The 139,198-nt window shown below is 53.5% G+C and overlaps 8 protein-coding genes and 1 pseudogene across 11 annotated transcripts; 4 read left to right on the top strand and 5 right to left on the bottom strand.

Moving 5' to 3' along the window:
• The first annotated feature begins 1,806 nt into the window (after window positions 1-1,806).
• On the top strand, window positions 1,807-2,769 carry LOC133749270 (olfactory receptor 7A17-like). Its single transcript, XM_062178487.1, has one exon. The coding sequence runs from the start codon at window positions 1,807-1,809 to the stop codon at window positions 2,767-2,769; it is 963 nt and encodes a 320-aa protein (XP_062034471.1).
• A 16,491-nt stretch (window positions 2,770-19,260) lies between these two features.
• On the top strand, window positions 19,261-20,229 carry LOC133749269 (olfactory receptor 7A17-like). Its single transcript, XM_062178486.1, has one exon. The coding sequence runs from the start codon at window positions 19,261-19,263 to the stop codon at window positions 20,227-20,229; it is 969 nt and encodes a 322-aa protein (XP_062034470.1).
• Window positions 20,230-23,463: 3,234 nt separating this feature from the next.
• LOC133749268 (patched domain-containing protein 3) lies at window positions 23,464-26,277 on the bottom strand. The gene has a single exon (XM_062178485.1). It carries the CDS (start codon window positions 26,275-26,277, stop codon window positions 23,464-23,466), a length of 2,814 nt encoding a protein of 937 aa, XP_062034469.1.
• Window positions 26,278-43,183: 16,906 nt separating this feature from the next.
• Window positions 43,184-43,674, bottom strand: LOC133749854 (large ribosomal subunit protein eL29-like; annotated as a pseudogene).
• A 1,146-nt stretch (window positions 43,675-44,820) lies between these two features.
• Window positions 44,821-67,362, top strand: ADGRE2 (adhesion G protein-coupled receptor E2). The gene is given in 20 exon segments (XM_062178484.1): window positions 44,821-44,851; window positions 45,417-45,467; window positions 45,612-45,731; window positions 49,870-50,025; window positions 50,627-50,773; window positions 50,876-50,922; window positions 51,025-51,102; window positions 51,396-51,573; window positions 54,957-55,064; window positions 55,233-55,456; window positions 55,635-55,805; window positions 58,921-59,118; window positions 59,997-60,165; window positions 60,168-60,234; window positions 61,866-61,932; window positions 62,887-62,984; window positions 64,001-64,169; window positions 64,269-64,351; window positions 64,353-64,438; window positions 67,346-67,362. Coding segments are annotated over 20 exon segments (2,265 nt in total).
• ZNF333 (zinc finger protein 333) lies at window positions 67,245-85,987 on the bottom strand. 4 transcript variants are annotated; one of them, XM_062178699.1, is made up of 10 exons: window positions 85,906-85,953; window positions 85,183-85,391; window positions 83,584-83,716; window positions 80,384-80,467; window positions 79,839-79,926; window positions 74,565-74,653; window positions 73,851-73,977; window positions 72,432-72,508; window positions 70,647-71,526; window positions 67,245-67,671 (listed from the first exon to the last, which is right to left on the bottom strand). In XM_062178699.1, exons 4-10 carry the CDS (start codon window positions 80,384-80,386, stop codon window positions 67,472-67,474), a joined length of 1,464 nt encoding a protein of 487 aa, XP_062034683.1. In that variant the 5' UTR covers window positions 80,387-80,467; window positions 83,584-83,716; window positions 85,183-85,391; window positions 85,906-85,953; the 3' UTR covers window positions 67,245-67,471. The 4 variants fall into 4 exon arrangements, with proteins under 4 accessions (XP_062034683.1, XP_062034680.1, XP_062034681.1 ...); XM_062178696.1 differs by having other exon boundaries at window positions 67,580-71,526; window positions 85,906-85,950; XM_062178697.1 differs by lacking the exon at window positions 85,183-85,391 and having other exon boundaries at window positions 67,580-71,526; window positions 85,906-85,987.
• Window positions 85,988-90,568: 4,581 nt separating this feature from the next.
• Window positions 90,569-103,519, bottom strand: CLEC17A (C-type lectin domain containing 17A). The gene is made up of 12 exons (XM_062178482.1): window positions 103,477-103,519; window positions 103,283-103,366; window positions 101,811-101,843; window positions 101,675-101,725; window positions 101,558-101,599; window positions 100,662-100,703; window positions 99,982-100,122; window positions 99,809-99,871; window positions 97,461-97,556; window positions 97,099-97,250; window positions 94,472-94,581; window positions 90,569-90,762 (listed from the first exon to the last, which is right to left on the bottom strand). The coding sequence occupies exons 1-12, from the start codon at window positions 103,517-103,519 to the stop codon at window positions 90,633-90,635; spliced, it is 987 nt and encodes a 328-aa protein (XP_062034466.1). The 3' UTR covers window positions 90,569-90,632.
• A 5,243-nt stretch (window positions 103,520-108,762) lies between these two features.
• On the top strand, window positions 108,763-111,126 carry NDUFB7 (NADH:ubiquinone oxidoreductase subunit B7). Its single transcript, XM_062178704.1, has 3 exons — window positions 108,763-108,949; window positions 110,683-110,851; window positions 110,941-111,126. Exons 1-3 carry the CDS (start codon window positions 108,838-108,840, stop codon window positions 111,071-111,073), a joined length of 414 nt encoding a protein of 137 aa, XP_062034688.1. The 5' UTR covers window positions 108,763-108,837; the 3' UTR covers window positions 111,074-111,126.
• A 91-nt stretch (window positions 111,127-111,217) lies between these two features.
• On the bottom strand, window positions 111,218-130,906 carry TECR (trans-2,3-enoyl-CoA reductase). Its single transcript, XM_062178703.1, has 13 exons — window positions 130,779-130,906; window positions 113,552-113,602; window positions 113,079-113,130; window positions 112,895-112,939; window positions 112,689-112,792; window positions 112,503-112,618; window positions 112,318-112,423; window positions 112,074-112,146; window positions 111,948-111,991; window positions 111,817-111,874; window positions 111,646-111,734; window positions 111,480-111,525; window positions 111,218-111,398 (listed from the first exon to the last, which is right to left on the bottom strand). The coding sequence occupies exons 1-13, from the start codon at window positions 130,791-130,793 to the stop codon at window positions 111,271-111,273; spliced, it is 927 nt and encodes a 308-aa protein (XP_062034687.1). The 5' UTR covers window positions 130,794-130,906; the 3' UTR covers window positions 111,218-111,270.
• Window positions 130,907-139,198: the final 8,292 nt, after the last annotated feature.

Raw genomic sequence — 139,198 nt, 5'->3', positions numbered from 1 at the left:
ATCATTTCCCCTGGTATGAATGGTCTCCATTGTTTACAACTCATAATGGATTAGAGGAGGGGACATGACAGCTTCTGCTCCTGGGCTAGGGTCTGCAGGCGCATCTTGTAGCTGCATTTTCCACCAACATTTTGAAACATGGTCTTAGATATACTCAGGGGCAGATGTTAAAGTTTATAACTCTCTGTTTTCAAGTATCAGGTGCACATCCACTGTGCCCATGGCCCTGTTTTTAAATCTAGAAAGTTATTCTGCAACCTTAGTGCTAGTAAGTCTCCTTTGTACACATTTCCAACTTGTTTTCATATCAAATTACTCTCCTAACTTCATATTCCTTATGGTTCCTCTTAGCTTTATATGATTAGATCATTCTCTAAAAGTCACCTCCTCTCTACTGCCATGTGGAATACACTCCTTTTACCTATTTCAATAAAATCACTCTATGGCCCATAAGCAAACCTGAATAGAATTCTCTGCATACAGGATGAAATTATAAGTAGACACGCCTTCTCCCTTTCATCTGCAATGACTCTCATATTCTTTCACTTCCAAGTATTTGTCAATCTATTGATGAATTAGTGGCCAATGCTGGTGTAACTATTTGTAATTATTAAAGAATTATAAAGTATTACTACTTGTAATTTTTAAAAGGTTTTTCATTTCTCTCATATGTTAGTGTTAGATTATCATTCCATTTTTATTTTATTTATTTATTTTGGAATGTATGACATTTATTTTTAATATAAAGGGTACAGACTTAATGTCGTTTATAGACACAATCCTAAAAATCTAATGATACTTCCCTTCCTTCCTCCAGCCCTCAGTCCCCTCCTCCTGGTTTCTTTCTTTCTTTTTAATTTTTAAGATAACTTATTTTGAATTTACTTTATAGTCAAAAGCTTAATACTCCACTAAATAAAGACTTCAACAAGTAAAAAATACAATGGCCATTGTCCAACAGGAATATTGACAAGGGCTATAAACAATAATCAAATCCAAAGATGTCAATTTCACTCAAATACAGTAAAATTTTTAAACCCTCTCTCTCACACACACATAACTATTAACTACAAACCCAGCACTCAATGCACCTGTTGTGCTGAGGCGAGAATCTGGCTCCATCCACAAGACTCCTAGCAATGACATTAATAAGGCACAAGGGGGACTCAGAGGCTGCGGGCTCTCTGCCCCTTGCCATCTCCACTGGAGTGGGGAGACCTCCTTTTCCTCCACATCCCTGTCCCCATCTCATCAGCCCCCTCTTGCTTTTTCCCCTCCCCGCACTGACTTTCGTTTCAATCTGGATTTCCTGTCACACGCACGTCTCTCAGGTGTTGGTATTGCTCCTGAAAGGACCTCACTTCTGCATGTAATGTGTTTGCTTTCTGAGCCCTCTTTCCAAATGTCCCCTTGGTGCCAGCCTTTCCCATCACCCACTAGAAAATAACACTCCCCATCCCCTTGTGCTTTGATGCACACAGAGTCTCCATAACATTAACACCCTAACTGCTCCAACTCCATGGTTTTGAGCTCCAACACGAGGCCACAAGTGGAAGATGCAGCCATAGCTCAGGAGCACAGAGCTGTTCGTGTATTGTCCCTCAGCCTCTCCATCTGAGAGTCACAAACTTCTGAGATCACTGTTTGCTTTGGGATTGAGCAGAAGAGCTCAATCCACAAATATAAATGCAATTCTTGACAGGATAACAAGAGCTATTGCGTTTCCACTATGTTGATAATGCCAGTTGGTGTGCACAGGAGTCATGTTATTTTTCTCTTTCCTGGTAGTGAAACAGGAACCAGCACATGGAACCAGGCAATGAATCGCAGACTTTAGAATTCCTTCTCCTGGGATTCTCAGAGGACCCAGCACTGCAGCCCCTCATATTTGGACTCTTCCTCTCCATGTACCTGGTCACTGTGGCTGGGAACCTGCTCATCGTCATGGCCATCCTCTCAGACCCCCATCTCCACACACCCATGTACTTCTTCCTCTCCAACCTGTCCTTGGTGGACGTCTGCTTCACCTCCACCACTGTCCCAAGGATGCTGGTGAACATCCAGACACAGAGCAAAGCCATCAGCTATGCAGGCTGCATCACCCAGATGTTCTTCTTCATACTCTTCACAGGGTTGGATGACTTTCTCCTGGCTGTAATGGCCTATGACAGGTTCGTGGCCATCTGTCATCCTCTACACTACACAGTCATCATGAGCCCCCGGCTCTGTGTGCAGCTGGTCCTGGTGTCCTGGGTCATCAGTGTCCTGCATGCCTTGTCACACAGCCTACTGGTGCTGCGGCTGTCCTTCTGTGCAAACCTGGAAATCCCCCACTTCTTCTGTGAACTGATTCAGGTGGTCCACACTGCCTGCTCTGACACCTTCCTTAATAACACAGTGATCTATGTTGCATCTGTGCTGCTGGGTGGGAGTCCCCTGGCTGGGATCCTGTACTCCTACTCCAAGATCGTCTCCTCCATCCGTGCAATCTCCTCAGCTCAGGGGAAGTATAAAGCGTTCTCCACCTGTGCCTCTCACCTCTCCATCGTCTCCTTATTCTATTGCACACTCCTGGGTGTGTACTTCAGTTCTGCTGTTACTCAAAACCCACATTCAACTGCAACCGCCTCAGTGATGTACACGGTGGTCACCCCCATGCTGAACCCCTTCATCTACAGCCTGAGGAACACAGACATAAAGAGGGCCCTGAAAAGACTCGTTGGTATGAAAATGATAAAGAGGCCTAATCCTCTGGGATTGAAGCAATGATTGTAATTTCTGGCTGTGATTTTTCCATGCTACTGTGGAAGTACAGATTGTACCTTTTATATATTCCTGGTATTTTTTTATTTCTCTTATTTCAACTTACGACTACAAGTTATGCGACTCTTTTTGTTCTTTCTGATGTCTGGCAGCTGTTTTGCTTTGTTGTTTTCCTTCTTCTCCAAATTTTTTTGCAACTTTGGGTCCAAAACTTTATACAGTTATAAACATTGCTTCACAGAATACCACATACATGACAACACACCCTTCTTTCCCCCCTACCCTGTGATCATTGTCATGAAGCCCTAATTTTGTGATATTAATATCTTGGTTCCCAAGGGAAAAACAATTGTATATATGAAGGAAATGTGGTAAAATGTTAAAAATTGATACATTGTAGCATTGTGGCGTATGGGTGCTGGTTCATGTCCTGGCTGCTCCACTTCTAATCCAGCTCTCTGATAATGGCCTGGGAAAGCAGTGGAAGATGGTCCAAGTCCTTGGAACCCTGTACCCATGAGGAAGACCTGGAAGAAGCTTCTGGCTCCTGGCTTTGGCCTTGCCCAGTCCTGGCCATTGTGGCCATCTAGGGAGTGAACCAGTAGATGGAAAATCTGTGTGTGTGTGTGTGTCTCCCTGTCTCTGTAATTCTGACTTTCAAAACAAATAAATAAACCTTTGTAAAAATTGCTACATTTTAAAACTAAGAAATTTATTTTAAAAATTTAAATGTCCTTTTATCTCATGGCTCAGCATGTATTTCTTAAGCATAAAGGCCATTAGAAGTAATTTTTTTTCCTTGTATAAATGGAATAGTCACTAGTTGTATTACTTCTATGGGCAAAACTGAGGCTGTTCACATAAACCCAATCATTCGAACCATCACTGCTGCTCCGAGGGTCTGCATTAGCAAGAAGCTGGAATCAGAAGCCAGAGTTGGGTGGCCATCAATCGATGACTGGATAAAGTGTGGTATTTGTGCATAATGGTATTTCATTATTCAACCACAAAAAGAATAAAATCCTATCATTTCCAGCAACATGGATGGACAGGAGGACATTATGCTAAGTGATATAATCCAGACACAGAAAGACACTATAACTCCCCCCCCCCCCCCATGTGGAAGCCACACACACACAGCCTGAACACATACTGGTGATTACTACAGCACGGGAAGGGCAGGGGAGAACAGAGGAAGGTGGGATAACAGGCATCAGATCAGAATAAGAAAGGAAGACTAAAAGCTCCATGAACATTTGAGAGGCCCTACTATCTCCCCAACAGTCATCTGGAGGGGGCCAAGACGGCGGTTTAGCAACAGGACTTTCCGAGTCACGTGGGGCAAGACGGATAGTTAATAAAGAGAAGGGGTACAAGCCGGCGACAGAGCCACGAGAATTTCACAGAGAAGCCCAGGAGTCCGACAGAGACTGGGCGGGTCCTCACTGAGGGAGCAAAAATGAAAGGGAAGTGGCGGAGGTGCAGCAGACACCGAATGGGGAGACTGACGCCACCCCCCGGAGGACCAGGTGAGACGCGAGGTAGCAGGGGGCTGCGGAGCCTGGCGAACTGCATTGGAAGTTCCAAAAGGGAAGAAAGAGAGGGTATAGAGGAACAAGTGGAGAGGTCGGGCAAGCCCCTGTCCGTCTATGTCTCCCCCTCTCTACAACCAGACCTGCAGCCGGCTGGGAGAAGCCGTATTGATTGCTTACATCCTGGATAGCAAGTGGGCTGCCGCGTTTGTCCCCCGTGCACCTGCCCACCAACTGCGGGGGCCACCTCACAGCACCCCCAACCCAGGAACAAAGATCACAGCATTTCAGAGTAATTTCCTCCCCTACCACACAAGCTGTACAACAAAGAGAAGACCTAAATATCAAAATCTTGAGCTCGTGTCAGGCAACACTGAGAAGAGAAGAGAGCCAGGCCCCAGTAAGCTGGGAGTAGTGCACCCAGCTCTCGTACCCGCCCCCATCACGATGGAGAAGAGAGCAGGACTCCCAGAGGTGAGGCTGGGAGCGTCCACCTGCAATGCGCAGACACATAGCAGCTCATGGCAGAGGGAAATCTCGCCACAAGCGCAAAGACACATATTAAAGAGAAAAGCAACCAGAAATGCTGATAACAAAGGAAAAAACCTAAATAAGAATAAGGAAGAGACTATGACCCACCCCCCCAAAGGAACAGTACAACTCTTCAATAACAGAAGATGAAGAAGAAGAGATCGGGGATATGCCAGAAACAGAATTCAGAATATTAATCGTCAGATTACTTAGAGGCAATCAAAACAAATCCATGATCTAAATGAAAGGTGCTCCCAAGAAAGTGAGATATTAAAGAGAAGTCAGGGGGTCGGCACAGTGGTGCAGTAGGTTAAAGCCCTGGCCTGTAGAGCCAGCATCCCATATGGGTGCCGGTTCTAATCCCAGCTGCTCCTCTTCCGATCCAGCTCTCTGATGTGGCTCAGTGCTTGGACCCCTGCACCTGCATGGGAGAACTGGAAGAAGCTCCTGGCTCCTGGCTTCAGATCGGTGCAGCTCTGGCCGTTGCAGCCATCTGGGAGTGAACCAACAGATAAAAGATATCTCTCTCTTTCTCTACCTCTCTCTGTAACCCTGTCTTTCAAATGAATGAAATAAATCTTTAAAAAAAAAGATAAAGAGAAGTCAGAATGAAAATACTAGAAATGAGGAATTTAATAGATCAAATAAAAATGCAGTGGAAAATCTTAACAATAGAATCAGTGAGACAGAAGAAAGAATATCAGAACTAGAAGAAAAATTTCTGAAAATAAGACAGACCAAACACAAGAGGAAGAAACTAGAAAATGTAAAAACACAGTTGGAGATCTATAAGATTCTATTAAACAACCCAATATACAGATCCTAGGAATTCCAGAAGGCAGGAAAGAGAGAAAAAATTGGAAGGCCTTCCTGGAGCCGGAGCTGTGGCACAGCAGGTTGACACCCTGACCTGAAGCGCCAGCATCCCATATGGGCACCGGTTCAAGACCCAGCTGCTCCACTTCCAATTCAGCTCTCTGCTATGACCTGGGAGAGCAGTGGAGGATGGTCCAGGTCCTTGGGCCCCTGTATCCACGTGGGAGAACTGGAAGAAGCTCCTGACTCCTGGCTTCAGATCAGTGCAGCTCCAGCCATTGCGGTCAATTGGGGAGTGAACCAGCAGATGGAAGACCTGTGTCTCTCTCTCTGCCTCTCCTCTCTCTGTGTAACTCTTGACTTCAAATAAATAAAATCTTTGAAAAAAAAAGAAGGCCTTCCTAATGAAACAATAGCAGAGAACTTCCCCAATCTGGAGAAAGAAAGAGATATCCAAATACAGGATGTACTCAGAACTCCCAATAGAAACAACCGAAAAATCTTCACCTCAACATATTGTAGCAAATCTCTCCTCAGTAGCACATTAAAAAAAGATGCTAAAATGTGCATGAGAGAAACAACAAATCACATTCAGAATAAACCAAATTAGACTCACTCTGGATTTCTCATCACAAACCCTTCTGGCAAGGAGAGAATGGCGAGACATACTCCAATTCCTAAGAGAAAAAACTGTCAACCCAGAATACTGTACCCTGCAAAACTCTCATTTATTAATGAAAGTGAAATAAAGATCTTCCATAATAAACAGAAATTGAAAGAATTTGTAACTACTCACCCAGCCCAAAAAGATGCTCAAGGATGTGCTACACACAGAAACAGGGACATCACTACAAAAGAACATGATCCCGTAAAATAACCCAGCAAAAGTACAAAAGAAATCCAAAATATATAAACAGGAATATTTAAGGAAACATGGCAGGGCAAAGTCGTTACTTAACAATAGTCACACTGAATGTAAATGGTCTCAATTTCCCAGTTAAAAGACACAAACTGGCTGAATTGATTAAAAAAGAAAACCCATCTATTTGCAGCCTAGAAGAAACACTTCTCACCAACAAAGATACACACAGACTGAAAGTGAAAGGATGGAAAAAGATATTTCATGCTAACAAAAACCACAAAAGAGCTGGTGTAGCCATCCTAATATCAGAAAAAAATAGATGTTAACACAAAAACTGTTAAAAGAGACAAAGAAGGGACTGGCACTGTGGCACAGTGGGCTAAAGCCCTGGCCTGCAGCAATGGCATTCCATATGGGCACCAGTTGGAGTCCCGGCTGCTCCACTTCCAATCCAGCTCTCCACTATGGCCTGGGAAAGCAGTAGAAGATGGCCCAAGTCCTTGGGCCCCTGCACCCACATGGGAGACTGGGAATAAGCTCCTGGCTCCTGGCTTTGGAACAGCGTGGCTCCAGCTATTGAGGCCAATTGGGGAGTGAACCAGCAGATGGAAGACCTCTCTCTCCCTCTCTCTCTCTCTTTCTCTCTCTCTCTTTCTCTCTCTCTCTCTTTCTCTCTCTCTCTCTGTCTCTCCTCTCTCTGTGTAACTCTGACTTTCAAATAAATAAATAAATCTTTACAAAAATACAACACCCTTTCATGATGAAAACTCTAAGCAAATTGGGTATATAAGGAACATTCCTGAATACAATCAAAGCAATTTATGAAAAACCCATGGCCAGCATCCTATTGAATGGGGAAAAGTTGGAAGCATTCCCACTGAGATCCAGTACCAGACAGGGATGCCCACTCTCACCATTGCTATTCAATATAGTCCTGGAAGATTTAGCCAGAGCTATCAGATGAGAAAATGAAATCAAAGAGATTTGAATCAGTAAAGATGAAGTCAAACTATCCCTATTAGCAGATGACATGATTCTATATATAGGGGATCCAAAAGACTCTAGTAAGAGACTATTGGAACTCATAGAAGAGTTTGGCAAAGTAGCAGGATATAAAATCAATACACAAAAATTAACAGCATTTGTATACACAGACAATATCACATCTGAGAAAGAACTTCTAAGATCAATCCCATTCACAAGAACTACAAAAAAAAATCAAATACCTTGGAATAAATTTAACCAAGGATGTCAAATATCTCTACAATTAGAATTACAAAACATTAAAGACAGAAATAGAAGAAGACACAAAAAATGGAAAAAAGTCAATGTTCATAGATTGGAAAATTCAATAACATCAAAATGTCCATTCTTCTGAAAATAGTTTACAGGTTCAAGGCAATATCAATCAAACTACCAAAGACATTCTTCTCAGATCTGGAAATAATGATGCTGATATACTAATTGAGAATATATTCTATAAAATTAATTGAGGCTTCTTCTATCACCTAATACATAATTGATTTTTGTAAATGTTTTATACATCTCCATAAAGTATAATCATCTGTTCACTGAATGTAAAGTGAAAGAATATTGCTAATAAAATTTTTATATACTTGGTTAAAAAAGAAATAAAAAATTATGCTGAAATTCATATGGAGGAACAGGACACCTCAAATAGCTAAAGCAACCTTATACATCAAATACAAAACCAAAGGCATCACAATAGCAGATTTCAAGACATATTACAGGGCGGTTATAGTCAAAACAGCCTGGTACCAGTACAAAAACAGATGGAGAGACCAATGGAACGGAATAGAAACATCAGAAATTAATCCACGTATCTACAACCAACTTATATTTGATCAAGGACTAAAACCAATTCATGGAGCAAGGACAGTCTATTCAACAAATGGTGCTGGGTTACTGGATTTCCACATGCAGAAGTATAAAGCAAGACCCCTACCTTACACCTTACAAAAAAAGCCATTCAAAATGGATTAAAGACCTAAATCTACAACCCAATATCATCAAACTCCTAGAGCGCTTTGGGGAAACCCTGCAAGATATTCGCATATGCAAAGAATTCCTTGAAAAGACCCCAGAGTCACAGGTAATAAAAGCCAAAATTGACAAATGGGATTACATCAAATTGAGAAGCTTCTGTACAGCAAAAGAAACAGTCAGGAAAGTAAAGAGGCAACCAACAGAATGGGAAAAATTATTTGCAAATCATGCAACTGATAAAGGATTAATAACCAGAATATATAAAGTGATGAAAAAACTCAACAATAACAAAACAAACAACCCAGTTAAGAAATGGGCAAAGGACTTAAGCAGACATTTCTCGAAAGAGGAAATCCAAATGGCCAACAGACACATGAAAAACTGTTCAGGATCACTAGCCATCAGGAAAAAGCAAATCAAAGCCACAATGAGGTTTTACCTTGCCCCGGTTAGAATGGCTTACATACAGAAATCAACAAACAACAGATGCAGGTGAGGAGGTGGGAAAAAGGACACCCTAACCTGTTGCCGTTGAGTTCTCCACAATGTAGCAGTGGGTTCGTTTCTGAGAAGAGCAGCGTGGTGGGGGCAAGAGGCGCGGAGTCAACACACAGACCCCGGGAGTCCGGTGAGAGCAGGCTTGAGGCGAGCAGCCTGCAGACTCGTTTATTACAGTTGATACAAAGCTTATATAGCCAAGACCAGCCAATCTGGTCAAGGGGCGGTCTATACCCCAACCAATCACAGTCTGTCACCAGGCAGTTTCAAATACATCCAATCACAGCCTGTCGCCAGGCAGTTTCCAGAGCCATCCAATCACAGCCTGTTGCTAGGCAGTTTCAAAGCCATTCCTGACTAACTGACGCTCGCTTGCCAGTGGCCACCTTCGCATGGCCTTCTCATTCCACTACATTTCCCCCTTTTCGTTTATTTTTGAGCAACAGGAGGCATGATTCTTGGCCATACCATTGTTGACCCCGTTTCTATGTGGTCTCCGTACGCAGCTGTGCCTGTCTTAGGTTGTCCCCCAGGGGATCTTACCCGTCATTGACTAACCAGCGCTCAAATCGAGAGACCACAGGATTGCTTGCTCAGATAGGGGTAGGAATGAGGAATAATGGTTATCAGGAATGGCATGACCACACACAGGCTGTGGGCCATTGGAGTGGCTGACCACAGCTAGTGGGGTACACAACAGTAACAGATATGGCTTCGGGCAGTTGCTCAGGGTAGGATGATAGGGCAGGTGCATCTGCTAACAAGGCGGAGTCTTGGTCTTGTTCAGCTGGTTCTGGTTGGCTGTCAGTTGCAGGCTTGATGTTTCTGGCTGGTACCCAAATGGGCTGTTCCGCATTCTCTGGAAAGACACAAGCATATCCTCGACCCTTGGTTAATAGAAGCCTTTTTATAGGCGTTGGAATCCAGGGTCTGAATTTTGCGTACACTTCAACATTAGCAGCAAACATGCTGATGGCATGGGATCTAGCGACTGCCCTGAGAGCTTGGGGTGCCCGAGGACTGCCACAAATGTGGGGATCCTCACTGGGTGCAGATGGGATGACATTGCATGAGTTATTGCATAGAGGTCCTCTTAGTTCATCCCACGGGTATGTGGGGGGTAGCTGACTAGGCATTGCTACCTTGTTTGCTACGTTGTTTTTTTCACTGTCAGAGCTCTCTCTCCCTAAGTCAGCAACCGTTGTCTGTGAGACAGGGACCTGGAGTGTCAGGCTCCTATCACTCACAGATTCACGATCTTTGATAATCTGCACAGGATTCTGAGAGGGGGGTATCTTTCCCATATCTGAGCGCTTAAGAGCGGCACGGTACGCCAACTCTAGCCAGAGGAAAGACACGTATAGCACTGCTACCGTAACAAAGCAAATTCCTAGCACCTCAACTGTGGATGGCATTTTGTAGGAGGTTTCCCTATGCTAGACAAACAGATAGTGGTGTATCAGATCGTACGTATGTCCTGTGCTTAGTGGGGGACTTCCTTGATTCGTTAGGTCAAGGCCGTATGCCCACACGGTGTCTCCGGAGCGTCACCTCTCTCAAGTGAGGGAAGATGACTTGGTTCCGAATTCTGGGATGATCAGTCCCTTATGTGAATTCGCCGGGCGAACCGAAAGTAAAAGGAGGAGCCGAGAAGCGACGTATGCTTCAGGGCGGTGTGTGCTAACCTGGGGTCACTTAGACCGAGGACAAGGACAAGGAAAGGGGCGTAGGAGGGGGTTCTGTGCTCACCCTCACAGAACTGAACAGCACACCAAATACCGAGGGGCCTACTTGCCGAAATCCAGGGGGGACCTCGTCGAGTCCGACACGCTGTTTCTTTCTCGGTCACGTTGGCGCGCCAGATGTTGCCGTTGAGTTCTCCACAATGTAGCAGTGGGTTCGTTTCTGAGAAGAGCAGCGTGGTGGGGGCAAGAGGCGCGGAGTCAACACACAGACCCCGGGAGTCCGGTGAGAGCAGGCTTGAGGCGAGCAGCCTGCAGACTCGTTTATTACAGTTGATACAAAGCTTATATAGCCAAGACCAGCCAATCTGGTCAAGGGGCGGTCTATACCCCAACCAATCACAGCCTGTTGCCAGGCAGTTTCCAGAGCCATCCAATCACAGCCTGTTGCTAGGCAGTTTCAAAGCCATTCCTGACTAACTGATGCTCGCTTGCCAGTGGCCACCTTCGCATGGCCTTCTCATTCCACTACACTAACCCACTGTTGAAGGGGATGTAAACTGATAAAACCACTATGGATGAGAGTTTGGAGATTCCTCGGAAAGCTGAATACAGCCCTACCACATGACTCAGCCATCCCACTCCTGGGAATTTACTCAAGGGAAATGAAATCAGCAAATAAAAGAGTTATCTGTAGCTGGCGCCATGGCTCAACAGGCTAATCCTCCACCTAGCAGCGCCGGCACACCGGGTTCTAGTCCCGGTCGGGGTGCCGGATTCTGTCCTGGTTGCCCCTCTTCCAGGCCAGCTCTCTGCTATGGCCCGGGAGTGCAGTGGAGGATGGCCCAAGTGCTTGGGCCCTGCACCGCATGGGAGACCAGGAGAAGCACCTGGCTCCTGGCTTCGGATCAGCGCGATGCACCCACCATCATTTGCAACAATGTGCATGAATCTGGAAAACATCATGCTTAGTGAAATAAGCCAGTCCCAAAGGGGCAAATATCATATGTGCTCCCTGATCTGTGACAACTAACAGAGCACCTGAAAGAAACCTGCAGAAGTGAAATTGACTCTTTGAGAAGCAATGACTTGACCAGTTCTTGTATTGACTGTCAAAAAACAGATTATTTTATTTTATTATTATTATTATTTATTCTATTTAATACCATTGGTTGAACGCTTAACACAGAATTATTCATAGGTGTATAAAATCAATTGAAAAATAGATCCCAGCCGGCACCGCGGCTCACTAGGCTAATCCTCCGCCTTGCGGTGCCGGCACACCAGGTTCTAGTCCCGGTCGGGGTGCCGGATTCTGTCCCGGTTGCCCCTCTTCCAGGCCAGCTCTCTGCTGTGGCCAGGGAGTGCAGTGGAGGATGGCCCAAGTCCTTGGGCCCTGCACCCCATGGGAGACCAGGAGAAGCACCTGGCTCCTGCCATCGGATCAGCACGGTGCGCCAGTCGCAGCACGCCAGCCGCGGCAGCCATTGGAGGGCGAACCAACAGCAAAGGATGACCTTTCTCTCTCACTGTCCACTCTGCCTGTCAAAAAAGAAAAGAAAAAAATAGATCCCAGTAAAACAAATAATAAGAGTGGGAATATGAAAGGGAGGAGATGTACAGTTCAGCACACATTCTCGCAGACTTACCCTAAGGGTAAGGCTAAAAACTTGCCATGGGACTCCAAATCCCATTAAGCTGTGTCATCTGACTTGTTGAAGTGATCATATTAAGTGTGTAACTGATCATATAGATAGGATTGTCAAAGGGATCACATAAATAAGACCAAGTGTCTGGTTATACCAATAGATAGAATTTAAAAGGAGAGAATTATCCAACTTGGAAAGAAGTCCATACAGCAGACTCATAGAAAACAGCACTCTGATCTCAGAATCAGCCCTTAGGCATTCGGATCTGTCTGAAAAGCCCATGAGAGTATTTCAGGCATGGAAAGTCAAGACACTGTGGCAAAAAATGTTCTGCATGAAGGATCTCTGTGAGTGAGACACCAGGGAAAAGAAGGGGCCATCAAAGAAGGAGGTACCTTTTTCTGAAGGGAGGAGAGAACTTCCACTTTGCTTATGGACCTGTCTAAATACTGATGGAGTTTGTGGACTCAAAAGGCTTCCATAGCCTTGGCAGCTCATGACAAGAGACTCCAGTGATCACTAATGCCATACATAAGAGTGTTAATTGTTAAATCAACAACAGGAGTCACTGTGCACTTACTCCCCATGTAGGACCTCTGTCCTTAATGTGTTGTACTATGAGAATTAACTGTAAAATTTATTCTCAAATAGTACTTTATAATTGTGTGTGTGGGTGCAAATTGTTGAAATCTTTACTTAGTATAGAGTTGGTCTTCTGTATATAAAGTTAATTAAAAATGAATCTTAATTAAGAATGGAATGGGAGAGGGAGTTGGGACAGCAGTGGGGGCGGGAGGGTGGGTATGGGGGGGAAGAACCACTATATTGTAACGTTGTACCTAAAATTTGTATTCATTAAATAAAAGCTTTATTAAAATAATAATCTGTAAATATCTCTTGAAATACTGATCATTGTAGCAAAATCAGCCTGCAGTAACATGAAGAAAATCAAAATTATAACTAGATTTTCAATATTTGCTCAAAAATGGTCATTGTTTGACAACAAAAACCTCTTTCAAATCCATCAGTCTGGGAAAACTTTGAAGAACCTTCCCAATGGTTAGGGTTGGATATTTTACATAGGTAGCAAAGTTCTCTAATTTTGCTAGAAGAACTGTGAATTGTCACAAGTCTCAGGGAAGCTATCTGGAGATAGCTATAAATATCAAAACTGCATAAGTCGGCCGGCGCCGCGGCTCACTAGGCTAATCCTCCGCCTTGCGGCGCTGGCACACTGGGTTCTAGTCCCGGTCGGGGCACCGATCCTGTCCCGGTTGCCCCTCTTCCAGGCCAGCTCTCTGCTGTGGCCAGGGAGTGCAGTGGAGGATGGCCCAAGTGCTTGGGCCCTGCACCCCATGGGAGACCAGGATAAGTACCTGGCTCCTGCCATCGGATCAGCACGGTGCACCGGCCGCAGCACGCCTACCGCGGCTGCCATTGGAGGGTGAACCAACGGCAAAAGGAAAACCTTTCTCTCTGTATCTCTCTCACTGTCCACTCTGCCTGTCGAAAATTAAAAAAAAAAAAACTGCATAAGTCCTGGGCTGGATCCTTACAGGTGGGTGAGTGGTGGTGGTCCAGGGCATTGTAGGGTATTTAGCAGAATCTCTGTCCTCCACTGGCCCCTCCCCAGGGTGATGAGGGGTTCACAGTTCTCTGGAGGGCTCAGGATCCTAGGTTCCCACCACATGACGATGCTTTGGAGATCCAAGGACCTCATCAAGACAGATTTCTCTGTCCTAGACTCTGGAGAAAATTGTAACTCTGGGTAGAGATAAGCTGCTAAGGACATGGAATATGAGAGAACTCATGAAATAATAATAGTGGATTCACCTGAGTTCCAACCTGGGCTCATGGCAACAGAGATTCAACAGGAAGATTTTCTTTTCTGCCAGACCAGTGCCCAACAGGGAAATCAGCTGCTCAGGGCTGCACTCTCAAGAGAGAGATGTGTGTGTTGAGCAGAGCTGCAAATATCTACAAATACCTCCCTGCTGCTGTCTCTTACAGGTGCTTACCTTGGACTGGATGAGTTATGGTGGCCTCCTTCCTGTCCTGGCTCTGGCTCAGGGGCTGATGCTTCACCCTCCACCCCACTACCTCGTGTGGACAGAGCTTCAGTCTCCATCCTTGGACATCCAGGGAGGAGTTCAGATTTCCAGGCAGAGACCATCCTCTCAAAAAACCCAGCCAGGTGAGTCTGAGAGCTCCAGTAGTTACTGCAGGGAATGGTCAGAGAGAATGGAAGTTGACAACATCTACCCAAAGTCCCACTCAGTTCAGAACCCAGAGGCCGGCGCCGCAGCTCCATAAGCTAATCCTATGCCTTGCGGCACTGGCACACTGGGTTCTAGTCCCGATCAGGGCGCCGGATTCTGTCCCGGTTGCCCCTCTTCCAGGCCAGCTCTCTGCTATGGCCCAGGAATGCAATGGAGGATGGCCCAAGTGCTTGGGCCCTGCACCCATGGGAGACCAGGAGAAGCACCTGGCTCCTGGCTTCGGATCAGCGCAGTGCACCGGCCGCAGCGCGTCAGCTGCGGCGGCCATTGGAGGGTGAACCAATGGCAAAGGAAGACCTTTCTCTCTGTCTCTCTCTCTCTCTCACTCTCCACTCTGTCAAAAAAAAAAAAAGAACCCAGAGACTGCCTGTGGGCTGATTAAGTCATCACAAATGTATTTCATATGCTAAAAAGAGAGAAATGTCTGTTAGACTCAGCAATGCAGGAAGAATGGTTAGCAGTGAAGTGATGGGACTGGGAGGGCAGAAGGGGGCCTGCAGAAGGACTGGGAGGCATGAGGCAGAGAACCAAATCCACAAAGAGCCTGCAGTGCCGGAGGAAACCCTAGCATAATGTGGAAGGATTTTCAGTGAAGCGAGGGCTTTTTATCTACTTCCTTATTTTGTTTTTTTACTATTTGGTGTCTTTGAGTAGGTTTCTATGTACATTAAAGAGATCCGGCCAATGCATAGCTTTGAAAAACCACTTTGCAGTAGAGGACTTCAGAAAGTTGTGTGGAAAACTGGACTTCAAAGGTGCATGTATTTTGGTGCAAAATTTGTGAAATCCATGCATGGGGGGGAGATAAGACACACTTTACAAGAGCGTCTTGAAACCCCATCGTCATTTTGCAGGATCGTATTCACATGAATTACATATTTATTCGCAGGTGAAGACAGGTCTAATAGCAAACTTCCCATTGCAATGACTTTCCCTCACTGTGAGGATGAGGCTATGTGTGGGTTGTGGGGTCTTGACTGTCTACTGCAAAGAGTCTGGGTGATATCTCTGCTTTCGTGTTGTGGGTTTACAGTGTTTTTAGTCCTCATTTTAACTCTAAATCTTAAACCATAAGAACTGAAGTTTTTCATTGCCTTATCTTTGTGCCATTTACCTCCCTTCTTGTGATCGTAGATATATTTAAGGGGGATGTGGGAGTGTTGATCAGTTTTGTGTAGCCTGATCTATTAGTTGGCTGTTATGTGTACCCCACCCATTGCTTTTTACCCTTAGATTACTTTAACAAGTTTTTTTTCACAACCTTAATGGTAGGTAATGGAAGTTTATACACATCACTATATGCTTTCTACAGGCAAGTATTTGTTTGACATTTTAATGGGGCCCAGTGTAGCCTTTTGATGCAGTTACACAATGTGTAATGATCAAACTAGGGTAACTGGTATATCCAGGTCCTTGAACATTTCTCATTTCCTTGTGCTGAGAACCTTCAAATGTCTCTCTTCTAGTTCTTTATAGAGCAAGTGCCAAATCATTGTTAATGAGAGTCCCCTTGCTGTGCTGTAGAGCACTACATCAATTCCTGCAATACAGCTGTGTTTTGACGTCCATTATCTAACCTCCCTCCTCCTCTCCTCTCTCCTATTCTCCTCAGCCTCTGGAAACCACTGTTCTACTCTGACCTCCCATGGGCTACTTCATTAGATTCCACACATGAGGGAAACCATGCGGGATTTGTCCTTTTGTGTCTGGCTTATTCCACTGAATGCAATGACCTCCAGTTCCATCAGTGTGGTTGCAAATAGCAGAACCTCATGCTTTCTATGGCTACATAGTATCCACTGTGACTGTGTGTGTGTGTGTGTGTACGTGTGTCATATGGTCTTGAGCGATTCACCCAATGATGGAGCCTTAGGTTGTTTCTATTTCTCGTCTGTTGCATACAGAACAGCAATGAACATGGTGGTACAGATTTTAAGGGGGTGGTGCTGAATGATCTCATCACAAGGAAACGATAGATGTTTGAGATGATGGACAACCTGAACGTCATCCATACATCATTACACAATGTCAAAGGGCACCACACCATCAGAAAGTGCCCACGGGGATGTGCAATTCTTATCTGCAGATAAAGACAGAGGACAAAACCCAAAGCCCAAGAATAACAAATCAAATATGTCTCAAAACAAAGCAAGAGGAGCTCAGCTTCTGTCCTGCCTGCTCCTGGATCACATAGCAACAAATGCTGGGGGGAATAAATATGGAAAAAGTATAGGGAGAAGAATTGGATTGAACAATTAGAGCAAGGGTTCCTCCTCCAGTGTCCTGACACCAATGCCTGCCTTGGGTCTCTAGGACCAGTGGGATTTGTATCCAAGCAGCTCACTCAAATTCATCCCTTTTTGCTAATGATAGCTTCCTCAACTCTTCCTGCACCTGTGCACTTATGGCTTTCCACAGCACGTCTCCTGGGTTGTAATGCTGTTTCCCAATCCAAATAAATTCTTTATAATTGGATATGTTTTTCTTCTGTGTTTTCTCCATGAAGCTCTCATGGGAATATAGAAAGATACATCTGAATCAATGGCTTTTTTATTGGGCTAGAGCAGTGTCTGCCCAGGAGAACGGAGAGACGACAAAGAACTGAAGTAAGGCAGTGGAATTCGGGACTGAGAGTTGAGAAAGGAATGAAGATGTTTGACAGACAGCCAGGAAAGCATCAGCCTTGTCTAACCACCAGCAATAAATAACAGATAGGAAACACACTACAGCCTTTAGATAGATTAATTAAACCTGTGGACCAGCTGCAGCTGGGCATAAGTAACCTCACTTATTTATAAAAAGGTACTTACTTCAACAATTCATGGCAAAATATGTTTATTTTAATGCAAAAAGCTTTGAAATACATGCACAGGAGGAGTCTCAAAAAATTCATGGAAATGCAGTATGATGAAACTAGGCATGGATTCTAATACTTTTTTGCACAGAAACCAATTTATCTGTGAATTCAATTGTCCATGAACTTATTTAATTATCCTTTTAGGAGAAGATGCTGATATTTAGAATAATCTAGCTGGCTATCCAAGCTCCAATAATTAGTATTTGGTCAATGTAAAACTCCGGATCTGGCCTTCTGATTCCACATGTTGCCAATATATTATTTACTAAATACTTTTACATTTGCATCTCCAAAATTTCTCTATTTTTGTCGTACTTTGTATGTTTCTTTCATGAATTTTTTTTACTTATTCCCATGCTCATGATTCTACTGACATGTTCAGTCTCTCAGGAGTATTTACGTCCCTCCTTTCTCTTTCAGAAAAACTGTGTTTTGCTGATTTGCTGCATATTTTGCACCTCAAGGGAGTAAGAAGCAGAGCTCATGGGTCCCCAGGACTGAGGGCACCTTCTTATCCCAGTCTGTGTGGAGCCACCTGCGGGTGCTCAGTAATCTCTCCCCCTTGTGCCCATTTCAGCTGTTTCTCTGTGTAATGACCAGACTTTCTATGCATTTCTTTAAACCCACAATGGCCATAGCACCATGGAGACTGCCAGTCCCCACCAGCTGCGGGATGTGGAGAGCCTGCCTCCATCTTTAGGGGAAACAGAATCTGATGTTGGAAGTTCATTCACCTGGGGTCCATGCTTTTCCTAATCCGGGTATCAGGAGAGAGAAGAACATGGCGCATGAGGCCATGGCTGGTGTGTGTGTGTGTGTGTGTGTGATGTGACGAGTGACCAATCCCCAGAGCAGGGCTTCCTGAGACCACAGTATCTACAGCATAATCCATAACACAGATGCCAGAATCTTGCCAGCCGACGGAAATAGGAGGGACCCACTGCTTTGAAGGATGCCTGAGAAGTGAAATGGATAAAGTACAAGAGGGACAGCACCTGCACATGGGACTTCCTGCATGTTGAGTTCCAGCAGCAGCAGGGAGGCCGCCTCACTTCCCAACGTCTGTGACACCATCTCCCCCACCAACCATGTCCATGCTGCTCATTCCCTTGGACACGCCGGCCTCCTGTTGGACCTGCTCATCTCACACCAGTACCTGCCATATGACCTTTGTGCTGCCCGGGCCTCCTGCCAAGCAAACATTCCAATAACCTTGTGGGATCCAGACTCTCCTCCCATTGGGGTCTCTCTACAAAAGTCACTTTATCCACTGCCCTTGTCTGGAGCCCCATGAGGATGGCACCCTTGACCCACTCTTTCCTTCTCGTCAGCTTGTGTTTCCCATAGAGTGCCTGCCACCCCCTGGCACACTACAGGAGTTACTTCTTTTGTACCTCTGTTCCATCTCCTCCATCAGACTGTAGGGACTCTGTAGGGACTCTGGTTTTTCAGCACCTGGCATTCATTACCTTGACTGTACTTGGAACATGGTTGACACTAACTATGCATTCTCCAGTACATGAGAATTGTTCCCCATGAAGTACAGAATGATAATGACCTCGTGGGGAAAATGCTGATGGAGGATAGGAAAAATATAGAGATGGAAAAGGGGATCCACTAAAAGGAACAGACAGATCAGGGCTGACAGACACACACACACACACACACACACAATCCAATTTCTTGATCATGAAGTATAAATGATGGCATCTCAACTCTACAATACCCAGCCATGTGAACACAAGTCACATCATTCTTCTCTTCACTGGTAAGCACATCAATACATGGGATCAGAAAATAACACACAACTTTCAGAATTCCTCCTCCTGGGATTCTCAGAGGACCCAGCACTGCAGCCCCTCATATTCGGGCTCTTCCTCTCCATGTACCTGGTCACTGTGGCTGGGAACCTGCTCATCGTCCTGGCCATCCTCTCAGACACCCACCTCCACACGCCCATGTACTTCTTCCTCTCCAACCTGTCCTTGGTGGATGTCTGCTTCACCTCTACCACCGTCCCCAAGATGCTGGTGAACATCCAGACGCAGAGCAAAGCCATCAGCTATGCAGGCTGCATCACCCAGATGTACTTTTTATTGCTTTTTGCAGGACTAGATGACCTTCTCCTGGCCGTGATGGCCTATGACAGGTTTGTGGCCATCTGTCACCCCTTGCACTATACGGTCATCATGAACCCCTGGCTCTGTGTGCAGCTGGTTCTGGTGTCTGGTATCATCAGTGCTTTGCATTCCTTGCTACAAAGTTTAATGGTGCTGCGGCTGTCCTTCTGCACACACCTGGAAATCCCCCACTTCTTCTGTGAACTGAACCAGGTGGTCCACAGCGCCTGTTCCAACACCTTTCTTAATGATGTGGTCATCTATGTTGCAGCTGTCCTGCTGGCTATTGGTCCCCTGGCTGGGATCCTGTACTCCTACTCCAAGATTGTCTCCTCCATCTGTGCAATCTCCTCAGCTCAGGGGAAGTATAAGGCGTTCTCCACCTGTGCCTCTCACCTCTCCGTCGTCTCCTTATTTTATTGCACCTGCCTAGGTGTTTACCTTAGCTCTGCTGTTACCCACAATCCACACTCAACCGCAGCAGCCTCAGTGGTGTACACCGTGGTCACCCCCATGCTGAACCCCTTCATCTACAGTCTCAGGAATGACGACATAAAGAGGGCCCTGAAAAGACTCTTTGAGTGGGACACTGCCCACGAGTCCATGGTACTGGGACTGAAGATGTTCCCATGACTGCTGGACTGAATTCCTTAGAGCCAGAAATTGTGATTTTTTTTTAATTTGGTTGTGGAAAATAAAGCAGAACTTTCTTCTTGCATTAATTTCCTATAATTTTCACTTCTTTGACATCAATTTCTCCATGCAATTTAAATAACTCATTTCATTAGGCTTCCTTCTCTTTTTGGTACCTGCTAGTTTTTTCCTTTGTCATTTTTTTTTTTGTATCCCAATGTGATTCCCGACCTTGGATCAAAAACACTTGGATAGGCCCATTTATATGATAGGAAAAAAGGAATATTCTAAGAATAACTTCTTCTAAAATTCACATGACATACCAAGTATTTTCTTCTTTAAGTTCTCGCCTATGTATTTTATTTATTTGAAAGGCAGAGAAACAGAGACTGGAACAGATCCACCATGTCTGGTTCACTCCCCAAATGCCTACAATAATTGGGAAGGGCCAGGCCTAAGACAGGAGCTGGGAATTCAGTCTGGGTCTCTCAGGTGGTTGGCAGGGACCCGTGGACCCCAACCAACACCTGCTGCCTCCCAGGGTGTGCATTAGCAGGAAGCTGGAGTGGAAGCAGAGCCAGGACCCAACCCAGACCTCTGATAAGGGATGCCGGGGTCACAAGTAGCTAGTTTACCACTGCACCAAATGCCCAAGCCCCACATTTTTCCTTAAGTTTTACTAGGGGACTGTTCATTGAGTTTCACTCTTCCAAAAGAAAAAATTGCACTTAGCACCTAAGACTATAGGACATGAGAATCAGAGACCACACTTTTTCGTGTGTGTCTGCATCATTGTTTTCTACAGCATGGCCGTAGCTGCTCCTCCCGATGACGCAAACTCTGCCACATGAGTGTGCTTCATAGCTGGCTGCTGGGTGCATGCTCTCAGTAGGATCCCATTCTCTTACTCAGCACGGAGTCCACACTGCTTACGATCCAGGTAGGATGCCAGCACTCAACACAGTACCTGTTTTGGAATCCTGAATCCAGCTCTTGACTCCAGATTACTACTAACACCAACCCTGGTGTTGGTTCAAATATTTTGGTTCCTAGCACCCAAGTGGAAGACCTGGATTGAGTTCCTGGGTCCTGGCTTCAGGCTGGCCCTATTCTGACTATTGCAGGCATTTGGAGAGTGAACGAGGGAATAGGGAAGTACTCTGTGAAATTTGTTTGAAATTTAGACCACCAATCAATGTGGATCTCCTTTGAGTTGATGTGAGAAAAATTTTGTTGTTTTCATAAGCTTACTGAACTTGAGCAAAGATTCATATTTCGGATAATCATGTGATTTGCTTGTCATTGTTGGTTTCCTTTATTATTGTATCTAAATTTTTCTACAGTTGTCAGCATCTCAAATGATATTTATTTATTTATTTACTTATTTAAGAGGCAGAGTTACAGACAAAGAGAGAGAGAGGGAGAGAGAAAACAGAAAGGTCTTCCATCTGCTGGTTCACTCCCCAGATGGCCACAACAGCTGGAACTGAGCCAGTCTGAAGCCAGGAGCTTCCTCTGGGTCTCCCATGCGGGTTCAGGGACCTATGCACTGCCCTCCCACACCACAGCAGAGAGCTGGATCGGAAGTGGAGCAGCCAGGACTTGAACTGGAACCCATATGAGATGCCGACACTGCAGATGGAGGCTTAGCCTACTGTGCCACAATGCCGGCCCCTCAAATTGGTTTTAGAGATTTTTCTTTCTCAGTAGATTTTTATTCAGTTATGGTTGGCCATGTAAATGTTTCAATTTATCTCAATGTTTTATCTTCTCGCATTTGAGTTTCTTACCCTAGAGAAGATAGTTTGCCCCCACCATGTATTTTACATATAATTTTCTAAGTGTTCATTGAAAATGTCTTGTTTGCTTTTACCCTGAGGACTTTGATTTCTCTGAGTCTTTCCAGCAAGTGAGAGGGGAGCACCCACTTTATTTGCCCCTAAATAGATGCCATTTATGCCAACTTTCATTTAGTAATCCCTCCTTTCTTTATCAAACAACCACAGCCCGTTCATATGCAAAATGTCCTTTTGCTTGCATACTGAGACCGAACCTGACTAATTCAATAAACCTAGCGTCTCCACTGAGAAAGCAAGTTCTATGAACCCTGTATATAGTGTTACTTTGTGTCTAGGTCTCTGCCAACTTAGTTACTGCTCCAAGTCCAGATTGTTGCAATGCTGTGCCTTTCTCCAGTTTGTTTGTGATGTTTCATTCAGTTGCATTCACTGCTTGGTTTTGAATCCAGTCTGCTTTCCTTCTCCACACTGCTGTACTTCTACACTTCTCACTTCCCTACATTTGTTGCTCTGTAAATCACACATCTTCCTCACCTCTGTGGAAGTGCACTGGGTTTTCTTTGTCTTAGCAGTTTGTTTTGGTGGAGGCTTTGGGTTTGCCTTATATGCACTGATAAATTCCGAGAAACATAACGCCTATCAGGACTGAACCACGAATGAACAGGAAATGTACTAACTCCAAGGAAGATTTCATCAGAAATCACAAAGTCCTCTCACCCAAACAGCTCCCTCCCTGGTAGTTCCATGGCTGCACCGGAAAAGAAGAAACAAAAGTCACACAGGAAAGGACATCACTGCATATAAGGCAAACCCAAAGCCTCCACCAAAACAAACTGCTAAGACAAAGAAAACCCAGTGATTTTGCAGTATTACGAATATCAGAGGGACTTCCACATACAGAGAACAAATCACCTTTTTAAAAGAATGAAGAGAAGCAATGCTGATTATAACTTTAAAAAAAAAACACACATAAAAAACTTAGGATTCAACTTAATCGATTGTGGAACACCTGAACACTGAAAAGCATAAAATGTTGCTGTAAGAAACTGAAGACAAAAATAAATTCAAGTTTATTGATTATTGGTAAATAGGGCATTTTCTAGCCACCAAAAAAGCTATCAAAATAAACAAATTCAGTGAAGTTGCAGAACTACAAGTATCAGAGGATTTCTATATGCTGAGAATGAGTTACCCTTAAAACCACTACAGAAAACTATCCCAGTTACAATAGTAACAAAACACACACATATCTTAGGAATTAAACGTAAGCAACAACGTGGAAAACCTGTACACTGCAAGGTAAAAAATATTAATGAAAGAAACGGAAGACAAAACTAAATTTACATTTTTTATTATTTGTGAAATAGTACATTCTTATCAGATTTGGCCAGGGCAAATAGAAATTCTGTAACTGTTTTGTGATGTTCAAGTATATTCACAAACATTTTCCAAAGAATGTTAAGAACACTGGAATAAAAATAAGGCCATGAACGGCCCCAAAGAACATAACAAGGAACATAATTTTAGCAAAAGTCCTGAAAATGTATGCTTTCGCTGCAAATAAAACACACACCCCTATGATTGTGGAAATCGCGCTCTGCAGCACCGGGTAGCCCAGCAGATACAGTGCCTCGACGGATTTCCTGTCGACTAAGGTCTCAGAACTGGAAACAAACGCATAGGATATGTGTGCGGAGAAGTCAAAAGAGAACCCTATGCAAATGACGAGGTTGATCATGGATATGGAGTCCAGGTTCACGCTCCAGAAGGCCATGAACCCCACGACGCCCACAATCACCGACGTGATCGCAAACGTGACCCACAGGGAGCACACGGGGTGCGGGATCAGCAGCAGGGAGACCAGCAACATAACCGAGGACGCGACCATGACGTTGCGCACCGTGTTCTCTATGATGGCCGCGTACTGGTCGAAGTAGATGAAGGCGTGGTTGTACACCATGAGGGGCACGGCGCAGGCGGCCGCGATCTCCCGTAACTGCAGCAGCATCAGCTTCTTGCTGGTCGAGGTGGAGACGCCCATAGTCTGAACAAAGCCCCGGGAACAGACGATCTCCTTGGAAGACGAAATGTTAACGTCGTAGGTAAAAAACGGCACGCTGCCTAGAAACGCAGACACGTTGTCCATGAACGTATCCTTATCGTTGGGGTCCAGGCTGCTGTTCTTCAGATGGCTCACGTAGGTTGGCAGCCAGAACTCGGACAGGTTCTTATTGACATAGTCGTTTTTCTCCAAGTCTATCATACACTGGCCCAGCTTCTGCCGGACATCTTCTCTCCAGTAGTCAACGGGCTCGGTAACGATGACCATCACCCTGGGGCCGTAGTCGGAGAAGTAATCCTCCTCCACGTTGAAGTAGGGGATGATGTAGGAATCGTCGCTGGCCAGATTGCGCGCGTCCAGGCCCTCCTGCACTTGGAAGCAGCCGTAGATACTGCTGGTGAGGTACGCGATGTAGATCAGCACCACGAAGAGCTTGGACCAGGGGTTGGTGACGAACGGGCCGAAGTAGTCCCGAAAGAACAAGTTCATGGGGTGGACGTCCATGCCCTCCTCGTCCGGGGCGGAGCCGCACGGCAGGCAGCAGGACTTCCTGAACGAGGAGTAGCGGGGGTCCGGCTTCTTGAGCCAGTTCAAGCAGAGCCCTTCCCTCTTCCCGTCCAGCGCCATGACCGCGCCGAAGCAGGTGACGTTGTACAGGTAGCAGAAGAGCAGGCTGGTCCCCGTGTAGATGCAGAAGTATTGCACGGACCTGAAGGAGCTCATGACCCCCGTGTAGAAGGCCAGGATGTTGGTGAGCGTGGTGATGGTGATGGACACCGCCACCTTGGAGTACACCAGGGCCATGCGCTCGCGCACGCCGTCCCGCAGCCGGGTCTTCTGCCAGGCCGAGACCATGAGGAACATGTCGTCCACGCCCACGCCCAGGATGAGGAAGGGCGAGTTGGCCACGATGATGACGAACGGCACGCGGATGAACAGCATCAGGCCGAAGCTGCTCACCACGGCCAGCACCACGCAGACCACGCCGAAGGCCGCCACCCACATCTTGTTGCGCACGCAGTCCAGCCGGTAGCACGAGACCACGGCGAAGAGGATGAGCAGCGCGTAGGCCCAGTAGAAGAGCGGCACCACCGTCTCCGAGGTGGCCTCGAACTCCATCTGCCTGGAGAGGGAGGTGAAGTGCACCAGGTGGACCCTCTGCAGGGCCAGCCCGGCCTGCATGCTGGGGAAGCGGGCCAGGAAGTGCGTCAGCCAGCGCTTGCTCAGCTCGCTGTCGCGGCCGTCCTCCGTCTTCAGGTAGTAGAGCAGCCGCATGGCCTTGGCCTCCAGCAGCAGCTGGCTCATGCCCACGCTCTCGCCCAGCACGAGCTTGCCGAAGAAGCCAGCCAGGTAGACGGGGTGGCTGTCGTGGCTGTAGATGGGGAAGGACACCCGGCTCAGGTCCAGCCGCCGGTTCTGCTGCCACGCGTACAGCAGCGGGTTGCAGGGCACGCACACGGCCTTGTACTTGGCGCACACCTGCTCGAACCGGATCTCCGTCCGGTTCTCCTGCGCCGCGCGCAGGGCCTGCACCGTGCGGTCCAGGCGGTCGACCTCGGCGAACACGTCACCGTCCAGCACCGAGTCGTCGTTGGACACCACGAGGATGGACAGGTAGTTGGCCTCGGTGCTCCTCCGCGCGTCCGAGAAGCGGTGCGAGTCGTTGGTGGCGAAGTGGCCCTGCACGAAGCGCCGCTCCGCCTTGGCCGGGCTCCTGATCGGAGTGTACTGCTCCTCCAGGTCCTCCAGCTCGTCCTTGGGCAGGTGCACCAGCCCGATGCCCAGCAGCGCCGTCAGCACCATGGGCAGCAGCAGGAAGAGCCAGGGGTGCGAGCCCACGGCCCAGCCCAGGCTGCCGAAGGCGCGCGACAGCGGCGCCTCCAGGCAGCTCGTGTCGCAGTGGCGCCGGGGGCCGCCCGCGGGAGGGCACGCAGCCGGCCGCTCCGGGGGCTGCGCCGCCGCCGCCCACGCCCGCCGCTCCGCCGGCCGCGGCTCGGCGCCCCGGCGCGCCTCGGCCTCCTCCGCCGCCGTGGGGCTCGCGGGGGCCGGCGGAGCGGCGGGCGCCCCCTCGGGGCCCGGCTCGCGCCGCTGCTCGGCCTCGGGCTGCCCGGCCTCGGCCGCGGGCCCGGCCTCGGGGTGCGGCTCGGGCGCCGTCTGCGGCGCCACCTTGGCGGAGAGGAAGCTCATGGCGAGGCGGCTCGGGCCGGCTTCCCACGAGGGGCGGCGGGCGGCCAGGTAGCGGCTGAAGCCAACGCCGCCCGACGCCGCGGGAGCCTGGGAGCCCGGAGGAACCGCGAGCGCGCGAGGCCGTTGGAGCGCGTGCGGCCCGCGGGAGCCCGGATGTTGCCGTTGGCGACCACGTGAGCTCCCGGGTGCCCGGCGCCCGGAAATGGCTCTGACGACCGCGCCCGGCGCCCGGATGGTCTGCGGCGCTGCGCGGGTGGAAGACCGACCTCTGTCCCCTCTCTCTCTGTCTCTCTCTCTCCCTCCCTCTCCCTCTCTCTCCCCTCTCCTCCCTCTCTCTCTCTCTCCTCTCTCCCTCTCTCTCCTCTCTCTCTCTTTCCCCTCTCCTCCCTCTCTCTCTCTCTCCTCTCTCCCTCTCTCTCTCTCCCTCTCTCTCTCTCTCTCCCTCTCTCTCCTCTCTCTCTCCCCTCTCTCTCTCCCTCTCTCTCTTTCCCCTCTCCTCTCTCTCTCCCCTCTCTCTTTCCTCTCTCTCTCTCACTTTACCTTCAAAATAAAACTTTTAATAGAATAGAAACCATAAGACAGCAGACCGTGGGATCAGTTGGGGTTTCTTCACTAGTCAGTAGTCTGTGTAGGTTTTCTGTTTATTCGTGGTTCAGCCCTGGTATGGTGTAGGCTTCTGGAAATTCAGCCATCTCCCCTAGGTGCTCCGATTTGTTGGCACCTAATTTTTCAGAGTCATCTCTTAGGGACCTTTTCATTTTGATGGTGTGAATTGTAATTTTCCTTTTTTGTTTATAATTTGGTTTATTTGAGTCTTCTTTTGTATTTGTTGGCCTAATTTTGTTTATATGATCACATAACTAAGTCTTGTTATCGCTATTGTTTTCTATCATTCCTCTATACTTTCATTTATTTCTGTAGTGAAGTTTATTATTTCTTTCATTGTGTTAACTTGGGCTTAATGTATTTGGGCTGCATCACACTTTGTTAAGGTATAAAGTGAGGTTTTTCATTTAATATCTTTCATTCTTAATATAGGAATTACCTCTAACTTTTCCTATTGAAACTGCTCACTCAGAATTATGTCTTTTTGGGATGTGGGGCCTCACCCAACACGCAAGAGCCTCCTCGATCCGTGTCTGTGGAATCCTGCACCCTCTGTGTGACTCTGCCCTTTCAGATTCCATCACTTTCTTCCCACGCACAGCGTGAAGCACTCATCGAGTTCATGGTACTCAGTCCCGGCCATGAAGACCTGACAGAACAGGGCGGGGGGGGGGAGGTCCTTGTGCGTTGTTTGCCTGTGGATTTTCACAGAGGTGCGTAAAGATACAGGCGTTTCCAGAGAAACAAATGCAAGAAAATGAGAAGCCTTCTGGTCGGGAAACTCCAATCTAGACATACGCAGCCAAGAACAAGAGACTCCATCCACTGCCGGTTGGCTGGGTGACATCACGGATGTGAAAACACATCCTTCTTTACCGTCTTTCCCCATAACCTGTTGCTACTCTTGTCTATGTCCTAGATGAGTGAAGAGGTGAGGCAGGCCCCAGACCCCTCTGGTGGATGGAGGTTCCACATTTTCCATGGAAACACCTTGTCACGTGCAATGTTCACAGCAGGCAAATCTATTTTAAAAACTGTATTTGTCTTTATATAGGGTTGGAGGGATGAAGGCACAGTAAGAAATCATTTTAGGGGATGGGGCCAGTGCGGTGGCGCACTAGGTTAATCCTCCACCTGCGGCGCCAGCATCCCATATGGGCGCTGGGTTCTAGTCCCGGTTGCTCCTCTTCCAGTCCAGCTCTCTGCTGTGGCCCAGAAAGGCAGTTGAGGATGGCCCAGGTGCTTGGGCCCTGCACCCGCATGGGAGACCAGGAAGAAGCACCTGGCTCCTGGCTTCAGATCAGCATAGCTCTGGCTGTGGTGGCCATTTGGGGAGTGAACCAACGGAAGGAAGACTTCTCTCTCTCTCTCTCTCTCTCTCTCTCTCTCACTGTCTGTAACTCTGCCTATCAAAAAAAAAAAAGAAATCATTTTAGGGGACTAAGTTTCGTTCTCAGGTGGCAAAAATCTGAAATTGACAGTCATGATGGTTTCACATTATCTGTGTATACCTTCAATGGGCAAATTACATGATAACTACATTGAAATCATATCAATAAATCTGATTAAGAAAGTTAAAGAAAATGAGAAGTTCCAAAATGAGACAGTGCAGAGAATGAAACCAAGCTAAAAAGATAGGATTCAAAACAACCACAGTGAGCAAAACTGAACAGAACCTCAAAAAATAGAGAAACAAGATACAAAACAGCAACAATCTCAACACGGAACAGTAACCTGACAAACACTTGGGCATGAGATAATACCATACACCCAGTTCTTAGAACTTGGTAGACTCAGAAATGCCCAGGAGTATTTGTTGAGTTAATCATGAGTTGCGACTCGTATGCAAGTAAATGAACATTTAATATACGACCAGGTTGTCTCTCTGTTTGATAAGGAAATGATGGATAGTTAAATAAAAGCTGGCAGAAATTGTGTCCATCTGAAAGGAGATTAAGTCAGGGCCCCCCACACACACATGCTGGAACAACAGAGAGGAATTAAATTCCGCAGTGTGAAAGAGAGCAGCCCATGTTTGATGAACACTTAAAAAACTATAGATCAGACAAATGTGGGACAATCTGTCTCCTGCAAAGCAATCAACTCAGACGTAAGCAGATAAACACATTGAACTAATTAAAATTTATTTGCATGGTCCAGAATAGCCTACCAGAAACCTACTGAGAAAATAACCACCTGTAAGAATCGTTTGAGATGCTGAGAATTCTAGACAAATTTAGAAATATAGGTAACTCATAAAACAGGCAAATCAGATGGTTATTCAAAACACGAATCCTACTCAAACTCAGCAAACTTAAGAAAACAACAAAAGCCTGTTTCACCTCCATGGGCTCAAAGAAGTCTCACGTTGACTGGAGTTGCAAATTTCCACCAAGTCACACAGGGGCGTTCCCTACATTTTTCTAGCAGGAATGGAAAGTGTTACAATGTGCTGGGAAACAATTGGGAGGCAGCTGTATACAATCGATAATGTATATTATAGTGTGATTATTATATACTACATATTAAGTATAGAATCTGTAATACAGATATGCTTAAACTCAGAGTTTGTACATCTCAGCACCATGAGAATTCTGAGACCATTCTCTATGGTGAAGTCCATCCTGTGCATTATGGGATATTCAGCAGCACCACAGGCCTCTCACCACCCCTTCCCAGGGTGACAACCAAAAGTATGGCTGGATGTCGCACAATGGCCCTTGGGGGACAAGATCAGCCATGGTTGAGAACCATACTTTCAATTACCTCAAACTCTTTCAGTATAAATGATGTGATGGTGATTTCATAAGAGAAAGTGGGAAGGATGATGAAAAACGGGTATCACAGCCTCCCTGTGAAATAAGTGGCCACAGTGAAATGATAATTGGCATCAATACTGGTAGATTAGGGAGACCCTTGAAAGAAACCACGTATTGAGAAACAAGGATTAAGGGTGGTATACTGGGGAACAAATGGTTGCAATGAAGCACGAAGAATGTTTATGCCACACACAGGGTTCTACTGAAGCATCTGCATTAAAGGTATATGAATTATGAGGGTACACCACCCAGAAATACAGCTTGGGAAGTGACTAAGGACTTAAGGTACAATCAATGGCAGTTGTTAGTATAGTCAGGTTGAGTATGATGGTTTCCAAATAACTCTGTAAAGCAAAATGTATTAAACACCTAAATCTAACTTCTGGGGTAAAAAAAATATTGAAAAAGTGTAATAGATGGACATCATAATGGACTAGGGATTCAAGATTAAATTGCCAATGACCAGAAATAAAAGAATATCATAGGAGGACTCTGGAGAAAATTATTTGGGAGGAAGGGGGGGAGGGAGGAAGGGAGGGAGGGAGAGAGAGGGAGAGAGGGAGAGAGGGAGAGTGGGAGAGAGAGAGAGAGAGAGATCCCATCTACTGGCTCACTCTCCAATTTTGCTCCCAATAGCAGGGGCTGAGGCAGAGCTAGGAACTCAAATTGGGTGTCCCACAGGGGTGGCAGGAAACCAGCTACCTGAGCCATCACCACTGCCTCCCAGGGTCTGCACTAGCAGAAAACCGGAGTCAGGAGCCAGAACCAAGGATTGAACTTGGATACTTTGATATGGAATGTAAGCATCCCATCTGGAGCCAGAATCACTAGGTTCAGAAACCTACTGGGGGTGGGGGAGCTGGCGCTGTAGTAGGTTAAGCTTCCACCTGTGGCACCCACATCCCATATGGGCGCCGGTTCAAGTCCTGGCTGCTCCACTTCCAATCCAGCTCTCTTCTATGGCCTGGGAAGGCAGTAGAAGATGGCCCAAGTCCTTGGGTCCCTGCACCCATGTGGGAGACCCGGAAGAAGCTCCTGGCTCCTGGCTTCAGACTTGTGCAGCTCCATCTGTTGCAGCCATTTGGGGAGTGAACCAGCAGATGGAAGACCTTGCTCTCTGTCTCTCTGTCTCTCCCTCTCTATATATGTAACTTTGCTTCTCAAATAAATAAATCTTTCAAAAAAAGAAAAGAAAAGAAAAAAGAAACCTATTAAATGTAGGAGGAAGCAGTATTTTAATGCAATGGTTTAGATGTTATTTTCCCCCATGGTTCATGTGTCAGAAGCTTGGTCCCCAGGGTAGAAATGTTAAGAGATGGTGGGGACTTTAACAGGTGTGGTCCAGAGCAAGATCATTGGGACTTTAAGAGGGGCCAGTGCTGTGGCATAGCAGTTAAAGCTGCCACCTGCAATGCTGGCATTCTATATGGGCGCTGGTTCAAGTCCTGGCTGCTCCACTTCTGATCCAGCTCTCTGCTGTGGCCTGGGAAAGCAGGGGAAGATGGTCCAAGTCCTTGGGCCCCTGCACCCACATGGGAGACCTGGAAGAATCTCCTGGCTCCTGGTTTCAGCCGTTGTGGCCATTTAGGGAGTAAACCATCAATGAAAGCCTCTCTCTCTCTCTCTCTCTCTCTCTCTCTCTCTCTCTCTCTCTCTCCTTCCATCCCCTCCCCATAACTCTGCCATACAAATAAATAAAAATTTTTTAAAGATGATCTTGTGAATCCTTAACTTTAAGCTTCTGGCAAATGTGTGTGTGTGCATGTGTGTGCGTGTGTCCCAGGAGGTGGCTTCACCCCTGTGCCAGAATGCCACCCTGAACCATGTGTTTTCACTCAGCAACCCACGTGGTGCTGTCACACATTATACAGGAGGCTTCAACAATTGCATGCACACAGTAATTACAGGATGTGTATATTTTGGTGCAAAGGAATTTTGGAATGTCACATTTTTTATACTTTTCCATAAACTTCAAAAACAATTTTTAGTTATTTGAAAAGTCAGAGTGACAGAAAGAGAGGGAGAGACAGAAATAGAGATCTTCCATGAGATAGTTCACTCCCCAAATGCCCACAATAGCCTGGCTGGGCCAGGCCAAAGCCGGGAGCCTAGAACCCCATCCAGGTCTCCTCTTTGGGCAACAGGAACCCAAGTACTCGGGCTGGCATCTGTTGCCTTCCCAGGAGCATTAGCAGGAAGCTGGATGGGATGCTGAGCAGCTGGGACTGGAAGAGGCACTGCAATATGGAGTTCAGGTGACCCAAACAGACGACTCTCTCATGTGCCACAATACCCACCCTCCATGGATGCTTTGAAAGTCCCTTATGTGTGTGGATTTCAACATTTTTGGTATCTAAATAAATTTAGCCTGTTTCTTATTTTCCATGAACTTTTTAAAGTATACTCGTATATAAATGGAACCAGGAAGCACATACTCCTAGTTTTTTATAGTTCCTTTAATTCTGTGCAGCTTACTGTAGGTAAATCTACCCACACACACACAGTGAACTAGTCAAAAGCAAAAATATCACAGCTCCTTCATAGGTAGGTGAGTCACTCTTAACACAGGTGGGAGACAGGTGGGAAAGAAGCAAGGTCAAATAGGAATACAGAGCAGTGGGGTTACATCTAAGGCAATTTTCACAGAAAAACTCAGAACGTAACTCAAAACATTGACCTCAATGTGGAAATGGAGTCAACTGATACCTAAATTGGTCCAAGACAGGAGAGCACTACAACCACACACTTATCCTGTATGAGCCTTAGAAACACGATGTAGACAACACCCAATACACACAGGAATCAAAACACCACACTGCACCTCACGAGTATGTGCAAATATCGTGTGTCAAGCTCGTCCACAATGCAGGGGCAGGCATTTGGCCTCGTGGTCACCATACTGGTTGGGATGCCTGCATCCCACATCCGTGTACCTAGGTTCCATACCTGGCTCTGACTTCTGTCTCCAGCTTCCTGCTAGTGTAGACTCCAGGAGACAGAACACTTGGGTCCCTGCTACCCATGTGGAAGACCTGGATGGAGTTCACAAATCCCAGACTTGGCTCCAAATGCGGGATGCTGCTAGCATTTGGGGAGTGGGGAGTGAACCAGTAGATGGAGCACGTGCTCGCTCACGTTCTCTCTCTCTCTCTCGCACACTCTCACTCAAATAGATAGGTGAATGAGTGAATGAACAGATGAATGAATGAATAATGTAGACTCCCAGCTCAATAGTCATGGGATGCAACACCACCACACAATCTCATTTGGTTCTCATGGATTTGTTTTAAACAACTTGGTTCAGGGATGGCTCCACACACAGCAATGTCTAACTGACACAGGAGTGGAAGCAAACAGAACTCAGGGCAGTAGCGATAACCTGCTGCTTTTAGCCTTGGGCACTTGCTCTGGTATTGGGAAATGCATAATTACTCTGATATCCAAGTCTATGTCAGACAAGTGCACTCAAGACCGACTCGTCGGCGATTCCTTCCTAGGGAGCAAGGAGAGGTTGCCAGGACGTGCGTGGCTGCAGAAAAGTCATGACCCAGGAGCCACGACCAGACAGGAAGTCAAGTTCTGCCATGAGCGCTCCTTTGGCTGTGAAGTCTAAGGAGATTCCTGAGGACAAAGAAAAAACGTGACAGCCAACGTGGACACTGCCATGGAGCCAGGAACTTCTTCTGGGTCGCCGACGTGGGTGCAGGGGCCCAAGGACTTGGACCATAGTCTACTGTTTTCCCATACCACAGCAGAGAGCTGGATTGGAAGAGGAGCAGCTGGGACTCGAACCGGCGCCCATATGGGATGTTGGCACTCAGGCCAGGGCTTTAACCCACTGCACCACAGTGCCGGTCCCATCACCAGACATTTTAACAGAAACAGGAGGACTGCTCAGCAAAAAATGAAGCAACAAACCTGACCTGAACAAACCTGGGCCTTCACATTTCAGCAAGCAGCTGTGCAGTTTGGAAAAGAAGCATTTGCATAATAATGGAAATATTGTTTAAAGTCTGCTTCACCCTGTCTTAGGCCATCTCCCACTCTGAGGCCACATTAGTGAATCTGCTGGTCCAAATGTCTTCCATGTAGATCCCACTAGGAGACAGGCATGTATTTGCTAAGCAGCTTCTGCCAGTGCCTGGGGTGAGCTGTGTGGACGCCGTGTTGAGTAAGAAAACGGGATGTTAACGAGAGCATGCACCCAGCAGCCAGCTATGAAACACACTCGTGTGGTAGAGTTTGATCATTGGGAGGAGCAGCTATGGCCGTGCTGTAGAAAATGATGATGTGGTGCAGCAAGTTAAGCCCACCCACACCCCATATAGGAACGGTGTTCGAGTCCTGGCTGCTCCACTTCTGATCCAGCTCCCTGCTATGGACTGGGAAGGCAGTAGAAGATGGCCCAAGTGCTTGGGACCCTGCACCCACGTGGGAGACCTTGAAGAAGCTCCTGGCTCATGGCTTCGGATCAGTCCAGCTCTGGCCATTGCAGTCATCTGAGAAGTGAGCCAGCGGATGGAAGACCTCTCTCTGTCTCTCCCTCTGTGTGTCTGTAACTCTACCTCTCATGTAAACAAATAAATCTGGGGCTCGTGCTGTGGTGCAGCAGGTTAAAGCCCTGGCCTGAAGCACCGGCATCCCATGTGGGCGCTGGTTCTAGTCCCAACTGCTCCACTTCCAATCTAGCTCTCTGCTATGGTCTGGGAAAGCAGTAGAAGATGGCCCAAGTCCTTGGGCCCCTGCATCCATGTGGGAGACCTGGAAGAAGCTCCTGGCTCCTAACTTCAGATCGGCACAGCTCCAGTCATTACAGCCATCTGGGGAGTGACCATCAGATGGAAGACCTCTCTCTCTCTCTCTCTCTGCCTCTCCTCTCTCTGTGTAACTCTGACTTTCAAATAAAATAAATAAAACTTGGGGCCGGCACCATGGCTCACTTGATTCATCCTCAGCCTACGGCACCAGCATCCCATATGGGCGCCGGGTTCTAGTCTTGGTTGCTCCTCTTCCAGTCCAGCTCTCTGCTGTGGCCTGGGAGGGCAGTGGAGGATGACCCAAGTGCTTGGGCCCCTGCACCCGCATGGGAGACCAGGAAGAAGCACCTGACTCCTGGCTTCGGATCAGCACAGCACACCTGCTGTAGCGGCCATTTGGGGAGTGAACCAGCGGAAGGAAGACCTTTCTCTCTGTCTCTCTCTTTCACTGTCTATCATGCTACCTGTCAAATAAATTTAAAAAATAAATAAAATAAATAAATTTTTAAAAATAAATAAATAAATCTTTTTAAAAGTCTCTGCATTTCACTGATCTTTTGTATTGTTTGTTTTGTTTCAATTTTTTTATTCTCTAATTTTAAATACTTCCTTCCTCCTACTAATTTTGGATTTAGTTTGTTGTTTTTCTAGGTCCTTGAGATGCATTGATAGCACATTCATTTAGTGGCTTTCCAATTTCTTGATGTAGGAACCTATTGCTATAAAATTCCCTCTTAGCACTGCTTTTGCTGTATCAAATCAGTTTTGATATGTTGTATTGTCACTTCCACTCATTTCCAAGAAGTTTTTTACTTCCGTTTTGATTTCTTCTATGGTATGTTGTTCAGTCTCCACGTGTTTGCATATGCTCTAGAGTTTCTTAAGTTGTTAATTTCCAGCTTCATGCCATGGTATGATTTGAGTCTTTTTTAATTTGCTGAATTTTTAGGGTCTATCACACAGTCTGTCCTAGAGAAAGTTCCATCCACTGGTGAGAAGAATGTGTATTCGGCAACTATGGGATGAAATGTTCTGTTGATAGCAGTTAGTTCCATCTGGTCCATAGTGTTGATGAGCTCTGCTGTTTCTTTGTTGATTTTCTGTCCAGCTGATCTGTCCATTGATGAAATGGGGGCATGGAAGTCCCCTATTACTATTGTACTGAATGTCTCCCTTTAGATCCATTAACATTTGTTTTAAATAGCCAGGCACCCTGGCATTGTATACACATACATTTACAATAGTCACATCTTCCTGCTGAACTGATCCCTTAATCATTGTATAATGGCCTTGTCTCTTTTAACAGTTTTTGTGCTAGTCTATTTTGTCTGATATTAGGATTGCTATAGCTGTTAATTTTTGCTTTTATTTAGCATGGAATATCTTTCCCCATCCTTTCACTTTAAGTCTGTATGTGTCTTTGTTGGTGAGGTGGAACATGCCTCAACACTCAAGGCAATATATGATAAATCCACAGCTACCATCATATCAAATGGAAAAAAGTTGGAAGCATTTCCACCTAAGATCTGGAACCAGACAAGAATACCCACTGTCACCATTGCTATTCTTTTTTTAAGATTTATTTTATCTATATGAAAGACAGAGCTACAGAGAGAGGTAGAGACAGAGAGAGAGAGGTCTTCCATCTGCTGGTTCACTCCCCAGATGGCCACAAAGGCCAGAGCTGCACTGATCCGAAGCCAGGAGCCAGGAGCCTGGGTGCAGAGGCCCAAAGATTTGGGCCATCTTCTACTGCTATTCCAGGCCATAGCAGAGAGCTGGATTGGAAATGGAGCAGCCAGGACTAGAACTGGCGCCCATATGGGATGCCAGCGCTTCAGGCCAGGGCATTAACCCGCTGCACCACAGCGCCGGCCCCACCATCACTATTCAATACGGTTCTGGAAGTTTTAGTCAGAGCCATTAGGCAAGAAAAAGACATCAAAAGGATACAAATTGGAAAGGAGGAACTCTAATTATCCCTGTTTGCAGAAGACATGACCCTACATATAGGGGAACCAAAAGGCACCATTAAGAGACTATTGGAACTCATAAGAAATTTTGGTAAAGATGGAGGATATAAAAATCAACACACAAAAGTCAATAGCCTTTGTATACACAAACAATCCCATGGCTGAGAAAGAACTTGTTGAGTCTGGCACTGTGGCGCAGTAGGTGAAGCCTCCACCTGCAGTGCCGGCACCCCATATGGGTGCAGGTTCGAGTCCCAGCTGCTCCACTTCTGATTCAGATCGATGCTATGGGCTGGGAAAGCAGCAGAGGATGGCCTGGGTCCTTGGGCCCCTGCACCCATGTGGGAGACCTAGAAGGGGCTCCTGACTCCTGGCTTCAGATCAGCTCAGCTCCAGCCACTGCAACTGTTTGGGGAGTGAACCAGCCTCTCTCCCTCTCCCTCTCCCTCTCCCTCTCCCTCTCCCTCTCCCTCTTCCTCTCCCTCTCTCTCTTCCTCTCTCTTTCTCTCTCCCTCTCTCCCTCTCTCCCTCTCTCTTTCTCTTTCCCTGCCTCTCTGTAACTCTCTGCCTTTCAAATAAATTAATTAATTTTAAAAAACTTGTAAGATCAGTCCCATTTACAATAGCTACAAAAAAATTAAATACCTTGAAATAAATTAAACCAATGATGTCAAAGATATCTACAATGAAAATTACAAAATACTAAAAAGAGAAATAGAGCAAGACATCAAAAAATGAAAAAAAAATCTTCCATGTTTGTGGATTAGAAGAATTAATATCATCAAAATGCCCATACTACCAAGGAATTTACAAATTCAATGCAATCCCAATCAAAATACCAACAAGATTCTTCTCAGATCTAGAAAAAAAAATGATGCTAAAATTCATGTGAAAACACAAGAGACCCCAAATAGCTAAGTCAGTCTTAAACAACAAAAACAAAGCTGGAAGCATCACAACACCAGGCTTCAAGACTTACATACAGGGCAATTATGCTGATTATATATTTTTGTTGGCACAAAAATAGACATGTAGACCAACAGAACAGAATAGAAACCCCAGAAATCAATACACACATCTACAACAAACTAATCTTTGATAAACAAGCTGAATTCAATCCCTGAAGAAAGGACAGTCTCTTCAACAAATAGTGCTTCAACAATGGTGAAAATTGGACCTATATGTGCAAAAGTATGAAACAAGATTCCTACCTTATACCTTACACAAAAATAAACTCAAAATGGATCAAGGACCTAAATCTATGACTTGATACCATCTATTTACTACAGAACATCAGGGAAACTCTGCAAGACACTGGCATAGGCAAAGACTTCTTGGAAAAGACCCCAAAAGCACAGGCAATCAAAGACAAAATTGACACATGAAATTACATCAAGCTGAGAAGTTTCTGCATCGCAAAAGAAATACTCAACAAAGTGAAGAGGCAACCAAAAGAATGGGATAAAATATTTACAAACTATGAAACTGATTAAGGATTAATATCCAGAATCTATAAAGAGCTCAAGAAACTCAACAACACCCGGTTGCCCCTCTTCCAGGCCAGCTCTCTGCTGTGGCCCGGGAGTGCAGTGGAGGATGGCCCAAGTCCTTGGGCCCTGCACCCCATGGGAGACCAGGACAAGCACCTGGCTCCTGCCATCGGATCAGCATAGTGCGCTGGCCGCAGTGCGCCTACCGCGGCGGCCATTGGAGGGTGAACCAACGGCAAAAGGAAGACCTTTCTCTCTGTCTCTCTCTCACTGTCCACTCTGCCTGTCAAAAATAAAAAAAAAGAAACTCAACAACAATGAAACAAACAATGCAGTCAAGAAATGGGCAAAGGACCTGAACAGGCATTTTTCAAAGGTTAAATCCAAATGGCCAACAGACACAAGAAAAATGCTGAGAATCACTAGCAGCGAAATGCAAATCAAAACCACAGTGTTTCACTTCACCATAGTTAGAATGGCTACCACCCAAAAATTAAAAAAAAAAAAACATAATAAATGCTGGCAAGAATCTGAAGAAAAAGGTACCATAATTCGCTGTTGGTAGAAAAGTAAACTAGTCCAAACATTATGGAAGACAGTATAGATATCCCTCAGAGATCTGAAAATAAGCCTACCACATGACCCAGCCATCCCACTCCTCAGAATTTACCCAAATGAAATGAAATAAGCTTATAAAAGAGGTATTTGTACCCCCATGTTTAACAACAGGTAAGGTATGAAATGAATCCAGATGTCCATCAACTGATGACTAGATAAAGAAAATGTGGTTTATATACACTATGGAATACTACTCAGCCATTAAAAAAGAATTAAATCCTGTTTTTCACAGCAAAATGGATGCAACTGGAGACCATTACTCCTGGTGAAAAAAACCCAGTCTCAAAAAGACAAATATCATGTGTTTTCCTCAATTGTGGTAACTAACATACAGAGTACAAAAATAGTAATGTATACAAGAAAAATTCACATCTTCAGATTTGATTATTGTTTATATCCCTTGTCTATACTCTAGAGGAACAGTGGTTTTTCTACTTACTACTTATTGAATTCTTTATTTAATGGGGGATTAAGTTTGTGATTATAAAGCAATTGAAAGTATATCATCATAAAAATTAAAAGAAACATAAAAAGGAAGGAGGAGGGAGAGAGAGTGAGAAGTATCATTATGTTCTTAAAACTGTATACATGATGTATGGCTTAATGATCCATATGGTCTCCATATCAATATTTGTTTAAAAAGATATGAAAAAATAAATGGCTATACTGAAAGAGAGACTGCTTTAATTGGATATAGCAGAAAGATAAGAAAGCATAGGTAGTAAGAAAGCTTCATTTACAAGATGGAGCTGTGGACTGCAAACTAGACCTTGCTTATAATCCGGCTGAATACACATTCAAGAACAAAAAGAAAATCTAAATAAAAATTATTTTGATTGAATAGGAGCTGTACAGGTAACATTCATTCTTCTAATAGCCCTTGAGTCAAACAGAATATCAAAGCTGAATTTAAATTGATTAAAAATTAACCAAGCTCAGGACTGGCATTGTGGCATAGTGGGTTAAGCCACTGCCTGCAACACCAGCATCCCATATGGGCACTGGTTAGTGTCCTGGCTGCTCCACTTTGATCCAGTTCCCTGATAATGGCCTGGAAAGCAGCGGAAGATGGTACAAGTGCTTGGGCTCCTTCCACCTCCAAAGGAAACCTAGGTGGAACTCCTGGCTCCTGGTTCCAGGCTGGCCCTGCCTGGCCACTGAGGTCATTTGGGAAGTGACCCAGCAGATGGAAGATATCTCTCTCTCTGTCTCTTCCTCTGAAACTCTGCCTTTCAAATAAACAAATAAATCCTTTTTAAAAAATTTTAAAACTGTATATATGAAATGCATTAAATCTGTTCATTTTATATAAATAAATAGTAAACTTAAATTTTAAAAGAAGGGAAAAATGTTTTAAAAAGTTGTATTTATTTATTTGAAAGGCAAAACTACAGAGCCAGAGACAGAGAGAGAAATCTTCCATGCGCAGGTTCATACCCCAGACAGCTGGAACAGAAGTGGAGCAGTGGGGGGCCAGGGTTGTGGTATAGTGGGTTAAGCTGCTGCCTGTGACACCAGCATCACATATGGCCACCGGTTCAAGTCCCAGATGCTCCACTTCCAATCCATTTCCCCAATAATGTGGCTGAGAAAATACCAGAGAATGGCTCAAGTGCTTGGGCCCTTCCACCCACGTAAAAGACCTGGAAGAAGCTCCTGGCTCCTGGCTCCAGATCAGATCAGCTCAGCTCAGCTCTGGCCATTGCAGCTATTTGGGGAGTGAACCAGCAGATGGAAGACATCTCTCTCTCTCTCTCTCTATCTGTCACTTCCTCTCTCTCTCTGTAACTGTGCTTCTCAAATAAATAAAATATTTAAAGGAAAAAAAGATTTCATGAAGAGAAAAATAATTTAAAAAAAGAAACCACCTGTGAAACTAAAAGCATAAAACAACTATATTTCAAAAAATAGAGATGACTCTTGAATTACACTAAGGAAGTATTATATGATGTCACATTGGACATCACATAATTTTCCATAGAATTTATAATATAATGGTTATTTACCTTATACCCGGGTCCTAATTGACGAACTACAAATCCCCGTGCTGTGTTGAGTACTTCTCTGAACACACAACCGTGACTGAGCCAATTTCAGAAGAACTTATTTGCATCAGCAGTCTCTGAAGATCTGAGAGGGTGCTTGCTCCTTGTTGGCACCGATTATCTTTATCCATCCTTTCACTTTCTTTTTTTTTTTTTTTTTGACAGGCAGAGTGGACAGTGAGAGAGAGAGACAGAGAGAAAGGTCTTCCTTTGACGTTGGTTCACCCTCCAATGGCCGCCGCAGCCAGTGTGCTGCCGCTGGCACACCGCGCTGATCCGAAGGCAGGAGCCAGGTGTTTATCCTGGTCTTCCATGGGGTGCAGGGCCCAAGCACTTGGGCCATCCTCCACTGCACTCCCGAGCCATAGCAGAGAGCTGGCCTGGAAGAGGGGCAACCGGGACAGAATCTGGTGCCCCAACTGGGACTAGAACCCGGTGTGCCAGCACTGCTAGGTGGAGGATTAGCCTATTGAGCCACGGCACCAGCCTCCATCCTTTCACTTTCAGTCTGCGTGCACCCTTGTTGGTGAGATGTCTCTCTTGCGGGCAGCAAATAGATGAGTCTTGCTTTATAATCCATTCAGCCAGTCTGTGTCCTTAAATTGGAGAATTTAGACCATTTACATTCAAAGTGACTACTGGTAAGTGTATGCCCAGATCATTGAATCCCCAAAAAGTCACCAGAGACTCAATCTCACCGAAATGCAAAAGCAAGGTTTATTCTGGAAGTACAAGCTGCAGCAGGGACCTCATCTAACCAACCGACACAGCGGAGGTTAGAAGAAGGCCCCAAGCCTCATTCGGGAGCGTTTTTAAAGGAAATAGCCACAAGGTTACATCAGCAGGGGCTCACAGTAAGGGGACACTTCTGATTGGTCGGGGCTACTCATGGCTGGCCTGGCTTCTTCTGGTTGGCTTGGGTCTAGAGAATTTCCTTATTTAGTCCTAATCTGTGAGCTTCCCTTTGGTAAGTTTTGGTTTCCACAAAATGCTTGCTTTTACGGGAACTTGGACCTGCTCCAGAAAATGGAGGCTGCTTTTCAAAATGGAGGCACTTCGGCTCTTCAGTAAGTAACCAACTTGACTATGTCATTTTTCCAGAAATATTCCTAATTTTTTTAAAGATTTTATTTGTTTATTTGAAAGTCAGAGTTACACATAGAGAGAGAGAGAGAGAGGTCTTCCATCCGCTGGCTCACTCCCCAAATGGACACAACAGCCTGAGCTCTGCCGATCTGAAGCCAGGAAAGGAGCCAGGAGCTTCTTCCAGGTCTCCCACACGGGTGCAGGGGCCCAAGGACTTGGGCCATCTTCCTCTGCTGTCCCAGGCCATAGCAGAGAGCTGGATTGGAAGTGGAGCAGTCAGGACTCAAACCGGCGCCCATATGGGATGCTGGCCCTGCAGGCCAGGGCTTTAACCCACTGAGCCACAGGCGCCAGCCCCAAAATTCCTATTTTTCAACTTTGAATTTCCTTTATAGTTTTACTGGAAGATTTTCTGCCTTCCCATTCTTTCCTAATGGTGAGTCCTGGAGCCTGTGGCATATTGAGAGGCTGAAGGAATCTCACAGTCTTCCATGGGAGCCCAGCCCCTGTCAATCCTCCCAGCCAGACTCAGTGAGAAACGTGAACTTTTCCTCTCTGATCAAATCCCTGGATCCCCACTCACTTCGCAATCTCGCCTTCTACCAGGCACAAACAAACGTCTCTGCAGCTGGCACTGAGGTCGGAGTGGCTCCTGCTCCCTGCCTGCCGCCAGGTGCCCGTTCCCCGGGGTCACTGCTCTGGCTCCTACCACAGACAAGATGGCGTCATCTCCCCTCCAACTGCGGAGGCAGCCGCTTCCAGTTCTTGTCCAAGATGGCGCCTGCCCTCTCTGGGCGCCATTGTTGGGGGTGGGGCGGGAAGAGAGCGGACACCCTGTCGCCCTCAGGGCTCCAGGCCAGCCTCAGGGACAGCATAGCCCGCGAGGCTCTCCCTCCAGCTAGGTCACCAGTGGCAGCGGCAGTGTGAGCTCACCTCAGTCTGTGGAGCCAGTGCTTTCTCCAGCTCTGGGCTGCTGGGGCCGGGTGTGTCATGTCCGTGCTGGTTGCTGCTCATCTGCACCATCCACTCAGATCCACAGCCTCCCCGCTCCTCCCTCCACGGGATCTCCACTGTAGCTCTTCCTCCAGCTCTCCCCTCAGCATGCACTTTCTCCACTTTTTTGGTTTTTTTTTTTTTACTATTTTTTTTCCTAGCCTGGAGCAGTCCACCCTTTCCTTAGTCCACCATCTTTTTTTTTCCCTGTCTCAGGTTTATTTGTACAAACAGCACAGGAGGACACTAGCCCCATGCAGACAGCAGCCCAAGGGTCACACCAGTCCTTCTGCCCTTGCATTGGCAGGCACAGGCTGTTACTAGGGAGCCTTTGCGGGGGGGCTGGGCATCTTTGGGAGGAGCCTGAGCCGGAACTGGGGCTGCAGGTGTGGCCTGGGCCTTGGGCTTGGTTTGGGCCTGAGCCTTGGGTTTGGCTTGGGCCTGGGCCTTGGGCTTGGCTTGGGCCTGAGCCTTGGGCTTGGCTTGGGCCTGGTCCTTGAACTTGGCCTGGGCCTGGGCCTTGGGCTTGGTTTCAGCCAGGGCCTTGCCCTTGCCCTTGCTCTTGATTTGAGCTTGAGCTTAGGCCTTGATTTGAGCCTTGACCTTGCCCTTGATTTGGGGCTCAGTCTTGGCCTTTGCCTTGGTCTGTGGCCGGGACAGCCTGAGACCCCTAGCAATGCAGGCACGGGCACACCTTCCAAGCTTGGGGTGGGCAATGTAGGCAAGTCGATCAAGCTTCCGGCTGACACCCTTCGGGATCGTGGGCTTACTTCCTTAGGCTTGACCAGGGCCTTGATAGCTTCAGCACGTGCAGCCATAGCCTTGGCGTTGTTGGCCTGCATCTTCTTCAGGCCCTTCTTGTTGTGCTTCTTGGCAAAATGCATGTTCCTCAGGAACTTGGGGTCCACCCCTCTCAGAGACTCGTATCTTTGTGGTCGCGGTTTCTTGATGCCATTTCTGTGCCATTTTTGGGACTGGTTGTGCATGGTGTGGTTCTTGGACTTGGCCATGTCTGCACCGTAACCCGCGGCTGCCGAAGCGCCTGGGACCAGAAAGAGAAGCTAGTCCACCATCTTGGAATCCCCCTCTTTATATCTTTTTAAAAAAAAATATTTAAAATGTAAAAATAAAAAAAGAGGTCTACTCAGATCTTGCCTCCATGTCTTAACTGGATTAGTTTGCTTTTGTTGAGTTTCTGGAGCTCCTTGTATATTCTGGATATTAATCCCTCACAGATGCAGACTTTGCAAATACTTGATCACATTCTCTCCACTCTGCTATTTCCTTTGCTGTGCAAAATCTTCATAGCTTGATAAAAATCCATTTCCTATTTTTGCTTTGCTTCCTGTGTTTGGAAGATCTTACCCCAAAAAAAAAGGTCATTGCCTATGTCAGGTATGGAGGGGTTCCCTGTGGTTTTCTCTCGTATTTTTATAGCTTCATGTTTAACATTTAGATCTTTGATCCATTTTGAGTTGATTTAGGTATAGGGTGTAAGGTAGGGATCTCGTTTCAAATTTCTGCATATGGAAACCCAATTCTCCCAACACCACTGATTGGAGAGACACATTCCTGAATTTAAAAGATTGAAGAGTCGGGGCCAGCACCATGGCTCACTTGGTTAATCCTCCGCCTGCAGTGCCGGCATCCCATATGGGCACCGGGTTCTAGTCCCAGTTGCTCCTCTTCCAGTCCAGCTCTCTGCTGTGGCCCGGGAAGGCAGTGGAGGATGGCCCAAGTGCTTGGGCACCTGCACCCGCATGGGAGACCAGGAGGAAGCACCTTGCTCCTGGCTTTGGATCAGCACAGCGCGCCGGCCGTAGAGGCCATTTGAGGGGTGAACCAGCGGATGGAAGACGTTTCTCTCCATCTCTCACTGTCTAACTCTACCTGTCAAAAAATAAATAAAAAATAAAAGATTGAAGAGTCCACTCCAGTTTCTCAGCACAGTTGCTAGAAATAGGAGGCAAACTCTTTCAACCGTGATTTCCTGCAGAGTTAATCATGGGACACCTTAGGGAAGTAGTCATCTAGACCTGTGGTTTCCTAGATCAGCTCATCTTAAACACGAGTCACATTTTAAAGAGGAAGCATTTTTAACTCACGCAGACCGATACCTACAGTCCTCCTTGCCTGGGCTCCATGACTTCCACACCATGAAAATCAGCTGTCGGAGGCTGCTGCCAGGTAAGTGAGATAATAATGATGACAGACAAGTAAACACTTCTGCAGCTGTCTCTCTAGCTGGAGAATCTTGCCAGTCCTTGGATTTCTGGCTTAGGTCCCCACTGTCTCTGTAAGGGAGGGAGGAAAGATATTTTCAGAATGTTCGCTCAAAAATGAGGAAGGAAAAAGTAGTTCCTACCACTTATGCCTTCTGGGAGGACCCAGCATGCAGCAGGTGCTCTTAGTGTCTTTTAGAATTATTAGGGAATACACCGTTTTTTTAGGAGTGGAACTTGCCTTAGGGCCATAGCTCTGGGCTGTCACTCAACAAGAAAGCAACTTCCAGGCAGGCTGCACCTACCTTCTCCTTGGTCTTGCCTGACTTCCCAGGTGTCCCCGATAGGTTGGATTAGGGAGAGGGGCTTCAGTCATCCACAGGGCCAGCTAGCACCCCCTAGATTCAAAGTGATGGCCATAATTTTCCCTTGAACCAAGAAAGGACTCACCCCCATGTTTCAGATGCATCCTCCTTTGGCCTCCTGTCCTTGCTCCGGGTCCCCACTGACCCCTCTCTGTCTCCCTGCAGCACTGGGGGTCCTGCTGACTCTGTCGGGAGCTGGAGCCCAGGAATCCAAGGGTGAGTCTGCTGGGAGCAGCCAGAGCCTGGGGCAGGGGCTCGGGAACCCCCTCTCTGTACCCCTCAGCCTAGGAGGGTACAGGAGAGACTCAGGGTTGTCCTGTGCTCAGGCCCTGGCTCAGCCCTGGGCTTCTTCCCCCACAGCCTGTGCCCCATGGTGCCCTGCGAAGTCCTTGTGTGTCAACAGCACGGCCTGTCGCTGTGATGCAGGGTTCACGTCCACATCGGGGGAGATCTTCACGGAGCGCACAGACATATGCGAGGGTATGGAGGCTTGGGGGCAATGCAAAGCATGTGATACTGTGGGACATCTCCAGGTGCCAGTGGGGGACATGGGTGTAGGTTTGGTGTCTTGTACCTGGTCTGCAGATGATCATCAAAGAGAGAAAAAGTTATCAACATGGAGAGCTAAAAAATGAATAAACACAGCTTCCGGGAGAGAGGGGACCTGGGTCCCTGGAAGTCTGGAGTTTGGGCCTCAGTTTACCCTCAGAACTGGGGGGAGGGAGATGCTGAGCTTCCTGCCCATTCCCCGCCCCACCTCAGCACTGTCCGCTGTGTCCCACTCTGGGGGCTCATCCAGAGGATCAGCTCTATCTCACTTTCTCCATCTCCCTGTCTACCAGGTCTGAGGTCCCCAGAGCTGTTCCTGCTCAGGACAACAGTTAAACAGGCGTGCATGTACCTGTCCCACCTGCACACAGAGGCAAGGTGATGTGACAGCCAAGGGCATACCCCAGGGCAAGCTGCCTGGGCCCCCAGTCTCGGCTTTACCATTGTTAGCTGCATGGTAGCGGCCAAACCACTTCCTCTTTTTGAGTCCTGTCATCTTGGTATCTTCTGCTCCCGTACCGGCAGGACCCTAGATTTCCCTCCCCCAAAGTCTTGTGGCTGGCGTGGCTGATTTCTCAGGGAATCCAGAGGGACAGAGGCAGAGAGCCCGAGCCCACGACTCCGTGTCAAGTGTGGAATCTTGGTGAAGGCAGCTGCAGAGATGTAGCTCATCTCATACCCAACTGTCTCCATCAACCTTGAGGACAGATCTCCTGCCAGTGCCACCAGCTGAGAACAGAACAGGGAAGTCTGCCCAGGTTGGGGGCTGGACATGAAGCCAGCAGTGATGTGCCCCTCCCCACTCGTGTCCTTTCCTGTGCCCACACATAGAGTCCAGGTCAGGTGCAGAGAAAGGAGCTGATTTGGGGAGCGAGGACCAGGTGCCTCTCTGACTCACTTGACCCCATGAGTCCTTTGAAGCTCAAAGAATCTTTGGTCCCCTGATGCAACTTACTGAGCCAAACATCCTGTTCTTGTGTTTTGATGCATTCTTGTATTTCTGGTTCTTATCACACTTGTTTTTACTTTTTTTCCATTGGAACACAGATGATCCCATACATGTGCACAATGTATCATTATCAGATCAAGGCATTCGGCATTTCCTTATCCTCAAAAACTCATCATATCTTTGTGTTGTGAATCCTTAAATTCCTTCTTTCTAGTTCTCTATAGTTCTTTTCTAGTTCTTTATACGACATATTATAAGCTGTGAACAACAGCCACCCTCCTGGGCTGTAGGGCACTAGAACGTTTTGGTAGCTGCTACCAAACTTCCCTCTATCCCTCCTCCTCCCTTTCTTTCCAGGCCCCCATGTCCACCGTTCTACTCTCTTCTATGAAATCAACTCTTCGCTTCCACAGTTGAGTGACAACCTGCCCGATTCGTCTTTCTGTGTTCCCCGTTCCATCCCAGTGGCTGCAAGTGGCAGGGTTCTATTCTTCTTACAGTTGAATAATGCTCCATTGTGTGTCCACATCACACTTACCCATTTATCCAGTCATCTGTCGATGGACACCTTGTTTGATTCCACATCTTGGCTAATTGTGAGCAGGTGGCAATAGACACAGGAGTTCAGATAGCTCTTTGATAGACTGATATCATTTCCTTGGCTATATACCCAGCAGTTAGACTGATGGATCACAGAGTATCTATTGTTAGCTTTTGGAGGAACCCCCATATTGGATGTACAGAAATGCTGTTGTTTTCAGCCCACAGTGCCCAGGCTCAGATCTGAGGGTTCCTTGGGTGTCCAAAGGGGACTTTGCTTATGGGAGTCTTTGCTCTTGTATTCAGAGAACAGGGGAATCTAAGAAGCCAGGAAACACCCCCATGATTTGGCTGTGGGGCCCCTTCTCAGCACTTCCTCCTTTCCTATATTTGATCAGCTCTGGTTCCTCCAGAGGTGGACGCAACCAACTTCCTGGAGACAAGCTGGGGAGCCTTGAAAATGCCTGTCCATGTCCACCCCACAGTCTGGGTTTGACGTTGGGAGCGAGGAAGCCTAGCAATGGATGTGGGTGTCCTTGAGCTATTTCAAGAAAAGGGAGGTGGGAGAGACCGCAGGCAGGGGTCTATACACCTGACATTTTTTATAAAGAGTTTTACTTATTTATTTATTTAAGAGGTAGAGTTACAGACAGAGAGAGGTAGAGACAGAGAGAAAGGTCTTCCTTCCTCTGGTTCACTCCCCAGATGGCCGCAACGGCTGGAGCTGCACCGATCCTAAGCCAGGAGCCAGGCGCCTCCTCCTGCTCTCCCACGCAGGTACAGGGGCCCAAGCACCTGGGCCATCCTCCACCGCTTTCCCAGGCCACAGTAGACAGCTGGATTGGAAGAGGAGCAGCCAGGACCAGAACCGGTGCCTATATGGGATGCCGGCGCTGCAGGTGGAAGATTAACCTACTATGCCACGGTGCCAGCCCCACACCTGACTTTTGTTGTTACTTAGTGGTAGTTTTTTTTTTCCGTGTTGCATTGACAAAATATGCATATTATACTTTTTACCATTTTTATCATGTTTCAGTATACCAGGTCCATAACACTAAATACATTTACATTTTTCCTTGTTTATTTTGGTTATGACCCCCTAATTAGATCAGTGGTTTGCAAATAGTTCTCCCATTCTGTCAGTTGTCTCTTTACTCTCTTAAATCTTATGAGTTGTTAATTAGAAAGGTAGAGTGATGGGGGGCGGGGAGAGACAGAGAGAGAAACAGAAATCGTCCATCTGCTGGTTCACTCCCCAAAGCCTACCCTATAGTCTAGGTTGGGCCAGGCCAAAGAAGCCCAGAGCCTGGAACTCCAGCCTGGTCTCCCACCTGGGTGGCAAGGACGCAAGGGCTTGGGCCACTGTTTGCTGCCTCCCACATGCATTAGCAGGAAGCAGAGGAGCCAGGACTCAGGCCAGCACTCTGAGATGATACGTGGGTGCTGTGAGTGGTGACTTGACCTGCTGAGCCACCACACCTACACCCTCTTCTCTCTCTTGACAACTGCCTTCGTTGTACGGAAGCTTTTGAGTTTGATGCGACCTGTGGGTCTGTTTTTGCTTTTGTCACCTGTGCTTTTTGGGGTCTGGTCCAAAAGGCTCCCTGCCCAGACCAGTGTGCTGAGAGTTCGCCCCCTGTGGTTTCCTCTCAGTTTCACAGCTTCCTGTATTACACATCAAGTGCATGATCCGTCTCAAGTTCACCTTTGCAGATGGTGACTGAGCTGTCTCATGTCATTCTTTTGTATATGTTTATCTGGTTTCCCCTTTCTTGAATTTTGTATTCACTTACATATTATTTATCTGAAAGACAGAAAGAGGGGGGGGGGGAAGGGAGAGGGAGAGACAGAGACAGAAAGAGAGAGAAGGAGAGACACAGAGAGAGGGGGGAGAAGGAGAGGGAAAGGTAGAGACAGAGAGAGAGAGAGAGAGAGAGAGACAGAGTGAGAGAGAGGTCTTCCATCCACTGGTTCACTCCATAATGGCCAGAGCTGTGCCAATCCGAAGCCAGGAGTCAGGAGCTTCTTCCAGGTCTCCCACGCGGGTGCAGGGACCCAAGGTCTTGGGCTATTTTTTACTGCTTTCTCAAGCCATAGCTGGGAAAGAGAGCTAGATTGGAAGTGGAGCAACTGGGACTTGAACCAGCGCCCATATGGGATGCCAGCACTGCAGGCAGCAGCTTTACTTGCTATGGCACATCTCAGGCCCCTAGCTTTGTTCTTTATCTTTCCACCTGGCTTCATCATTGGGTGTTAATGACAAAGGTCACCCTGGAAGGACCCCAGCTGTGACTCCCCCAACCACCACTGCTTTGGCATCAAGGGTGGTCTTCAACTCCTCTCTCTCCCTGAATGGAGTCCTCTCTAAAGTCCCCAACAGTGTGAAGAGCCTGGCTCTGTGCCTCCCTCGACCCCTCAAGGCCTCCGCCCTCTGGCACAGTGCTCATTGTGGGTGGTCCCAAGCCCCGTGCAGCAGCAGAATCACCAAGAGTTGCCTGGGAGCCCACGCTTAGGAGACCGGGAGCTCTACTGCGAGAACAACACAGTGTTGGGAAGTGACCCTGCCCTGTTCTGTTGCAGACATCAACGAGTGTGCCCCACCCCGGTCCCTGTCTTGTGGGAAATTCGCCGACTGTCAGAACGTAGACGGCAGCTACTACTGCACCTGCACCCTGGGACATGGGCTCGTCTCCGGGGAGAAAGAGTTCAAGGATGAGAGCCAGAACACGTGTCAAGGTAAGTGCCAGCCCACGGCCCCCATCTCCATGCCCGTGAGGTTTGGGATCACCAGCTCTGTTCTTAACTGCACCCAGGAGGCTGGGTCATGGTTACAGGAGTGGTGCCGAGGTCTTAGACAGAGCTTGTCTCGCCAGCGCAGAGAGGGGTTGAAGGCCCAGAACAGACACAGAGACCAGCTGCCCCGGTGCAAACCTGGCTTTGTCACCACTTGGTTGCACGATACAAGCATAAATGAGCCTTGGTTTACCCGTCTGTAAAATGAAGATGAGAATGGTGCCAACCTCTGTTGCCTTCTGGGGGGACCTGGAAGTTACAAATGCTCTTAACAGAACCTGGTGCAAGATGTGTCTTAGTATTTAAAAAAATATAATTATTATTATGTGATGCAGCATTTTCAGGGCTGTCTCAGAAGGATTGGAGCCCCAGGAACCAGGGGAGGCTGCCCTGTAACTCATCGCCCACCCAGGCCACGGCACGCCGCCACTAGGTGGCAGCACCTGCAGCCACAGGGGCTCTGATACCAGGAGGAAGCAGGGCGGGGGCGCTGGGCAGGCGGCGGGGGCTGGGACCCGGCCTGAGCCCTCCTTTCTGTCCCCAGACGTGGACGAGTGCAGCTCCGGGCAGCATCAGTGTCACAGCTCCACCGTGTGCGTCAACACCCTGGGGTCGTATAAGTGCCACTGCCGCCAAGGCTGGAAACCGATTCCCGGACCCATCAACGGCCCCATCAACACCATCTGCAAAGGTACCTGAGCCTGGAACCCCAAATCGCGCCCCAAACACGCACACACACACACACACACACAGCCGGACGCACACCTGATGCCTCCTGTCCCGCCCCCTGCAGAGATCCACCTGCCCACCTGGACCCCGCCCCATGGTGTCCACAGCCAGGTGAGTGTCCCCGGCCGGCACCACCAAGCAGGAAGTCCCCTGGCACTGGGGTCCCCACCCCCCACCACGGCGCGGGCTGACCCCTGCTCTCCCCGCCCCCAGACTCTCTCCGGATTCCTTGACAAAGTCCAGGCTCTGAGCAGAGACTTCAAGCCAGTCTCAGCCAATGTCACCATCCAGGTAAGGGCCGGTGCTGGGGGAGGCATCCCCCAGAGGGAGCCCCAGGGTCTGAGGCCCTGCCTCACCTGGAGCTGGCACAAAAGGACACCAGGACACACCCATCAGCTATGTGTCCTCTCGCTGCTACTGGACCACGAGTCTGTCATCATTGCTATCTCTGGAAGGTGTAGATTTCCAGCCACGGGGACACCCAGGGAAAACCCGGCCCATACTGCATGCATCCTCCAAATAGACTAATCCCTGGGGCAGCCCCTCAGCTCGTGGCCACTGGCTCAGCGCCCTTCCCCATCCAGAACCTCATGCAAAGTGTGGATGAGCTGCTGGCGTCGCCGGGGGACCTGCAGACCCTGCCTCACTCCCAGCAGCACTGTGTGGCCGCTCACCTGCTGGCTGACCTGGAGCAGACACTGAGAAGCCTGGGCAGGAACCTGCCCCAAGGGCCATTCACCTCCAGTTACCCTGCAGGCACAGGTAGGTGCCCGGGTCTCTGTCCCATCCCTGTCTCCTTCCTCCTCCTCACAGTCCCCCTGGAGCTGAGTGACCACACTTGCACCTGTGACCCTCACAGATACACGTGAAAAGGAAATGCCCAAGAAACTCTAATCCATGCACATTTTCATTGTCATATCAATTATCACCAGGAAAACGATGGCGAACTGAAAACAACATAAAAAGTTTCGAAAGAAAACTATAGAATTTAGGAGAATGTGAATATTTAAGATTATTGGGTAGTTAAGTATGATTTGTTGTACGGAAGTAAAATCCACATCACGTAAAATTCACCAGTGCAATCAGAGTCGGACAGCAATATTTCTTATATTTATTTATTTGTTTGTTTACTTGAAAGATAGCATGAGAGAGAGAGAGAGAGGTCTTCCATCTGCTACTTCATCCCCACATGCTTGCAATAGCCAGGCCTGGGCCTGGAGCCAGGAGCTCCCATTCAGGCCTCCCACGTGGGTGTCAGGAGCTAAAGCCATCATCCAATGCCTTCCCAGGTGCTTTAACAGGAAGCTGGATCTGCATTGGAGTAGCCAGGATTCAAACTGGCACCCCAAGATGGGATGCTGACATTGCAAATAGCCACTTAGCCCACAGTGCCAGCCCCGGACAACAATATTTCTAATATTTTCATACCCCAAAAAGAACACTTTCTCTGTGAAACAATCATGCCCTATTCCTCCCTTTCCCCAGGCTCCATACCTCAGTTTCATGCAAATGGAATCATGTAATATGTAACCTTCTAAATCTAACTCCTTTCACACCGTGGGCTGTCATTATGCTATTGCTGGGTGATATTCCACCATGTGGGATACACTGTGTACATTTATCCATTCATCCATTGATGGGCATTTGGGTCGTTTCCACCTTTTGGCTGTTGTGAACAGAGCTGCAAGGTATGTTGATGGACAAGTCTTTGAAAAGGTGCTTTCATTTATTAGGGTACAGACTTAGAAGAGCTGCCGGGTAATACGGTAATTCTGTGTTCAACCACCAAACTGGTTTTTCCAAAGCAGCTGCACCAACTTACGTCCCCACTGGAAATGGACAGCAGTTATAACCCCCAGAAGCTCAACAACAAAAATGTGTTACCTGCCTGTTAATGGGTTTTATGGCGGCCTTTCTGTTTTTTGGTTTTGTTTTGTTTTGTTTTGACAGGCAGAGTTAGACAGTGAGAGAGAGAGACAGAGAGAAAGGTCTTCCTTTCCATTGGTTCACCCCTCTAATGGCCGCTACAGCTAGCGCTGCGGCCGGTGCACTGTGCTGATCCGAAGTCAGGAGCCAGGTGCTTCCTCCTGGTCTCCCATGCGGGTGCAGGGCCCAAGCATTTGGGCCATCCTCCACTGCACTCCTGGGCCACAGAAGAGAGCTGGACTGGAAGAGGAGCAACCGGGACAGAATCCGGGGTGCCAGCACCACAGGCAGAGGATTAGCCAAGTGAGCCACGGCGCCGGCCTATGGCGGCCTTTCTAACGCATGTGAGGTGAAATCTCATTGTGGTGCTGGTTTGCATTTCCCAGTACCTAATGATGTTTGACATCTTTCAATACGCTTGTCTGATTTTTGCATATATTTTTGGAAGAATGTCTATTCGTGTCCTTTGCTTGTTTTGGGTGGGTTGAGCTGTCTTTTGACTGCTGAGTTATAAGAGTATTTGTGTACAGACTGACAGATGCATCATTGAGACACAATCTCCGATCCTGGAGACTCACAGACTTTTCACTTCCATCACAGACGTTTCATCTTGATGAAGTCCATTTTACCTCATTTTTCTTTTGTTGCTTCTGCGTTTGCTGTCCTATTAAAGAATCCACTTCCATATCCGAGGCCAGGAAGGTTGAACCCTATGTTTTCTCCTAAGTGTTCTTGTTTCACTTCTCAAATTATGGACCAAGATCAATTTTGAGTGCATTTTGGATATGGTGTGAGGTAAGGGTCTGACTTCCTCCTTTTGCATGTCCCGGGATCATGTGCAGAAGAAACATTAAATAATCGAGGCACCTCTCATTGAAAACCAATGGGCTGTAAGCCATATAAGTTCATTTCTGGTCTCTGAATTCTGTTCACTTAAACATCTGTCCTTACACCAGTACCATAATACTTTGACTATTGCTGGCATACAGCGTGTTCTGAAGTCAGAAAGGGTGAGTCCTCCAACTTTATTCTTATTCTTCAGGGCTGTTTGCTGTATAAATTCCAATTCTAGCTTTTCTATTTTGGCAAAAGAGAAATAGTGGGATACTGATAAGGACTGCAGTGAATTTGTGCATCACTGCCATCCTAACAATATAAAAGTCCAATCCATGAACATGGGCTGTCATTCCACTTAATTAGGGTATCCGATTTCTTTCCTAATGTTCTGCAGTTTTCTCTGTACAAGTCATGAACATCCTTGAATGTATTCCTAATATTTGGTTGAAATTTTTTCTATCTATCTTCATGAGATATTGTAGTTTTCTCTTCCTAGGATGCCCTTATCAGACACATTTTTTATCAGAGTGATGTTCGCCTTCTAGAATTATTTAGGTAACCTTCTCTTCTCATCCGTTTTTTGGGAAAGTTCACAAAAGACACATATTTGTTATTCCTTCAGTGGTCGATGGACTTCATCAGTGAAGCTACCTGGACTGGAATTTGTATTCTGGGAGATTTTTATTGCTGATTCAATCTCTTTACATGAAATAGAGATGTTCACATTTTTCTGTTTATTCCGTAGTCCGTTATGGGAGCTTGTGTCTCTATAAATGTGTCCTTTTGTCTAGGTGGTCTAAGTTGTTAGCATATAATTGCTCATACCACTCTTTTTTAAAGATTTATTTATTTACTTGAAAGTTCAAGTTACACAGAGAGAAGGAGAGGCAGAGAGAGAGAGGGAGAGAGAGGTCTTCCATCCACTGGTTCACTCCCACATGGCTGCAATGGCTGCAGCTTGTCTGATCTGAAGCCAAGAGTTTCTTCCAGGTCTCTCACTTGGGTGCAGGGGCCCAAGCACTTGGGCCATCTTCCACTGCTTTCCCAGGCCATAGCAGAGAACTGGATCAGAAGTGGATCAGCTGGGACTCGAATCAGCGCCCATATGGGATGCCGCCACTGCAGGCAGTGGCACTACCCGCTGTGCCACAGTGCTGGTCCCCTCATACTACTCTTCTAACACTTTATAATAAATATTTCAAAAGTCCATGAAATGTCTGTCGTGCAAAGTACATGCATTTCTTTCCGTTTTTTTCCACAAAATAAACATCTCTCACTTCCATTTTCCATGAACTCACAAACAAGAAGTAACAACGTTCTATCCACCACGGCGGGGGCAGCTCCTAACCTAACCGCCCTTGTGTGACTCCCACAACTCACAGAACTGTCCCTGGAGGTGCAAGAGCAAGGAGTCAGGAGTGTCACCTTGAGTCAACGCCAGGCAAAGATGCAGCTGGACTGGAAGCCTGCCTGGGAGTCTGGTGACACAGGTAATGGCTGAGATGGGGACAAAGTCACGAGGGCCTCGTGTTGAGACGGGGTGCCCAAGAACGCAAAGACTAAAGGGAGGTGTGGGGTCATGGCCATGAGAGGAGGGGTCATCCAGGGAGGAAGTACCCTCGTGTGACCCCGGGATCTAACCTGGGCTGGTCCTGCAGGCCCCTCTGTGGTGGGCCTGGTCTCCACTCCAGGGATGGCCAAGTTGATGGCTGAGGCCCCTCTGGACCTGGACCACGAGCAGGGAGAAGCTCCGTATGAGACTCGCAAGGGCTTCCCGCAGGGGTGGCCCCCTGTCCTGCTCTCAGACGTTGTCTCGGCCTTTGTGAGCAGCAGAAACACCGAGAACCTTGGCTCCACCATAGCCTTAACCTTCTCCCACCGTGTGAGTGCCCGTGGGGCAGGGCTGCGGGTGTGGATGGAGCCTGGGGGAGCCCTCCTGGGTGGAGGGACTCCCACCCACCCCACCCTCCCCAGGAAAGTCAACCCTTCCAAAGCCAGCTTTGGGTTAGCCCCTCTGGGCATCAGAACCAGCAGCTCACACCTGGGCCCTGTTCCTACAGCCGGTGATCCAGGAGCCACGGCTCTGTGTCTTCTGGGAGCAGAGTGACGGCGGATGTGGCCACTGGGCCAGTGCGGGCTGCTGGACGGAGAGCAGCAGAGGCAACAGCACCACCTGCCGCTGTCCCCACCTCAGTAGCTTTGCCGTCCTCATGGGATACGATGGTGCACAGGTGAGAGCCCCGACCCCCTTGACTTCCTGGGTGAAGTTGGTCTGCATCCCAGGATGAACGAGCTGCTATGATTCGGATCTGTTTGGGTGCTGATTTTCACCCCAGGGACTGTGTGTTCAAGGTTTTAAGTGCCCAAAGTCTTCTATTACTGGTACTAAGAGGGTGGGGATAAATCTGGCTGTAGTGTCTGGAGGCGGGGCCTTTGAGAGGGATTGGATTAGATTGGATTGGATTGGGCCGGGAGGGTGGAGCCGCGTGGTTGGAGACAGAGACACAGGTGCCTTGTGTCTTGCCTCTGTGCCACCTCAGAACGTCACCAGCAAGAAAACCCTCATCAGGGGCCCAGCCAATGGGGTCACCTGATCTTGGACTTCAACTTCCCCAATCATGAGCTAAAAATAAGCCCTTTTCTCTCGATAAAGTTAGCTTCTCCCGGGTATCTTGCTGCAGGAGCAAACATCTCACTGATACACAGCTCATCTTTTTTTTTTTTTTAAGATTTATTTATTTATTTATTTGAAAGTCAGAGATACACAGAGAGGAGAGGCAGAGAGAAAGAGAAAGAGAAAGAGAGAGAATCTTCCATCCGCTGGTTCACTCCCCAATTGACCACAATGGCCAGAGCTGAGCTGATCTGAAGCCAGGAGCCAGGAGCTTCTTCTGGGTCTCCCACGTGGGTGCAGGGGCCCAAGGACTTGGGCCATCTTCCTCTGCTGTCCCAGGCCATAGCAGAGAGCTGGATCGGAAGTGGAGCAGCCGGGACCTGAACCAGCACCCATGTAGGATGCCAGAACTGCAGGCCAGGGTGTTAACCTGCTGTGCCACAGCGCCGGCCCCTCATTGCTCATCTTCAAGTCAGCTCATTAGGGCCCCAAATGCCACTGGTAGAACCCCTCCCCAGGGACAGCTGGCTTAGCACCGTGCAAGGCTGTTGTCTGTTGTTAGAACGAATGCCTGAGGCTGAGAGACTGACAGAGAGCAAAGGTTTCTCTTGGTTCTGGGGGTTCCAGAAGTTGGAAGCCCAAGGTCATGGTTCCAGCTGGCTCCCAAGGGCCACCTCGGCCGAAGTGGCTTCCACTCGTGGTGGGAAGCAGATGGACGAGCAAGAACATGCAGAAGAGAAGCGAGGAGGGTGGACTCCCCAGTCTCACGGGGACTGACACAGCCCCTGGCAAAAATGCACTCACGAGAGAAAGGCATTGTGTGGGCGCCACCCCCACAACCCAAATGCCACTAAGCCCCGCCTCTCCACACAGCAATTCCCCACTGAGGAAGTCAGCCTGGGCCTTTTGGTTTTGGTTTGGTTTGGTTTTTTGTGCTGAGCACAGATTGTTATTCAATCCTGGGCAGGCACCCACCCACGAATAAGCATGATCTCCCAGGTACCCCGAAAAAAAGCTGAACAAAACCCCAACGACGCCTTGCTGTGTGGTCCAGCTGCCGCACTTCCAATCATTTAGCATTCTCTAAGCACCTCACAGGTAAAACATCTGCTTCAAAATTCAGGCAGAAGAAGATGCGAAACGTTAAGGAATCACAATCCCCCGGGGATCTAGCTCCTCTCGCCTCCCACAACCCAAGTTCTCAGTGTCTTCTGCCCTTTTCTGGAATTTCTAGACCTTTCTATGGAATTCTGAAGAGTCCTCCAAATGATTCCTAGAAAACACTGAATTAGGCCAGCGCCGCGGCTCACTAGGCTAATCCTCCGCCTTGTGGTGCTGGCACACCAGGTTCTAGTCTCGGTCGGGGCGCCGGTTCTGTCCCGGCTGCCCCTCTTCCCGGCCAGCTCTCTGCTGTGGCCTGGGAGTGCAGTGGAGGATGGCTCAAGTGCTTGGGCCCTGCACCCCATGAGAGACCAGGATAGGCACCTGGCTCCTGCCATCGGATCAGCGCAGTGCGCCAGCTGCAGCACGCCAGCCGTGGTGGCCATTGGAGGGTGAACCAATGGCAAAGGAAGACCTTTCTTTCTGTCTCTCTCTCTCACTGTCCACTCTGCCTGTCAAAAAAAAAAAAACACTGAATTAAAAGATGTTTAAGTGCAAACCATTTGCATTTTTTTATTTCCCATATATTTTTTTAAAAGATTTATTTATTTGAGAGAGAGAGAGAGATGAATAACCTATCCCCTGGTTCACTCCCCAAATGGCCACAACGGCTGCGCTGATCCAGGCCAAACCCAGGAACCTGGAGCTCCATCCAAGTCTCCCATGTGGGTTACAGGGACCAAGCACTTGGGCCATCGTCAGCCGCCTTCCCAGGCTCATTAGCAGGGAGCTGGATCAGAAGTGGAGCAGCTGGGACTTGAACCAGCACCCATACAGGAGATGCCCGCAAGGCAGGCAGCACCTTAGCTCGCTGGGCCATGACACTGGCCCCTCTGTGCACCTCCTGGAGACCCTTCTTACAAGCATACAAGTTATGAATGACATAAAATATTAAAACTGGTCTCTAGGGAAACCAGGAAGGGGGAGAAAGCTAGAGTAACGAAGTTTAAAAATTAGAAAGTAAGAAACTTTGTTGGGACACATAGAGGACTTTCTCCCAACACAAACATAGCATTTTTCATCATCCAGTTGGTACAGTGGGAGAAGTAGTGCTCAGTGCTGGCTGGAGAATAGGTACATGACTATCAGATTTTACACTAGAAATATCATATTGGCAGGGCCAGCGCTGTGGTACAGTGGGTAAAGCCGCCACCTGAAGCGCCGGCATCCCATGTGGGTGCCGATTCGAGTCCCAGCTGCTGCTCTTCCGGTCCAGCTCTCTGCTGTGGCCTGGGAAAGCTGTAGAAGACGGCCCAAGCGCTTGGGCCCCTGCACCCACGTGGGAGACCTGGAAGAGGCTCCTGGCTCCTGACTTCGGATTGGTGCAGTTCCGGCCGTTGCGGCCATCTGGGGAGTGGACCAGCAGATGGAAGACCTCTCTCTCCCTCTCTCTCCTCTCTCTCTCTCTCACATAAATATACATAAAATAACATTTGAGAATTATGAACCTAGAGCAACTTAAGCATCAGCGTTGCGACTTTACCCAGCTCCTCCAATCCTGAATTTGCTAAGGAAAACGGGAAAGAAAAAAAAAAGAAAAGAACCACAAGTCTTCCCTCTCCGGGCTCCAGGCACGGGACCCTGTGCTGCGCAGCGTCACGCGCGTGGGGCTGGCCCTGTCCCTCCTCTGCCTCCTGCTGGCGGCCCTCACCTTCCTGCTGTGCAGAACCATCCAGAACACCAGCACCTCCCTGCACCTGCACCTGTCGCTCTGCCTCTTCCTGGCCCACCTCCTCTTCCTCACCGGCATCGATCAAACTGAGCCCAAGGTACTGACGGTGCCCCCCCCCCAGGAACCCCCTGCTCTCCTTCCCAGGAGCAATGCGGTCCCAGACACCTTGGCAAAAACGGCCTTGGCAGCAGGAGGAAGAAGCCTCCACCACACACGAGTGCAGTCCCCGGCCACCAAACACAGGGCCCGGGGTCTGAGACATGGCTGTGGACATCAGGCCGTGCGCTTCCAGGGACCTAGGTGATACGGGCGCGTCGCTCTATACGGCCTCTTAACGCAGCCAAGACGCTAGGTAAGCATAAGACACGAGACACTGGCGGCCGCTGCTGATGGAACGTGGCGAACACTTTAGGAGGAGTACACGCCAACAGGAGGACAAAAAGTACCCTATACTGAGTACGTAAACCAGTAGTTACCAACTGTCGTGCACTATACACGATTGTACGCGCTATACTTTTTAAAAGCTTGATTTATTATTTTATTTGAAAGAGTTATAGAGAGAGAGGAGGAGAGAGAAAGAGACAGTGATCTTCCACCCACTCGTTTACTCCTCAAATGGCCACCATGGCCAAAGCTGGTCTAGGCTGAACCCAGGAGCCAAGGACACACCCCCCAGCCCTGGGTCTCCTATGTGGGTGCAGGGGCCCAAGCTCTTGGGCCATCTTCTGCTTTCCCAGTGTGTTAGTGGGGAGCTGGATAAGAGTCTGCTCCAAGACTTGAACCCCAATACGGGATGCCAATGTCACAAGCCACAGCCTAACCCACTGCAATATTTTCTTAACAAGTTATTTATTTATAAAAAAAAAAAAGAAAGAAAAGAAAAAAGTCATTAGGTGGCACACACGGTGTATCAGAGTCCTCCCTGCGCCATGCCGCGCCCTGAGTGCCGAGTGACCCCTCCCCTCCCCCACCCAGGTGCTGTGCGCCACTATCGCCGGGGCCCTCCACTATCTCTACCTGGCTTCGTTCACCTGGATGCTGCTGGAGGGCCTGCACCTGCTCCTCACTGCCCGGAACCTCACGGTGCTCAACTACTCCAGGGGCGGCGGCAGACTCACAAAGCAGCTCCTGCTCCCGGTGGGCTACGAGTGCCGGCTGTCATCGTGGCCGTCTCGGCAGCGGCCAGGCCTCAGCTGTATGGAACACCTGCCCGGTAAATGCAAACGCCCGCCCTTGTTGTCTCCCCCAGCGCAGACACGGCCAGAGCAGCATCGCGGGGGACAGTGCGTTAAGCCGCTGCTTGCAGTTGCCGGCAGCTCCCAGCAGAGGGCCAGCCAAGCCCTGATGCACTTCCGCCTGGCTCCCTGAAAACACGTCCAGGAAGGCAGCAGGTGATGGCCCAGGTGCCCCTGCCACCCACGTGGGAGACCCGGATGGAGCTCCTGGCTCCTGGTGTTGGCTTGGCCCAGCCCTGGTTATTGCAATCAGTTGGGGAGTGAACCAGCGAATGAAGCCCTCTCTCTCTCTCTGCCTCTGCCTCTGCCTCTCTCATAACTCTGCCTTTCAAATAAATATTTTTTTTTTTTTTGGCCAGGAAGAGTTAGACAGTGAGAGAGAGAGACAGAGAGAAAGGTTGTTGGTTCACTCCCCTAACGGCCGCTACGGCTGGCGCTGCGCCGATCCGAAGCCAGGAGCCAGGTGCTTCCTCCTGGTCTCCCATGCGGTGCAGGGCCCAAGCACTTGGGCCATCCTCCACTGCCCTCCCGGGCCACAGCAGAGAGCTGGCCTGGAAGATAAGCAACCGGGACTAGTACCCGGTGCCCCAACTGGGACTAAAACCCGGGGTGCCAGCACCGCAGATGGAGGATTAGCAAAGTGAGCCACGGCGCTGGCCAATAAATAAATCTTTAAAAAGAAAAAAACCCTTGGGGCATCTTTCTGGTGGAGGAGAGTGCAGGGCAGCGCCTTCAGATCTTCACCCCGGAAGCCTCAAATGTGGTTCAAAGAGGGCTGTATTTTTTTTAAAGATTTCTTACTTGAAAGGGTGACAGAGGGAGATACAGAGAGAAATCTCCCATCCCATCGGCTGGTGCACTTCCCAGATGGCTGCAGCAGGAGGCCGCAGTTCCCTCTGGGTCCCCTCCCTGAGTGGCAAGGACCCAGCTGGTTGAGCCATCGCTGCGGCCTCCTGGAGTGCCCGTCAGTGGGCAGCACTCAGACCCAAGCACCCCCGATCCAGGACGCGGGAATCCCAAGCAGCAACTTAGCCACAGCACCAATGCCCACCCCTGCTGGGCCTTTCTACCAGCTCTGTGTGAAGTCAGAGAATTCACTCCACTTATGATGGCATTTTGTCTGAAGGGCCCTAGGTGGGCAAATCCACGGAGAGAGAAAGATTCCTAGGGAGCGGGGGGGGGGGGGGGGCAGAGCCGGGGCGGGGAGCAGGAAGCTGTTCAAGGCTTCTCTCGGGGGCGTTGGAAGTGGAGAGGGTTGCACACCTCTTTATATTGAAATGTATACCATGGCTGCGTTTCATGGCATGTGAAATTACTCAACACAGCCCAATAAATCCATGAAAAAAAACATTTAACCCCAGGAGGTGAGAGTCAGAAAGAAAAAAAAAAAAGAAAGCGACATTGAATGATGCAAGAGAAACCCTTACCGCCCAAGCAGAGCCCTGGGCGCTCTGGGTTCGCACCTGCTCCAGGCTGTGAACCTCAGTGCCAGCCCCCTCACCCTTCCCCGCCTCGCGGGAAGTAGAAGTGACTTGTGGTGCCGACTTACACAGCTGCTCTCTACTCTGTCCGCGAGAAACAACGCCTCTCTTACCCCTCTCTGTCTCAGCTGCTGGCTGCACTCAGAAAAGGGATTTCTGTGGGGCTTCCTCGGCCCCGTCTGTGCCGTGTTCTTGGTGAGTGACGTCGGCGGCCCAGCAGTCATTGGAGGGGCAAGATGGTGTTGGGGGTGGGGGTGCTCCTGGGTGCTCGTGCGTCGGGCTGGGTTTTCTGCTCTCTCAGCTTTTATTTGTTTATTTGCTTGCTTGCTTGTTTATTTCTATTTATTGGAAAGGCAAAGGGAGACAGAGTCAGAAAGAGCACCCATTTACTGGTTTGCTTCCCCAAATTCCACAACACATAGGCCTGGGCCAGGCCAAAGCCAGGAACCAGAAACTCTATCCGGGTCTCCCCCAAGGGCTTGAGCCACCACCAGCTACCTCCCAGGCACATTGTCAGGAAGCTGGAGGCAGGAGCTGAGCAGGGACTTGAACCCAGGCCCTTGTGTAAGGCCTGAAACTGCCTGGCGTCCCAAGCAGCACCTCAACCACGGCCCGCCTGCACCTTGTGGTGGGTTTTCTGAACGCGCTCCTAAATTCTCACATGCTAGTGCTGTCAGCAAATCTGAAACTACACTGTGGCACAGCGAGTAAAGCCTCCGCCTGCCGTGCCAGCATCCCATGTGGGCACCGGTTTGAGTCCTGGCTGCTCCACTTCTGATCCAGCTCTCTGCTATGGCCTGGGAAAGCAGTGGAAGATGGCCCAAGTCCTTGGGTCCCCTGCATCTGCGTGGGAGACCCTGATGGAGCTCCTGGCTCCTGGCTTCAGCGCAGCTCCAGCCGTTGTGGCCAACTGGAGAGTGAACCAGCAGATGGAAGACCTGTCTCTCTCTCTCTCTCTCTCTCTCTCTCTCTCTCTCTCTCTGCCTCTCTGCCTCTCTTTCTCTCTGTGTAACTCTGCCTTTCAAATAAATTAATAAATCTTAAAAAAAAAAAAACACACTACTGCAGTGGACAATGTTGGGCAGGCTGGGGCGGAACAGAGGACAGCTGTAAGATTTCACTCAACAAACCTGCCGTGCTTTCTTGAAGATCAATTTAGCTTTTTTCCTGACGACCCTCTGGATTCTGCAAAGCAAGCTCTCCTCCCTCAGCAGAGACGTGTCTACCTTCCAGCACCAGAACACACGGTGAGATGGACAAGAGCCCACAGTTCCAGGACATGGCCATGGGGGCTTCACGGAGCAGGTAGGGGCCGGCACGGTGGCACAGAGGGGCAAGCCATGCCGGCGACACCAGTGTCCCACACTGCAGCACTGCTTGGAGTCCTGACTGCTCTGTGCCTGAGCCAGCTCCCTGCTAATGTGCCTGGGAAAGCAGTGGAGGATGGTCCAAGTGCTTGGGACCCTGAACCCACGTGGCAGACCCAGATGGAGCTCCTGGCTCCTGACTTCAGCCTGGCCCAGCCCTAGCTGTTGTGGCCATGTGGGGAATGAACCAGCAGATGGAAGACCTCTCTCTCTCTACTCTGCCTTTCAAATAAAATAAAATAAAAACATAAGGTGATTTTGGTGAAAAAACTTAAAAACTATGCCTAATATTTTCATAATATGTATTTTTCATGAGCTTTCTCCTGAAAAATGCAACCAAAATAAACTTATTTTAACCCCATTTTTTTAAGATTTTTATCTAATTATTTATCTGAAAGAGTTACAGAGACAGAGGGAGAAAGAGAAAAAGGGAGGGAGGGAGGGAGGGAGGAAGAGAGGGGGGAGAGAGAGAGAAATCGTCATCCACTGGTTCACTCCCTCAAATGGCCACCACAGCCAGGGCTGGGCCAGGCCAAAGCCAGGAGCCAGCAGCTCCATCCGGGTCTCCCACGTGGGTGCAGGGGCCCAAGCCCTTGGACCATCTGCCACTGCTCTCCCAGGCGCATTAGCAGGGAGCTGGATGGGAAGTGGAGGAGCCGGGACCGGAACCAGCGCTCCTACAGGATGCTGGTGTCGCAGGTGGTAGCTTAGCCCGCTGTGACACAGCGCTGGCCCCCCAGGTGGCACACGCTCCACACGTCCTCACTGACAGTGAACATCTAAGCGGGTCACAGCTGAGCCTGGCAATCCCCTCTGCAGGGCACCAGGGGCCCCCACCCCCGCCCGGGGTGGAGATGAGAACGGCCTCGATTTTGTCGCTTGCTCTGCCCACCCAGGACACTGACGTTCAAAGCCACGGCTCAGCTCGTCATCCTGGGCTGCACGTGGGGCCTGGGCTTCCTGCAGGTGGGGCCGGCGGCCCGTGCCATGGCCTATCTCTTCACCGGCATCAACACCCTGCAGGGCGTCTTCATCTTCCTGGTCTACTGCATCCTGAGCCAGCCGGTGAGCCCCGCCCCGCCCCGCCCCGCCCCTGCCTGGGACCCTCCCCCACCTCACTGCCCTCAGGGAGCCCACTTGGGGCTTTGAGCTTCGCCTCTGCAGGTCCGGGAGCAGTACAGGACCTGGATGGAAAAGATGAGGGGATCCAGAGGCGAGTCTGAGACGTACGTGCTGTCCAGCCGGGGTGTCTGACACCTCCAGCCCCAGCACGGTGAGGTCACGCGTGGCTCCTGACACCTGCCATCCCATGCCCACCACACTGCAAGGCCCGGGTACACACGAGGCCTCCAAAGAGTTTGTGGGGGAAAAAATAGAATTTAACGCCATGGCACAGTGGGTTAATCCTCCACCTTCAGTGCAGGCATCCCATGTGGGCACCGGTTCTAGTCCCAGCTGTTCCTATTCCAGCCCAGCTCTCTGCTGTGGCCTGGGAAAGCAGTGGAAGATGGCCCAAGTGCTTGGGCCCCTGCACCCACGTAGGAGACCCAGAGGAAGCTCCTGGCTCCTGGCTTCGGATCAGCACAGCTCCAGCCATTGTGGCCAACTGGGGAGTGAACCAATGGAAGGAAGACACACTCTCTCTCTCTCTCTCTCTCTCTCTGACTCTGCCTCTCAAATAAATAAATAAAATCTAAAAAAAAAAAAACAAAAAAAGATGAGCTTTATTCTCTGTGCAAAAGAAAGTTGTTTTTTGGAAATCCACATGTCGCTCTTCTCGTATTTTCCAGACTTTTTGCAGAAGGGCAAGTGGTGCCTTAGGAGGGCGTCCATCTGTGTCACTCCTAGACTCATTAACCATTAGCAAGGGGCTCCGTTCAACCCCCCGCTCTTGCTCTGACACGGGAAGCCTTTTATCGGACACTCACTGAATATGACCAGCGTGGTTAAGCAGGGACGCACGGTCTACACAGAAACACACTATCCCGGGGTGGCTGCTGGGTGTGCTCGTGAGATGCCCGCATCCCGTGTGCAAGACGCTGGCTTTGACTTCAGTGCGGGCTCTGCTCCCAGCCCAGCTTCCTGCTGCTGTGCCCCCTGACACGTGGCTGCACACCTGCTGCCCACGGCGTGGCAAGGCCTGGACCGGGTTCCTAGCTCCTGGCTTTGGCTCTGGCCTCGGCCTCCTCCCTCTCTGCCTCTCCTTCTCCCTCTCCTCTCTCTCCCTCTCTGCCTCTCCTTCTCCCTCTCTCCCCCTCTCTCCCTCTCTCCCTCTCCCCTCTCCCTCCCTTTCTCTCTCCCTCCCTCTCCCCCCTCCTCTCCCTCTCCCTCCCTTTCTCTCTCCCTCCCTCTCCCTCTCCTTCTCTCTCCCTCTTCCCCTCCCCCTCTCTCTCCCTCTCTCCCTCCCTCCCTCTTTCCCTTTGTCTCCTTTTCCCTCTCCCTCTCCCTCCCTTTCTCTCTCCCTCCCTCTCCCCCCCTCCTCTCCCTCTCCCTCCCTCTCCGTCTCCTTCTCTCTCTCCCTCTTCCCCTCCCCCTCTCTCTCCCTCTCTCTCCCTCCCTCCCTCCCTCTCCCACTCTCCTTCTCTCTCCCTCTTCCCCTCCCCCTCTCTCTCCCTCTTCCCCTCCCCCTCTCCCTCCCTCTCTCCCTCCCTCCCTCTTTCCCTCTCCCTCTCCCTCTCTTTCTCTCGCCCTCCCTCTCTCTATTACCTCTATCCCTATCTTGACTCGCCCCTCCCCATCGCCCTCACGGAGACCACGCTGATTATACTGAGCTCAGGAGACCCACACAGGAGGGAGACTGCTAACATAACCGTATCTTCAAAGTCTGCTTTTCTATGTAAGGTGGCACGGCCACAGGCTCCAGGATGAGTCTGGACCTCTTTGGGGAGAAGCCGTTCTGTCCACCGTGCCTGCTGGGTACGGATTTGACTTCCCTATTGCAGAACCGCCAAAATCTGCCTCATATGGTAGATATTCAGGTAAATGCTGACCACCTCCCCTCCAGGCCGCCGCCACGCCCCCCCCCCCCAGTCTGCATTAGCAGGAAGCTGGAGTCAGGAGCTGGGTTCTGAACCCAGGCACTCAGGTGCAGAAACGCCTGCTCCCAAGACACCTTTATTGCTGTAGGCTTGGCTGCTCTTGTCCTCTGTAACTCGGAGGTGAGCAAACACAGGCAGATGGATCTTGGGAGAAATACACTGTCTAGAGAAATGAAGTCTTGGGGCCAGTGCTGTGGCGCAGCGGGTTAAAGCCCTGGCCTGAAGCGCCGGCATCCCATATTAGCACCAGTCCTAGCCCCGGCTGCTCCTCTTCCGATCCAGCTGCTGTGGCCTGGGAAAGCAGCAGAAGACGGCCCAGAGTGTCTACAACGGCCAGGCTGGGCTGAGGCCAGATCTGGGATCCGAGAAGCCGATCCAGGACTCCCGGCTGAGCAGCAGGAACCCAGCCCCCTGAGCTATCATCACCGCTCTCCAGGAGCTGGAGCCAGAGCTGGGCGTCAAACGGCGGCACTCCAACGTGGGACGTGTACGTTAACCTCCGGGCCACTCACCCCCTACGCCCTTCTGTTCAGTGGAACTTGGAAGGAATCTTTCTACCGTCTAATATATCATTTCGTTACAAAATTATCAGGGCAGGCATTGTGAACCAGTAGGCTAAGCCGCGCCTGCAATGCCAGTATCCCACAACAGAGAGCTTGTTCAACCCCTGGTTATTCTGCTTCCGATCCAGCTGCCTGCCAATGAGCCTGAGAAGGCAGCAGGTGCCGGCCCAAGTCCTCGGGCCCCTGCACCCACGTGGGGGACCCGGATGAAGCTCCAGGCTCCTGGCTTCAGGCTGGCCCAAACCCGGCTGCTACTGCAGCCACCTGGGCACTGAACCAGCAGGTGAAGATGGTTTATTCTCCCCCTCCCTCCCCTCTCTCTCTCCCCCTTTCTCTCTCTCCCTAAAGAAATAATTCTCATTCCAGGTGAGTTAGACAAGTCTTATGACCTATCTTCTCTTTGCTCATGAGAATCCCAGACAACCATTCTCTAAGCCTAGAATTGGGATTATAAGAAGAAATGCATTGTGGCAACACTGTGCAGGAAGACAGCAGGGGCCTTGCTTGTCACCCCATTTCCTACATGAGCTGGGGTTTCCTCTGCCCGCCCAGGGTACACAGCAAACTCGAAGCCTGTGGTCCAGCTAGCTCCCCATCCAGTCTGCGTCAGACCGCTCGCCAGCCTCTCCTCCCTGTGAAGACCCTTCCAAACGCTGAGACTCCTGGAGCAGGAAAACCCACGTCAAAGGACTTTCTCACCCACGCTGTCTGAAAGGACTGGGATGTATACACATGTACATGTATTGTTTCTATACACTCACATATATTACATACATATGTGATACAAACAAGTGCAAGCTTCCATGGAAGTTTTGTGATCTGGACAAGGACAAGGTATGACGACTCCAGGGGCTGACACCATGAGGCACCAGGTTACGCTGTAGCTTGCCACACAGGCATCCCGTATTGGAGCTCTGGTTCGAGTCCCAGCTGCTCCACTTCCAATCCAGCTCCTTGCTAATGCACCTGGGAAGGCAGAAGAAGATGGCCCACGTATTTTTTTTCTTTTCTTTTCTGTTTTTTTGACAGGCAGAGTGGATAGTGAGAGACAGACAGAGAGAAAGGTCTTCCTTTTTCCATTGTTCACCCACCAATGGCTGCTGTGGCCAGCGCACCGCGCTGATCCAAAGCCAGGAGCCAGGTGCTTCTCCAGGTCTCCCATGCGGGTGCAGGGCCCAAGGACCTGGGCCATCCTCCGCTGCCTTCCCGGGACATAGCAGAGAGCGGGACTGGAAGAGGAGCAACCGGGACAGAATCCGGCGCCCTGACTGGGACTAGAACCCGGTGTGCCGGCGCCGCAGGCAGAGGATTAGCCTGTTGAGCCGCAGCACTGGCGGCCCACGTATTTTTGGTTCTGGCACCCAGGTGGGAGACCCAGACTGAATTCCTGGCTCCTGGCTTCAGATTGGCCCAGCCCTGGCCATTGTGGTCACTTGGGGAGTGAACCAGTGGATGGAAGAGCTCACTTGCTCTCTCTTTCTCTCTCTTGTTTTGCCTTTTGACTAAATAATTAAGTAACTAAATAAAAAATACAAAGATAATTTTTAAAAAGGTACATAAGACCCCACTTACAGTCCTATGCCACCTGGTGATGAAGCTGAGTTCAGGTTGCAAAGAAACTACAGTCCCAGACCGTCTTTTGATGAAAGTGTAAATAAACTCATTTTCATCATGAAAATGATCTCATAGCTTGTAAGATTTTTTCACACTCCCAATTTTCTAGGTAGGATAAGGATCTATAGGGACATTTTTAAAATGCCTGGAAAATGGAATTAACAAGATAATCTTTTGTGCAAAAAAAAAAAATTGAAATCCACGCACACATGAGAGCTACAAAAAGTTAAAGAAAATGTGTGTGATGAAAAAAACTATGCCTGGGTAGCATCTGTATATACCCAAATATTCCGAACATCTATCCCTGGGCAGTGTGCAGGTGGCCAGGGGCTGGCCTGGGGCCTCAGAGTGGAGGAGGGGGAGGAAGCAGTGGGGTGGCTGCTGTCCAAATGAGAGCGCTCAGGATGGGGCCAAAAGCTATGAAAAGGCTGAGCATCTTGGAGGTGACCACTCGCAGAAGTGGTGAAAATGCCACGTGGGATAGCCACACCCCTTGTTAGAGTGCCAGGTTCGAGTCCCAGATCCACTTCCAATCCCAGCTTCCTGCACGTGTGCACCCCGGGTGGCAGCAGGTGACGGCGCAAGTACGTGGGTCCCTGCCACCCACACGGGGCCATCTGCATGGAGTTCCAAGTCCCTGGCCTCAGCCCTGGCTGTCGTAGGCGCTTGGAGAGTGAACCAGCAGGTGGAAGACCTCTCTCTCTCTCTCTCTCTCTCTCCTTCTCCCTTTCTCTGTAACTCTGCCTTTCAAATAAATAAATCTTTAAAAGAAAAAAAAAAGAAATGCCCACTTTTGTTGCAAATACAATGTTTGACAAAACATTGCTTTTAATATTTGTCCAAAAATTGATAGGAATTACAAACTACTGTAGTACGTACTATTTGTGATTATTTTAAGTGACTTCACATGAGTGAGGCTGTACACCTTTTCATCTGACTGTTGTTCACACCCACTGCTTATTCTCTTTCCAGACTGTGGTCTTTTTACATTTTATTTGTTGAACACTTTTTTCAGTAGAGCCATTAAACCTTCAACCATAATGTATATTAACAATGTTATCTAAAAAAAACTTTTAGCATAATGACCTCCAGTTCTATCCATTTTTCTGTAAATGTCGGGACTGTGTTGTTTTTTCATGACTGAATAATACTCCACTGTATACATGGACCACATTGCTTTTTTTTTTCTTAGATTTGTTTATTTACTTGAGTTACAGACAGGCAGAGGCAGAGAGAGAGAGATCTTCATCCACTGGCTCACTCCCCAAATGGCCACAATGGCCCCGATCTGTAAATGTTGGGGAGGCCGATGAAAACCAAACAGATTTAGCTCTGCGGCTCCCTGCACCCCAGATGGGCAGCTCCCAACAGCTTGCCCATGTCAGCTCAGGCTCCTAGCCCACAAAAAAAAAAAAAAAAAAATCTACTACTCTACGTGTTTCTTTTTAGATTAGAAAACCAGGACGGTTGTGATTCCAGCGACACTCACTGGCCTGTGGCTTTTACCCACATGATCACAGGATGGCTTTTCCAGCTCTGGACGTCATGCCTGCTCTTAAAAAAAAAAAAGGCAAGAAGCACTATACCTCTGTCAAACATCCATGTGCACTTCGGGTTGATGTATTTCATGCTAAATAAGTACATTCTTACGAACATCTATCCCTGTACTAGGATTGAAAGTCTAATCCCAAATCACTCATGTGCCAAAAAGTAAGTCATGATGGAAGACCATAGCTAGAAACGAACCAAAATGTCACACCTTGGTGTCCACGGGGATTGGTTCCAAGACACACACATAAAACACCCGAATCTGCAGATGTCCAAACCCTGGATATAAAATGGTATAGTATCTGCATAGAACTAGCACACATCAGCCTCCCACACACGGGTCATCTCTGGGTCGCTTACAACACCCAGTACAGCAGGAAGCTTCTGTACACAGCTGCTAGGTGCCATTTCTTCTTAGGGAATAATAATAAAAAGCCTGTGCACATTCACTGAAGAGGCCGTGGTTGGCTGAACCTGCAGGTGGTGCAGAGGACCAACTGCATAACGACGCGGCATGCAGCCAAGCAAGGACTGGGAGGATGAGCGACAGCCCCCAGTGTCGCCTCTCAACCCCAGAAGCTAACTAGCAAGGGGGCCGCTGCGGGGACCAGGCACCGGCAGAGGCGGGCTGCTGCTCCCCACGCTCTCTCGCCCACCGTGGACCCTCTTGTGCACAGTGAGGGACGAGCTGTGCCGGAAGGCTTTCTCACACTGATCACACGGGTAGGGTCTCCCCGCCGCATGGGTTCGCACGTGCACGAGGAGGTGTGAGGACTGACCGAAGGCCCGCCCGCACTCCTGGCACGCGTAGGGCTTCTTGCCGGTGTGAGTCCTGGCATGCTTCCGGAGTGAGGAGGGCTCACGGAAGGCCCGCCCGCACTCCTGGCACGCGTAGGGCTTCTCTCCTGTGTGGGTCCGCAAGTGGCTCTTCAGGGTCGAGAGGCGACTCAGGACCTGGCCGCAGGTGCCACACGGGTAGGGCTTCTCCCCGGTGTGGATCCGCCTGTGCACGCTCAGGTGGGTGCTCGTGCGGAAGGGCTTGCCGCACTGGTCGCACGTGTAGGGCTTCTCCCTCGTGTGGGTCCGCAGGTGCGTCTTCAGCGAGGAGTGCTCCCGGAAGGCCTTCCCGCACTGGCCGCACACAAAGGGCCTCTCCCCGGTGTGCGTCCTCGCGTGGCTCCGGAGGGACGAGGGCTGCTGGAAGGCTTTCCCGCACTCCTGGCACGCGTAGGGCTTCTCGCCCGTGTGGTTCCGCCGGTGCAAGGCCAGGTTGAAGTTCCTCGTGAAGGTCTTGCCGCACTGCCCGCACGCGAAGGGCTTCTCCCCGCCGTGCGTCCTCATGTGCCGCCGCAGGTTGGAGGAGTACTTGAAGGCCTGGCGGCACTGCCGGCACTCGAAGCACTTCTCGGCCGTGTGAGTCCTCTCGTGCCTCGTGAGGTCGGAGCTGTACCGGAAGCACTTGCCGCACGTGCCGCACGCGAAGGTCTTCTCCCCACGGTGGGGTTTCTCGGGCACGAGCAGGCGGGCACGCGGGAAGAAGGACTTCCCGCCCCTGGGACACGCGCGGGGGGCTTCTCCAGGGCAAGGCTGCCGAGGCTGCAGGAGTGGCTTCCCGAGCACGTCACAGCTACAGAGCCCTCCTCCGGGCTGAGGGGGTTCCTGTGGACGAGGGAGAACGTGGAGACTTCACGCAACCACAGCCACGGGGTACGGACTGCACAGGACCACAGACACTCCCCCCGTGGGAGCGGACCGTGCGAGAGCAAGACTCCCCTTCCGGAAGGTTTTCCCACCTCATTCCCACCCACAATGCCCCGCAGTGTAGCCGGAGGGGACGCTCTGGCACCAGGAGCCGGGTTTCCATTGCGTTCGGGGGGTTTCTTAGATGCAGCGTTTTCCTGAACTGTTTAAGGCTAAATGGGGTTTGAAATGCTCGCTTTGTCTGCCCCGTTGATTAAAAATGGCTACTGGTGGGTTTAGGTACTAGCTTGGATGAGTGGCCCCAGGGGCTCATCCACGTGTTAGCCCCAAACCCCTCTGCTAATGGTGCTAGGAAGGAGGCGGTGTAAACCAGTTCATGGAGTCCGGAGGCAATGCCTCTGAGACACGACTGGACTGGACGCGTCCACGAGGGTGGAACCCCCGATTAAATCCGAGGGCTTCAGAGAGGGACACGGAGCCACGTGCTGCCTGCCTCTCGCCCTGTGATGCCCCGAGCTGCCTCGGCCCTCTGCCAGCGAGAACCCCACCACCCAGGCAGAAGCAGCAGGACCTGCCCGACCTCCGACTGGGATCGAGGACCACACGGGCCAAGACAAACCCCTTCTCTTCAGACACTTGGTTGCCCCGGGTATTTCCTTAGAGCAGTGAGCAGCTCACGCACACGGCTGTGAGGACAAGTCTGGACCTCTGTATGCAGAGCTTCCCTGCACCCACAGCCTCTCTTCCCCCGGGATGAGCACCACCCCCAGCCTCCTGCTGCTCTGGGGCTGCGTTTCCAACCCACGGCCACCCAGACTCCTCCTCCCACAAAGGGCGGACAAAGTGTCCCTGGGGAACCTCACCTTTTTCATGCCGAAGCAGGGAATCCCCGCAAAAGTGTCTTGGCTAGGAATGGACCCTTGGGGTTGACGCTGAGGTTCTGAAACGCATTGGGAGGGGGACAGAAATCATTACGGGGACAAAGAAAGAAATTGTGGGTTCAAACCAAAAAAGTAAGCAAGAAAGGTATGATTTTTTTTTTTCCAAACAGGGATCCCAAACATGGGAAGAAATCGTCAAGAGGAGGAAAAGCACCAAAGAGCAGAGGGAAATTTTAAGGCGTACGACTGCGTGAGAAGCTAAGGAATCGCAGGAACGAGGGCCAGAGCAGCAGATACTTGACACCTGCGGGAGAAGGCAGTCTATAAGGCTGAGAGAGGCACCGCACCGAGGCCTGTGTCAGCGAGAAAGGAGAGCGGGGACACACCAGACAACACCACACGGCAGTATCAGATATGAAGAGAAGGAGAGCGGGGACACACCAGACAACACCACACGGCAGTATCAGATATGAAGAGAAGGAGAGCGGGGACACACCAGACAACACCACACGGCAGTATCAGATATGAAGAGAAGGAGAGCGGGGACACACCAGACAACACCACACGGCAGTATCAGATATGAAGAGAAGGAGAGCGGGGACACACCAGACAACACCACACGGCAGTATCAGATATGAAGAGAAGGCAGGACACGTCTTGCTGTGGAATCAGAGTCGACATGACACCAGGGCAGCCAGACAGCATTCCTCCTCGAGGGCACCAAAACTGGTTTCTTTCTCGGTATTGCCAAGGCCAACACGCCCCTTGGTGCCCAGAGCTGATGACGCTGACCTGCCTGAGCCCACCTGCAGAGGCTCCTGGGCAGACGGTTAGGGTGGTCCACAGGCCCTCCTGCCCCAAGTGGGACACTGCCCTGGGTTTGCAAAACTGCTCTCCTGCTCGTGGGAAAAGATGCCTGGTGTGGGAAGACGGGGCCCTCCCGTGGGACCCTGCTATTCTGAACCCCCCTTCCCGGGGGCTCGGGCAGGGGGCATGGCAAATACACATGGCTGAATTCCAACGCACAGCAAGGCTCTCACTAAGGCACTGAACACAGGCGCCGTGGAAGAGGCTCCGGGAAACACGGAGTTGAGAGAGAAGTCTTAATTTGGTGTTTAAAAAAAAAAAAAAAGCTGCAAAATCCATGCACGGCTTTTCAGAATACGCATTCTCTGGGAGCCCGCTGAGGAACCCCCACGCGATCTCATCCTGTCCCACCGGAGGCGGGGCTCTCCACTCCCCAGGATCCACGGCCTGCGTCCGAGCAGCCCCGAGTCGTCTGCGAGTCGGGGAGCAGGGCGCGGGTCTTCACGTCTGCAAGGGGACCAGCAGGCGTAAGCGCCGTGCAGGCTGGGCCTGCCTGTCTGCTCCCAGAGCGCCAGCCGCAGCTCCTGGCCTTACCCACGGCGGACAGGTTCCTATAGTTCTCCAGCATCACGTCCCGGTACAGGCGCCTCTGAGCAGAGTCCAGGAACAGCCACTCCTCGGCGGTGAACACCACGGCCACATCCGCAAAGGTGACTGCGTCCTAAAACACACAGCGCCCCGGGCTGCGTCCCAGCTGGGCCACGACCACCCTGCTTCCGCCAGGGCCGCCCCGCTGCTGGGGCCCAGCAGCTGTGGGGAAGCGAGACCCACACAAGCATTTTCAGACAGGGTTCTGAGGGCTCCCCGAGCCTCCTCTCCACTCTCGGCAGCCAGAAGTGTGCCATCAGAAGACCTCCACATCATGGAAGGCTTCCACCTGTGGACAGCAAACCACCAGACCCATACGGATTTGCACCCCCTCCTGCCCCAGGGCAAAGCAGACCTGAGCGCACTGTGGCCAAGAGAGAACATTCCAGTAAACGTCTGCTCTCTCTGCTCAGCAGACCACGACGACCACGGGACAAGACAGCTCACACTCTTGCTCTGTGCCCAGCAGCCTTGGGAGGGTCTAAATGATGGGGTGGGACCACTGGGCTGTGCCTCCCCCGCCACTCTACTGCGAGAGGCCCAGCTCCGAAGCCTGGAGACCAGCTCTGTGGGGTCCCGATGCTCCAGGAAGCTCAGAGTAAGGGGGCCAGTGTGGGGCACATCCGGGGCACAGCCAGGCTCTCAGAGCGTTTTACTTACCTGGGAACAGGTAGACGGCCACCCTGGGGCCAGGGCTTCCTCCTCTCTGCTGCCCTCCTGCACCCAGGGTGGGTCCTGAGCAGGCAGAGCTGGGGAGAAGAGAGCAGGCGTAAGGGGCACAGCCTGGCCCAGCAGGCACACTCGCTGGCCCTGGGCCACCGCCCTAACCACGATGGCACATGTATGTGCATACACACACACAGGCACAGCCCCACAGGAACATACATGCAAAGGCTCCTCGAAACACACACTCAAAACATACACCCATATGCACACCTGGACAGAGACACACAACACACATGTACCCACTCACAGGAATGCACACATGTATACACAGACAGGTGCACCCACACACATGTGCACGTGGGGACAATCATGCACAGGTACACATGTGCCACACACAAACACACCACACATGCACATGTGCACATGGGACCAACATACACACATGCACATAAACATGCGCCCACGTACATATGGGGGGACAGACACACACCCCCCTCCACTCCAAAGCCGGGGAGCCATGATGTTAATCAACGTCCCAGCAGGCTCTGAAGCTCCCACGGTGCCCACCTGCTCTGGCCAGCTGGCCCTGGGGCTGTCGTCCCTCCCCGGCTGCCCCGCCCCCACTCTGCACTGGACACAAGCAGGAGTCAGCTGTCAGCCCCGCCAGTGTGCCGGGGCAGGGCACCTGCTGCCCTCCACCTGCACATCCACACCGCCCCTCCCTCCCGTGGGCAGCTCCCCCACGCCACCCTTCACCTCGCTGCACGCCCCTCGACTCTGAGCCACACCCCAGCCCTACCCCCACGTGCTGAGACCCCCAGAGCTGCGGTGACACCAACAACACACCCAACTGGGTGCATTCAACCCACAGAAATTCCGTCTGTTCTCGAGGCCAGAAGCCCCGAGTGGAGGAGGCAGCAGGGACACGCGGTGTGATCCCTCCCTGTCTCCCCCGCCCCTCCCCCTCCTTCCCCAGCCCCTGCAGCAGCTGTGCCCTTGGCATCACTCCGCCCTGACCTCCCAGCGTGGCCTGTCCTCGCGCGCGCACTGTCCCGTCCTCAGAGAGACCCTAGGTGTTCTCACGACCTCATCTGGACTGCTTCTGCAGAGACCCTGTTTCCAAACAAGGTCGCGTGGGCAGGTCCCAGGAGGCAGGGTTTCGGCGCATCTTTGGGGGGACGCAGTTCGAGCCCTAGCACCCCACTCTTCCTTCTCTCTGATGTCTCTTCTCTTTGTTCCCCACTGTCCCCACTGTGGGCCACTCAATCCCACCTGCCTCCACCGCCCCGAGAGCCAATCAATGACTTCCATCCACGGTGCGGAAGCTGACTGACGTGCCCAGTTGACCAATCCCTTCCTCTTGAAGCCCAGGAACCGCCCCCCCCCCCAGCCTCCTTGTCAGTCCCCTGCAGGTTTCTCCTCCCTCTCACTGTTGGAGCCCCCTCCTCAGATTTTCCCTTTCTCATGCCTTCAGTAGTCCCTGTCTCAGTGGCCCAAGCCCACCCCCAGGCATCAATTCCAGAATCTTCTTCCACCTTCGCACCCTAGACCCATGAACACAACCGTGGGCTCCAATCTCACCACCCGTCTCAGGGAACCTGAATGAAACTTGCCCCAAAATGAGGCCTAGAGGAAGCGGCCTCAAGGCACAGGAGGATGGTCTAATGGCTCAGAGCTCCGGGATGTCAGGAGCGCATGGGGAGGATGTGAAGTTTGGGGAGCCAGAGAGCAGATAACCCCCCGAAACACATCAAGTCCTAAGCCCCGAACACCGGCAGGGGACCTCATTTGGAAAAGGGGTCCTTGCAGATGTCATTAGTTAGGACGAGGTGGCGCTGCAGCCGGTGTCCTTAACCCAACGCGACTGCTTCCTTCCGAGGAGAGATGCCGTGTGACCACACCGGCAGAGACCAGAGCGATGCCGCCACAGGCCCAGGCCGCCGCCCGAAGCCAGGAAGGGGCAAGGAGCGAGTCTCCCCAGAGCCTCCAGGGAGAGCACGGCGCCAGCCCCGCCTTGACTTCAGACTCCCGGCCTCCGGAATTTGCAGACACCAAGTTCTGTTGTTTTCAGTGGAAAACAGAAGGAACACTCCTCGCTTCCTTCCCCCACAGCCCTGTCTCGCTTCTCATCAGAAATCTCCCCGCCCCCCAGCCAGCACCGCCACCTCCAACGGTCACTCAGCGTCCACCGGTGAAGACGGCGCGGGGTGGCCCCAGTCCCCTTCTTCCCGTGCCTGTCCCTTCCCCGGCACCTACAGCACAGAAATGTCCCTTCCTGAGGTCCCTCCTCAACACACAGAGCCCGGGGGCCTTCCCCATGACCCCCATCTCCCGTGTCACCTGGTAAATAAACAAACACACGAACCACCAGACCCTCTCAACTCAGCCTCCCGGGCCCATCTGAAGTCACCCCACGCTTCCCTGCTGTGAGGGGGAGCCAACACACAAGCCTGGCCACTGCCCCCCGCAGGGCCTGCTCAGCACGCTGGCCACTGGCTGGCGTCTGCGGACCTGGGTCGCAGGGGTGCCCACGGCCCTTACGGACAAGAGGGCTCTGCTTACACTGCATGTCCCGACCATGTGGGTGACGCTGAACTCCTGCACTCCAGGGCCCTGGAACTGCCCACGTGGCCAGCTCCCGGGGACAACTGTGGGTGCCAAGAGTCCATGGAGCTCGCCCACGCACTCTCACAGCTTGGTGTGGCTGCCCTGGGAGAGGATGCTGGGAGCTTGAGTCTGGCTTCCTCAGCTTCCCCACGAGCCTTTTCAAAGCCGCGCTGAGTCTGCTCCCTCCGCTGCGGTGCACCAGAACCACGAGGGCAGCCAAGAACTGCGATGTTCGGTCCTGCCAGCAAACCACCGGCCCGAGAGGAACGCAATGCACCTGCCCCCCACGCCTCTGCCTCCAGACTCTGCCTGGCCTGAGGATGGCCACCTTCTCTCCGCGTCTTCACGCGGGGGAGAGCTCTGGAGCCTCGTACACGGCACCAGGCCCATGGGCTCGGGAGCCCACCCTGAGGACCACACCGAGCCTGTGTCAGCTGCCCAAAGGCCCCATCTCCAACATGGGGAGCTGGGGCTCCGGCATGGGAATCTGGGGGGCCAGAATTCAGAACAGCGCACCCCGAGCTCAGCAGCGAGGGCCCGGACCCGGCATGACTGCTGTCCTTCTAGGAGGACGAGGTGGAGAAGGAGCGAGCAGACAGACATCCCCAGGCCCCAGAGGAGCCCCGGGATGAACCAGCCTTGCACACACCCTGGGCTCGGGCTCCAGGCTCCAGATCAGTGGGCCGGCGCGTCTCTGTTGTTCACGCTGACAGCCTGTGGTAATGGCTGCGGCAGGCCTAGCAAACCTACCCAGGGAAGACGCCCCGGTGCCTGCAGAGCTGAGCGCACGGCACAGCCCCACCTTGGCAGTGCTTAGCTCTACTGGTGCTGCTGCTGCGAGAAGCCCCCTTTCCTAAGACCCTTCCCCAGCCGCCCCCCAGCACCCCGTCCCACTGCATTCTAGACTTCACGGAAAACTCTGACCCCAGCCACACTGGGAGCTCCGGGAGAGAGGGGGTCGGCATTTTCCAGGCAGCTGTTTAACAGCCCCGTCCTCACCGCAGGCCGGCACGCATCCCCGCCTGAAGAGCAGGGATGGGCATCCCGCACAGCAGTCACGACTCCACTTCAGGTGCCCACAGCCCATATCCGAGGGCCTGGGTTCAAGTCCCGGCTGCGCCTCCAACTCCAGCTCCCTGCTCATACACACCCTGGGAAGACAGCAGGCGATGGCCCAAGTCCTTGGGCCCCTGCCACCCACGTGGGAGACCCGGATGGAACTCCTGGCTCCTGGTCCTGGCCTGGCCCAGCCCCTCATGTTGCAGGCATGCAGGGAGTGAGCCAGCAGACGGAAGATCTCTATCTATCTGTATCTACCTGTCTCTCTGCCTTTCAAATAAGTAAATAAACTTTGTAAAAGCCAAACAAGGCACAGCCTGGCCCAGGAGGCTGACCAGAAATGCACTAAAGAGCAACCATAACCTCAACCTAAGAGTAAGCCCCTGCCAGTAATACAACACAAACTCCAAGTTCAAGAGCGGACGGTAAGTTTAGGAAACAAGTTTTTCTTACTGGAAGGCAAAATGAAAGGAAACAGAAACCTTGCCATTAGAGCAAAAATGCTATGTGTCCTCCAGAATTAATTTTTTCCTCACTTCTCAGGAGACTTTTAACTCGTTTAAAAAAGAAAAACTACTCAGTTAAAACACATGCCATGTATAGTCAATTCTAACAGTCAAGACAGACATCACTGTGGACTCAGAGTGAGACACTGGGCAGACGCTGGGCCAGGCAGTGAAGATGCTGGCTGGGCTGCCCACATCCCCACCACAGGCACTCGGTGTGAGTCCTGGCTCCGGCACCCTGCCAATCCCCACCTTGAGACACAGAACTCACGGGTCAGCAGTTGGACCTGTGTCACCCACGCTGGAGACCCGGACTGAGTTTAGGATTCCCAGGCATTTGGGGAGAAAACCAACTGGAGGGGAGCTGTCTCTCTCCTTCTCATTCTCTCTCTCTCTCTCTCTCTGCCTCAAATAAAATTAAATCAATAAAAGAACGCGACATTGCCCAGAGAGAGCTAGCCTTTGCTGCCACTGAGTGGACATGTCTCGGCTGCAGGTGCATACGCTGGTGACACAGTGACGCTTACGCACAGGGTAGGAGAGACAATCGCACAGGCCTGGCCTCACCCCCTTGTGTTCTTTTTTTTTTTTTTTTTTTTTTTGACAGGCAGAGTGGACAGTGAGAGAGAGACAGAGAGAAAGGTCTTCCTTTTGCCGTTGGTTCACCCTCCAATGGCCGCCGCGGTAGCGCGCTGCGGCCGGCGCACCGCACTGATCCGATGGCAGGAGCCAAGTGCTTCTCCTGGTCTCCCATGGGGTGCAGGGCCCAAGGACTTGGGCCATCCTCCACTGCACTCCCTTGCCACAGCAGAGAGCTGGCCTGGAAGAGGGGCAACCGGGACAGGATCGGTGCCCCGACCGGGACTAGAACCCGGTGTGCCGGCGCCGCAAGGCGGAGGATTAGCCTAGTGAGCCGCGGCGCCGGCCCCCCCTTGTGTTCTTAACAGCAAGGCCAGCACCCAGGACCGCAGCTCCGTGTGCTCGGGGGAGCCGTGGCAGTCAGAGGGAAGGAAGGCGGGATGGGATGGGATGGGATGGGCGCTCGGGGGCAAGATGCAGGGCGCGCTGGCCATGCGGCTCGCGGGACCACACTCACCACAAGCCCCGGCCACCTGCGGGTCAGGGAGGTCCAGCGTGGGCACCGACGTCACTGCCCTCTCAGGCTGCATGGTCATCTTCAGTCCCTGGACAGTGACAGGGTCACAGGTTAGAGCGCACGGCCCCAGGACCCACTCACAACACCCACTCGGTCTAACTGAACGCGCGAGACTGGCCCTGCTCCAGGCAGTGTACAGAGCAGCACCCCTCCCCCCCCCGGGTGACAGGGACCCAAGAGCGAGCCCATGTGACGGCACCGACACTGGCATCCCACACTGCGGTGTCCGGATCTGACTGCCAGCTCCGCTTCCAACCCAGCTCCCTGCCAATGCACACCCTGGGAGGAGGTAGATCCCCGCTACCCCCAGGAGACACTCAGACTGAGACCCCAGGCCCAGGCATTTGGGGAATAAACCAGTGGGTGGGAGGTCTCTCTGTCCCTCCCCCCCCCTCTCTCTCTCTCTCCCTCTGTCTCTCTCTCTCTCTTGACTAAAAATAATCATTTAGAATTTTTTAAAACGTCTACAACGAAAGCAGTCTTACCATTTGCTTGCCACTGGATTGCTGTGTCTTCCAAAATATCCCGCACACACATCAGGCCTGCGGGGTCCAGTCTCGATTCCCAGGCTAAAATGAATTGAAAGAAGAGTCACCTCCTGTCAGAAAGGGACAGTGGGATTTAACTGAAATACAAATATTCATACACTCGTGGAGGGGAGGGGGCCTTCGTGACATCGACTTTAAACTTGGGAACACGCCGGCAGCAAAGCCGGCGTCCCCGTGACAGCAGTCGCAGGGCAGAGGCGAGATGAGAGGTGAATTCCTAGCAGAGGATCCTGCGAGGCCGGCGACGGGTACGTGCAGAGAGTGCAGAGCAAGCAGGAGGTGGGCCAAGAACACACGGAGAAACGTAGCCAGCAGAGCACCCAGAGGGTGAGCTATAGACGTGGAACTGACACTTGAGAAGTGGCGACTTTGAAAAGTCCTTGACTACTGAGGAACAGCTGGGTTTTGTTTTTTCCATACTATCTGTTCAACTCTACTCAGTGTAAGGTAAATCATATGTGTATGAAGTTCACTGAAAATAGATCTTAGTGAAAATTTAGTAGGGGAATAGGAGAGTGAAGCGGAAGAAGGGTGGGAGTGTGGGTGGGAGAGAGGGTAAGGTGGCAAGAATCATTGTGTTCCTAACGTTGTATTTACGAAATGCATGAAGTTTGTATACCTTAAATAAAGGTTTCTGGGTTAAAGAAAACTAAATAAAAATAAAAATTGTTAAAAGCCAGAAAAAAAAAAGGCAGAACTGGACCAAAAGGTTGTGGCGCGATAGGAACCATCGCCCCCTGCTGGAGGGAATGTCAAACAGGGCCCCTGTTTTGTCCAACAGTCTGACGGTGCCCCAGAGTTACCACACACCAGAGTTACACACACCCACGACAATCGAAAAAAAAAAATGGTGTGCACGGGAAATCTCACACACCGGTGCTCACAGCAGCGTGACAACATCCACGAGGGAAAACAAGCCGAATGCCCGTCGGCTGATGAACGGGTGAGCTGAAGCTGCACAGCCGCACAGGAAAGGTGACTTGGCTTCCCCTGGGCCCGGACTGTGGGCGGAGCCACACAGTGGGTGGCAGAGTCGCGGCGCCCACTGCTCACGCACCCAGAGGGGCCCTTCCAGAAGACCCTGCTAGGCTTGGACACTCTGCGCTGTGGCCCCCAAAACTCCACGTGCTGGAGGCCTGGTGTTGCGAGGTGGGGCGACCTTAAGAGGTGCGGCCTGATGGAAGGCATTTAGCGCACCAGGGCCCTGCCCACAGATAGTTCTTAAGGGACCTCTGCAACGCTGGCATCCCATGGGGGCACTGGTTCGAGTCCCGGTTGCTTCATTTCCAATCCAGCTCCCAGCTAAAGCGCCTGAGGAAGCAGCCAAAGATGGGCCCAATTCCATGGGCTCCTGCCACCCACGTGGGAGACCTGGAAGAAGCTCCTGGCTCCCGGCTTTGCCATGTGCAGAACAATCCAAAGGATGGACGCAGTCTCCATCTTTCCTTCTCTCTCCCTCTCTCTCCCTAACGCTGCCTTTCAAATAGATAAGTAAATCTTTACCAAAAATGAAGAGGACAGGTGAGGCCCCAGAACCTCTCTGCGTCCTGTCTGGTCACGTGATCTCTCCCTCCACCACAAGGCCCACCCCAGAAAGCCACATGGCCTTGAAGTTTCAGCCTCCAGATCAACCCTGAGCTACACACACCTGTCTGGTTCACGACCAACAGAAACTGGGCTCCCATCAACCCACAGCACGAACGCTCTGGGAGGAGGCTCCAGGAGACCCACTCATGCCGTCACAGGGGAGACGACAGACCCAATCACGGGATGGACAGGAGTAACGTGGTGGAGGCCGGCAGGTGCCCAGGCAGGCCGCGATGACGCCCACCTTACCCCTGGAGGCCGGGGTCCTGCGCTTGTCCAGGATCGCGCATCTGCGCCCGCCACGCCGACACGGCGACTCCCTCCAGATGTTTGCCTTCCGGCTCTCTGGCTGACTCTGCTGACCCCTGACTGCACAGCCCAGCAGCTCAGAGCCGCTCCTACACCCTTACCGCCAGCCCCACGCATCCGGCTCGGGCCCTGGGATTTCTGTGAAGTCCCTAGGGTCCCTCCGAGTCTTAGAGGCAGGAGTCACCCCGATCCACAGGGAGTAAGTTCCCAGGTTGGGCTGGGGTTGCGGCGTGATTTAAGCCGTGGCCTATGCCGCCGGCATCCTGCAGGAGAGCTCCAGTTTGAGTCCCGGCTGCCCTGCTTCCAGTCCAGCTCCCTGCTCATGCACCTGGGAAAGCGGCAGAAGGTGGCCCAAGTGCTTGGGCCCCTGCCACCCGCGTGGGAGACCTGGAGGAAGCTCCTGATGCCTGGCTTTGGCCTGGCCCAGCCCCAGCCGTTTGTGGAGTGAACCAATCAATGGAAGACCCCTTTCTCTCTCTCTCTGTAACTCCATCTGTGTTTCAAATAAATCAATAAATCTTAAATAGAAAAAAAAAAAAAAAAGATTTCCATCCACCTAAGAAGAAACTCGATGGCCTTCTAGTTTCCGAATTCCGGCCCCAGCAGTGCAGTCCATCAGAGCCCTCTGAGGATGCAACAGCCCGCACCTGCGCGGCCACCCAGCCCGGGAGAAAGGCGGCGAGGGTGGCTTCTATGTGAGTGGACCCAGCCAGTATGTGTTTCCAGGAGGTCTCGTGGGGAAGGGACGCAGGGGTGGCGCTGGGGGAAGCCCCACTCTGCAGGAGACTCAGGACTTGAACACAGAGACCTTGTAGTGTCTCGGGGGCAGGAAGAATGCTCCCCATCCCTGCGCCCCACCCCACCCCACCCACCAACTGCTTCCTCAGCTAAGGCGGGAGAGGGAGAAAGGACAGGGCCCAGGGCACGTCCTTATCCGCCCCCAGCTATCCACGTCCCCCCAGGCTCCTCGCCACGATGCCAGCGCCAGGGCTCCAGGCCTCAGCCACTGTCTTCCTGTGATGAAAGGGAGACGCAGGTAAGAGCCAGCAGGAGGCTGGAGGGCAGAGGACCAAAACAGGTTCTGGCCCAGTAGCTCCAACGTCTCGCAGGGGCTTAGGCAGAATGGCCAAGGTTGAAACCCTTATGGGGAATTTGTCTCGGGAAGCGAGGCGCCTGTGGACAACACAGCAGCGACTCCTCCTACCCCGGGACTTCTCTCTGGTGTCTCTCACGCCTCCTACCTGCCCTTGGCCGGCTGTGAAGTTCATGTCTGTGCGCGTGATTCCGTCTCTCTCCAACTACCAAGGAAACGCGACGAGGATCGGCCCCGCCAGCCGCACACAGCTTCACGTCTCTCGGACCAGCAAGCTCCTTCTGCAGGGAACCAAACGGTAAACGACTTAGGATTCGCGGGCCACCAGGGCTCTGTCACAACCACTGCATAACAAGGTGGCAGCACGCACACACACACACACACACTGCCACGGACAGCACACAAATGTGTTCCAATAAAGCTTTATTTGTCCAAGCCAGCAGGGGGCAGACCTAGGCCACATCAGTCATCAGAATTCTCTCAGTTCTACCTCTACCCAACCCTTGGGGCGGGCGCTGTGGTGCGGTGTGTGAAGTCACCATCCGGGACACCTGTGTCCCACACGGGAGTGCTGCTTTGAGTCCTAACTACTCTGCTCCAGTCAAGCTACCTGTCAATGCCCCCTGGGAAGCAGCAGGTGCTGGCTCAAGGCCACCGGTGCGGGAGACTCGGCTGCAGCTCGGGGTTCCTGGCCTCCAACTGGCCCAGCCCTGAGTGGTGCAGACATCTGCGAAGTGAACCAGCAGATGGAAGACATCTCACTCCCTCCCTCTCTCTCTAACAAATACATCTTTTTTAAAAAAAATCCAATTTTTCTGATCCCAAGCCTCAACTACCATCACCCAAGCCCTAAACTTATCTGAGCTCCCACACGAACTCTGAATTCCTTCTTGCCCTGCTGACTCCACGCTCAACCCGGGCGCTAGAGTTTTGTTCAAATCACGGTCACAGGCCTGCTACCCCCTGCTCAACACTCTGACCCAGTGGCTTCCCAGTGGCCTCGGAACACCGCCCAAGTTTCCCCACAGCTTTCAGAAGCCTGCCTTCCACGCCACCCTGGCAAATCCACTCCGTATCTCGCTGACTTTTCTTGGCTCCGGGAACACACCAGGCTTTTGCACTGCCTGAGGGAATGTGCATCTGGACTGTACTCTGAGGTCTCCTCCCCCAAACTTCCTCCACAGCCAGACTTCTTGTTCATCCCCATCCGACTCATCTGGTGGGTTCCAGCACTGGTCGTTTGTGAGATGTTCCGCCCCACCTCCTCCCTAAGTTAGTCTGCTCTTTAGGCCCGTGTCACCCTGGTCACTATTATTCTTTTTTTTTTTTTTTTAAGATTTATTTACTTATTTGAAAGTCAGAGTTACGGGAGCGGGGGGTCTTCCATCTGCTGGTTCACTGCTCAGATGGGAATGAACCAGCAGATGGAAGATCTATTTCCCTATGTCCCTTTCTCCCTCTCTGTGTCACTATGCCTTTCAAATAAATAATTTGTTTTAATTCTTTAAATAAATTTTTAAAAGAATGACATCAAAGCAGCCCAAGAAGCCACCTGCACACATGAACTCGCACACAAACAAGACACCACAAAAATCAAACACAGTAATGACGTAAATTGTCTTTTCATCAGTCAACACCAGATTCCAGGTGTCTTTGTAAAAACAATGCTAATTTATTCTAAAAAAAAAAAAAAAAAAAAAAAGAAAAAGAAAAAAAAAGCAAGGTGGTGGCCAGCACCGTGGCATACCAGGTTAAGCCACTGCCTGGGACGCTGGTTTGCCATATAAGCGCTGGTTCGAGTCCGGCTGCACTACTTCTGTTCCAGCTCTCTGCTGTGGCCTGAGAAAGCAGTGGAAGATGGCCCAAGTCCTTGGGCCCCTGCACCTGCGCGGGAGACCCGGATGGAGCTCCTGGCTCCTGGCTTCAGCCTGGCCCAGTCCTAACCGTTGCAGCCATCTGGGAAGTGAATGCAAGATAGATAGATCTCTCTCTCTCTCTCTCTCTCTCTCCCCCACACACCCCTCTTGTCACCTAATTCTTTTCTCGATTTTTCAAATACACTCAACAGATCGTCAAGCCGATCTGCGCACGGGCACCCAACCCTAACTCTCCGGTTGCAAAGCTAAAAAGCATCACGGTGTTGGGCCTCCACTATGAACCGGGGAGAACCGGGCAGGGCATCCCCGAACCGCGAGACCCGGATTTACAACGTGCTCTCCCTGTCGCCACAATGACAGTCCTGAGGCCTGGCCCCGGCCCGGAGCGGGGGTCCCTGAAGACCCCGGCGGGGACTTCCCCCCCGAGCGCGAAGACGCGAACCTGCGGCTCCCAGACACAACGCCACCGGCAAGCGGGCCTCACCAGGGCCGGGCCACAGCTCCGCCCCGGCCGCCGACCCCGGCCCCCGGCCCCTCCCCGGCCAGCCAAGCCCTGCCCGCCCTCCCCGCCCCACCGAGGGGCCGGGCGGCACCTGCAGATCCGCGGGAGACACTCCCACCTCGGCGCGCCTTGCGCGGCCGCACGGCCGCCAACCGCGCCTGCGCGGACTTCCGCTTCCGGTCGCGTGGGGCGTCGGGAGCGGAAGTGGCTGAAACGGGGCCTGCGGCGCTGAGTTGTCATAGGCGCTGGCGGGAGGGGTGATTCTTTCATCCGGCATTGGCAAAAAAAGCATTCTAGTGTCTAACCCGGGTGGTGAGGCTAGGCTCTAGCGTGGTCCCACACGGGCGCCCACGGAGGGTGGGATTGGGGCGGGGCTCCGGTTCCCCGGGCCAGTGAGGGCGTGGCTTAAGTGCGACGGGCCTGCGGGGCGGGGCCTGAGGTGGGGGCGGGACTTCGGTGGGGGCGGGCATAGGGGCGGGGCTCTGCTTTGCCTCGTTTTTTTTCCCAGGTTGACTTAATCCAGTGCCCTGCAAAAACATACATACACCATTGGGGTTTTTTTTTTGGGGGGGGGGGCTTCCCCAATTGATACCAAAAATAGGAGAGTGTATTTTTAAAAGGTCTATTTATTTATTTGAAAAGCAGAGCTACTGAGAGGCACGGGGGTGGGAGGAGGGGTCTTCCATCTGCTGGTTAACTCCCAAATTGGCTGCAACGGCCAGGGCTGGGCCAGGCAGAGGTCAGCAGAAGTCAGGAGCCAGTAGCTTCTTCCGGGTCTCCCACGCGGGTGCAGAGGCCCAAGCACTTGGGCCATCCTCCACTGCCTTCCCAGGCCATAGCAGAGAGCTGTATTGGAAGAGGAGCCCCTGGGACTCGAACCGGCGCACATATGGGATGCAGGCACTGCAGGTGATGGCTGTACCCACTAGGCCACTTAGTATAAATCTATGCCATTTAGTATATGTACACTTAGTATTTCCCGATTTTGAAATAAAAGAAAAAAACAATGAGCTGGATTTAATCAGTATACTTCCTACAGGGGCACTTCAGGAAGTCTGTGGGAAGATAGAATTAAAAGGCAAGTTTATTTCAGTGAAAAAAAAAAATTTGAATGCCGATGCCACAGCTCACTAGGCTAATCCTCCGCCTGCAGCGCCAGCACACCGGGTTCTAGTCCCGGTCGGGGCACCTGATTTTGTTCTGGTTGCCCCTCTTCCAGGCCAGCTCTCTGCTGTGGCCCGGGAGTGCAGTGGAGGATGGCCCAAGTGCTTGGGCCCTGCACCCCATGGGAGACCAGGAGAAGCACCTGGCTCCTGGCTTTGGATCAGCACAGTGCGCCGGCCGCAGCGGCCATTGGAGGGTGAACCAACAGCAAAGGAAGACCTTTCTCTCTCTGTCTCTCTCTCTCACTGTCCACTCTGCCTGTCAAAAAAAAAAACCTGAAATCAGGGTCCAGCTCTGCGGCTCAGTGGGTTAGAGCCCAGGCCTGCAGTGTTGGCATCCCATAGGGGCGCCGGTTCGAGTCCTGGCTGCTCCACTTCCAACCCAGCTCCCAGCTAATGCACCTGGGAAAAGAAGCGGAAGACAGCCCCCAAGTCCTCTGGCCCCTGCACCTACGAGGGAGACCCGGATGGAGCTCCTGGCTCCTAATTTAAACCTGGCCCAGCCCTGACTGTTGCAATTTGGGGAGTGAATCAGCAATGGAAGATGGATGGATGGGTGGATGGATAGATCTTTCTTTCTTTCTTCTCTCCCCCTTTCAAATGAATACATCTTAAGGAGAAGTTCCTCAGACTTCAGTAGCTCTCGCCTGCGTCAACACGACAGCTCCAAGGCAGCCACGCATATTATTAACAACAGACCCCGGAACTCAACCCCCGGTCTCCACTCTCAGCCTGAGATGTCTGTTCTGACCGCAGCAGCCACAAGGTCAGAGGATCCTCGGGGATAATTCAAGTTCATAGACCATGAGAGCCAGACCCACCAGTGGAGGTTTAGACAGACTGCCAACCCCAGCTGTGCCACTGACCAACCCACTCGCTCACGAGACCCCTCCCCCTCGCACAGTAGGGCCTGGGAACCATCCCAACCATCGAGATCAGCCACCGCCTGTGTCTCGCACCCAATACACGCCCGATGAACCGTGGCGGCTGCTACGCTCATCCGCACTGAGAGAACCCGGAACCTTTGCCCCCTGCACAAACACAAAGGGGTAAAAGGGAAGTCTCTTTCACATCCCCCCTCTTTCCCGGCTGCTAGTAGACAACTGTGAGAGGAAACCGGACGTGAGCGCCTCCACTGGGGGCATCCCTGGGGTGACCCGCAGACGCGGCCACATGCCCAGCTTCTGCTTTTCTCGAGGCACAGACGTTGGAAGAGGCTCAGGTTTCCTCTTCTGTGGCCAGGGAACTTCCTTCTGCTGCAGACAGTCTCTCGGGTCGATGATCGCCTGGTGTGGACACTCGGAGGGGACGCTGGTTTGGGCCGTGACGGGCAGGCGCAGGGGCAGAGGTGGGAGGAGGGGAGGATGGGGGATCAAGGTAGGTGACAGCAACTCACTGCACATTTCAACATAGTTAGTGGGACGAGCAGACATTTGCTGGAGCAGTGAAGGCACCACTTGGGAAACGCGACACTGCATCACCCGGGTTCAAGTCACGGCTCCGCTCCCAATGCCAGCTCCCTGCGCATGCGCACACCCTGGGAGGCAGCAGGTGTTGGCTCAGGGGCTTGGGTCCCTGCCACCCATGTGAGTGACCTGGATTGAAGTTCAGGCTCCTGGCTTCCACAGTAACTCAGCCTTGGTCGTTGTAGATATTTGGGGAGTGAACCAGTGGATGGGAATGTTTCAATCTCTCTCTCCCTCTCCCTCTCTCTCTCTCGCTCGCTCGCTCGCTCCCCCCCTCCCTCACTCCCTCTCTCTCTCAAATAAATGTTGAAGGCTTAACGCATCCCCCCCCCCCAGGGCCGGCACCGTGGCATAGCAGGTAAAGCTGCCACCTGCAGTGCCAGCATCCCATATGGGCGCCGGTTCGAGTTCCAGCTGCTCCACTTCCAATCCAGCTCTCCACTATGGCCTGGGAAAGCAATGGAAGATGGCCCAAGTGCTTGGATCCCTGCCACCCACGTGGGAGACCCAGATGGAGTGTTCCTGGTGCCTAGCTTCCGCCTCAACTAGTCCTGGCTTTTGCAGGCATTTGGGGAGTGAACCAGAGGATGGAAGACCCCTCTCTTTCTTTCTCTCTCTCTTCCCTCCCACCGTAACTCTTTCAAATAAATCAATCCATCTTGAAAAAAGAAAAGAGAGGCTGGCTTATTTCAGTGACCCTAATGGTTTCCAGCTGTATCCATTTTGTTGCAAAAGAAAGGGTGTCATTTTTGATGGCTGAGTAATATTCCATAGTGTATTTATTCCAACGTATATCTTCTTGTGAAACTGTGGGCTTCCTATTTTTTATTTGTTGAATCAGATGGTTAGTGCTGAATTCAGCCTGGGATTAGCGAGTGGACTGAAATTTGGTCTTTGCAAAAATTAAAGAAAGGAGGGAAGAAGGCAGACTGAGGGACGGGGGAGGGATGGTTATCTTAGAACTGTGCCTATGAAACACGTGAAATCTGTTCTCTTTATATTAATAAAAAAGTTACAGAGGAACACAGGACACAAACATGCACAGAGGGACAATAACGTGAGGACACAGAGGGGCAGGTGCTCAGCCACCAGCCAGGCAGCGGGGCTGCGGAAAAAAAATCCACCAGAGTTGACATCCTGGTCTCCAACTTCCAGCCTCCAGAATGTGGATAAAATCTATCTCTGTAGCTTAAGCCGCCCAATCAACGAGGCTCGATTAGGGGAGCCCCAGAAACTGGCGTTGAGGGAGGTGCTGACATTTGCAGGAGCTCACGGCTCACGGCCCCGGGGGAAGCACACACAGAGAAAAGGCGACCTCTCTCCATCACCTGGGGCCCTGCGGGTCTCACCAGGCTTGGCCTCCTGGGCTGGGCTTCAGGGGCTCTCGTCTCCCAGCAGGTCTGCCTTCCCAGACATGCCACAGACTGGGTCTCAGCAGGCACCCGCCTCCACCGCCTGACCTGGACACAGCTCACCCCACACAGGGAGAAAATGGCTTGGCAAGGATCACTCAGCCACGTGCACTTCTCAGGTGGACGGTCCCATCTCAACGTGAAGATACTGTGTCAGACCTGGACACACACCCCCGCCGGGGCCAACATCACTTCTTCTTGAGAGCCCATGGGCAGGGGACGGTATTGTGGCACCAGCATCCCATAACGGAGCACTGGTTCGAGTCCCGGCTGCTCCACTTCCGACTCAGCTCTCTGCTATGGGCTGGGACAGCAGTGGAAGATGGCCCAGGTTCTTGGGCTCCTGCACCCACGTGGGAGACCTGGAAGAAGCTCCTGGCTTCTAGCTTTGGCTTGGCCCAGCCTCAGCCATTGTGGCCATTTGGGGAGTGAACCAGTGGTTGGAAGACCTCTCCCTCTCCCTCTGTGGCTCTGCCTTTCAAATAAATAAATCTTTTTTATATATTAAAAAAAAAGAGGCCATGATCAGGAATCAGGTGCATTTTTCCCACACTCCACAACAGGGAGACCACCCACAACCATGCACTGGCATTTCCCTCCCACTGGAGGTGGATAACCTGATTGCACCCCAAAAAACTTGCTACATCCAGGGTGCCTAATGCCTTTGGGGACCACCTCTGGGTCTGCCCATGAAGAAGCAGGACCTCCCAGGAAGGCAGCAGGAGGTTCCAGGGCTCCAGGAGTGGACACCCGGGTGCAGGCCACCTGCCGTCGGGTTCAACAACGTTTCCGCTCACAAATCCAGTAGGAGGTTCTATAGCAAGGGAGGTCGTTCCAGGTACCATCCTTGTTCATGCTGGCACAGTCCTCCTCAAAGCTATTGTTGGGCTCATCCACGTCCCAGAAGCTGCAGGAAGGGGAACAGGAAAGGGATGAGCAGGTGCACCTAACACAGACCACAGACGCCAAGCCCAGGGAAGTGTGAACTCTACCGCAAGACTGCAGATCAGCACCTCCATCAAAACAAGAGGAAACCCCGCCATCGGCCACAGCGCAGCTGAACCCGGAGGCTGTTGTACCAAGAGAAAGAAGCCAGGCATAGAAGGGCAAATGCCCTCTGTCCTGCCTCATGAGTGAAATCCAGAGAAAGGTTGGGGGTGGGCAGTGGCGTTTGGCCCAGGAGTTGAGATGTCCCCATCCCACATCAGAGAGGCTGGGTCTGGGTTTCTCCTCTGCTTCTGATGCCAGCTCCCTGCACATGCGCACACTGGGAGGCAGCAGAGGATGGCTCAAGGATTTGGGTCCCTGCCACCCACGTAGGAGACGCAGATGGAGCTCCAGGTTGCTGCCTTTAGCCTGGTCCAGCTCTGACTGTTATGGGCATTGGGGAAGGGATCAGAAGATGGAAGATATCTCTGTGTGTGTTTCTGTCTGAATGTCTCACAACTAAATAGCTTTCTTAATTTAAAAAGTTTTTTTTAATTTATTCCCATAGAAATTGAAAGGAGAACTGTGGTTACGAGGAGCAGGTGGTGTGGCAGAGCAGGTTAAGCAGCCTCTTGGGATGCCAGCATCCCATATGGGAGCACCGGTTCAAGCCCCAGATGCCCCACTGCCAAAAGAGCACCCTGCAAATATGCGTGGGGAAGCAGCGGAAGATGGCCCAAGTACTTGCGTCCCTGCACCCACATGGGAGGCCCAGAAGAAGGTCCTGGCTCTTGGCTTCAGCCTGGCCCAGCACCATCCCAGGCATTTGGGGAGAGAACCAGGGGGAGGAAGATCTATAATCTCTCTGTCTGTCTCTATCTATCTATCTCTCCCTGTCTCAGGGTCCCCCCAGGACAATTCTGTGCCAGGCATAAACCCGTCTGTCGCTGAGAGCTAGACAGGACCACAGAGGAGCAGTAGGACCATCAGGGGGCAAAAGGAAGAGAAATTTGCCAACCAGGACAGAAGATGTTTCTCTCTTTAATGCCAGTACCATTGGGGCCGGCGCTGTGGCAAAGAAGGTTAAGCTACTGTCTGCAGCGCTGGCATCCCATGTGGGCACCAGTTCAAGTTCCAGCTTCTTCTCCACCTCAATCCAGCTCCCTGCTAATGCACCTGGGAAAGCAGTGGGAGATGGCCCAAGTGCTTGGGCCCCTGCACCTACGTGAAAGACCCGGATGGAGCTCCTGGCTCCTGGCTTCCGAGGGGCTCAGCTCCAGCCACTGTGGCCATTTGGGAGTGAACCAGCGAATGGAAGACTCTCTCTCTCTCTCTCTCTCTCTCTCTCTCTCACCTCCCACCTCCTCCTCCTCTTTCTGTATCTCTGCCTTTCAAATAAATAAATCATTTTTTTAAAAATCAGTACTGTTGTACCAGGAAAGGCAGCTCTTGACATTACACAACCATAAAAACATGAATGAAATCCTTTAACTTAACAAGCTTGGAACTGGAACACACTGTGATACACAAAGGAAGCCAAATGCAGAAAGACAGGGACCTTGCATTCTCCCTTACACGTGGAAGCCACAAAAACACTGATCTCAAAGAAGCAGAGAGGCACCGGCGCTGTAGCATAGTGGGCTAAGCCCCCACCTGCAGCACCAGCATCCCATAGGGGCACTGGTTCAAGTCCCAGATGCTCTACTTCCGATCCAGCTCTCTGCTATGGCCTGGGAAAGCAGTAGAAGATGGCCCTAATGCTTGGGCCCTGCATCAGTGTGGGAGACCTGGAAGAAGCTCCTGGCTTCAGATTGACCCAGCTCCAGCCATTGCAGTCATTTGGGGACTGAACCAGCAGATGGAAGACACCTCTCTCTCTCTCTCTCTCTCTCTCTCTCTCTCTAACTCTGCCCCTCAAATAAGTAAATAAATCTAAAAAAAGCAGAGAGCAGATGGTGGGGACCAGGCCCTGCGAAGGGAGGGGCAGAGGGGATGGGAGGGATGGTTAGCAGGTGCAGGGGTCTGGGTGGATGGGCAGAATCACTTCTGATGCTCTGTAACACACTACAAGCACAAATTCACTGTGTATTTCAAAACAGCTACAGACAGGATTTTGAAAGTCCCCAGCACAAACAAATGATAAATATTTGAAGTGATGAGCCGGCGCCGTGGCTCAACAGGCTAATCCTCCGCCTTGCGGCGCCGGCATACCGGGTTCTACTCCCGGTTGGGGCACCGATCCTGTCCCGGTTGCCCCTCTTCCAGGCCAGCTCTCTGCTGTGGCCAGGGAGTGCAGTGGAGGATGGCCCAAGTGCTTGGGCCCTGCACCCCATGGGAGACCAGGAGAAGCACCTGGCTCCTGCCATCGGATCAGCGCGGCCACAGCGCGCCTACCGCGGCGGTCATTGGAGGGTGAACCAACGGCAAAAAGGAAGACCTTTCTCTCTGTCTCTCTCTCTCACTGTCCACTCTGCCTGTCAAAAAAAAATATATTTGAAGTGATGGATTTGCCAGTTACCCTGCCCTGGTCCCCACATTTGGCAGAGAGATGATAGAATAGATGAGTAGATGAACAGAGAGATAGATTCACAGCTGAGTGGGTAGATACATAGATATCAATAATTTGTAGATACGGATGGAAAAGTAGATAGAAAGGTAAAAAGAGCCTATAAAAGAACAGAAAGATGTAGATGGGGAGGTGGGTGAGTGGGTGGATGGATGGATGATTAGACAGATAGAGATAGATAGACTGGCTCATTGACAGGTGGGTGGACAGACAGATAAAGATAATAATAGGTGGAAAGGGATGAGAGATTGATACATAATATAATAGATTGATAGATAGATATGGATTGAGGGGCCAGCATTTGGCATAGTGGGTAAAGCCGCCGCCTGCAGTGCCAGCATCCCATATGGGCACTGGTTCGATTCCCGGCTGCTCCACTTCCAATCCAGCTCTCTGCTGTGGCCTGGGAAAGCAATGGAAGATGGCCCAATTGCTTGGGTCCCTGCATCCATGTGGGAAACCCAGAAGAAGCTCCTGGCTCTTGGCTTTGGATTGGCACAGCTCTGGCCATTGCGGCCATCTGGGGAGTGAACCAGCAGATAGAAGATTGACCAACCTCTTTCTCTCTCTCTCTGTCTCTCTATCTCTCTGTTTCTGCCTCTCTGTAACTCTGCCTTTCAAATAAATAAATAAATAATTTTTAAAAAAGATAGATGTGGACTGTTTGATTGACAGACAGGTGAGGGATACATAGTTATAGATGGATAAATGGATAGATGAGTAGGTGGTGAGTGGGTAGGTGAGCGGGTGGATGGATAGATGAACAGATAGAATTGGATATATTGGCTAGTTGATTGACTGATAGGCATATGGTTAGATGTTGATGACCTATGGATGGATAGATGATAGATATGGATTGATTGATTGATTGATGGGTGGGTGGATGGATAGAACAATAGAGATAGATACATACATAGACTGATTGAGTGATAGGTGGGTTGACAGTTAGATGTATTGAATTATCTTGCTGTATCCCTTAAGTACATGCTGCCCCTTTGCATCGTTATATTTTTTAAGTTAAAGAAAGAAGCAACAGCTCCCAGCTGGTTCACCCACACCTCCCCTTGCTGCCTCCTCCGCCCACAGAGGAGGCAGAGAGACCCGGTGCACCCTGGACACTTGCCTTAACGAGACAGCAGATCCATCCAGCCACCTCCAATCCCCTTCCTGCTTCCTGTCACTCAGCCCCAGCCAGTACACCCGCGGAGAGCCGTGAGCCTTGGACACAAAATCCTGCAAAACAAACTCCATTCAACCATCAGGTCCTCTTTTTGCACGATGCTCCCCCTTACTCTGCCCTATACATTCGGGACTTGTGAACACTGTCCCCTCACAGCCACCGCCCCCTTGAGTCCCCATAGGATGCACAGCACGGTCGGCACCTCCCCACCCACTGCAGCACGTGAAGCAAGCAGATTCATGTAACTTCCTCATGCAACCTGTGCACCCTCTGTATGCGGTTGGCCACTCCCACACACACACACACAGAAGCCCGTGTGCTCGTCCCCAGTGTGAGATGATGGTGGGGACTTCCAGGGACATGACCTAACAGGAAGGAGGCTCAGTCATTTGGGGGCATCCACTGGTGTCTTGGAGGGAGTCACTTCACATGATCAGTATAAAAGCCAAAGCAAAGCTTGGGGCTGATGTGGTGGGGTTAAGCTGCCATTTGCAATACCAGCACCCCATATCAGAGTGCTAGTTGAGTCCCAGCTTCCGATCCAGCTCCCTGCTAATGCACCTGAGAAAGCAGTGGAAGATGGCCCAAGGGCTTGGGCTCCTGCACCTGTGTGGGAGACCTGGTGGAGCTCCTGGCTCCTAGATTCAGCCTGGTCCAGCCCTGGCTTGTTACAGACATTTGGGGAGTGAGCCAGCAGATGGAAAGATGGAAGATTCTCTCTCTCTCTCTCTCTCTCTCTCTCTCTCTCTCTCTCATCCTATTTTTCAAATAAATGAAACTTTAAAAAAATGAGTGAAGTGGGGAGAAACACAGAGAGAAAGAGGCTTCCTGGCTTGGGTCTTTTGAAAACAGGCTTTTGAGAGAAGAGAAAGGACTTAGATGACCAACAAATGATGGGGAGGAAAATGCGGTCAAAAGCATGAAAACCAAACCCCTGTGCAAGACAAATTAACTTGTGGGGAAAGAAATGTGGTCATGGGGACAGGTGGAGAAGAGAAAGCGGATGTGAGAGAGCATTCGGCAGCCGTGGAAATGAGACAAATCGTGGTTGGGTTGGCGCTGATACAGGTGCGTGTGTCCGTCAGTGCTCACAGAACGTCCACATTTCACCCACGCAACTCAGCACCGGCCCACGTTTTACAAACAGGTGGGGGGAAGAGGTCTCCATGGCAATGGAAGCCAGACCCATGAAGACCAGGTGAGAGGGTGGGAGACAGAGAGAGAGAGAGAGAGAGAGGAACTTGTAGCTCATCCATGGAATTCCCCGGGTGATGGCAAAAACCCCAGATGGGCTAGGGGACTGCCTTTATTTCTTTTTCATTGTTTTTAAGATTTATTTATTTTATTTGAAAAGCAGAGTTACAGAGACAGAGATCTTCCATCTGCTGATTCACACCCCACACGGACGCAGTGACTAGGGCTGCGCCAGGTCCATTCCAAGAGACAGAAGCTCCATCCGGGTCTCCCATACGGGTACAGAAACCCAAGCTCTTGGGCCATCCTCCACTGCTTTCCCAGGCACATCAGCAGAGAGCTGGATTGGAAGTGGAGCAGCCGGTACTTGAACCAGTGTTCTGATATGATGCCAACATCGCAAGCAAACAGCTTAACCCACTGCACCACAATGCCCATATCTATATTTCCATCACCTATCCATGATCTCTGCATCGTCTAATTATCTACCTACCACCCAGTTCTCTGTCATCTGTCCATTCACCCATCTACTCATCTGCCTGTCTCATCATCTCTCTATTCCTATCTCTCTTAGCCTTGTGTCAATTACGTGGAGCCACAGAGGGCCTCAGGGTCACTTATTCCCCAGAGTAGGACAGAATGGGGAGAAATAGCCTTGTGTCTGTGAACAGCAGGGAAAAGGCACAGAGACTACCAGACCCCTCCCACAATCCAGCTCTTGCTCACTGGAGCGTGGAACTCAGGATGACTGACAGCTCCAGAAAACCAGAGGGAACAACCCTTACTACCTACCATACCACCACTGAATCCGAGTCCAAGACAATAGGCCTACCTCCAAGCCAATCGGGAATTATATTAAACATAAATGGTCTAAAAACACCAATTAAAAGACAAAGACATAATTAAATACTGTCTACAAGAAATGTGTTTTTAAAATAAGGGCATAGAAAGGTTAAAAATATAAGGGGCAGGTGCTTGGGGCCCTGCCACCCACACAGGAGACCCAGATGAAGTTCTCAGCTCCTGGTTTGGCCTGGCCCAGCCCCAAATGACATCAATATGCAGGGAATAAACCAGCAAATGAGACCTCTTGCTTTCTCCCCCCACCCCGCCATCTTACTTCCCTTTAAAATAATTTTTTAATTATTTTTAAAAATTGAGACTGGCAGCAGCTAACTCAGCATAATCAGCATCTGAACTCATAGCATCCTCTTAACCTCTGCCTGAGCCTCTCTCAGCATGAGCTTGCTTTTAAGCTTGAGTAGCTCAAAATTAATCCCAATTTCTCTCCATCCAGGGATGGGAAGGGTGTGTGAACCCCAGAGGTTGGCAGCCTGGCCCTGCTGGCTCTCAAAGACTCCCTGGGGACCACTCACCTGCTCAGCAAAGCTATTGATGATGACCAAGTGGGAGAAATTCTCCTGGCAGAAAACCAGGGCTCCATCCCACGACTTGGTGCTCTGGGAGAAGTAGTAACATTTGCCCTCAAAGGGGACCCAGCCTTCCGGGCAGATGACTCTGGTACAGTCTGGGGACAGAACACAGCACTGTCAGAGCAGTTCCAGAGCCAGAGCAACATGCATGGTGCACCATGTACAGTGGTACATGCTGTGCACTGCTCAACTCCAGGGACGCATCATTCACACAAACTGCACTGACAATCACTCTCATGGGGTTGTGCACTGTGCCACCCCTGCCACAACCCCCGTTTCTGGGCAGCTCCCCAAGTTCCACTCACCTAATAAACCCCGAAGTTCCACCAAGGACTGGTTGGTGTCTGATCTTATTCTGTCCAGGTCCTTCTTCAGGCCTGCCAGCCCTGCCATGCCAGTCACTGTCGGGGGGGGTGGACTTGAGTGCTGGAGACCCAGAACTCCAGCTGCCTGCCTGCCCACCCACCCACTCCCGACAGCAGGTACTCCTGCTATATCCGTGTTCCAGCGGGTCACAGTGAACGCTAAGTGAAAGGTTTTGCCTTGGCTCTGGACGATGAGTTTTTAAGCAGAAGAGGAGCTTGGTATGAGGCTTGTGGTAGGCATGGGAAGCCCAGCCCAGTCCAGAAGGTTCTTCTACAACTAATGTGGGCATCCTCGCTACCCAGCCCCCTCAGACTCTGACTTCATCCAACAATCCCTCGCTCATGGGATACCCCATACATCATAGGAAACCGAAATATAAGGTAGACATGGATATAGAGGTAGCTGAGGGTGATATAGAGAGATATATAGATTGTGTACAATATATAGATACAGATTGGATACAGATAACATACACACAGAGACACAGGTGACACACAGATGGAGATGATACAGATAGAGTAGACGCAGGTAAAGATAATATAGAGATAGAGAAATCATGGATAATTCTCTAAACATATAAATAAAGTTATAGATTCTTTGTAGATATAAAGACATAAAGATATAATACAAGAACAGATAGATGGGTAGAGATTACATAGATAGCGACATAACAGCGGATATAGATTCTATATAACATAGATATCGATTCTGTATAGACATCAGTGTAGCTCTACGGTAGCTGATGATGATGTATCGACACAGCCATACAGAGACAGATGTATAGATGTAGATACATTCCTTCATGTCCCTCCCCCAAGCTCACTATTCCCAATCCAGTCCCAAGATCCGCTAAATTTGTTTTGAAAGGCAGAGAGGTAGAGAGAGAGAGACAGATAGAAGTGACAGAGACCTTCCATCCCCCAGTTCCCACCCACCTACCCACATGCCTGCACCAGCCAGGGCTGGACCAGGCTGATGCCAGGAGCCAGGAGCTCCATCCAGGTCTCCCCTGTGGGTGGTAGGAACCTGTGCATTAGCAGGAAATTGGAATAGGGAATCCAGCCAGAACTTGAACCCAGGCTTTCCAGTGCGGGGTGCAGTGTCTCAGTATCTGAGCCACTACACCAAATGCCCACCCTTGTCCTGCCCATTTTGCACCCTAAATCTCTCTATGCCACAACCATAATCCGCCTGTCCACCCCATCCTCCTCCCTTGTATTCAGACTGTTGACTGCCACCACAGGGCCTTTGCACATGCTTTGAAACACTCAGCCCCTCACCTGGATAACCCATCTTTCCCTTCAGTCAGTGACTGCACCATTCCCCTAGGCAAGCCCTGTTCGACTCCCACCCACAAGATACAGGTCAAGGCCCTGTTTCCATGGAAACACCTCCTTCTTCATCTGCCCTATCGGCAGAATTTAGAATTTCACACTCTGGTGGACCATTTGATGGGCAGCTGTCTACACCTGTGCCGCCCAATAAGGATATACTGTGGGGGCTGGTGTTGTGCAGAAGGTGATGTCACCCCCTGTGATGCCCGCATCCCACATGGAGGCCAGTTTGAGTCCTGGTTGCTCCACTTCCAATCCAGCTCCCTGCTCATGCACCTGGGAAAGCAGAAGAAGATGGCCGAAGTCCCTGGGCCCCTGCCCCCACGTGGAAGATTCAGAAGAAGTTCTTGGCTCTTGGCTTCAGCCTGGCCCAGCCCTGGCTGTTGAGGACAACTGGGGAGTGAACCAGCAGATGGAAGACCTCTCTCTCGCTCACTCTCTCTCTCTCTCTCTCTGTAACTCTGCCTTTCAAATAAGCAAAATAAATGTTTCTAAAAAAAGAAATATAATGCAAACCAATAACATGCTTTTAGAGTTTCTAATAGCCAGAGTTTAAAAAAAAAAAAAAACAAGTAGCATGCATTGGATTGACATTTTGAATATGTCCCCATAGATCTGCAATACTGTCCTTTCAACAGCTGATCAATACTGCACAATGATTAGGGAGCGATGTCTCAGTCTTGTCTTGGAGGATGGCTTTGAGATGGGCGTGTATTTTACAGTGAGGGCGCATGTCTGTTCAGACCCACCATATCCAAAGGGGCTCAACAGCCACCCCATGGGTCTTGGCCGCCATATTGGATTGCAGACACAACACACAGGGACACGGGTTGTCTGTGTTTGACGCGTCCCTCACTCTACAACTTCCTGTCACCCAGCTCCGTGCCTGGCAGGGATGGTGATGGCTGGTCTTGGAGTCGGGCGTGAGCACCTGTGGGCTCACAACCACTCACCATTCGCTTGCCATGCCACCTGCTGCAGGGTCAGCTTTCTCAATTTGTCCGCCATCTCCTGGTCTGTGAGCAAGAGGCCAGTTTCAGCCCAGGTCACCCCCGACACACACACACACACACACACACATACCCCACCCCCAGTGTCCCGCTGTGCCCCACCCAGCCCTACTCACACTTAATCAGAGTCACAGCCAGGCCAACACAGCTTAGCAGCAAAGACGTGGCCACCAGCACACACACGTGCACCAACAGTCTCTTCTCCTGGCAGCTCCCAGGGCTCCCAGACCGCAGATTCAGCCAGGGCACTGGTGTTGCTGGGGAGGGAGGGAGAGAGGGGGTCACAGAGGCAGACAGGGACAGACAGACAGACACTGGTGCTCCAGAAAGCAAGGAAGGGACCAAGAGCAGAATGAGACAGAGCTTTGTGGGTCCTGACAATACCCCCACCCCCCAGCTGACGGCACTGGGGAGAGGGAACCCAGATGAGGCTCCAAGCATTTATGCAGCACCTACTGCATGCTTAAGCGTCATGTTCTAGCCTCCTTGTCTTACAGGATCTGCAGCCTGTTACGTTGGCACCCATCACCTTTGGCAAATAAATCAGCAGAGATTCGGGGAGGTCACACATGACCTGAACTTGGGTCTGTCCTTCCTGGCTACGAGCCTTGGTTTTCTACTCCTTGGAAGTCCCTCAGAACTTTCCGCGAGGGATCCCTGGAGGCTCAGCCTGGCCTCCTCTGAAAGCAGAGGTCTCGCTGCCCAGGGTCTCATGAAAGAGTTGTAGGTCAGAGTCAGGTGCCCCAGCCACCATGAAGCGGGAGACAGAGGGTGCACAGAGGCCGTGAGAACTTACTGGTGACAGATGGTTGGCATGGAGATGGCTCCCGATGCATGTCTGGGATAAAGGGGACAGAGGGTTATTCGGGGGCTGCTGCTCTGTCTTCCCACATCGAAGACTCCTGCTTTTTCTCTGCTCAGAGCTGAGCTGCCGCCTAGAACGCCTGCATCCCATGTTGGAGCTCTGGTCCCAGTCCTGGCTGCTCCACTTCTGATCCAGCTCCCTGCTAATGCACCTGGGAAGGCAGCAGAAGATGGCCCAAGTGCTTGGGCTCCTGCTACCCAGGTGGGAGACCCGGATGGAATTCCAGGCTCCTGGCTTACAGCCTGGACCAGCCCCAGCCTTTGTGGCCATCTGGGGAGTGACCCAGTGGATGGAAGATTCTCTCTCTCTCTCTCTCTCTCTCTCTCTCTCTGCCTTTCAAATAAATAAATCTTTTTTTTTCTCTCTTTTTTTTTTTTTTTTTTTTTTTTTTGGACAGGCAGAGTGGACAGTGAGAGAGAGAAAGAGAGAAAGGTCTTCCTTTGCCGTTGGTTCACCCTCCAATGGCCGCCGCGGTAGGCGCGCTGCGGCCGGCGCACCGCTGATCCGATGGCAGGAGCCAGGTGCTTCTCCTGGTCTCCCATGGGGTGCAGGGCCCAAGGACTTGGGCCATCCTCCACTGCACTCCCTGGCCACAGCAGAGAGCTGGCCTGGAAGAGGGGCAACCGGGACAGAATCCAGTGCCCCGACCGGGACTAGAACCCGGTATGCCGGCGCTGCAAGGCAGAGGATTAGCCTATTGAGCCGCGGCGCCGGCTCAAATAAATAAATCTTAAAAATAATTAGGGGGCTGGATGGAAACTCCCAGGTGTTCCCCCCCACACACACCTTGCAGGCGTCATAAAAGGGTCCCCACGCCCACAGCTCACCCAGCTGGAGAGATGAGCAGGTGGCAGGGCTGAAGTCGAGGCCTGGAAAGAATCAGAAAGACAATGGTGACACGGAGCTGGGCAGAAGCCAGCCGGGGGGGGGGGGGGGGCGCTCACCTGTCATCTGAGAGGACTTGCCGGGGAGGAACAGGATCTCTGTGTTGTTTCCTGGGGAGGGAGGGAAGGTTGTTCAGCCCCAGGCAGAGCAGGGCAAAGCCGGCCCTGGGTCTCCTGTACCTGAGCCCCAGCTCACCTGCTCTGGGAGGCCTCGGCGGAGCAAATGAACCTGGAGGAGAGAGAGGCAGGGTTGGGAGATTCTGAGGATGGGAATGAGAGGGAGGAAAGAGGGAAGAGGGGCAAGCATGTGGCAGAGAAGGTTAAGCCTCCACCTGTGACCCCAGCATCCCACAAGGGCACAGGTTCAAGTCCCAGCTGTTCCACTTCTGATCCAGCTCTCTGCTAATGCTCCTGGGGAAGCAACAGAAGATGGCCCAAGTGCTTGGGTACCTACCACCCACATGGGAGACCTAGAAGAAGCTCCTGACTTCAGCCTGGCCCAGCCCTGACCATTGAGGCCATCTGGGGAATGAACCAACAGATTGAAGATCTCTCTCTCTCTCTCTCTCTCTCTCTCTCTTTCTGATTGAAGATATCTTTCTCTCTCTCTCCCTCTCCCTCTTCCTCTCCCTCTCCCTCTGTGTGTGTGTGGGGGGGGGGGTGTCTACCTCTCTGTAACTCTTCCTTTCAAATAAATCAATAAATCTTAAACACACACACACAAAATAAAAACTCCACAACCCAGAGGCTACTTTGGGCCTGAGCAAGTGGGGACAACTGGTCAACCAAAGTGGGCCACAATGAGGGGACCAGATGGAATTGAGGATGGGACTGGGATTCAGGCTGAACTAGGTGTGTAGGTGGGGTGGTGATGGGTAGGGGGGAAGAGTTGTCACTCAGGGTGCAGACAGCACAAGCAATGGTGCTGTGGCTAGGCTGGGGGGTGAAGGATGATGTTGAGACTGAGTTGTGGTTGGGGTCAGGTGCTGCTGGTGCTAGATTTGGACACAAAGGAAGATCTTTGTTGGGGAGAAGGGACAGCCTTGGGAAAAGGAATGGGATTGGGTTAGGCTGGTGTTGGCCTTGGAGGTGGGCTGTCAATCAAACAGCACACAGCCCAGCCCCCACCCCTGCATCCATGGGCCTCCCCGGAGGGCCTCACTCTGAGATGAGGAGTGTAGAGCCCCAGCCCCCCCTGGAATGGCCCCATCCCAGACACCAGGGCCTCCCATTACCATAATATCTGTCACAGCTAGGCCTGGGCTCTTGGGGCCTAAAGAAAACCCCGGGGGCCTTTGGAGGTATAAACGTGGAGGGCATGGGGAGTCGGCAGCTACTCCCAGTTCCTCAAACACCCACGTCACACCCCTTGTACCCACACCAACTTTCTCCTGGGCTTGGCTTCCCAACACAGCTGCACTCATCCCCCAACGTCCCCCGCCTCTCCCTCTCCCCACCATGGTAGGCACCACATCTCGCCATTGTCCTTAGGATCCCTCCCCACTCCCCCGCTGCCCCCAGCCAAGGCCCTGGCCCGGAACTGCCTCCCCATAAGACTGGCAGAGCTGGGCCCCAGGGGCTCCTTCCGCAGGGCACAGCAGGCACTGACTGTGTCCCCAGGAGCCAATGTTTTCACCCATTCCCACACCACCCATCCTGGCCTCTTACTTGGCTTGGGGGGCAGGTCCTTGTAGGGTGGCGCTTCATTCTCGTAGTCATCTTCCTCCTCCTCCTCTTCCTCCTGCCTGGTCCCTTTCAGAGGTGACTCAAGTCAGAGAGCAGCCCCCTCCCCAGAGACCCTGTATGCAGCCCAGGTCCAGATCACACCTGGCTGCCCAACCCCAGCCTCGCTAGGGGCTTACCTGTGTGGTACATGCTCCCAGCGTTGGTGTACAGGCTGTGCATGGCCCCACGGCACACCAGGACTCTGACAACCAACAGCAACAGCTGGCCAGTTCCCGCCCTTTGTCCCCTACTCAGGTTCTGATGTCTATCTCAGTTCCTTTTTTCCTTAAATTCAACCACATGCAAATCCACCTTGAGGGGCAAGGCCACAGACGAGACCCCACCCATGCTCTGGGTGCAGGCACAGCAGGAACCTATAACAGCGGTGGAGCTGCCGCAGAGCAAAGCAAGATGTCCTTCCCGCGTAGCATCCCCCCCTCCCCGACACAGATGCTGCTCCCTGCAGAGGGACAGACACAAACACCAAGGCCAGGGGCTCTGCATTTTATTTCTGATAGCAACTGAAGATTCCTCTAAAATGTAGGGGACACAGAGACACAGCACAGAGGGTTGAGCCACTGCCTGTGGTGCAGACATCACAAATGGGCACCGGTTTGAGTCCCAGTTGCTCCACTTCCCATCCAGCTCTCTGCTGTGGCCTGGGAAAGCAGTAGAAGAAGGCCCAAGGCCTTGGGCCCCTGCACCTGCGTGGGAGACCTGGAGGAAGTGCCTGGCTCCTGGCTTTCTGCCTGCCCAGCCCCAGCTGCTGTGTCCATTTGGGGACTGAACCCACAAATGGAAGACCTCTCTATCTCAAATAAATAAATACATAAATAAATGTTTTTGAAATAAGAAGTTGGGCTACCATAACAGCTTCAGAACAAGAGTGGATTAAACAAAACAGAATTGATTTCTCACCTAGCAGTTTCGCTATCAGCCACCTGGAGTGCCCACCAATGGAAAATCTTTCTCAGCAGGTGGGGAGGGGGCAGCCCCACCTCTGGTGGTGGGGGGGGTAGGATGGGGGGAGCAGCAGCTCAGCCTGCTTCTCTGCACCAAAAGCTCAGGCCTAGGTGGGGGCTGGGGGCGGACTTTCCCCTTGTGATGCCATGGAAGTTCCCCTGAGCTGCACTGGGGCAGGTGATGGCACAGAGGTTGTAGGATGGTGCTTGTTCTAGAAGTGGGGAAATGGAGACATGTCTGGAAAGAGTGCCAGATCGGGTCCTGGCTGCTCCCCTTCTGGTCCAGCTTCCTGCTATTGCAACTGGGAAGGTGAGAGCATAATGACTCGGGTCCCTGCCACACACATGGGAGACCTGGATGGAGTTCTGGGCTCCCAGCTCCAGCCTAGCCCAGCCCTGACTGTTTTAACCATTTAGGGAGTGACCAAGCAGATAGAAGATCGATCTCTCTCTCTCTCTCTCTCTCTCTCTCTCTCCCCATCACTCTGCATTTCTAATAAATATGATAAATTTTTTTCTTTTTATTTATTTGAAAGAGAATTACAGAGAGAGGTATATACAGAAAAAAAGAGAGGTCTTCAATCCACTGGTTCACTCCCCAAATGGAAGTTCACTCCATGATGGAAGGAGCAGAGCTGATCTGAAGCCAGGAGCCAGGAGCTTTTTCTGGGTCTCCCACACAGGTGCAGGGGCCCAAGGCCTTGGGCCATTTTCTACTGCTTTCCCAGGCCATAGCAGAGAGCTGGATGGGAAGTGGAGCAGCTGGGACTCGAACCAGTGCCCATTTGGAATGCTGGTGCTTCACGCCATGGCATTAACCTGCTGCACCATAGCGCCAGCCCCTGATAAATATTTTTTTACAAAAGAAAGAAAGCAAGCATTCCCACAGCATGAACCACAGAGGAAGCCAGTCACTGAACCTTGAAGCAAGTGTATCACAGAGCATTAAACAGTGTCCAGAAAACATCCTTTGGCTACAATCAGTGAGAGCAACATGGTATCCTGCAGTCTGCTGCCTTGCTTTTAAATCACAGGAAGAAGCACCTGCTGGGATTCCACGTCACCCAGTTCCAGGGTCCCAGGTTGCAGATGCACATGGCATGCACCCCTGGTGACCCTGACACCTACCTGGGCTGCCTGTGGAAAGTTTGTGCGTCCCATGAGCTAAAGCAGGGTCTCCCCCAGGGCTTTCTGATGAGGCCTCACTGACGTAGTTTTTCTTTGTTTCCTAGACCATAATGATCCAGAACTTCTGATCTCCAATGCGGCAGATCATGACAGGGTGCAGGCACCACCACCCCTCCAGCCGGTGAAGGCAGCCCCTGCCTAGGGCAGGACAAGAGGGCCAGGGAAGGAGGAAGGAGGCACCTAGAGGTCATGGGTGGGGACACAGGGAGGACTCCACGTGTGGTGATCAGTGGCCAGCAAACAGGAAGAGCGTGGATCAGGAAATCACTAGGGCCTGGCCACCTCCTGCCCCGCTGCACCTGCTACTGAAATAGCCCATGTAGAGAATTTCCACTTGGAAAACATGTTTGCTACATCGAGGCACTACGCTAGGATTCTGCCATCACCCAGCCCTGCTCCCCGCCTCCCAGTGAGGACAGAACAGGCTGCAGCATCTGAGCCCTAGAGCGTCAGCGTGGAAGGAGGTGTGTGCCCCTCCCCCACCCCATTCCCGGGAGGTGGTGTCTGCCCTGGCCAGGCCTCCTTCCAACCCGGACTGAATGAATGAATGAGCATTTACCTGCTGCAGTACGACCCAGATACAAGGGCATCAGCCCCGCCCTTCTCTGTAGTTTTGCTCTCTGGGGTTCCAGTCATCTGCCAAGTCAATGGAAAGTTCCAGAAATAAGCCGGCACCGTGGCTTAACAGGCTAATCCTCCGCCTTGCGGCCCCGGCACACCGGGTTCTAGTCCCGGTTGGGGAGCCGGATTCTGTCCCGGTTGCCCCTCTTCCAGGCCAGCTCTCTGCTATGGCCCGGGAAGGCAGTGGAGGATGACCCAAGTCCTTGGGCCCTGCACCTGCATGGGAGACCAGGAGAAGCACCTGGCTCCTGGCTTCGGATCAGCGAGATTTGCCGGCCGCAGCGGTCATTGGAGGGTGAACCAACGGCAAAAAGGAAGACCTTTCTCTCTGTCTCTCTCTCTCACTATCCACTCTGCCTGTCAAAAAAAAAAAAATTCCAGAAATAGTCAACTGCTACATTTTAAAATGCATGCTGGGGTGGGGGTGGGGGGACAGTGTTGTGGCACAGTGAGTTAAGCCACTGCTTGCGACGCCAGCATCTCATACTGCAACAAGAGTTCGAGACCCAGCTGCTCCATCTCCCAGCCAATGCACCTGGGAGGCAGCAGGTGGTGATGGCTCAAGGACTTGGGGTCCTGCCACTCACGTGGGAGACCCAGATGGCACTGTTGGCTCTCCTGGCTTTGGCCTAGCCCAGCCTTGGCTGCTGTGAGCATTTGGGGAGTGAACCAGCAGATGGAAGACCTCTCTCTCTCTCTCTCTCTCTCTCTCTCTCTCTCTCTCTGCCTTCCAGATAAATAAATCTTTTTAAACATTGTTAATCAAAATTCAGTGATCCATTGTGTCTTTTCTGTCAGTGTCAAATCTTCTAGAAGAAGGAAGCCTTTCTGGGAATTTAGGACCCAGCCAAGCCACCTGGGAGGAAATCAAGATCCTTAATTTAATAAATCGCAAAGAGATTTTTCCCCAATAAGTGCACAATTACAGGTTCCAGAAGTCAGGACTCAGACACGCTGCTCTTGGGATTTGGGGTGGGGGGAGACACCATTCAACCCACTACAAGTGGGATTTAAAACCCCATGTCGGGGGTGGGCATTTGACACCACTGGGGACACCTGCATCTCACACCAGAGTGCCTGGGTTCGACTCCCAGCTGGGGCTCCTGACCCCAACTTCCTGTTAATGCACCCTGGGAGGCAGCAGGTGGTGGCCCAAGTGCTTGGGTCCCTGCCACCCACTTGGGAGACCCGGATGGAGCTCCTGGGTAGCGCAGGAGCACAGCATTGGAGTTGCTGCCGTTTTGAAACAATGTGTCACACGCTTAAATTTGCTTATAAGGGAGCTTTAACCTCACAGCTTGTGAAAGGCAAGGCAAATTCTGTTTTTTTAGAAATATTTTTAAAAGATTTATTTATATATTGAAAGACAGAATTAGAGAGAGAGAGAGAGAGAGAGAGAGAGAGAAAGAATCTTTCACGTGCTGATTCACTCCCCCAAATGGCCACCACAGCCAGGACTCGAGTCATTGTCTGCTGCATTCCCAGGCTATCTGCGGGGAGCTGGATCGAAAGTGGAGCAAACCAGGACTCCAACTGGGGCCCATATTGGATGCCGGCGTCACAGGTCACAGTGCCAGCCCCAGTGCCACTCTACAATAGCAATCAATGGAATTGCAACTTATCTTATTTTTGCAAAAACTTTCAATAGGATTTATTTAAAATTTCAGCTATATAGAGCTTTTCTTATAAATAAACTGTTTGCATAAATTTTATTGATTAAAAGACTTTAATTTTATTTACTATTTTGATACTTTATATACAAGAGTATTTCAGTATGTGAGGGGCAAAATGGAATTAAAAGAGAAATTTACTTTGGTGCAAACGTTTTTCCTTTTTTAAGATGTATTTATTTAGAGAAAGAGAGAGAGAGAGAGATCGGCCATTGTGGTTCCTTCCCCAGCAGCCAGGGCTGGGCCAGGCTGAAGCCAGGAGCCAGGAGCTGCATCCAGGTCACCCATGTGGAGTGGCAGGGGGCCCAGGAACCTGAGCCATCACCTGCTGCCTCCCAGGTGCACATTAGCAGGGAGCTGGAAGTGTGGAGTTGCCAGGACTGGAAATTGCACTCAGGTAAGGGATACTAGCGTGTCCAGGTGTGGCTTACCCGGCTGTGCCACTTCCGGTGCAAAAAAAAAAAAAAAGTCCATCCATATTGGAAGTCTTCAAAAAGTTCACAGGAAATGACTGTTGAATTCCCCGCAGTTTTTCCACAACACTCATTCAAATTCGGCGTGGATTTCTGTCCTCATTTCCATGAACTTTTTGAAGATACTTCCAAATATTTTGCACCAAAACAAAGCTATCTTTTAATTTTATTTTTCCCCGAAACCTTTGGAAATATCCTCATATCATGATACTGTGATTTTGTTGTGTTTTTGAAAAATGATATAGAAAATAATTTTAATTTGTGCTCTGGCCTCGGGATACCAGCAGCGCCCCAGAAAGGGTGGGGCTGGGGAGGCGCTAGGCCTACACGACCCCCACTTCCGGCGCAGGTGGATTTTCAGACTAATACCCCACATCCCACACTAGCTCCAGGGAGGAAACAACGCCTGTAGTTCCCCCACCCGACCGCCGGATGGCGCCCGAAAACGGGAGGCCCGATGGCTCATCTCTATGATCCCTCACTGCAGCCTGAGCGACCCGGAAGTTGCGGCTGACAAGGGGCAGTACTTCCGGGCAGGAGCGAGGTGACCCCGGCTGCTGCGGGGACCTGCGGCGACAGCAGCCATGGGGGCTCACCTGGCCCGGCGCTACGTGGGGGACTCGTCCTCGGAGCCCGACCCCCTGCGGATGCCCACCTTCTCTCCGGACTACGGCTTCCCCGAGCGCAAGGAGCGCGGTGAGGCCCAGTGCGCAGGCGCGGGCAGCGGGTGCCCCCACCACCACCACCATCAGACCCGCGTCCCCGGGCTGGGCGGGGGTTTCTGGGTCTCTGTCTGGCTCCCCTCTGGTGGGTTCCGAGGACGCGCGGCGCCCCGTCCTCCATGCGTGCGGCTGGGGCCGGAGCTTGGGGGCATTCGCCACGGAAGGGACGCGGCCGCCGTGCGTGCGTTTGGAGGTGCAGGAGAGAGCACGAGGGGGCTGCCCGGTGCTCCCAGTGGGGAGCGCCCTGGACCCAGGCGCGTCCTGGGATGGCGGTGGGGTGGAGGGGGTATCAAGGCAGGCTTCCTGGAGGCAGCGGCTGAACGTAAAGAACAACGGGAGGGATGTGGAGTCGGCGTTGTCCAGACTGGAGAGAGCAAAGCCTGTGGTGCCGAGCCAGGGAGGGAAAGAGCTCCGCTGGGCCTCCCGCCTGCCGGCCCCTCGCCTCACCTGGCCCAGGGCGGCTCCCTTCTGCAGCCCATCCGCATGTACGCCGCTGTTTCTGCCCTGGTTGAGCCCCTGCTGGGCCCGCCCCCCGCCGCATCCCTGAGCCCCGTGGCCGGCCCTCCGCGCTCACCCAGCGCAGCCTGGGGCAGCCGGCATGGCCATCAGGCTCTTCTAGAAGCCCCTCCTCGCTGGCCCTCAAGACCCCACGCTCCCCGCCCGCAAGTTCTTTTTTATTTATTTATTCTTTAAAGATTTATATATTTGAAAGGCAGAGTTAGAGAGACCGATCTTTCATCCACTGGTTCACTCCCCAGATGGCTGCAATGGCCAGAGCTGGGCTGATTCGAGGCCAGGAGCCAGGAGCTCCATCCGGGTCTCCCACGCAGGTGCAGGGGCCCAAGCACTTGGGCCATCTTCCTCTGCTTTCCCAGGCCACAGCAGAGAGCCGGATCGGAAGTGGAGCAATCGGGATTCGAACCGGCGAGGGCGGCAGCTTTACCCGCTGTGCCACAGTGCTGGCCCAAGCCCACCAGTTGTAACTCGCCTCCCCTTCCGGGTTCCCAAAGCTCGAATCTTCCCTTTACCACTTCCCAGCCAGGGGTGGTTGCGTGCGTGCGTGGGGGAGGTGGGGTCTTCTGGCTTCAGGTGCCTTCTGCACGCGGGTGCACCTGAGCTTGTGCCCTACAGCCTGGCCTTGACCCTGAACTTGACTCCCAGATCCCCCTGGACACTGGGCACCTACACACCGGCACTAATGGACCTCTCAGAGACGGCCAGCAGCCCTGGGACATCCTCACTCCTGTCCCCACCCCTCACCTGTCGCTGTGTGGCAGCGCCCATGCGCGTGCTCTTCCCAGGCACCTGCCCCAGCTCTGCGGCCGGCTGGCACTGACTTAGGGACCAGAGGGGGCGGACAGAAGAGGAGGAAGAGGCCTGGTGTCCCGGGGGTGCGTGGTGCCCTGGCAGGGTAGACGCTAGAGAGTGGCCCGCAGTGAGTGGGTCCCGGCTGGGGAGCCGAGGGGCCGCTGGAAGTTGAGACGCGTTTGGAGGTGGATGCGAAAGAGCTAGGGCCGAGGTGTGGTGGGCGGGCGGGAGCGGGCTGCCTGGCCCGGCGCTGCGCGAGGCTGGGGTCTCCCAGCACCCTCCCCATCCTTCGGAGGGTCGCTTTGGTTTTGCCAGGCAGCGCTGGGCTGGGTCCTGGCGGGTGGCGGATGGGGGTTGGGGAGGTGTGGCCTTGCCCCCGCTGAGCCCCCTGTCCCGCAGAGATGGTGGCCACGCAGCAGCAGATGGACGAGGCGCAGCTGACGCTGCAGCAGCGGGACTACTGCGCGCACCACCTCATCCGGCTGCTCAAGTGCAAGCGCGACCACTTCCCCAACTTCCTGGCCTGCGAGCACGAGCGGCACGCCTGGGACCACTGCGAGCACCTCGAGTGAGCGCCGCCCGCGGGGAGGCCGGGCGGGCTGGCCCCTGACCCCCCACCCCGACCCCTGACCCCTCTCCGCCTCTGCCCCTCCCCAGCTACGTGAAGCGCATGAAGGAGTTCGAACGCGAGCGGCGGCTGCTTCAGCGGAGGAAGCGGCGCGCGCAGCGGGAGGCGGCGGCGGCCTCCGGCCAGGGCTCGGGAGAGCTGGGCCCCGAGGTGGCCCTGTAGCGGGGTGCCCGCAGCCCAGCGGGCCGGCACAGAAATAAAGTGCAGGCCCCTCCGCCCGAGCTCTCTTACTGCGCCGGCCGGGGGGCGGGGTCGTGGGGCTGGCGGTCCCCAGGCCCCTGCGGGAGGACAGACACACACACAGAGCCAAGTCCCGCAGGTTTTATTGGGGGGGCGCGCCGCGGCGGGCAGGGGCGCACTCAGAGCAGGAAGGGGATGATGGGCATGCGCAGAGGCGGGTAGTCGCGGAACTCCTTCAGGTAGCTGCGGTGCTTGCCCTTGGCCCAGATGGTCATCTGGGTGAAGCCCACCAGGGAGAAGAGGGCCACTGTGGGGCAGAGCGGGCAGTCAGGGGCCGCCCGGCCATGGGGGGGGGGGGGGTCCCCGCCGGAACCGGCCGAGGCCTCACCTGGGAGACACTGGGTCATGATGGCGAAGCCGATCCAGGAGCCGACCTGCGCAGAGACGGCGGCTGAGGGCGGGGGGCAGCGGGCCGCGCTCTCTGTCCCCAGATCCCGCCAAGCTCAGGCGCGCTGCGCTGCGTGGGAGCCGGGGCGGGGTGGGGGGGGGCTCACCTCGTAGGTGTAGTTGGGACAGGACACCAGCAGGAAGAGCCACGTGAAGGGGTTCTTGGTGGGGTACGGGATCTTCCTGGTCTTGGACCCTGGCGGCAGGACGGAAGGGCGACTCGGACCCCGACCCTGGGCTCGGGAACAGCCCCGCCCCCGCCCCCGCCGGCCACTCACCGGCCGGCCGCAGGTCCCGCAGGGCCATGTGGATGGAGAAGTTGCCAAGCTGGCAGATCTGTCAGGAGCAGCAGGGTCGGCCGAGCACCCCAGCCCCCGCCGCCGCCCACCACCCACCCCAGCCTCCTTACCACAAAGATGGCCAGCGCCAGCTTGACCTGCTGAGCTCCGTAGGCTGCAGGGAAGCAGGGTGGGGTGGCCGTGAGGGGAGCCCAGGGGGAGGGCCTGGGGTGCGGGGGCGGGTCTGGGGCACTTACTGGGGGGCGTGTAGAGGGGGTGGTTGATGTAGTAGGCCATCCACGCGGCGAAGCCCCAGTAGTAGGTGCAGTTCTGCAAGGCAGTGCGCAGGGTTGGGCCGGGGCCGGGCCGGGGCCGGGGCCGGGGTGGGCGGGCCGGGGCCGGGGCCGGGGCGGGCCGGGGCCGGGGTGGGCGGGCCGGGGCCGGGGCCGGGGTGGGCGGGCCGGGGCCGGGGCCGGGGCCGGGGCCGGGGCCGGCTCCCACCTTGAAGATGTTGCGCAACGGCATGGTGCCGTGCGAGAAGCGGTGCACGAAGAGCGTCTCCAGCAGGCGCTTGACGTAGTGGAATGAGTGGCAGATGCAGGCGAGGCTGCGGGGGGAGCCGGCTCAGCGCGGCTGGCGCCCCCTCCTCACCCCACCCCGCCGCGCCGCGCCCCGCCCCCACTCACTGCACCACCGTGTGCCGGCTGGACGTGAAGTCGTATTTGTGGCCATAGATGAAGGGCACGCGGAAGTAGAAGAGCAGGTAGATGAAGAGCGGCCCCGCGTACTCTGTCAGGAAGACCTGCGGGCAGCGGCGCGTGAGCGGCCCGGCCCACACCCCCGGCAGAGGGGGGCCGCGGCGCCGCACTCACCGTCACCCAGCTGATCTGCGCGCCCAGGTCGCGGAAGTACAGCGTGGCCGTGGTGCCCACGGGCAGCTTCTGCAGCACATCCTCGTCCTTCAGGGACTTGCCCTCTGTGGGGAGGGGGAGGGCGGCCGGGGCTCAGGGGGGACTCAGGGGTGGCCCGGGCCGGCTCCCCCCGCCCCCCAAGCCCGCGCCCGGACAGCTGTACTCACTGGGGTCCAGGCGGAGGGACTGGCGGGCGGGGTACCACTGCGGGTCTGCGAGAGGGAGGGGGACAGACGGCTCAGACGCGGTCTGCGGGGCCTGGCCTCAGGCCAAGGAGTGCCCAGCACAGGGGCTTGGCGTCTGAGCCCAGCCACCCCGGGCCGCCGGGGAGCACGGCGGGGCCTGACTCACGGGTCTTGGTGAAGAGGTTCTTGATTTCCGCGATGGTAGCCTGGGGCTCCACCTGCGGAGGCACCGCAGAGTCAGCTTTGGGGGAGCAGAGCCTGGAGCCCAGGCCGGGCTGGGCTGGGGGCCTGCCAGGGCGGGGACAGCTGTGGCTCCGAGGGCAGCCAGGATGCAGACCTCGCTGAGAAGGCCTGGGAAGCCAGGGGCGGCTCTGTCCTCTCCTCTCCTCCCCTCTCCACCCCTGCCCTGCTCCCTCGCGGGCCCTGGGCAGGCCCAGCCCCTTCCCCCCAGCCCCCACCTCCTTCCCAGGCCCAAAGCCACAGCTGCCCACCGTACCCCAGGTGGAGACAGCGCCCCTCGTGGGCCCTCGGGAGGGCAGGGGGTGGGGCACGAGCGGCCGGGCTGGACAGCACCCCCGGGGCTGGAAGGAGCAGGTCCCAGGCCTTGTGCCCTTGGCCGGCGCAGCTGGTGCGGCCTACCTTATCCAGGAAACACAGCTTCTCCCTGGTCTTGGCGTCCAGGATCTCCACCTCAAAGAAGAGAACAGCCTTTTTAGGTTTCTTGGCCTTGGGGGGCGCGGGCCTGGGGAAGCCGTTGAGGCTGGGGCCCAGGCTCGGGCTGGGCTCCCGGGTCACCAGGCTCAGGCTGAGGTCCATGCCACCCGCCACGCACGGCCCTGCTGTCCTGCTCTGTGCACCCAGGCCAGCGGCCCCAGCTGCCGGCCGTCAGCCCCCACCACCGCCCTCCCCACGCTCAGCCGCTCTGGGCCAGGCCCGGCCAGGCGTGATCAAATTCTGCCACGGTGCTGGAAGGGAGCCCATGCCAGGTCCCGGCCCCCGCCCCATCCCAGCACTGCCGGCCTCTGTGCCAGATGTAATCCGAGTGGTACCAGAGTGTGGCCCAGCTAAATATAAAACTGCCCCAGGGAGCCCCCCAGAGCCAAGCCCCAGACCCCAGGGGAGCCGTGAGCCCCAGACATGTTTCCAAGTGCACAAGGAGACCCGAGGCTGGGGGGTCTGGGGCTGGGCCAGTCGCCAGAGGCCAGAGGAGGAGGGTGAAACCGGCCTGGGCCCCCGCACCCCACACCCAGCTCCCAGCTCGGGCCCAGAGCTGCCATTGGGCCTGGAGACGCTCCAGCTATTTTGAGAATCTGTGAGACGGCTCATCCATTTCCCCTTCTGAGTTGCAAAGGGACATTCGGGATTATTCTCCTTGTGCATCCGTGTTCCCAAGGAGGTGACAGATTCCGGGGTCACTGGTGCACAGGAGCAGGGCCACTCAGGCAAGCACACACACCCCCTGCCGCCAGGCTGGCACATACTCAGCCTTCGGCTCGGCTCCCCAGCTCTCTTCCTCTGCCCACCCTCCCACCTCCCCCACACTGCTCCACAGGGACCTCGTTCAAGGCCACCTTCAATCCAGGGCACACGTCCCACCGAACCCAGGCCAACGTCCAACACCACGCCCTCACCCAGGCTCTGCTCTCCCCGGTCCCCGAGCCAGAAGGGAGGGAGCCCCAGGGACTGGACCCCACCACTCCAGTTGTCAGAAAGGGGCAGTCTCGTGACCCCAAGGGAGACTGATTCGCATGCCCACATGTGGGTGTGCGAGCAGGCCTGCTGAGCCCCTGTGGCCCGCCCTGGGTCCTGCCCTGCCCCAGGGGCCGTGCTTGGAGCGTGGGGCCCACACCAGGGTATGGTGTGGGGAAGGGCGGGGGCGCGCAGAGTGGGTATTAATAGCTGCCCGGCCCCGGGGCGGGCAGTGCCCACACATGCCTTCGGAGCCCTGGCCGCCCTGCCGCGGGAAGGCAGCACACGTCCGCGGAGCCGGGAGGCTCCGAGTTCCTGCTGAACCACTCAACAGCTTAAAATACAACCAGCCCCTCTGGCTGCCCCGGCCAGCTGCTGCAGGGCGGGCTGAAACCTAAGCCTCTCCCCCTGGCCCCGGGCACGGAACCAGGGCCCGGCCGTCGGGGCAGGACACAGGGCGGCTGGGAGAGGGGCTGCGCTCACCACCACGGCAGCAGGAGCGCCCAGGCCAGGTAAGCACTGGGGGGCCAGAGGGGTGGGAGGGGCCGGGCCAGGGCCCCAGTGCTCAGAGGGGCAGCTGCTCCTGCCCTAAATCTCCAGCCCCAGCAGGAGAACGGGGCGGGGGGGCGCCTAGGACCCCGTGTGGGTTTCTGTGACTCTGGTGCTTCTGTCCTTTCAAACTAGAGCAGGAAAGTCAAGTCTGCGCTGGGCCAGAGTGAGCACTGCCCGTGGGAGGCAGCAGAGGCACAGGGGGCGCCCGGGGTGGGCACTGGCAGGTGCCGGCCACGCACGCGCTGCCGGCAGGGGCTGGTTGTCTCCGTGATCCGTGACTCTGACAGGGCAGCAGCAGTGCCCCAGGCCCCAGGAAGCCATCACAGAGAATGCCAAGGTCCCAGGGCCTCCTAGGAGAGACCCCTGCCCTGGGCCTTCCCGACCCTGGCCCCCCCCCCCCCACTGCTGCACACGCAGGCCCAAGACCTGCAGGGGGAGGGGCAGATCACAGCCGAGGGCAGGGGGAAGGGGCTGCGGCCGGCAGGTGAAGGGAGGCCGCAGGCAGGGGTGTGGCCCCACAGGCGCAGGACAAGGACGAGGGCAGGGGCCTGGCATGGCTCTGCGGTGACAGCGCCACCAGCCTGCAAGGAATTCTCACCCAGAGGTCCGAGATTCCGGGGCCCGGCCAGCAGCCACTGGTGGTGGCACAGGGTCAGGGCGTGTCCTGGCAGGGCTGAAGCCCACCCTGTAGGAGGGCCCAGAGCCCCCGCTGAGGAGCACGGCCCACTGCGCCCACTGTCTGTGCAGCGAAGACACTGCCGGCCATGGCAGGAAAGACACACAGACAGACAGGACCTGCTGCTCTCCAAGCCCTGGCTCGGGCAGAGGTGAGCAAATGAGCGAGCCCCAGGGCCTTTGCACAAGCTGTACTCTGCCCGGAGCCCTGCCCAGCCAGACCCTTTCCGACACCTGCAGCGTGGGCCTTTCCCCACACCAGCAGAGCCCCACCTCCGCTGTGGGGCGGACACTCTGGCCACCAGGCCCAGGCTCCCTGGCCCAGGGCACTGCCCCGCAGAGGGAAAGCATCAGCTGACCGGACCACGGGGGCGGCAGCCTGGGGACAGCCCAGCTGTCCCACACTGTAACCCAACATGGCAATGGGCTCACTGCCACCTGGGTTCTCAGCACACTGGAGGGCTCCAGGGCCAGGGGTGGCCCTGCCCCCAGCCACACTCGCCTTGCCCCACGCTCGAGGGCAGGCAGGCTCCTGTGAGGCCCTGGACGTGGTACCCAGCCTCTCTGAACAACCACCAGAGCGGTGACCCCAGAATCCCACCCCGGCGCGCAGGTCCTAACACAACACACAGCGCCCGGCTGACTCCAGCGAAGCGGCAGGGCTGCGCACCCCGGGCCTCCCAGAATCCTGGCCATGGCCGTGGAGGGCCCGCAACCAGGACACACACAGGCAGAGGGCCGGTGACAGGGAGCCCGGCCCAGCACGCAGGGACAGCGTCTGCGGAGGCGGCGGCGCTCGCCACTGCCCCCTTGTGGCCCGCTGGGGAAGCACCTGCCGCGCGGCCCAGATCCGGCCTCACACAGGGGGGACCAAGAGGAGGTGGGCGGACCCTGCCCGGAGGGGCCTGGGAGCCACCGCCCTACCTCCCCCACCTCCGGCTCCCAGGACCAAGCGTCTAGTCTATGCACGCCACGCCACGCCGGGGGAGCAGGTGGCCTTCTCAGCAGGAGCCGTGGTGGGCTGTGGCAGGAGCAGTCAGGAGGATGCTGGGAGGAAGAGCCATTGTGCAAAAGCCGTGGGGCCTGAGGCTGCGCTGGGCGGGCCTGGCCCGGGTGAAGCCAGTGTGGCCAGGGCAGAGTGAGCGAGGCAGGTTCAGGGAGGGAGGGAAGGCCCTGGCTCCGAGGGAGGGAGCCCTGCAGGGTTCTTGAGCAGAGGGCACACACGGTGCACCCCAGCTGGAGGACAGACCCAGGGGCCGGCTTCAGCGCCGACCGCGGCAGGTGCAGGCGAGGAGACCCAGCAACAGTCTGGATGGGAGGGGGCGAGGGCAGGGGGAGCCTTAGGTTTCCGACCCCAGCCCCAGAGGGGCTCGAAGCTGCTGCTCATCGCCCAGGGCAGCACGGGGCCCTGGGGTAGCAACCGTGCACGCCCTGCACCTGCGACAAGCTACGGGGAACCCAGGCAGGCGCTAGGGCCTGACAAGGTTCCTGGGCCCCAGCCCCACGTCCTGGGGCGCCGCCGCCTGGACTCGGGGCTGGCGGCCCGGCCCTTGCGGCAGCCTTCCCCTTCCACTCTCCAGAAATACCGACTCACACCGCTTATGCCAGGGCTGCCGAGGAGCCCTTCGGCTCTGGCTGCCAGGAAGCCAGCACAGGCCACACCTGCCCAGCCAGAAATACTTCCTTCCCCGACCGCCACGCCTGGGCCCTGTCGCCTTGTGACCTCCTTCCCCGCAGCGCGGGGGGTGGGGGGGCAGGTGCACCCTGGGAGCCGCGGGGGACGGGGACAGACCGCTCCTGTCCTCCCTGGCTGGCAAAAGGCGACGAACCAGGGTCTGCTGTCCCAAAGACCTCGGTACACACACAGGCGGCAGCAACCCAGGGCCCAGAGACGCTGAGGTCGCTGTCCCCGCCTGGCAGGCCCCGAGCACCCAGGAAGTAGCCCAAGGACAGCATCGGAGACTTGCACGCAGCTTCAGAGACGGAAGGGCACGGGGCCCCCGGACCAACAGCGGGCTCAGGCCCGGGGCTGGCCAGTGTTCTGCAGAGCACGCCACGCAGGGCACGTCTCAGCCGCGAGGGGGCGCTGCGCAGGCCCGCTTCATTCACAAGCGCCGTCACCAAGGGTGACCCCTGTCTCTTCCTTGCAGCTGTGCGGAGACCCTCCCCCTGGGTCAGCTCGCCCCAGCCTCCACCCCCACCCCCGCACCCCAACCCTGTAGCCGAGGACCTTGACCCAATTAGGGCTGGGGCTTGGAAACCCGGCCCAAGGCAAGGAGCCAGGAAGTGCCCGGCCCGGGGGTCCAAGCCAGCCTCCTTGGCCCAAAGCCCCCCGCCAGCCACGGGATGCAGGCGGCGCAGACCACACAGCGTGCATCTGGTCTGTGTGGGGCGCAGCACCTCCGTGGGCTGAGGACCCCATGTGCCAGCCTCTGCTAACCCAGGACCCGAGAACGGCCACATGGAGGGGCCTGGACAGGGCCAGCAGCTTCCTGCACGCCTCCATCACACGCTACGGCCACCAGTGGGGCTGAAAGAGCAGGGTGGGGAGGGGGGTTCCATCCGGGCAATGGGCTTTGTGGGGGCACAGGGCTGCCGGCTCTGGGTCTAGCCCTGGCCCTGGCCCTGGCCCTGGTCCGGACCACCAAGTCAGAAACTGACGGTGGGGCCCCTGAACCCACAGCACCAGGAGCCCCAGCGAGACACGCAGCGGCAGCCACCCCTCCTCCTGGGCCGCCCCGACCTCTGCCAGGAGCCCCAAACCTTTCCCACCACCAGCCCCGCGTCCACTGCCACCTCCCTCCCCGCAAGTGGGCGCTCGCTGTCCTGCTGGGCTGGCGCTGGTTCCATACCCACCCACCCCCTTTACAGATAAGAAGGCCAAGGCCTGGGGTGCACGCTTCAGGGGACAGGGGAACAGTAGCAGGGACCACCCCCCCCCCTCCGGAGCTGTCCCTGACACCTGCCGATCCCTGGGGCATGCCCAGACCCACAGTCTGGCGCTCACTCGCTCTCTGTCTCTAGCATGGGAGCTGGAAGGAGGCCCGGGCCTCTGAGCCTTGGGGGACGCAAGCTGCCCAGCGGAGAGGAGGCGCCCATCCAGGCCAACCCCCACCTGGAAGCAGGTCAGTCCAGCCCTGCGTGCATGCACACTGTCGCACCCGCCGTGAACGCCAGTAGCCTCCAGCACCCACCGCCACGTGCCAGGCATGCTCGGGGCTCTGGGGGAGTCAGCCACGGAAGGGCAGCCCAGAGTCCTGGCGCACATGGGGTGCACACCCCAGCCGGGGGTGGGGGTGGGGGAGTTAGAGACCAATAAAATAGTTCTGCTTAAAGTACGGGTACTTGAAAACAGTCATGGATAACGGAATTAAAAGCACATCCAAGGATGGGCGCAGGGTCTCGCGCCCACCCCCCACCCCCTACCCCGCCAGAGCGCCTGGGTCAAACTCGGCTCCGGCTCCCTGCTCACGCAGATCCCGCGTGGGAGGCGTGGGAGACAAGGGAAACCCCGGCCGTCAGGCTCCCAACTCAGCCCCAGCCCTCCCTGCCGCCGGGAGTTCTCTCTCTGGCTCTCAGAGTTGAAAAGTAGAAATATCTGTACTTGACGAGTTTATTTCAGTGCCCCCCCAAGATTGTGAAAACCATGCAGTTTTTGCCTAATGCACATTTTTCGTGCACTTTTTGAAGACCTTCCCCCCAGTGCATGGATTCCAAAAAAAAAAAAGGCACCAAAATAAAACTTATCTTTCACACCGATCCCATTTCCTATGAACATTTTGCAGTCCCCTCCATGTTAGAAGGTGACATGGAGAGAAACAAAGCGTTAACGGGGCAGGCCCCCTACCCGCACAAGGGATTTTGATCTGGGTGATAGAGAGCACTCCCTGGGCAGAGCAAAGGCTATGCAAAGGCCCTGGGGCGAGCAGACTGCACAGTGAGGAGGCCCACCTGGCTGGAGATGGGGAGCACCGGGCAGGGCCTGGGGGCCAGGCCAGGGGCTTTGCTTCCTTCTCCTCTGGGAGAGCTGGGGGCCCTGGGAGGTTCTGGGCAGAGACTCGGGGCCTGGCTTCAGTTCTTAAACGATCCGCTCTGTATGGGGACTGAAGCCAGCAGCAGGGAGGCCAGCTCAGCAGTTTGGGCAAGCAAATCCGCAATCCATCCCAGCTTGGGGTTGAGAGAGTTTGGCAAATCACAGCTCCCGGTCCACCTGGTGGTCCAGAACCCTTAGCTAAAAACTGCTGGGGCATTTTTTCAGTGGTTAAAAAAAAAAAAAAAAAGCGAAAGCAGCCCGTTTCAGGACGCGTGAAAATGACAGCAAACTCCTTGGTGTCTGTAAATGAGACAGTGCTGGCGCGCGGCCAGGCGCGCTGGTCGGCACCCAGGCCGCGGGGCCCCGCAAAGCCTCGGCGATTTACTGCCTGGCGCTCGGCGGGCAGCGGCTGCCAGCCCCTGGCTTGGGCAGGGAGGCCGGGGCGAAGGGGTCCCGGTGCGCGCGGCGGGGGCTTCAGAAAGCCTGCGGGAAATGCGTGGGAAAGCCAAAACTACACGCCGACTTACCCGCAGCCTCACTCTCCTATGGAGCTGGGGGGGGGGGGGGGGCGGGGTCCGCTCGCATTCCACATGTGGGTCAAAGGTTGCGCTAAAGAGACATGCCACCGCCAAGGCCGCAACAGCTGGGGGCCCAGGGTCAGGAAGGCTGCAGGTGCCATCGGCCGGAGTGGGGGCCGTGGAGGTCTGGTGGGTAGACACCCCAGAGGGCCAGTCCTGCCCGCGTGCCCGCCACCGCTGATGCAGGCGGAGAATCCCCAAGGGGACTGCAATGGTCAGGACGCCCGCACCCTAACCCCAGGAATCCTCCTGCTAATGCGGTTGGTGGTTGGTGATGGCTCCAAGGCTTGGGTCCCGCCCCCACGGGGGAGACCCGGATGGCTCCACTGTGGGTACCTGCAGAGTGGGCCAGAAGGTGGCAGTTTTTTTATTTTTTCTCTCTCTTAGCTCTCTGCCTTTCAAATAAAGAAAAAAAAGAGAGAGACAAGTTTATTCTGGTGCAAAACATTCTGAAATCTCCAAGCACGGTCTCTTGACAATACAGATTTTTCTGAAAACTTTCTGAACACCACTCATGCACATGATTTCAGATTATCTCGGCACCCAAATAACCTTACATTTTCACTCCGTTTCTGTGTGAACATTTTGAAGCGCCTGGTCCCCGCGGGCTCACTCTGCTTTCCAGGCGTCTTGCTCCTAAAGCAATTCCGCAGACCCGGGGTACCCCCCCCCCCCGACACACTGAAGCTAACATCCAACACTGTGTTGCCTGAGCTCCGCGCTCCGGTAGGTGTAAATGATGTCATCTCCAGCTTACTGTAGATGTTGCAATTTTCATATAAACATTTACGAGGCCCTATTAAACCTAACCATAGCGTCTCAGACTTCGGGAATGGGATACCTGCCACCATGCCTGGAACAGGAAGCTAAGAACAAGCTTTTTTTTTCTTTTTTTTTTTTTTTAAGATTTATTTATTTATATGAAAGGCAGAGTTACAGAGAGAGGGAGAGGGGGAGAGAGAGAGAGAGGTCTTCTATCTGCTGATTCACTCCCCGACGGATGCAATGGCCAGGGCTGGGCCAGACCAAAGCCAGGAGCCTGGAAGTCCAGACAGGTCTCCCCACTCGGGCCGTCTGCCACTGCCTTCCGAGGCGCATTAGCAGGGAGCGGGCTCCGAAGTGGAGCAGCCGGGACTCGATCCGCCGCTCATATAGGACGTGGGCACTGCAGGCGGTGGCTTTGCCCGCTGCGCCACAGCGCCGGCCCCATGAACAAGCTCTTCTACCTGTTTTGGCCTGGAAGCTGAATTCTGCTCCTCTGCTCGCCGGGGGTCTCCCCTACCCCAGGCTGATGACTGACGGTTGTTAGTGCTCATCCGATCGGATGGGTAAGACTCTTCCAGGGTGAGCTGCCACCGCGCTGCTGGAGCACCCAGCCTGGGGAGGCAGCAAGTGTTGGGACCCCTGCCACCCACGGGGGAGACCCGGATGGAGCTCCTGGTTCCCGGCTTCCGCCTGGCCCAGCCCTGGCTGCGGCAGGCATTTGAGGGAGTGAACCAATAATGGGAGACCTCTCTGGCCTCTGTCTCTCCCTATCCAATAAATAAATCTTAAAAAAATAAATAAAACACCCCGGGCCCCTCGGGGGTGCTCAGGGTGGCTGCTGCCGGCTCCAGCACCCGCAGCCCGAGTGCATGCGCCCGACAGCAGAGAGCTGCGCAGCGCTCAAGATTCCCGGAGGCGGCGCAGTCCGGCGATGGCGGCGGCGGCGGCTGCGCCCGCTAAAGCTTCAGCGAGCGCCCTGCGCGAGGCCACGCCCCTCCGCCGCGAGGCCACGCCCCTCCGCCGCGGTTCGCAGCCAAGCAGTCCTTGCGCAAACCCCGGGCCACACCGGGCCCAGTGCCACAAAGGAAATGAGGCTGGGCACGGGGCCCAGAGGCCCTTCCCAGGACAGGGGACGCGAGCCTCGGGGGACGCCCGGAGGCTGCCTGGAGACAGCCCTGAGCTCGGCAGGCCTGGGGAGGTCGGAGCCCTGCCCCGGGTTCTCCAGGGAGAGGGGCTGGGGGAGGAAGCGGGCGGTGGCCAGGAGGAGCACACCGGGGCTTCTTCTCACTAGGGTGCCACCCACTGCTTTGGGGGTCTTTTCAATATTTCTTTTCATCTACTTGAAAGGCAGAGCAAGAGAGAGACCTCTTCCATGGGCTGCAAATGCCCACGACAGCCAGGCCTGGGCCAGGCTGAAGCCAGGAGGCAGGAGCTCCATCGGGGCCTCCCACGTGGGTGCAGGGGCCCAGACACTTGGGCCCTCTGCTGCTGCTCTCCCAGGTGCATTAGCGGGGAGCTGGATCGAAAATGGAGCAGCCGGGACTCGAACCAGTGTTCCGATATGGGATGCGGATGTCACAGGCGGCGACTTAACCCCCTGTGCCGCAAGGCCGCCCAGCCCTGCTGCGGTTTTCAGAAAGGGTCCTGCCGTGGCAGACACGACTGCAGAGATGTGGACCAGACAGGGCAGGGAGGCGGACACGGGCCAAAGGGCGCCCTGGTTCCTGGATCCAGAGGTGCCAGGGGGCCAACACAAGCAGCTGCCCGTGTCGCTGAGCACCATAGCACCCAGCAGCGGGGAGAATGTGCAGCCTTGGGCGGAAGGGAGGAGAGAGGCAGCCTGAGCAGGCTGTGGAGCAGCCGCATCTCACCTGGGGGGGGGTGTCTGAGGGGGGCCCTGTGCTGTCATCAGTGCACCTGCGCCTGTCATCTATCATCTGTGAGCGGCTCCAAAGGCCCCCCAAAGTCTGCCTGCTGCTCAGCTCTGCCGGCTCATAGGACGGGCTGAAGGAACAGTGGAGTGAGGGCCGGGAACCCAAATCCTGGGCGGACCTGGACAGCGCCAGGCAGGGCATGGGATGGGGAATGGGGAATGGTGTCACCAACACGTGCGGAGCCAGAACTGGCTGTGAGCTCAGTCACGGGACATCCTCCTGGGATCCACAGACTGTGGTTTAACGTCCCCCACCCCCGCGGACCCCCACCTTATCTTGGCTTGAAAAGCCCAGAGCGTGGGGTACCTCTGGATGGACAAGGGGGGGAAGACAGCGAGTTCCAGAAGGGGGGTGGCCCCGCTGCAGTAAGAGCAGTGTTCACCTTCCCCAGCAGACGCCCCGTGTGCAGACCACCACTCAGCACCAATGCCACCGCCCCAAAGACCCAGCCCACAAGCAAGCAAGCCGGGCTTCCTCCTCAGGCGGCAGCACCTTTGGGCGGGCACTGAATTACCTGCCGGATGCCTGGGCCTGCACCAGGGACGGGGGGGGGGGGGGGGGGGGGGCGCAGGGCAGAGCCAGGGCCACACACACACACCCTTCTGGAAGGTGAGGGCTGTGTCCTGGGCCGGCCTGGAGGAGCTGGCGTTCAGGTGTGACGTAAATGGCAGGCCTTTCCCAAAGTCCGCCCCCCTCTCCTTCCAGGGACTCCCAGGGTCAGGGGGAGCCTGGGCCCCAGCTCTGCCGCCCCCTCCCTCCCTTAAGCTTCTGCCTGCCTCCAGGAAGCCCAGGGCCCCAGGGAACAGGGAATTCATCAGGACCCAGGAGCCGGCGCCAGGCCCTGCAGCCTCACTTACGTAACGGCCTGCGCTAGTGAGGACTGGGGACAGCACACGGCCACGTGCCACTCTGCACAGCTACGGAGCTGCCGCGTGGTCCCTGGGGACAGGGAGCCCCCTCCTCCCACCAAGTACCCTGCAGATAAGCAACAAACACAAACCCCACACACACACTTAAAGGGAACGTGCACCCTCTGAAAGTCCAGCTTTCGGGTAAAATCCTACAGGAAGGGGGCTTTTATCATGCTCAGGACAAAGTCCCCAGCCAACAGGGCGGCTACAAGACCCCGGCAGTCAGAGAAGCAGCATCCCCTCCACAAAGCCCCGCCTCCAGGCCACTGCACACACCACACCCTCTGCGAGGGACACTGTTCCTTCCCCTGCCCCAAACACCTCATCCTTGGGGCCTTTGCTTGGATAAAAAGACCATGAGGTGGGGCCGGCGCTGTGGCACAGTAGGTTAATCCTCTGCCTGCAGTGCCGGCATGCCATACGAGCACCGGTTCAAGTCCCAGCTGTTCCACTTCCGATCCAGCTCCCTGCTGGTGGCCTGGGAAAGCAGTGGAAAATGGCTCTGTGGGAGACCTGGAGGAAGCTCCTGGCTCCTGGCTTTAGATTGGCTCAGTTTCAGCCATTGAGGCCATCTGGGGAGTGAACCAGCGGATGGAAGACCTCTCTCTCTCTGCCTCTGCCTCACTGTGACTCTGCCTTTCAAATAAATAAATCATGTTTAAAAAAAAATGACCAGAAGGGCAGAGGCCGTGGCTCCCTCCAGGGTCCCTGGCAACACGATAGTTACAGAGGCAGAACGAAGTAACGAATAAGTGACCGGCTGCAAAGCAGGCAGCACCCTGAGTCGGAGGAGGGCGCCCACAGAGGCAGGAAGACAGCCGGGCGCAGGGTCCACTGGGGGGCCCCAAGGAGCTGGCTTCCATCAGGACCACGAGAGACTGGCCACAGTGTCCTGCCTGAGACACGCAGCCGCTGCAGCCACACGCCTGTCCCGTGCTCCCTGCAACACAGCCCCTGCCCCGCGGAGGACCTCCAGGCTCCCAAGAAAAGACAGTGGTGGCTGGATGGGGCCAGGAGGGGATGCAAGGGGGACAGGGGTGGGGGAGATGGGCAGGGGCGGGGGGATCCGGGCAGGGAAGTGGAATGGGGGGGGGGTTAGACGGCACTGGGATGGAACACAGGGAAGAGCATGGGCTGTCCCCCAGTACGAGGCCGCTGAGGCCCTCCCACCCACCCACCCACCCACCCACCCACCCGGGCCTGGGACGAAGCCTCATGGCTTCGCTGCTGTGTGCCCTGGCTTCCCCACCTGCCAGGCGAGAGTGAGAACAGGACCCCAGGCACACGTGGGTAACTCCTGGGGAAACGGAACTAAAAACTCGTGGCTCGGGACGCCCACGTTGTCCCCTTGTCACACTGCAGCCCAAGTCCTGGCGCCTCCAGCTTCCTACTGACGCATCCTGGGAGACGGCAGATAATGGCTGTTGTGCCTGAGTCCCTGCTTTGGCCTAGTCCAGCCCTGACTGTGTGGGAGTGAATCAGCAGATGGGAGAGTTCTCCCCCTCCCTCTCCCCACCCCCCAGCTCTCTCTTTCTCCACCTATCAGTCTTTCAAGCAGGTGAAAATAAATATTTAAAAAAATAAAAGTTCAAGTTTATTTGGGTGCAAAAATGTTTTGCTGTGAAAACACTGTTTTTCACAATACGTGGAAAATACATATTATGGACAAGCTACACATGGATTTCAACATATTTTTGCATCAAATAAACCCATGCTTTTATTTTTATAGTGTGTATTTATTTCCATCTATTTAAGAGGCAAACAGAGAGAGGGAGAAAGCGAGTGAGCTCATCCACTGGTTCACTCCCCAAATGACCACCACAACCAGGGCTGGGCCGGGCCAAAGCCAGGAGCCAGGAGCTCCATCCGGGTCTCCCACGTGGGTGCAGGGGCCCAGCACTAGGGCCTTCTCACAGACGCATGGGCAGGGAGCCCGCGTGAGGAGCCACAGCTGCCGCTCAGGTCCACACTTACTTCGAGGACTGCCCACTGTAGGGAAAGGCCTGGAGCTAGCGCTCTGTCCTCCTGGCTGCTGGGGGAGGCGGCCCCGGTGTCAGCAAGTTCTCAGCTGCTGCTGTCAAGGTCAGCTAAGACCCTGCCCGAACGTGGCCAGCCAGGGAAAAGATTCCTGAGCAAGCCGGGAGCAGGGTCCCAGCAGGCTCCAGCCTCAGCCCTTCCCTTGCCTAGGGAGCCTCGCAGGAAGGAGGCGCAGCTGCGTCTCCAGACAACCCTCGGCTCCTCCCGCTCTCCGCCTCCTCCACCTCCTCCAGCACCCCGGACCCGCCTCCTCTCCAGGGCCCGCCCCCTCCTCGGCTCCGCCTCCTCCTCCAGCACCCCGGACCCGCCTCCTCCCCAGGGCCCGCCCCTCCTCCTCGGCTCCGCCTCCTCCTCCAGCACCCCGGACCCGCCTCCTCTCCAGGGCCCGCCTCCTCGGCTCCGCCTCCTCCTCCAGCACCCCGGGACCCGCCTCCTCCCCAGGGCCTGCCCCCTCCTCCTCGGCTCCGCCTCCTCCTCCAGCACCCCGGGACCCGCCTCCTCCCCAGGGCCCGCCCCCTCCTCCTCCAGCACCCCGGGACCCGCCTCCTCCCCAGGGCCCGCCTCCTCGGCTCCGCCTTCTCTACAGGACCAGCCTCCTTCTCCACAGGACCCGCCTCCTCCTTCTCCTTGGCTCCGCCTCCTCCCCAGGGCCTGCCTCCTCCTCCACAGGACCCGCCTCTTCCTCGGCTCCGCCTTCTCCCCAGGGCCCGCCCCCTCCTCGGCTCCGCCTTCTCTACAGTACCCGCCCCCTCCACAGGACCCACCTCTTCCTCAGCCCCGCCTCCTCCCCAAGGCCCTCCTCCTCCTCTGCTCCGCCTCCTCCCCAGGGCCCTCCTCCTCCTCCTCGGCCCCGCCTTCTCTACAGGACCCACCTCCTCAGCCCGCCTCTTCCGCAGGGCCCACCTATTCCTGCACCTCGGCCCCGCCTCCTCTTCGACCCCGCCTCCTCCCCAGGGCTCTCCTCCTCCTCCTCCACCGCCCCAACCCCACCTCCTCCACAGGTCCCACAGAGTCCAGAGGTGAACAGGGCGCTGGCGCCCGGCTCCCAGCTCAGCTCTGCTCAGCAGAGCCACACACTCTCAAAGCAATAACCCCGGAAGGTGGGACCTGAGCTAGCACTGCTGGTCAGCGTGCACAAGGGGCCAGAGAGGAGGCAAGCCGGCTCGGACAGCTGAGCCCACCCCAGCCACAGCAGGGGCTGGCTGCGCGGCCTGGGAAAGCCCGCGCTCGGGGGGTCTCGGTCCCCTAATCCGCAGAAGGCCGAAGAGTGGCCAGGAGAGCCTGAGAGCTCCCTGACCCAGGGGGTTCTGAGATCAACCCCGAGCCTGGACGCGGCTGGGCGCAGAGCTACAAGCACTCACCCCGGGAAGGGCGAGAGGCCACCATGGGCGGCAGGGGCAGGGGCAGGGGCAAGACCTCGGGCCGACCGTGCCAACACCACAAAGTCTCCGCCGCTGCGGGTCCCGATTCTGCTCTCACCTCCAGATCCGGGAGGGCAACGTGTCCTGTTTTAGGGCAGGGGGAGGCTGGCCGCCAGCCGCTACACTGGGCCCCTGCCCCTCCCACACGCAGCTTGGCCATCAGCTGCCGCAGGCCACCAGCGGCCAGGACAAGGCTTCGGGCAGCTGAACCCAAGCCGAGGCTCAGAGCCACAGCTCCCTGGCCCTGTGTCTTCAGGCCTTGGGTCCGGCTGTCCCAGCGACCACGCATCCCACGGGCCTGGGTCTGGACCCCTCATCTTCCTGAGACCCCCAGGATTCCTCATCCACAAAATGGGGGTACACAGAAAACCCGCCTCTGGGGTTTTCTCTGGAAGGTAGACCACACACACGGTCAGCGCCGAGCCGGGAATCCGGGGTCCTGCCCGTGTGCCTTTCCCTAAGCTCTGCTCCGTGCAGGGAGCGGGAAGGGGAGACTGAAGCCAACTGCAGGCAGCAAACATCACAGAGACCACGAGGGGTGCCCTGGCCAGAAAAACCCGTTACCCACCCCCCACCCCCCGCCTTCCCTTTCAAGAGTGTGTGCACCCATTTCTCGCCATCACAGCCAACACCTGCTGTTACACCGGTGAGCAAGTCCAGCAGGGGCACAGAGCCTGCACAGAGCTCTCCTTCGGTCTGATCTTACAAGGGGCAGAACCTGCTGCAGCGGGCTCGGCCCCCTCCCTCAGCCCGACCTCTGTAGAGCTGAGAGGGCTGGGGGGAAAGCGATGCTACAGCCCGGATTTCCTGCAGCCGCAGGAGAGTGCAGGCCAGTGAAAACGCGTGCACCACCTCCTGTAATCCCGCAGAACTGCCGCTGGCCCGGCTCTCCCAGCTTCCTGGGAGACCAGCCACTGTCTGCACCACTGAGGTGCAAGGGCTCAGACCGGCTGGTTACCCTGCCCACCACCCCACCCCCAGGGGGATCAACCCAGCATAAACAAATGCCAGCCCTGGGCCCCCACGACTGTGACCCCCGTGAGATACACATGGACTTCCTCCTTAACCATCGCCCATGTCTATGTGGAAACAGCTGCCTCGGGACCAGAATTCTGTTTCCAGAACTTTCCGATTGGCCCGGGATGACTGCCAAAGTGGATCCCCCGAAACAGCTTCCCTTTGGAAGGGGCGGAAGCTCCCTAAGGGCTTCTCCGCCTCTGGGCTGCAGGGCATGGGGCAGTGCCCTGGGCTGCCTTTCCCAGGAGTTCCCACCTTCCTTGCCAGGTCGGCTACAGCCCTCCTGTGGACCTATGGACGCGCACACAAGCCCTTCTCTCCCGTCTCGACCTTGCTCTGACCTCAGGACAATTCCAAGGCCTGTGCCAGTCTTCCGAGGAGCCAGCTGCAGCCAGGGACCAAAGGTGACCTGCCCTAGAAGTTTCCACTCACTCAGGCCACCGCAGAGACAGCTTCTCCCTCTTGGGTAAGAGGTGAGATGGGCGGTGACCGTGAAGCTGCTATTGATAAGAGCATGGACCATCCCCCCCCTCCTCCCCCCCTCCGTGGGAGTCCCTGCTCGCTGCTGGGAGGGTGGGGGCCCAGGCTTGGTCTTCAAGGCATCGCCCCTGTTCTCTCAGCCCTGCGGCAGACACCTGGGGTAGGCCGCGTGGGCTTGCTCTGCAGGCCGGGCTGGGAGACAGCCCCGAGTCACGCGGCAGATGACCAGAGAACGGTGACAAAAAAGGGGACAGAACAGGGCCTGGCTTGTTCCTCCGGGGTCACTCTGGGCTGGGGGTTGGGAAGCTCCTCCTTCCTCGTGTAGAACAAAGAATTAAGTGGGGCACACGCGTTTGGCAGTTCACCCCCATGGGCCTCAGGGCTGGGCCCCGGGTTTCCCCCTGACAAGGGTCTCCAGGGGGCTCCTCTGACTTCTAAGCACTGTGCGTCTTTGCAAACTGTATCTTCCATCCCGTCCGGCCGCATTAGACAGAGGGTTTGCTGGGGGGGGGGGGGGGGGCCACATTACAAGAACTTTATTCTAGAACCTCGTGCTCAGGACCAAGTCAAAAAAAAAAAAAAAAAGAGGATTTTCTCCGTGAACGGCCTCACAGGATTCTGGGTAAAATCACCAACAATTAACGCTCAAGACAGCAGGTGGAGGCAGTGGGCTCGCATCCCTGACACAAACAACTCCCAGGATCTCCCTCCTTCCAATAGACCTGGTAGTCCAGTTTACCGGGACCCGAAAGTAGGACAGGGACCGCCAGGGGCTGGGGAGCCGGGGGCCATGGGGGAGCTGGCCTTTCACGGGCACAGAGGTCCGGTTTTGCAAGATGCAAAGAATCGTGGAGATGGGACGGTGCCGACGGTTGCACAAGGGCGTTTGTGAGGTTCGCGCCGCTGAACCTGGCGGTGGTCCAGATGGGACATCTTAGGTGTGTTTGATATCTTTATGATGCGGGGGAGGGGGAAGGAGCAATACCAAATCTCTTTTTATCTGACAACAGTGCCAGGTCCTTGAAGTCCTGATTTCGTTTCTGTTCTGTATCTACTGGCTGGGGGGAGGGGGGGTGCCTTTGGAACGAGAGTCATTAGCTACCAAAACAAAAACAAAAAAAGGCAATAATAACAGTTTCCTACTGCACAGAGCTGCGGGGGAGAGGACAAGACCAGAAGTTTTACTAGCACCTGCCAGCTGGTTCTAACCGGGAATTTGTAGCTACCAAGCAGGGTTACTTTGTGGCAGGCCCAAGGCAGGAGTGAAACACTTGGGCTTCAAGAGCGCGCTGGGGACGCCGGAGTGCTGCCCCGGTGACCCGCAGAGGTGGACAGGGGGGTGGCCAAGATGAGCGTCCCAGCCAAGCCCGACGGCAAAGCCCCGGGCGCTGGCGCAAAGCGAGGTTTGTGCAAGACTGCTTCGGATCGGGAGCAAGGGTTCCACACCCCTGCTCCTCGGCTCGCTGCCAGGAACCTGCGAACGTCCCGGGTCCAGCAGAGACCACCCCCAAAAAAATCCCCCCAAAACAGAACAGCCTGGGTTGCATATTTATAAATACCCTGCCTGCGCATGCGCACTGCGGCGGGCGCGTGGTCCTTTTCCCCCGCCGCCCCCACCTCCCCGCTCCCGGCATAGCGCAAACCCACTGCGCCTGCGCCGACGTGCTCTGCGCTCAGGGCGCCGGACGGGTTGGGGGGTCCCGTGGTCCCGCGCCGGAGAGAACTAGGATGAGTCGGAGCGGGCCCGTGCGGGCCCTGTCGCCCGGTTTCTTACCTCATAGTGCTTCATGGCTTCCTCACACGGCGGCGACTGCGCCTACGCGACTGCTGCAGCTGCTGCCCACCGGCGCGCGACACGGCACGGGGATCCTCGCGCGCTCGCGACCGTCGCGCCGGACTAACTGCAGCTCCCCTTAGCCCCGCCCCACCCCCCGCGGGCGCGCCACCGGCCAATGAGCGCGAGGGGCGCCCGCCCCGCGGAGCCAATCTGAGAGAGGACGAGCCGCTCGCCCCACGGAACTGGCCAATCAGCTGTAAGGGCCCGCCGCCGAGGGGCGGGCCGACGGGGGGCGCGGCTTTAAAAAGGGGCTGGGCCCGCCACCAATCAAACAGGGAACTGGGCGCCGCGCGCCCCTTCGCTCCGCCCTTTCGTGGCGTCGCTGTGGAAACCGAGGGACGCAATGGTTACGCCGAGGCGTGGCGGGGCGGGAGCAAGAAGATGAGTGACAGGGAGGGCGGCGCCCACATGGCCGGTGGCTGGACTCGGTGAATTCCTAGGTGTGGAGGCCCCTGGCGGGTCGGGGAGCAGCCGGAGGGGGTTAGGCGGCGGCGGTGCGGGCCGGAAAGCAAGGCGCAACGGGGCGAAGGGCCTCCATCTGTCGGGAGCGAGAAGGAAGCGGAGCCTGAGCCCCAGCCGCGTTCAGGGCGCGTGTTCCCGCCCTTGTCAACGAAAGCCGCCCCCCCCTCCCCTGCCCGGGGTTGCTGGGCCCTAGGGGGTCGCCCTGTGCGGCCACCTGCGGCCATGGAGCCCAGAGTGGGGTGTGTTTGCGTGTAGAACGCACCGATGGCCAAGGCTTAGTACCGAAACGTGGGATGTAAAAAAAAAGTCTCAATTTTTCATGTTTATTCCGCACTGGCTCCAATGGGATTCAAATGCATTATTAGCATGAAGTTCCCCTGGTTCTTTTCTACGTTTTAAAAGCTTTTGTATTATGTATTTGGAAGGCAAAGAGAGAGAGAGAGAGAGCATCTTCCATCTGCTGGGTCACTCCCCAAATGGCTGCAGCTGGGCCAGGCCAGAGCTAGGAGCCTGGAACTCCATCCCGGTCTCCCACATAGGAGGCAGGGACCCAAGCACCTCGGCCGTCTTCACTGCCTTCCCAGGCCTTCCGCAGGGAGCTGGATCAGAAGTGGAGCAGCCTGGACTTGAACCAGCGCCCGTATGGGATGTTGGCGCCACAGGTGGAGCCTTAGCCCACTAGACCACAGAGCTGGTCTGGGTTTTTGTCCTGCTTTCTTAACCTTCAGTGTTCTGCCATGAGCCCATGGAGGAGAGTGACACACACACACACACACACACTGGAGGCATCAGGATAGGCTGAGGCACACACAGCCCTGGCTCACGCCTTGAAAGTCTCTTCTTTTGGGGCCAGCGCAGTGGCGTAGTGGGTAAAGCCACCTCATGCAGCACCGGCATCCCATGCGGGCACCGGTTCGAGTCCCAGATGCTCCACTTCTGATCCAGCTCTCTGCTATGGCCTGGGAAAGCAGTAGAAGATGGCCCAAGTCCTTGGGACCCTGCACCCACATGGGAGACCCAGAAAAAGCTCCTGGCTCCTGGCTTCGGATCGGCGCATCTCCAGCCATTGTGGCCAATTGGGGAGTGAACCAGCAGATAGAAGACCTCTCTCTCTCTCTCTCTCTCTCTCTCTCTCTCTCTCTCTCTGCCTCTCCTTCTCTCTGTGTGTGACTCTGACTTTCAAATAAATAAATCTTTAAAAAAAAAATCAGCAAAAGTCTCTTCTTTGGTTTCAGCTCACACTGCCTGGACTGTTAAGCCCTGCGGAACTCAGGAGCCTGGTGTTCAGGGGACAGGACAAGCCGTCCTAGGAGGTAGATGTGCTGATGAGCAGGGTGAGGGCAAGGGTGAGTCGGTGATTGGGAACTTAGTCATCCATGTTCCGTTCTGGAAACTTCTACAGCTCTCGCCCTGGGGGATCCTTGTCTCTGAGCAAAAGAAATCAAGTTCGGGATCTTCCAAACCATTGCCTGTCTCCACTAGGGGCTAGCCGGGGCAAAACAGCCAGCGAAACATATCAGGGGTCTTAGAACTTATTATAGAGAGGGAAGGAGAAACACAGAGAGAAATCTTCTATCCACTGCTTCACTTCCAAATGCCCACAATGGCCAAGGCCAAGAACTCCGTCCGGGTCTCCCACATGGGTGTTGGGGACCCAGGCACTTGGGCCATCACCTGCTGCTTTCCCAGGCACACTAGCAGGGAGCTGGATGGGAAGTGGAGCGGCCGGGACTCCTAGCTGGCTCTCTGATATGGGATACCAGGGCGGCAAGGAACAGTTCAAGTGGACCTGTCTTCTGTGTCACTGGGTGCAGTATTCTGTCCACATATTTTTTAAAGATTTTTTTTATTTATTTATTTGAAAGTCAGAGTTACAGAGAGAGAGAAGGAGAGATAGGTCTTCCATCCGCAGGTTCACTCCCCAGTTGGCCACAATGGCCGGAGCTGCACCGATCCGAAGCCAGGAGCCAGGAACCAAGAGCTTCCTCTGGGTCTCCCACATGGGTGCAAGGGCCCAAGCACTTGGGGCATGTTCTACTGCTTTCCCAGGCCACAGCAGAGAGCTGGATTAGAAGTGGAGCAGCCGGGACTTGAACCAGCGCCCATATGGGATGCCGGCGGCGCTTCAGGCCAGGGTGTTCACCTGCTGCGCCTCGACCCCTGCTGTCCACATTTTAAAAGAGATTCCTCCTTTCTTCCCATGAGCTCACAGCATTCTGGAAACTCCCTTGCAAGCCGGCTTTTCTGAACCTCACACTCACTCAACAGGCTCGGGATAGCCAACCCGCGCCTGCTGTGCGATGAGCCAGTTGGGATGTGAATAATATCCATGGCCTACTCAGCCACGGGCAGCTCTTAACACGACGAGGCAGGCTGCAGCCTCGAGAGTAGAATTCCCCTTTGTTGTCCCTTCTCTCCCTGACCCTGCCCCTGGGAGTTGCGCAGGAGCGAGCAACCCCTGGCCTGCCTCCTCTGGCTTCCAGCAAGTATGCTGTCAGCAGAAATCAAAATCCACCCCCTGCACGGAGACTGGCCCGCCTTTGTGCGAGCCGCTGATTGACTGCACCACAGCCTGGCCGCGGCGCCTGGCCATAGGGTCAGCTCCAGCCTGCTGGCAAACCGGCCCAGCTGACTGATGCATTCAGACACAAGGCGAGTAGATATGTTTGGCGTCCGCTGAGCCAAGCTCTAGGAAAGCCATTTTCAAGAGGCGGACTGCAGAGAGAATATGACCCCTATGATACTTTTGTAAGGTGGACCGGGGTCTCCTGCAGCCCGGGGCCCAGAGAAACCCGAGGTGGTTGGGGATGGCCAAGGTGTGCCATGCGGCTGGTATCTGCCTCCCAGGAGCCCTCTGTCTTGCCCAGGTGCAGCTAAGGCAGGATCATGATTCTTTACAGAACCTGCTCTAGCTCCTTGTCCGGGAGCCAGAAGAGGGAAGGTGAGACCCAGCCCGGACAAGCCAGGGCTGGTGAGAGACTCCCTGCTTTGTCAGAAGCTCCACAGAGAGAGATTTCTCAAGCTGTCTTCCAGCCGGGGTGGGGGTGAGGGGCCTGTTTTATTCCACCTAGGGCTGCAATAGCCGGCGTCAGGCCAGGCCAAAGCCAGGAGCCCAAAGCTTCATCCAGGTCTCGCCCAGGGATGGCAGGGGGCCAAGCACTTGGGCCATCTTCTGCTGCTTTCCAAGGTGCATTAGCAGGGAGCTGGATCAGAAGTGGAGCAGCCGGGACTTGAACCAGTGCTCCAATGTGAGATACCAGCCTCACAAGCAGAGGCTTAGCCTGCTGCACCACGAACACAGGATTTTATTCCCCACGGATGCACCCACGGGGAGTGCCAATGCTTACGGCTGTCCTGCGTTTGAAAGATCTTCTGAAGAAGTGAAGAGTTGAAGATAGTGATCATGCAAAAAAAATTTTTTTTTGAGAGAGAGAAAGAGAAAGCTCTCTTCTGCTGGCTCCCTCCCCAAATGGCCTCAAAATCTATAGCCAGGCCAGGCTAAAGCTGGAACGCAGGAATTCAGTGCAGGTGTCCCACTGAAGACCCCAACTCCTGGAGCCAACACCACTGACTCGGGCATGCCACTGCAGGCATGGAACAGACACCTCCAGATCGGAGGCAGGACTCAACATGAGGCCAGACACCTGCAATTCTACTTTTCATAAGATTTTATTTATTTATTTATTTGAGAGGTAGTCACAGGCAGTGAGAGGGAGAGAGAGAGGGAGGTCTTCCTTCCACTGGTTCACTCCTCAAATGGCCTCAACTGCTGGAGCTGCGCTGATCCGAAGCCAGGAGCCAGGAACTTCTTCCAGTCTCCCATGTGGGTGCAGGAGCCCAAGCACTTGGGCCATCTTCTGCTTTCCCAGGCCATAGCAGAGAGCTGGATGGGAAGAGGGGCAGCCAGGACTCGAACTGGCACCCCTTTGGGATGCCAACACCACAGGTGGAGGATTAACCTACTGCGCCATGGTGCCAGCTCTTGAACACCTGCAATTTGTACAATTCAGGCTTAGGCTCTGGGTACAGTGGTCAACGTGCCACTTGGAACACCTGTGTCCCAGAGTGGAGTGCCTGGGTTCAAGTCCCAGCTTCATTCAGCTTCCTAATGATGTGCACCTTGGGAGGCAGCAGGTGGACGGCGGGCCTTTGCCCTCCACGTGGGAGACCCAGTTTGAGATCCGGGCTCCTGGCTTCAGCCTGACCCAGCCCCAGGCTACTGCAGGCATCTGGGGAGGGACCCAGCAGATGAACCCAGGAACTTGCCATCTGGATCGATCCCACATGGGTGGCAGGGGCCCAAGTACTGGAGCCGTTGTGGTGTGCTGCCTCCCCCGGGGTGCACATTACCAGGAAGCCGGGAACAGTGCAGCATACGGGCATCGCATGAAGAATCGTAACTGCTGTGGCAAACAGCCACCCCTCACTGTCTGCTTTTAAAGATTTATTCATTTATTTGAAAGGCAGAGTTACAGAGAGGAGAGGCAAAGAGAGAGAGGGGGAGGGATGGAGGGAGGAGAGAGAGAGAGAGAGAGAGGTCTTCCATCTGCTGGTTCACTCCCCACATGGCTGCAACAGCTGTAGCTGCTGTACTGATCCAAAGCCAGGAGCCAGGAGCTTCTTCCAGGCCTCCCATGTGAGTGCAGGGCCCCGAGGACTTGAGCCATCTTCCACTGCTTTCCCAGGCCATAGCAGAGAATTGGATCAGAAGAGGAGCAGCTGGGACTCGAACTGGCTTCCCTATGAGATGCCAGCACTGCAGACAGTGGCTTTACCTGCTAAGCCACAGCACCGGCCACCATTGTCTGCTTTTAAAGGCTTTCAGTGTTTGCTCAGGAAGCCTCTTTTATAATGAGACCCCACACACACGTCATTGGGGTCATCTCCTGTTCTCACAGTGAGCCGATGGCGATGTCCCCATAACCTCGTCTACCCTACACCTTCAGTGCCACACTAAGGCTCGTGTTGCACTGGACAGCCTGGGTTCTGGAGTGTAGCCAAGCTGACACGCAGAACTAACCATCTCAGCCCCTTCCTGAGTCATGAGCCCACAGGGGACTGAGGTCTCCACAGTGGCTGCTGGCCCAGGATTTTTCCCAAGGGTCCAATGAGTGTCCAGGCCAAAACACCCAGACCTCCCTGTCTCCATAACGAGAAGAGCTACTGGGTCTGTTGGTCTGGTTGATTGTTTTTGTTTTTGTGTTTTTGAAACACAAAACATCGGGCTGGTGTCATGGCACAGCTGGTTAAGTCACCGCCTGCAACACCAACTTCCCATATCCGAGCGCTGGTTCAAGTCCTGGCTGCTGCACTTCCAATCCAGTTCCCTGCTAATGTGCCTGGGAAGGCAGCAGGTGATGTTCCAAGTTCCTGGCCCCTGCCACCCACGTGGGAGACCTGGGTGGAGCTCCTGGCTCCTGGCTTTGGCTTGGCCCAAACTTGACTGTTGTAGGCATTTGGGAGTGAACCAGCAGATGGAAGACCTCTCTCTCTCTCTCTCTCTCTCTCTCTCTCTCTCTCTCTCCTTTTTGTTGCTCTTTAAAATAAATAAATCCTTTTATAAAAAAATGAAAAAGACTAAATTTATCCTGCCAAATCCTAGCCTATAAGGCTGAGAAGGCCCACAGCTCTGGAGTCTTCCCTCTGATGATGACGGGTCTCCCACTGTACGTATTTTATTTATGCCACTTTGTAAATTTATTTACATTTTACTTGAGAGGCAGAGGGACAGAAGTCTTCCATCTGTTGGTTCACTTCCCAGATGCCCGCAACAGCCACGTCCTGGCCAAGGGCGGAAGCCAAGAGCTTGAAAGTGAATCTAGGTCTCCCACATGGGCGGCAGGGACCCAGGTCCCTGGGCCATCACCTGCTGCCTCCCAGGCTGTGAATTAGCAGGGAGCTGGAGTGAGAAGCAGAGGAGCTAGGATGTGGGCATCCCCAAGAGGAACTTAACCACGGGGCGAAAGGTGAACCCCTGTGTAGCTTTCTAAATATCAGCTTGTATCACACACACACATGCGCGCACACCCCACAATCGGTTCAGGACCCCTTTTTCTTTTTTTTTTTTTTAAGTAAGTTTTTTTTAAAAGATTTATTTTATTTATTTGAAAGACAGAGTTACAGAGAGAGGTAGAGACAGAGAAAGATGTCTTCCATCCACTGGGACACTCCCCATTTGGCCACAACGGCCGGAGCTGCACTGATCTGAAGCCAAGAGCCAGGAGCTTCTTCCAGGTTTCCCACATGAGTGCAGGGGCCCAAGGACTTGGACCATCTTCAACTGCTTTCCCAGGCCATAGCAGAGAGCTGGATCGGAAGAGGAGCAGCCGGGACTAGAACGGGCACCCATATGGGATGCCGGCACTGCAGGCCAGGGCATTAACCCGCTGCGCCACAGCGCTGGCCCCAGGACCCCTATTTCTTTGCTGGGCTAGGGGGTGCCCCCACCCCACCCCTGTCCTCCTAAGTTGGCCAGTGCCTGTCCTGGGTCAGGACTGTGTGCCCTGGGGGTCAGTGAGTGAGCAGGGAGAGCCATCCGCTGGGCAGCAAGGGGAAGGCCACGCCCCTCTTTCCCAGTAGCCCCAGCCTGTGCCAGGGCAGCCTTGCCAGGCGCCCAGGGGTGCCTCATAGCAGCACACCACCGATCAGCACGGGTCAGTCATCACTCTGACGTCACTTTCTCAGTGCCAGGCCTGTCCCGGGCATTTCACCAATGCTGACTCAGGTAAGCTGCCAAGCCCCATGACGTGGGTGCACCTGCTCCCCTCACTGTGCAGTAAAGACCAGACACAGGACTCCACGCACCTCTGCCCACATGCACACAGGAGCCACAGCTGCCGACCTCACGCCCCAGGCAACCTCGGTCCTCCCTCTGAGCCTCCTTTTCCCCATCAGCCACAGCCAGAGATCACGTGGCCCACATGTGAATACTGCTCTGCTGAGAGCAGCACCCATGTGAAAGCAGCGGGGATGGGGTGCCGCCATTAAGATGCCGCCAGGTCTTGGCCACTGTGCCAGCATCCCATGTGAGCACCGGTTTGAGTCCTGGCTGTTCCACTCCCCATCCAGCTCTCTGCTATGGCCTAGGAAAAGCAGCAGAAGATGGCCCAAGTGTTTGGGCCCCTGAACCCACGTGGGAGACCCAGAAGAAGTTCCTGGCTCCTGGCTTCAGCCTGGCCTCATGCTAGCTATTGCGGCCAATTGGGGAGTGAACCAGTGGATGAAAGACCTCTCTCTCTCTCTTTCTCTCTCTGTGTGTGTGTGTGTGTGATTCCTGACTTTGAAATAGATAGATGAATCTTTTCTAAAAAAGATTTATTTTATTTATTTGAAAGACAGAGTTACAGGGAGAGGTAGAAATAGAGAGAGAGGTCTTCCATCTGCTGGTTCACTCCCAGATGCCTGCAACGGCCAGAGCTGCACCAACCCAGAGCCAGGAGCAAGGGTCTTCTTTCAGGTCTCCCACGTGAGTGCAAGGGCCCAAGAACTTGGGCCATCTTCCACTGCTTTCCCAGGCCATAGCAGAGAGATGGATTGGAACAGGAGGAACCGGGACTCAAACCGGCGCCCATATGGGAAGCTGGTGCCGCAGGCCAGGGCTTTAACCCGCTGCGCCACAACGCTGGCCCCAGATAGATGAATATTTAAAAAAAAAAAAAAAAAAGGATGCCAATCAGGGCTCCTGCATCCCACATGGGAGCGTCTGGACTCGCTCGTGGCTCCTCTGCTGCCCTTCCAGTTCCGTGCTAATGAGCACCCTGGGACACAACAGGTGATGCTTGGGTCCCTGCCAACCACGTGGGAGACCTGGATGGAGTCCCTGGCTCCAGGCTTTGGCTATCGCAGGCATTTGAGGAGTGAACCATTGAATGAAAGTTCTCTCTTTCTCTCTGTGT

Source organism: Lepus europaeus, chromosome 20 (genome assembly GCF_033115175.1).
Source record: "Lepus europaeus isolate LE1 chromosome 20, mLepTim1.pri, whole genome shotgun sequence".
Lineage (NCBI taxonomy): Eukaryota > Metazoa > Chordata > Mammalia > Lagomorpha > Leporidae > Lepus > Lepus europaeus.
This window is presented reverse-complemented; position numbering and strand designations above follow the sequence as displayed.

Bases quoted from the DNA above. Each gene is read 5' to 3' on its own strand.
- LOC133749270 (XM_062178487.1), top strand. From the start codon at position 1,807: ATGGAACCAGGCAATGAATCGCAGACTTTAGAATTCCTTCTCCTGGGA.
- LOC133749269 (XM_062178486.1), top strand. From the start codon at position 19,261: ATGGGATCAGAAAATAACACACAACTTTCAGAATTCCTCCTCCTGGGA.
- LOC133749268 (XM_062178485.1), bottom strand. From the start codon at position 26,277: ATGAGCTTCCTCTCCGCCAAGGTGGCGCCGCAGACGGCGCCCGAGCCG.
- ZNF333 (XM_062178697.1), bottom strand. The intron at 72,509-73,850 runs GTAAGGCCAGGA...AATGCGTTTCAG, and splicing joins TAGGAACCTGTCCGCCGTGG to AACCTCAGCGTCAACCCCAA. The intron at 71,527-72,431 runs GTGAGGTTCCCC...CCTCGTCCACAG, and splicing joins CCTGCTTCGGCATGAAAAAG to GAACCCCCTCAGCCCGGAGG.
- CLEC17A (XM_062178482.1), bottom strand. From the start codon at position 103,519: ATGCACAGCCTGTACACCAACGCTGGGAGCATGTACCACACAG. The intron at 101,844-103,282 runs GTAAGAGGCCAG...TCTCTCCTCCAG, and splicing joins GGACCTGCCCCCCAAGCCAA to GTTCATTTGCTCCGCCGAGG. The intron at 94,582-97,098 runs GTGAGTGGTCCC...TTTGTTTTGCAG, and splicing joins TCAATAGCTTTGCTGAGCAG to GATTTTGTGTCCAAGGCTCA.
- NDUFB7 (XM_062178704.1), top strand. From the start codon at position 108,838: ATGGGGGCTCACCTGGCCCGGCGCTACGTGGGGGACTCGTCCTCGGAG. The intron at 108,950-110,682 runs GTGAGGCCCAGT...CCTGTCCCGCAG, and splicing joins CCCCGAGCGCAAGGAGCGCG to AGATGGTGGCCACGCAGCAG. The intron at 110,852-110,940 runs GTGAGCGCCGCC...GCCCCTCCCCAG, and splicing joins GACCACTGCGAGCACCTCGA to CTACGTGAAGCGCATGAAGG.
- TECR (XM_062178703.1), bottom strand. The intron at 113,131-113,551 runs GTAGGCCGCACC...GTGCCTCCGCAG, and splicing joins AGCTGTGTTTCCTGGATAAG to GTGGAGCCCCAGGCTACCAT. The intron at 112,940-113,078 runs GTGAGTCAGGCC...TCCCTCTCGCAG, and splicing joins GAACCTCTTCACCAAGACCC to ACCCGCAGTGGTACCCCGCC.